The following is a 144,179-nucleotide window of genomic DNA, read 5'->3' as shown; positions in this document are numbered from 1 at the left end:
TATTGAAGTATTGTTGAAGTTGAGGTGGGTTCCCACCAGCAATGAGGGATGAGAGAGTGTATTGTTATCACGGGAGTCATTTATCTTGGAAGGATACACACTTGTCTGTATGTGGGTTGACCCCACTATTCAGAAAACACTCCCATTTTTTATGTTTTATTTTTGTTTATTTGAATCAGATTTATTGTGGCAAATTTCAAAATTGTGTTTATTATTTTCAGAAAGGTGGTGTGGAAAAAGTGTGAGGTAGAACGTGGGTTGAAATTTTTACGAAAAAATCAGATTTGCCCTATTCTATTATCATATATTGTTAGCTAGCGTACACAAACCATGTACTTGAGTTAAAGTAGAGATACACGAGGGAAAATATTACTGGAGTAAAAGTAACAGTGCTCCTCTTAAACTTTCACTTAAGTAAAAGTACTAAAGTATTTGCCTTAAGTATCCAAAGTTCCATGATTTATTACGGCTATAATGTATCATTTTAGTCACAAAACCTTTTTTTCAGTTTATGTGAAAAGACTCTAAATTTTGAGTCATAATGTTAATTTTCTGTTGTTGTTTTTTTCCACTCAGTAATGTATGATAAAGTGATCAACAAAGGTGACTACAACTGTGGACAACAGCATACATGCACTTTTTCCTGAAGGAACAACCAACAAGAAACCTGAGGGGAAAGGCTATATACAAATGCTAATCAAGGGGACAAGAAGGGGTGTGAGTGATTACAAACATGTGATCAAGTCATGTGATGTACATTGGCTGATGGGAATCGTAGTTCAAGACTATAATCCTGACAGCTATTTAGACAAAAGTAATGGAACACTTGACTTTTGCAGCCAAATCCTCGCTAAACTGCCACTACAAAGTTTAAGGCACACAATTGTACAGGATGTCTTTGGATGTGGAAGTGTTAAATCTCTGGTTCACTTGAACTAGGGGACCCAAACCTTTTCCAACATGACAATGGCTTGTGCACAAAGTGAGCCACATGGAGATATGGATTTCATATTGTATTCTATTGTATTGAGGTTTTTTTCTCTCAGATGTCAGATCCCCAGCCCTTGACACACTGAACACAAACATATCGATTCCGTGTTTTTTCTTTCTTTCTCTCTCTTTTTTTTTTTTTTTTACAGCTAAAGTATTTTCAGAATCAAGTGATAACTTGAAAAACAAACTATTGGTCAAATTCAATTCAAGAAGCATAACAAAATTGCATTGAAATTCTTTTAATGTTTAGCTAGCGTTCTTTGACTATTGGCCTTAAAATATCCACACCATTAGCTCGTTGTTTACCAGGCTCTCTTTAAACCCATTCTGCATGCTAGTAACCTGCAGCTCATTGACTTCCAGTGGCCCCTGGCTCCACATTTCAACAACCAGCTTTTTTCTTTCTTTTTTTAAACCAGCACTGTTTAAATAAGTGACATCACATTGGGCATGGCATGACCTATAAATGAAAGAGAGCTAATCTAAAACTCAGTAACAGTAACTTTATTAATTAGAGTTATCTCTAAACACATGCATCGTACAGTGATCCGAGAGGCTGACATCAAAGTTCGAAATACAAGGAGGCTGAAGAGCGCCAAGTCAAATCCTGCATGTGTTTATGCCGTGAAAAGTGTTCTTGCTGGTTGCTACATTCGTAGCATGTGAGCTCAGGCAATGCACAACAAATGGATGCAATTTAGAGGTTTCAAAGGATTTGTTAGACTTTCAAGTTTGGGAATAAATGAACATAATTGCATTAAAGATTGTGTGCCTGCGAGTTCTGGGGAACATGTGGGTCTCAGGGATGATAGTGTACAGTGTATTACGGATGGATAAAGAAGAGGCATATGGGGGAAAGATGGGCTCAGGAGTTTTCTGGATAACAAAAGCATGTTTCCGTCTGACTCACACAGCCACACAAATACACACACAGCAAACAATTCACCCTGACCAAAAGAAACCTGAGCACAGCTTTACTCTGAATTGTACCTTTATGTATGCTATTTATATGTTAATCTTCGTCTTTACTTTATCTGTCATTAGGTTAATAATTCATTTTATTATGCAGAATTAAGGACCATTTATTAAAGACATAATTAGGGTTAGAAACAGTGTCTAGGACACAAAGTTAATGTTTTTTGTTAATAGACCAATGGAATTACGATATGATATGTTCATTTTCTTATATTTTGTTGTCAAATCATCAGATAATCAGTTAACATCTGATCATTGTTTTGAAAATATAAATTTGTAAAGACGCTTTTTTCATGTGCAGTTTACCCAAAATTTACATTTCATATAAATCATACACACTGATGAAATATAAATCTTATACAATTGATAGATTGGTTGAAAAATAAATAAATAAATAAATAAATAATTTTATATATATATATATATATATATATATATATATATATATATATATATATATATATATATATATATATTGGGGCAAATCATTTATTTGCTGTCCAAACATAAAAACCACTAAACGGTTTCATATCAACCCCTATGAACAACCCAATAGTCTCAAAGGAGTAAATTCACTACATTTGATCCCACTGACTTGTAAACACAATCATTTTGTGGTTAACGGAGATTCGTCACAAACAGGCATTTACACAAGTGCCAGTAAACTGTGGCTCATCGCTCTTGAAAGCGAATTTTATAGCAGTCACACACGTAGAGACACGATGTGCTGTACAGTAAACAGGATGCATGTCAGTGAGGAAATTGTAATACATAGTCAGCGTTACAAAGAAGAATGAAATGTTTTCTAGTATAATTTGAATAAACCCTGCACTGCTAAATCCTGCCAGCCAAAAAGTTTCCATTTTAGACCTGTGATTTTTAATCCACAAGAAATTATTTAGCCATTTTTATTCTGCACAGTAAAAGTACAAAAACATACATTACAGTCAGACTCCGACCTACAACCACTCAACTTATAATATTTCGGAGATACGAAGTTCACCTTCGACTGAAATATAAATATTTAATTTTTTATTTACTTTATTTGTACTATGTAAAATAAAATGTGAATGTGTTTACAGTGCCTCTTTATTTATTAACGCATCATAGAGTAGTCACTCTTCTTGAATTATGAACTGATGGAATTACGGCCGGTTTTCGGTCCCTATCTACGTCGTAAGTTGCGGTCTAGCTGAGAACCAATGCATAGACTAATACCAGACTAAAATATTTAAAGATAGCAAATGTTATCAAAACTCTATGGACACATCCATATTACTTTAATATGAGTGTAACCTATATAATTTTTTTTTCATATATCAGTTTTCAGTTCAATAGAAGTAATACCTGTTTATTAAGTTAAACAAATGGACTATTTTGGGCCACATTTGATTTAAAAAAGAAAAAAATGAACACTGTGCTGTCCTATCACATGTAGTAGCCTGCAAATTGTTCATTAATAATAAGTACAAGATTATGCTGTACATAAGTAACATTCTCCCTAAATGTTCAGAATGTAAATTTATTCAAATTTATTCATTTGTTGCAGACACCTGACCGTACAAACTGTTGTCACAAAGTCAAAAGGACACAAGTGTACAGGATGCCTCTGTATCCTGTAGTATTATGGTTTCCGTTCATTGGAATTAAGGGGCTCTAACATGTGCCTCACTAATGCTCTTGTGGCTGAATGTGCAAATCCCCACAGCAAATGTAGTGGAAAGCATTCTCAGAGAGCCTGAATCTGGCATGGGATGTTCAACTAGCACCTATGGATGTGGTAGTCAGGTGTTAATGACCTTTTTTTTAGAATCATATGCAATAACGGATCTACTTTTCTGTAACATTACAAAAAATAGACTACAGTTGCTTTAAAATATTTGTAGTAACTTTCAGAGGCCAGAAATTATGCAACATGTTAGAGTTTATTTAAACTAAATGAAATATACTTTTCTTTGGCAGTCATAATAACCGTGAATGACAAAATCAAAATAAGATGTCCTATTGGGATTATATCTAGGCTTTGGCTAAATCAATGAATGACATTTAAGAAATTGCCCAAAAGAAACTCTTACTTATATGCTTCAGGTTGTTCTACTTAAATGCAGCCTTAGTCAAAGGACATGCAAATTTTTAAGCAAGTGTTCATCAAGGAACACTTCCCTCAATTCTGATCTGAACTCTGGCAATGAGAAGCACTCCACATAGCATGATGAATAACATGAATAACACATGATTATCTCTTCATTGTGGCAGGTTCCCTGGTGGTCTAGTGGTTAGGGTGCGGCGCTCTCACTGCTGCGGCCGGGTTCGATCCCCGATCAGGGAACCAACCCCAGCCACTCTCAGTGTCGGTCCCAAGCCTGGATAAATGGGGAAGGTTGCGTTAGAAAGGGCATCCAGCGTAAAAACATGTGCCAAATCAAACATGCGGATGATCCGCTGTGGCAACCCCTGAGAAGAAGCCGGAAGAAAGTTATCTCTTCATTGTGGCTGTACTGTGTGGTCCTGTAGCTCAAATTGTTGAAGAAGGTAATGCTGTTAGCGCTTAAAGAGTCAGGACTGTTTTGGCAGCAAAAGGGAGACCATCACAATATTAGGCCGGTGGTCATAATGTTATGTCTGAACGGTGCATATGTTCCATTTACTGCAACAACCAAAAGGCAGAAAATACTTGTTGTATAAATGTAGCTGTAAATTTTATGTAAATGAACTGTGAGAATGTAGGGAATTCTTAACATAGTGTTCTGCAATGAAGACAGCTGGATTTCTGACATACATAGCTGTGTTGTTGTTGGAAATTGATAGAGCAAAGCATAGCCAGTAAATACATTTCAAAGGTGGATCAGATTATAACAAGCCCTTGCTTGCAGGTTTATTTTGACAGGTTGTGGCTTATTGGTTAGTCCTTCCAGGTTGTATTTTATCTCTTTCTCTTGTTTACTCTCTTATTGTGTGTGTGAGTTTTTCAGAGACTGTGGGAATGGGAATAATACCCCAGTTTTACCACAGTATTGGAACTGAGCCCCTTCATGTGAGCTGATAATACTCTGGACATTCTGGATGTAATACACCAAATCAAAATTCATGTAAAAGATTCATCTTGGGTTTCAGAAGTTTGTTTTTTCAAAGCGTATTGTGTTTCTATCCAGGCCAAAAGCATAACAGTCATCACTAAGTACATTTCTTTAGTAACAAGCATGACATATATTTTCTCAAAATCATTCATTCCCTTTTTCTCCTCTTTCACTTGTTTTAAAACATACCAAATAAACGCACACACACACACACACACACACACACACACACACACACACACACACACACACACACACACACACACACACAGCTGTATCTCATCCCATCACAGGTATGACAGAGTTCTGGCAGAAAGGAGCAGCATGGTTCAGCCACACACAGATCAGAGTGTTTCTCCTTCTTGCTGTCCACTGAAGCATGGAGCAAGAGCACAAGGTAGGGAGTTATTCATAGGATTATAATTGTAATATTATGTTACAGTTGTGTAATACCGTGGGGCTTCATTGCATTGGTCCTGGTTGAAATGCACACTAAGTCACTGTAGTCCAGAGGGGAGAGATCCTGTAGTGCATTCAAATTAGTTGTCTAGTTTGGGCCAAGATGCATAGAGTTACACAATGGCCACTGCTTTTTTTTTTTTAGCTGCCAATGCCAAAGACCACACATTAATAAATAAAATATACTGTAATGCAATACTCTAGTGAAAGGCGGTGAACTAATAATAATAAAAAAAAAACTATTAAAAGAATCAAAAACTGGTTACTTCGCAGCACAAAACGTGTGCAAAAGCGGTAAATATACAGACATTAATTAAACAAGGAAATGATAACCAGCTTTGAATGAGAGACACATAAAGACAAGGACCAATAACAAAACAGGGGTGGAGACACGACATAAATGAAACAAACATATGTGACACAGACCAAAATAAAAGCACATGGCAACATAAACATAGATTGTCTTATAGAAAGGCATGCCAGTATGCACTTTGAGTGGGGATGAGCTTCATGCTTCCGTGAACAGAGCCGGCGAAAAAACCCCGAAACATTATGTATAACTTATTTCATATAGAAACATGCAGCAGTAAAGTGGCATTTACACCATTGAATGTTTATATATATATATATATATATATATATATATATATATATATATATATGGATTTCATCACTATAAGCACTACTTGAATTTCATTATACAGAATACCATATTTATTGAAATTGAAGAACATATATCTCTTACCTATTTTTACTATATAACCCATCAATTACTTATTACAAACATATTAACAGCCTCAAAATACTACATTTTTAATGTCTGTTCTTAAATATAGGAAGTCTCCGAATGACCCCATCGTAACTTAAAAAATATCATTATGGGTCGTATACTGTAATTTGTTCATAATTTAACAAGTTACAGTACATCATTTAGCAAAACAGAGCAAATTACACAATTGTATTGTATAAATTATATGGAATATGTATGTGGCAGCACATCCGTTCGTGTGATGACATTTGCCTTGGTTTTGTCACGCAAAACCTACAATTTTGTCATAACGCAGTCATCATCGTAAGATCGAACAAATCGTGAGCCGAGCTATTATAACTTGGGGACCATCTGTATAGCCAATGACTGATAAGATATACTGTACATCAGCAGATAACCAGATTTAATTTGCATACATTTTTACACTTCACTTCAAAGTATAAAAGCTTATCCAATCAGATTTATCAATGTACAAATAATGATAGAACTGAAGCGATTCATCTTGGTTTGACTAGATTTTATTTTACATTATTTTCAGTTATATTATTTTTTTGTCTTCATGTTTATTTAAAAAAAAAAAAAGAAATCTCACTTTGAGTACAGTTTTGGCTTCCAATTTTTTCCATTAAGTCAGATTTCTGACACATTATATATAATTTCACCTCATGATTAATTTTTAATATTGTTTTCAACAGAGGTAGGAAGTAATGAAGTACAAATACTATTTATTTTTCTGGACAACTTTTTGCTTTTACAGCACCAAACATCCAACAATTAATCCTCGACAAACATGGCATTTTTTTCTCAATCGCCAAAACAAACTTAAATTATTCTAAATTAGTCTTATTTGATCGTACAGATTAGATCAATACATTATTCAAATCTGTAAAGGGTCTACTTTTATTTGGACACACTCATTATCAAAACAAAATTCTGTGTTTTTGTAAAATAAATCTCAGTGAATATTTGCCTCACAGAGATAATAAATATATGTATAGAAAGCCTGAAAAGTCTACTTTTAAACAAACCAATTCATATAGAATAAAAACATTCTCTGATTATGTAATCCATTTGAAAGTCATAAGAGGTACAGTTTCTCCGGTATCACCATTCCTGTGTGGAAACATAGCAACGGTTCCGTTTGGTTTCCCGATAATTTACGTACTTTTAAACACCATAATTACTTTAAAAAGTTCACAATAATATTTTGTCTTAATGCTCTACATTGAGTTTGGTTTCACATACATTTGCGTAAAAAAACATCAACATTTGTCCATGTCTATGTTGATTAGAGTATTTAAAAATTGGAAAGTATTAATTTAAAGTACATTAAAACAGATAAAAATGTGCGATTACATTGCGATTAATCGTGAGTTAACTCATGACAATCGCGCGATTAATCGCGATAAAATATTTTAATTATTTACAATTATTTTTAATATTTATATGACGTGACATCCAGTTTCCAGTGTGACACTAAAACAGGTAGTAGTAAAGGCTACTTTATACTTAAGTACATAACAGAGCCCAAACCTCTTTACTATAACTTGAGTAAAAAAAAGTATAATCAGTACTTCAACTTTTACCCGAGTCTTTTAAAACATGAGTATCTGTACTTCTACTTGCATGTGTGTACGTTTGCCACCTTTGTTTTCACGTCTGTGTCTGCATTTGAATTAAAACCTTTCCTGCATCAATTTTTAATTAAGTTTCTAGGTTCCCTTTTTTATATGTAACAGACATTATCTAAGCCACCATGACCTTAATCTGCACTTGAATGAATTAATGAATTCATGCATCAATGCATCACTATAAACAATTCATTCATGGTCTTTCTTCATCCCAAAAGAGTCGTATTTCACCATTTGTCTACATGGAAGTAAATAAAACTCTCTCTCCTGCGACTGTTTATGTTTATCATAAACTAAGTGAGGATTATATACTGTATACGTTTTTTTTAAATATATTATCTACGTTAGGGACACAAACCTTCATCCAAACTGTGACATAACTGTAAAAGCCCTCTGGATGATCCATACTCAGTGTTATAAAAGTTCTAACAGTTCTACCTGAAGCCTCTCTGCTTTCTCTTTAGAGGTTTTCTGGTGACACTGAAGGGACTTGACCTTGGCTTTGTTTTTTTCTCTCTTTGCCTATTGATTTGGGTCCAACATTGAGCTCAACCAAGATCAAGTTACGAAGAGCCTGGGGGACGGGAAAGCATCATTGTTATCAGGTATTACCACTTCTATATCCAGATGCTTTCTATCACCAGTGAACTATTGGCCATGATCTTTTGCAGTGGTTTTGTATTTCTCTTAACCATGTCCCCCTTGCTGTTATTCATGTAGAGGAAAGGGAGATCATTATATACATAAATAAACATAAATAATATTTATTTATATGTTGAATGGGTGCCTGCTCCAAAATTCAAGCCATAACACTCTTGGACCAAACCATTAGTAAGGAATATGGATATCTAACAGTGCTATCTGCCACTTAGATCCAAAGTTTAAAACAGTTTTTTGTGTAAGCTGCATTTCTCTGTGCAATACAGAGTGCCATCGCAGTATTCCCACGACTGACTACAGATCCATTTTTTAAAAAGGTGCATGTGCGAATTGAGACATTGTTAATTTAAATATAGTATGGATATGGACAGTCAATAAGCCAGACTCTGCTGGATATAATTTTGCCTCCTGCATGGCAAAACCAGTCACATGGTCACATGGACATTTTACTTATAGTGTCATAGTGGAGTTTGATATAAACATCTTCGTGCATTGAATTACGCTATGAACTTATAAGGCTTGTCTTAATCTAGTTTTGTGTTCAAATGACTACCGCCAAACTATAATATTATATTTATTTATGTTTTGTCAACTTCTTAATTTGGAGAGAACAAAAAGAACAGACTAATTTTGCAGTAATTTAATTTTAGTCTACGTCATTTTAATTGTGTAAAGTCATCATCAGTCATCAAGTACTTTAAATTAGGATTATGCTCTGTGCACAAATGAAAAAATAAAAAAAAATGTTAAAAAAAAAGTGCTACATTCTCTTCATTGAATGCCAAAAGGTCCAAAGGCCAAGGTACCACTCCGGGAGCTGGTGAGACCCACAGCACAAATGGTGATGTTATGAGAATACTCTTCATCAACAAGAAACACAAAATTGGTCACAGTTGAGGGCAGGATGTAGCCAAATGCAGGGCAATCCTATTAGACATCCTGTTCCAGTCTGCAAGAGATTTAAGACTTGGCAAGACAGTGGTATTAAGTATACAGCCAAAGCTAAACTAAAATGTTCCAAAAGTTGAATTTGATTCATATGCAGCAAATTTCTCCAAATTCTTTTCTTTGTGTTAACAATCAAGAGGTAAAAAAATGGCAATTTGTAAATTTGTCCTACCAATTGGTCCAATCTATCTATCTATCTATCTATCTATCTATCTATCTATCTATCTATCTATCTATCTATCTATCTATCAATCAATCAATCAATCAAATCCTGGCAGTAACACTACCAATATGCACATGTTCATGGGCTATGAATATCTTTGAGCATATCTACCTGATCACACATAAAAACTGTACCTATTTATACAAACCTTTAGATGACAGGGTTCTGTGGCAGGTTAATTACTACATCAAAACTAAATTTTCTCTTCATGTCTGTGTGGATTTCTTCTGTTTTCTCTAATTACTTTCCACCATTTTATAAACATGCTAGTAGGTGGATTGGATATAATACGAGGTGGTGTCAAAACCTTTCGAGACTTATGGTGCTTTTCTGACGACCGTTACCAGGTTTGATATTTCATCATGGACAGCAAGTTAGAACAAAGAGTAAGCGTGAAAGTCTGTAAGTAAATCCGCCACAGAGACGTCTGACATGATTGAGCAAGTTTACAGTGACGCTGCAATAAGTCGTTCAAGGTGTTTTGTTTGGCGCGTATGCTTTAAGAGCGTTAAACATCACTGGAAGACGACAAGAGATCAGGAAGACCTTCATTTAGCTCAACCCCCCAAAATGGCGAAACCATTTGGCAGCTTGTGCATGATGATCGTCAGAGAACAATCCATCTCACTTCCGCCCCAAAAGATTGTTCTTGTAAACAGAGCTAGTTTTAAAACCTTTTGAAACTACCTCATACATTTCTCCTAATCATGAATGTGTATGCATGGTGTGATGTAATAAACTGGTTTCCTATTTAGGGTATTTTTCCCACCTCACACCCAGTGTTTCAGGGATTGGCTTTAAAAATGCAGATGATACGATCTTTAACTATAACCTGTTTCTTTTTCCATTCCATGTACTTCTATAACATCTTGCCTTATTTTACAGAAAAGTAATTCTACCATGCTTAACAACAAACATAACCAAGTTACAGCTCATTCATTTATTCCAGTAGCTGACATTTTAACACAGTACTTGCACAGATTCTTCATCTGCAAAGTTATTTCCAAGGTTTTTGTTTATGAGTTGGTTAAATGTAGGGTTTATAAATAAGTCTCTAGTCCACCTACAGTTGTTCCCTATGATATGTTACAGATGTGTTCTAACAATACTTCTCTATCTTGCATGAACACATAAATGACTATGGAGAATAGCAAAGGCAAGTCAGGAGGGATTCTGGAGGAAGCTGCCTGGGCTGCACTCAGTAAAATAGAATAGACCGCAGTTACTCAATAGGATAAGTGGAGAACTAGGATCCATGTGACCCATTTAATATGAAATCCAAGCAAACTTTGTTTAACCATGGTCTAATAATTATTTCAAGTCGAGAGGCAGACAAAAATCTAAACATGATCAAGCAAGATTAGCTGTAATAAATGGACATTCAATGCCACCCAGATGAAAATGGGCTACTCTAAAGGTTTCTTCTTTCCTTATTGGGGAGTTTTTCCTTGCCACAGTCACCACCTGTCATCATGGCTGTTTGCACTGTATAATTAATAATAACAAAAAGGATAGAAAGATCATTTAGATCATCATTACCTCAAACAATACTTTACAGTTCACTCACATTTTGGTCTAGCCTTCAGCAGTGGATGATTCACAAAGGAATCATCCACAAGAAATATTGGAATCATGGTAACGCTCCTATTTAAAGGCTAGGATCAGGATTGCGCTAGGATTCAGTCTAGATTTAGTCTAACTCCACCCCTCTATCCAATTAATGTACCTAAAGATGTCACTTGGTGCTTTTAGAGATTGACAGGTGACTAGGTGTTTGTATTGTTCTTGTTCTGTAGCTAATGATTAAAAATATCTCACAAACGCTTAGAAGTTGGATGGGCATTGAGCAGACCGAATGGTATTACGAAATTTGTAGTGACCTTAAGCAGTGTTGCACATCTTTTTATGTTTACTATTGTAATGAGAATAAAGGCACTAAAATGTCTACAAATTTAGCTAATGCTAAATTTAGCTAATACAAATTTAGCTAATGCTAATTTGGGACACTTATACCTAATTAATTACTTCAGTTCCTCTTATATAGTCCGAGTTATAATTTTCTGTCCTCCAATGACGATAGCATGACGAAAAAATATAAAAAAATATTTTCATTATAAAAATACGTTGGGACGCTGCCAGGATGTACGCATCTCCCGCCTTGTGAGATGCCTTACTCTTGTCAGCGGAGGACAGGTTTTGCTAAATTACGTACAATGATGTGTTAATATCTTAACAAATTACACTATACTACCCCGTACTGGTCACCACTCCTGGGTAGGCTAGGCAATGTCTCGACTTGGGCTTATCTTAACGCATCTCCATCGTGAGTCAGAGACTACCTGTATGTAAAAAATACAGGTACTACCAAGACTTTACAAATGTATGTAAACCTGGTAATTTTATATATTATTTACTAAGTAAGTCAACCAATAGTTTCATGTTCTGGATTGTCAGGTGATTAGGTCCACTACTGCTAAGGGAGGGGCAATGTGGTAATGTGGTAATGCGGGGTGGTGTTACAATAACATTACCTATACAGTACAAAGCATCTGTAAGGAGTGGGAGCTTTTGCTTTGCACTTCTGACCAAGCATCTAAATGTCTATGGAAGTAAAACAATATTATTTTACTCAGAGATCAAACCGGATGGGAAGGCAAGTGGGTCCAAGTGTAGATGAAACTCTGAGAAAACAGAACAGACTGTCCTAGTTACAGTACATGTCATGTTTGTCTTGGTGTCTAAGGACACTGCAGATCTAAATTTCATTTGCTTCAATATCCTCAGGCACTGTAATTCACTAAGAGGGGAGTGCGAAGCAAAATGAAATAATCTTTATAAAAAGGGCATATTTTTCAAATTCTTTGGTGCTCTTGACGTCAAAGATTAAATATCAGAACAACCAAAAGAAGATGGCATGAAATGCGGGTTAAACAGAACTGCAATTGAGAACAGAAGAGTAGGCATGCATCCAAGATATTTAAAAAGAAATGCGGAGGTGGAGGTCACAGTGAAACTCAGCAGATATAAGATATGAAGTGAGAGGTGAATAAAAAATAACCAGGGAAGAGTAAAAAAGTGATGGATTAAAGTGTAGGGAAAAGACCTGTGATAGAAGTGTGTATAGCGAAGATGTTGACAGCTCTGACTGTAATGCTGTAATATAGTACTAGAGTCTAAATGCTCTGCAGATGCAGCTGGACCTACCAGCTTTCTCCACTGAGACAACACAGCACAACCAGTACTCCACAAAAGCAGCACCTCAACACAATGGCATGTTCTATAAGCATTGCACAATACCACAGAGGTTATGCAATCGCAGCATACTACCAAACTCAAGCCTTGGAGACAGAATTAAGGTCAGCTAAAAAAATGTAAGTGCAATTGATAGGTATTTCCAAACAATGTGAACGTGCCAGTAGTTATAAACATGCCATTGTTCATTTAATTGTCCAAAGCATATAGTGTTCACAGGGAAAAAAAAAAGAAAACAAAATAGTATTTCGGAAACCACTGGAGGTCTTGCAAAAGGAGAGATTTTACTCAAACAAACTAAATTTAATGATTTTTACTGTCATCCATCATGTCTCCATTGCATTGCCAACTTGAAGGCACATTGCCATACCACAATGCAGACAGAGCCAAACTTTTAGCCAAAAAAAAATTCAGTGTACAGTTTTGAAAAACATACCTCCTTGATATAGATTTTGTTTCTACTTTTAGCCCTAAATACCACTCTTTTATTAAAACACATGCAATAGACACATTTTAGATCTCCAATATGCCTTTAAATGCAATATTTTATTATTCACTGAGATGCCTGTGTGTTTGTAACAATAGAAAACTATGCCGTTAAATGTGTAACCCTAACCCTATGCTATATCATTGAATGCTGAGTGTTGGACAGTAACGAAATAAATGTAATTTGTTACTGTACTTAAGTAGCTTTTTCGTGTATCTGTACTTTAATGAAATATTTGGGTAGACTTTTACTTTAACTTTACTACATTTCAAAGTCAAATATCTTCCTTTTTTGGCAAAAATCAGTCGTTCCTTTTTAAGTCAAGACTTCCTACGTTTTTTAATATAATATATTAACATTTAATGTAAAATCACACAGCAAGCCACCAATCAGGGTAGAGCATGCTCTGTTTTGAATTTGTTTTGATTGCCACTGGTGGTATTCATTTATCATGAACATACAGTTCAGCATCAGTTCAACAGCAAGCAGAATATTTGGAGAATAATAAATGATGGAAGAAACTCCTGACTTCAACTTGCTACTTGGCCTTAGTTTCATGATTTCTTTTTAAGTAGTTGAAAAGATGTTTTTGGGTTCATGATAATTTTAATAGATATCAATCAGTGTTTGACCCATTAATATCATTTTATTAATAGATTGATGTGCTAAGAGTAACCAAGTCTTTTCACATAAACTGCTGATTAATTAGGAGTCAAAATAAAGTTGTGACAAAAACAATAATAGGAACATTATGGCCATAAAAAAAATAATACTTTGGATACTTACAGAATCTCACAAAAGTGAATACACCCCTTACATACAAATGAAACATACAGCCATCATTGTCAATATAACTGGCAACAAAAGTGAATATACCGAAGTGATAACAGTTGTACGTTGTGTATTCATGCAAAGCCACATGTACTTTTCATCATGTTCAAGTTTTTGTCTGCTTGAGAGGACCATACAAATTTGTGTATCTTATAGTAGAGCAGTTAAAATTTTGTGTTTTGAGTACAGTTCTCTCATCCTGACCACTGGATGTTTAACATGGCACCTCATTTCAAAGACTCTCTGAGGATTTAAGAATTAAAATTGTTGTGTAGAGCAACAATTCTAATTCTCAAATCCTCAGAGAGTTCTTTGAAATGAGGTGCCATGTTGAACATCCAGTGGTCAGATGCAGAGGCTGTAAGAAGATTAGTAACACCCTGAAACTGAGTTACAGTACAGTGGCCATGGTCATACAGAGGTTTTCCAAGATGGGTTCCACTTGGAACAGGTCTCACGAGGGTCCATCAAAGAAGTCGATTCTTCATGCTATGTATCAGGTGCAGAAGCTGACTTCAATAAACAGACACATGATTGCTGCAACATTGCTTTAGAAGTTGCAGAGTCGGAAGGTCCACTTGTCAGTGCTCAGACTGTACGCCTCATACTGCAACAAGTCTGTTTGCATGGCTGTCGTCCCAAAAGGAAGCTTCTTCTGAAGGTGTCTCACAAGAAACTCTGCAAACAGTTTGCTGAAGAAAATCTGTCCAAGAACATGAATTACTGAAACCATGTCCTGTGGTCTGATAAGACGAAGATAAACTTGTTTGGCTCAGATGGTGTCCAGCATGTGTGGTGATGCCCTGGTGAGGAGAAACAAGAAAATTGTGTATTGCCTACAGTAAAGCATGGTGGTGGTAGCATCATTATGGAGAATGCTGCAACAACCTATGCAGCTCTGGTGAATTTCATGCCCAGGAGGATTAAGGCAGTGCAAGATAACATGGTGCTCACACAAAATATTGACACTTTGAACACAGACATGTTCACTTAGGGTGTACTCACTTTTGTTACCAGTTATTTACACAATAATGGCTGTATATTGAATTATTTTTAGAGGACAGTAAATCTATACTGCTATACAAACTGCACATTGACTAATATACATCCAAGTTTCATTTCCATAGTATTGTCCCTTGAGTAAATATAATAAAATGGTTGTTGAAATGCGGGTCTACTTACTTTTGTGACATACCGTAAGTACATTTGAAGGCAAATACTTTTGTAATTTTACTCAAGTGAAAATTTAAAAGAAACACTTTTCCCTTTATTGGAGTACAGTGGTCCCCTGGAGTTATGGAAATCCGCAAATTTTGGACGCACCCCCGCAGCCCCTATGGTACCTCAGTGAATTAATCTAGACATTATGTCACTTTACTACAATAATGTGTTTGAAAATTCTTTTATAAAATATGCTAGTGAAAACAGTTTAAAATGTTATTCCTAACGTTCCTGAACATTTGGTCCTGCTGCACATTCCCGCGAATTTTAGGATAATCCGAAACTTGCTGTTAGGTTCCAAATGAGAACCTGAAAAGTTTCCGAGCCGTGAGTTCTGAACTGCGAATAATCGGGGGTTGACTGTAATATTTTACCGAGTGTATCTCTACTTTTATTTAAATACATGGTTTGTGTACTTCATCCACCAATGCATCAGTACATTTACTTTTTCGTATATTCAAGGGCAAGTCCTTTTGTACTTTTATACTTATTTGAAAGAAGTACTGTAACTGGAGTAACATTTAAGCAGAGAATTTGTTCTTTTATTCAAGTACAGGAATGGTGGACTTCACCTATCACTGCTAAACACCCCCTTGCAAACAAAACAACAACAAAAAAAAAAGCATAGTAGAAGAAGTATATATAAAGACGTGAAAAATGACATTCTAACTTAATTCCTCTTGTAAAGAAGGACATAAACCCACTTACTGATTTTATTACTATGACTAAGAGCCAATGTCTGTGTGGATCAGGGAGTCAGGCTCCATCTATGATTCCAGGACAAAGCTGTCTCTGCCTGGGCATACAGGACAATGATGGCTAGGTTCCCAAAGCTGTTAATGGTAACACATTTTTACAAAGGCTACAGTAAAAAACAAAACAAAAAAAAACTTGCATTAAATACAAAATGTGGATAATAGCTTGAATCAAGAATCCTTTCTCATGGAGAAGATGTATTTGCAGAAAGCAGCCAAATCGTGGGCCACAGAGAAAGACAAGGTTCAGTTTATACAAGGCTAAGAAACGTGAAATATCTCTAAGGTGCAGATATTTTAACAACATGTGCATTTAGAGTATACAATAACTCAAATTGTACACATTGATTTGTTTAGTATGCAATTTCATAATATTCTCTGCTAGGATGCTGAATCTTCATTGGTTTGAAGGCTCGCCGATAAACCGCCTACAGCTAAAAACATATAAAATTACTTTACAATTATCTGATCAAATCCCACATATTGAAATGTGGTACCAAATTCAGTACCAAGAATACTTAACAAAAATACTTTTCCCTGTTCATTCCCACTTCAGCTCTATAATTGCGTATTTCAATTCTTCTGCTGGTTTTGTTTTTCTGGCAGTCATTTAGTTTGAACAAATTGGCAAAATCCCCCCACCTGGCTGAACTCATCTAACTCGGGGCATACAAACTAATGAACTTTAAATGACTCAAAAAATGTACAAAAAAGAATAAACTTAAAAGTAGGTTATTGAAAAGAGCTGTGAATAAACACTGGAGGACATCTGACCATACAAGGAATTCTCAAACCTTTTGCTGCCAGAAACCACAGACCCCCTCAATACAGATTTATTTCATGAGCTACTGAAATATTAAGCCTTTTAATGAAATGAATATAATCATTTTCCGTGGACTTACTGCAGTTTTCAGCAGGTAAACAGTGGGATCATATATTTTCCATTATATGGATTATACCCAATATATTAAATCTCCTAGTCAAACTAGGTCATAAATATAAGATACCGATAATGAATATAATTACTTTGATAATGCTGGGTTGTGATTTCACGAACACTAAGGCTATACTTGACAACCCAAGGGGTTTTGATTCCACATTGAGAAGCACTGCATCGGACCTCCATCACTGAATGATAGAATAGGACACAAAAACATATAATCCCATGACTTAGTCACATGACATTAAATCATGTCTTCTGTTTTTCATTGAAAAAACATCATGTAACCAAATATTTTATAAATATAAATAAAACCATGTGTATTAATACAAATATAATTTTTAAATTTTTATTAGCAAACTGAATCATCAAATTGTTCATATGTTTTTGCAGAACTATCATAAAAAATGTAAAAAAAAAAAAAAAGTGAACTCTGTTTTTGTTCAATTTTAAACATATGTAGAAAAAAAATAACATAATATGTACAACATGTCTACATTTTAAACATAGTGCAGCTTAAACAAATTATCTGTAGGAGGGCTTTAGGAAAGTTTTATCCCCTCTGATTCCTTTCTGTTTTCCATCCAAACATAAGATTTGATAATATAAGAGGGACTGCTGCCAAATTATTCCCGCTTGTAGGTCCATTGCATTCTACATGGTGATTAAACTGGTCTAAAGTGATTATATATATATATTTTTTTTACCTGTAAGGTGTTCTCAAAAGCCGTATCTTAACTAATGACACCCAGTTCTCACCTTTGTTCGTTAAAAGTACACCCATATCAGGACATCCATCTTTCTTTATAACCAGTAGGTTCCTCTGATGCATGTGGCGATGTTGCATGGTTGTTCTTCTCCAAGATGTTTTTCGCCAGCATGATGGGAGAGAGTCTTTGAAGTGTGGTATTTCTTTGGTCCTCACAACAGGCCTCACCATGTCTTAAGAGCCTGCAATGCACCTAGGCATTACAGCATATCTAAAATGTCCCAGCATGCAGGCCGGTGAGACACACAGGCACAGAAACATCACGAAGACTTTTCTCTCCAGAGCATAACTGCACCACATGACAGAGAACGCCAAAGAAAACCCTAGAAAAACAAATATTATTTGTTCCCAGTGGTGTATTATCATTGACAACAGAGGCTCAGTGCAAGACTACAAAAACAGTGAACAATGGTTTCCACATATTTACTCAGAAATTTGGCTAAAACGAGCAGTGCTAGCAGTCTGATTTAACTGGAAGTGGCAACTGTTTGGATTCTTTACTAACAGGACTTCAGTGTTTTTTTCAATCATACCATTAACAAATGCTAATATATATTTGCAAAAGTTAGACTAGTAAAAAAACACAATAAATAATACATTGTCATATCTATAGATACCAGTAGCAACTTTTCCATGGGCCGGTACTGGGTCTTGACCCGATATTTGGCGACCTGTGCTCTAGAGCAGTGGTCTCTAAGCTTTTTTGCGCCATGGACCGGTTTAATGTCAGACAATATTTTCACGGACCGGCCGTCAAGGTGTGGCGGATATATACAACAAAATAAAATGAAACGACCAGCATAAAAACTGGTATTTTCTAAATATAATAATAAAAGTGAATCCACTGTGTTGTTGTTTGTTCATTTTGCTAGCTTGGGGATTTTAATTGAGCGGTAGTGTACTATGTGTTAGCGGCCGGAGCAGCCCCTTTAAGGTAGCGGATGGAGGTAAGACATGTGACTAAAGCATCATGACATGCAACAAGAGTGAGTCATAGACAAATGTGGTGGAGAGAATCCGGTAATTTTCCAACATAAAACATTGTTCAGAATCAGATAATAAATAAAACGGAAATAATGTAAGTTATGTATTACTATTCATCCAGGTACCAATTGACCCACGAACCGGTGCCAGTCCGCAGGCCAGTGGTTGGGGACCACTGCTCTAGAGTGCCTCTTACAAAAAAATTAAGAAAGAAAACCTCAGTAATTTTAAAAGTAGAGCTGTTAGATCAACCCAGTCAGCAAACTCCAGTTCCCAACATGCACCACAGCCTATTAACATGGCGCCCTAGACTACACTGGACAGTTTGCCTGGTTCCATGTGATTGGACTTTTGATAGTACACAACTGTTCACCCACTCACACACACTCACAGTCAGCCTTTGAAGAGACTCTTTCTCACTCATTCACACTTTACAAAGGATACTTTCAGTCTACTTGTGTTTCTTATATTATCATGGCTGTTTGTCATGCCTGCCACAGATAGCCTGGTTTATGGCAATGTGTATTCTGCTTACTGATTTGTGTTTTGCCTAGCCTCAAATATCCAGGTTGATGATGGTTTACCCTAAGCCTGGTTCGAATCTGCCTAGTGTTTTGGTTGTGTGCCCTGTTTGTCATTAAATCTGCATCTCCTGCTACTGCATCTGTCTCAGCTTCCATTAAAAGACAAGAACAAATTAAAAAAAGCACAACGTGCCGTGTTCGGAAACCTTTCCCTTACTGTCTGTTGCAAAGCCATGGACATTACAAAGGATTTAACTTACGACCACAACCCATCCATGCATCGACTGTACTGATTTATGAGTATGTGAACACCTCACCATTAGGGGTACCAAAGTGTGAGCACGAATTTGGAAGCACACAGTTACATACAATGTCTTTGTATTGTGCTGCATTATAATTTCACTTCACTGGAACTAGGAGTCCCAAACCTATTTCAGCATGACAATGCCCCTGTACATAACAGAAGGGTTATAAAGACAAGGATTGTCAAGTAGGGAGTGGAAGAACTTGAGTGGCTGCACACAGCTGTGTCCTCAACTCCACTGTCCGCTATGGGAGAAACTGGAATGCACACTACATTCTAGACCTCCTACTCAGCTTCAGTGCCTGACTAATGCACTTGTGGCAAATAGGAAAATGTGCCTTCCCAGATGAGTGTAAATAGATACTTTTGGCTATATCGACTACTTCAGTGCACATTCTTGCATTCATGATCACACAATGATAACTGACGGTGCTATTAAAAAGACTTTGCTTAATAACTGGAGATCTTTATGATGCTCTTTGAGGATGTCTCTTCTATATATATCACTAATGACTCTCACCTCTGTATCTTGATCCGTGAGGAACATTAAGAGTAGGTCATATTTTCACTATTACAAAACACACAGGTAAAATTGTCTAATTGCATACAGATCACCCTATTATCATGTGAAAAAATCCTACAGGAAAACCTATGGGAAAATAAATGATACTTGTTTAAAGAGCAAATAATAATTCTTACCTATCTGTCTTGCTAATTACTTGCGATAGCTGACTCCTTTCATATTCTCAAGTCAGATGCTGCACTCTTAATGAAATAGCCACCTCCCCAGTTTTAAAGAACGTGAGGACACCGAAGCCATAGCACATGCTGAAAAACCCAGCAGACAATTGCTGAAGCTCCAATTATGACACTCATAATGTGCTCATACGTATATTTGAAATTAAAATGTATGTTTATTAAACTTATGACATTTCGCTCTTTTCCACACTCGAAAACGACAATGCTGATCTGTACGTACAATTAATACTTGTGTGAAACTATTATCTAATCTGAACAAAAACAAAAGTATCATTTCCCTGCAGCTGTTTTCAGTTATCAGGTTTCAGATATGCACAGATGCCACCGCTGTTTTCCCCCCACATAGAAACATATGGAGAATATGCTGGGATATTGCTAGCGCTTAGCAAACTCTGAAAATGTTTTATTCCCTCATAGTCTTTCTCCAACGGATGCATACACACTGTGTGTCTTTCTTCTCTTCTCTGAATTGTGCAATGGGTTACAAAGGACGTGGGGGACAGGCTAGAATAATATTTGACATAATTAGCAGGGGAGAGTAAACAGAGCTACACCTGGCTCTTCCTGCACAGCAGTTTTGGAGCTCCGTTCTGGCAAAGGGAGATTAGACACTCTCAAATGGGTCTCAGGAAGAGGACCTGAGACCTTGTTTTGTAGTGTTTTGAAGGAAGAGAAAGGCCATGTGGAGGGCTCGGATGATGAACTGGGCAATCAGGAGTTCATCCAAAAGACAACAGTACTTTTTAAAGTTTAGTAGGTGTGTATACAACTATAAAAAGAGTTGTATAATTCCCTCCAATCTTTTGGGAAGGCTTTCCACTAGAGTTTGGAACATGCCTGTGGATATATCAAACACAAGAACATTATTGAGGTCAGGCACTGATGGTGGACAAAGAGGCATTCCAGTTCATCCTAAAGGTGTTTGTGGGAATGAGGTCAGGGCTCTGGACAGGCCACTTGAGTCCTTCCAGTCCATTTTTGGGCACATCATGTCTTGATAGAGCTTGCTATGTAGACAGTGGAATTGTCATACTAAAGCATATTTGGATTTAACCCCTTGGTTCCATTGAAAGGAAATTGTAATGCTTCAGGATACATTAATCAGGTGTCACTATTTGGCCAATGGTTGCACAAGCCAGTGTACCCTGGTCCCAAGCTTGGATAAAATGGAAGGTTTGCATCAGGATTGGCAACTGGCGTAAATCCTGTGCCAAATCAAATATTGCTGACCAATCATCTGCTTTGGCGACCCATAACGGAACCCGCCGAAAGAAAACAACAACAATTAAATTTGCTGTTGAACCAATTATAAAAGCTTTGACAGTAATTATTAAAGTTTAACAGTAATAGGTAGGAACATTATATGCAATTAGGCCCAGATGGACAGGAAAAGTAAAAATAGATGGGGCAAACATGTGATCATTCCTTCTGTCTTGAAATGTTACACAAGGTCTGGCACATAGAAGAGATACACACAATGCAAAATATGAGAAACTGTTTTTGGGTTTGTATTGCCAAAAAGTGGATTTGGAAAAAAATCCAGTGTTAAATTATAGAAAGTTGGATTTATTTTTGGGGCATGCATATTCTATATGAGGAAGGATTATTGAGGCTTTATTAAATGCAGTAATATGCACTTTTAAGTCTTTTCCAAGTAAAGCTGGGTTTTCTCTAAAATACAATCGTAAAAATTTGAGGTTCATTCGTGGTGTCATCTTGCATTGCTAGTGTATGCATGCAGGAAAATCTAAACTCTAAAAGACTACTGAAAGGGTTGCCAAGGTCCTATTTTTATACCAAATCAAAATAGTTCTACTCATTCTTGGTCCTGAGATCTTCTTAGATGCCAAATATTTATTTGAAATAACGCTTGCAAAAAAAAAAAAAAAAAAAAAAGGCGTAACTGAGAAAAGATATCAACTGTGATATCTGAATAAATGTAGGTTGAGGCAGCTTTGTTATTAACTGTTCATAATTCAGAGGATGGCAGAAACAATTGCAAAATATATTTAACAAGCAAACAACCAAAACCATAAGGCAAGAAACCATAGATATACTGTATATATACAACAAAACTGGGCAAAAGCAATGGGCAAGCCTGTGGAACTCACAAAGACATATGTACAAGGCAAAGACTAAAACTTGACTATAAGATACACATAAATACCATGCGATGTGCAAAGGCTAATGGCTAATGTAGACATTGTGCTGATTTCAGTAAAATTATAACATCCGGCTCCCTAAATTCATGCTGTATATTATAAAGCCAAAAAAAAAAAAGAAAATTATATATATTTTTCAATCCAAAATGCTTGATTAACAAACAATAATAATATCCTGTGTAGTTCTTCAGAAAGATTAAAAAATAAAACAATGAAAATTTACAGCAGTGTGAAATATGAGGTAGTATTTCTCATCTACTTTAGAACCTATTTGCCCCAAAAGTACATTTATGGATCCTCAATCAATATGATCATCCTGACATTTTAATAAGTAACACAGTAAAGAGATTAGGAACCACCTGTGGAACATTATTACATTCTAAGTATGTAACTTTACCTTTGTTTTCCCAGCCATGCCTAATGGGAATGCCTAATTTAAATATTCTTGAAGTGAAATGCTCCTGTATATTTCTTTATTTCCATCAGTCTAAGATTATTTATGTTAGCATCTCGATACTGTAGATTTCTCTCCTCGACAGCATGTAAAAGCTACTACGTGTGGCTTCCAGCATATACGTATGTGGAAACTGAGACACTCCATGAAAAAGCAGGGCCTCATGCCCCAGATGAATAACTTGGGGCCCCTTCATTCTACAAGCACTGGCAATAAATACAGCAGGAATAACATGTACCATATGCAGAGATCGCCTTATCCTCAGCCCTTGGCCTTGAAAAAGAAAAAAAAAAACAACACTCCGCTCTGGGTTACACTCAGCAGCTCTTGAGCCCATGCACAACCTTGATGTAATATGGGCTAACACTAATGATCGACTTGACTGACATTTGTAGCCATACATGTGGTTCTTGTTCTATTTACTGATAAACTAGATGTGCAAGAGCAAGGAAAACATCTGACACACGTCTGTGGGCCTAGATGGAGTGCAACCACTACAATATACTTGGGGTCCCACAGAGTCTTCAACAATAGACCAAACCACAATGTCTGTAAAACAAAAATGGACCTCATATACACAAAGGTTTGTTTCACAACTGTAGCCTCATGAGTAGTAAATCAGGGACATATTGGAAATGTCTCTGGTAGCTTATATCTCTATTTTTCTTCAGAGATTCCTTAATGTTAAATAGGACAACATATAAAATCATAGTTTCTGAATTTTTATGTGCCTATTTCTGAGACAACATTTGCTTGTTTACTTCTGCTACTGTAAACTGTTGGCCAAAAGGGAAAAAGCTAGAAACTCACTCTTGTTTACAAAAGCAACATCATGATAATGATCAAAATGTTTGATATAAAATAAACACATAAAGAAATGAACACATGTCTGGTTAAACAAAACATTTCTACAAATGTTTTCTTCTTCTTATAATTTTTTATTTAAAGATAATTCAGAATTTGATGTGTTATCTGCCACACCTCGTGTAGCTCATTAAGTGCCTGATAACATAAATGAAAGCAGGACTCCTGAAACAAGGAAAGATCAACAATATTTGTTTAAATCTGGATAATTTCCGGACTAATGAAACGTTATTGAGACCATTAAATGCTTACTAGTTTTCCATGATGTGCTTGCCCCCAATGCCCCCCCCCCCCCTTTTTTTTTCTTTTGTCAAGGAGTGTGCATATCCTAAAAGTTACGTCTTTTTGGAGAAAATGCATATATATGTCTCATAGAAAAGGGAAAAAAAATCTAATTACTGCATAATTTTATCTCTTTACAGATGACAACAGAATCAGAGCAGATGTTAAAGGAAACTGAACTTATTTAAAACATCACTATCTAAAAAAGAGAAAGCCTTCCTCTAGAAAACTCAAAGTAACTCAGGTAATAGAAAACACTCAGAACAAATGAGACTCAGGCCATTTTCATACTATGTTTTTCCAACTCCCAAAATAACTGCAGAATGTTAATAGATGTCACAGTGAAATTGTTGGTGTTCATAAATTATAATCAGGCATGCTTGGGGAAATGCAAAGGGAAATTGCTGCATAACAATTTTTTCCCACATTAGAAGTGACATTATATGCTATAAATTGTATTCATGCCACTAGTGTACTTAACCTGAGACCTGAGGCATTTGGCACCTTTATCAAAGGAAGCAGCATAGCTGACTTGACCACAGATATCAGATACCAGCCTCAGGGTATCAGGCCTGACTGCTACTTACATCTTTTGAACAGGTCATATAAGGCTTTACGGTGTCTGCACAGGGATATTCAATTCATATAACATATTTCCGAACCACTGTAAATATCACATAACTGATATTTTAGTTGACGGATAAACTATTCACAGTTAGACATGTTGTAGAGATGAGTGTGCTCCTCATATAATACTACATTTAGAAAGATAAATAGATAGCATAATGTTCCCGTTATGCTTAGCTACAATGTGCTAATGCATCCATCCTAATCTTACCATTAAAGGTCATGTGCACTCGTTCTCTATCTTGCACTGGATCTGATCAGATATAGGTAGTCCTCCACTTAAGATAGAGATAAGTTACAACGACCCCATCGTAAGTCAAAAGTATCGTAAGTCATAGAAGATACTATGACTGGGAACAGTCTTTCTTGCTTCATTCATTCACTACCAGCAGGAGACATACTTGGGCGCTTGGAAAACATGCTTTTATCACTTAAATTGCAGTTTGAAACCATATGAAACAGAAAAAAATACACACTAAGACAACTTTACTCCGTCGACCGCTAGCGAGATTGGGGCATCTCACAGGGCGAGAGATACGCTCATCCCAGCTGCACGTCCAACGTATCATACATCGTTGTTTTCGTCATCGTAAGATCGAACAATCGTTGGTTGAACCATTGTAACGCGGGGACCATCTGTATTTATTACATACAAGCTTCAGGACTTTTTAACCAACTGTTGCCTAAAGGTATTCAAGTGATCCTCTAACTTGGTGCCTCATCCACATTTTTATTTGCATTTTTGCTTCCCATACAAAAAAAGTGTTGTTACAGGACAAAGACTGCTTTTTGAAAAGCCCACTGGCAAGCTCAAGTTTACTTATGCTCTTCTATTTTTATCATTCTGAAGAGTTAAGTTGTTAGATTGTGGTCTAGCATTTGTTCCATAATAAAAAAAATTGCAGTTCTTTGTCTTATTATTAAACCCTTAAACCAGACTATGATATACTATAAGTATTGTATAAAAATATATTTATATACCATCCTATTTCAAAACTGAGAGAAAGATTGTGTTTGTAAAAATGAACTCACTCTTATCTTGCCATCAAAGATTATAGAAAAACATTTTGTAAATTAACACACCTGCATCCTGCAATTTCCATTCAAATGCCTCTATGACTTTTAATGTTTCCTCTGGTATCCACTGTGGAAAGTAGAATTTCAATGTAATACTGAATCAGCTCTCATACCATATGCTTTTACAACTCTGTAAATAGTCTAACAGTTGGGCAAAACAATACAGAGGCTATAGTGCTATAATTAGGTCATTGAAATGCAGTGTTCATGTTAGTGAAAGTCCTTGTTTTGACAGCTCTTCCTGGTGTGTGTGTGTGTGTGTGTGTGTGTGTGTGTGTGGGGGGTTTGAGGTAAATACTAAATAGACAGCTATGACTACAGGAGTTCTGGGATGGGGTCCTTAAACGAGCGACAAGTGAAAAAATGTAATTAGAGATGCATACACTCTATAAGCTGGATCTGTCTATAGCAGAGCTTCATTTATAACAAAAGTACATAAATACATCATATAAATTCAATTATGCATTGTTGTAAAGGTTTTGAGGGTCTAAAGGGACTGAGAGTTGAATAGAGCCACAGATAGGAGAAGCTATTTACCAGACAACCATACAGTGGACAATCCACAAAGCTGCATTTTATATAAGAATTGTTAGAAGACATATAAAATAGCATATGAAAAAAAATGCCATTTGAACATTTTTCACCTTCGTACAACGTATGTTTGGTGGAAAATCAACACTTCTAATTACTCTATTTATAATACAATTACACCATCCTTACATTGAGACATTATGGTAGTAGCCCTATGTTGTGATTTTTTTCATCAGCAGTGACCAGGTTGTAACAATAATTCATTAATTCATTGAATACACTACATTGTTAATAAGGTAAATATGTGTTTTTCAATTTAACGACTATTCCTGGAGACAATGCCCAGCAAAATCCAAAACTCATTCCATACAGTAAATACAATGCTGTAGGGGCGAGAATGCTTTGATCCCAATTACTATTTACAATGGGGAGTGATGTTGCTTCAGAAAATACTTGTAGTCACAGGCATGTTCATGTTAGAGTCAAAGTGCAAAGATTAAACAAAGTATAATGGCTATAACAGGTGCCCAGGTAGCAAAGACTTGTGTACCTAACTAAAAACTTGTATAGCCAAGCAAAAACTCAGAATTTGAAAAACATTGTGTGGTATTCTGTTTTGGTAATTGTTGTTATTTTTTGTATAATCACAGTGTTTGATTTAGTGTTAGTGTTATACTCATTTATACAGTTTTATGCTTTTTTTAGGCATTTAAAAAAAATAAACTTAATGTTTTTTCTCCCAGGTCCACATATTTTTTTCTTCAACTGTCAGCATACATTTAATATGTAATCTTATGGGAAGCAGCTGTTGTAAAAGATCCTGGACAGACTTGGTCACAACAAAACTGTCAAGTAATGCCAAGACCTATGGGCACAGTGGATTTTTTAAATAAAAATGTATTGCAAACGCGTTGCTCCATGTAACACCTCATCGCAGAACTCTTCCCTCAAATTATTTCATTTAGCTGTGTCTGGGATTTCCCTCTGCATTCACCTATCCAAGAATTTCATCTCCAGCACCGATGCATATATTGTCGGGGGTGGCATATAAAGTAACCACTGTTGGCTTGCAAGACGGGTTTGTAAAAAGCCTGCAGGATTATTAGAAGAGCCCACTGGGAACATAGGCTTACACAAGTGCACCCGAGTCAGACTCTACACACTGGTGCTGCTCTCTTGACTTCTCGACTCGATAACCCACAGCTGTGTGTGATTGAGTGCAGGATATTTGCTAATGCCTACTCAAGATTTGTCAAGGGTTATTTGGCTAAGTATTAACGGGGTTTAAAATGTTGCCAAATCTTTCGACCAAGTCACTGAACAAACAACGGATAGAAACTTGTAAACTTTACCATTGCCAAGGTTAAGTGTAGACATCGCAGCAGGCTGGAACATCCTGCACTTGTGGGAACAAGGAAAACCATGGCTCACACACACACACACACACACACACACACACACACACACACACACACACACACACAAAATGTATTCCTGCAGACTGTTTCAGGTTGAAGTATTTGGGTGGTCAGATATTTAAATATCTATAAAATGCACAATTTTACCCTGTTTGTTCCACTTTTCTGCTTGACACCATTTACACCATTTTGTACTTACACTGTCCTGCGCAAAGCAGTATTAATCTGCATGTAGTTTCACAATCAATGTAGAGTTATCTACATCAAGTTAACAGTATAAAAAAGAGAACCAAACTGGCTGCAAATATTAATAGTGCTGACACGAATCGGCTTAACAAGGCTCTGTTTATTTTAGTAATAATTTATAATCAAAAATACATGATGACAGCTCACATAGCTGCATCACAAGCTGTGATTTCTTTGCATGCCTGTTTTTCGGTGCTACCAAACTGCATTCAGATAGCTCTGCCTATAGCTAGCGCCGGCCCTGGACTTACTGTGTAGCAAGTTAGCCAATAACCGGTACAGCATGTTAGCAATACCAACAATTATTAAGCTAGCCAAAAAAGGTTATTATGTCATTAATAGGTAGCCAACTAACATAAGATATTAATTACCTAGTTTTGGCTCACTAACTTATATTGTTTTATGCAATATGTTGCTAGTGAGCCAAATAATTTGTGATTAACTATTTTATTTTGTGCATTGGTGAAGTGGTACAAATTGCTAACAAATGCTTGTCCTTACAATCCCAGATCCCAGGAAGGCCCAGTGTTAATTTTTAATGCCAATGTGGTTTTTCCATAGACGATTGTGCCAAAGGTCCCAAAAGTGTCCCAATGTTGACAAAGGAGCACTTTAAATAACAACCAAATTTTGTAAATTTTGCCCAATGGAATAGCTGCCATTGGCTATAAATACATAATATAGGTTCTCTGCAATTTTAGGTTCTCTGAAATTTCCTAATTTCATATGAATATTTGCTGGTTGTAGAACATTTACATTTAAAGATTTTAAATCAGATAAGATATTGACCTGTGTGAATGTAAAGCTAATTTCTTTGTGAAATGTCCTCATGAGTTAGTATGTCCTCACAAATGAGCTCCTTAGCCAGCTACAACATAGCTGTTCGTCTAAGTCATACTTCCAGGTGCATTTAAATTACTTCACTTGTGAAGAAATGAAGGCCCCATTCATTTTCTCCAATTTACCAGTTAGCTGTGAAGATCCATAAACAGACACAAAGAACAACAAATTTAAGCTAAAAACACATTCTCATTCAGTTACTCCAGTGCTTAGACATGCAATAATAACATCCTCCTCCTAATGCACTCAATGCCCTATGCATAATATATGTGGTCATGTGACACATCCGGGGTACTGGTTGGATCTTTTTTCTTCTAATATAGGAAACTGGGAAGCTTATTTAAATTTAGTGGCAGGATATAACAATAATGTGGCAATAGACATACAGAAAGATCCTGTACACAGAAGGTGTGTCTGCTACATGCGCTGGCCCTCTCTACCCCCTTGTGTGATGTTCTGTTATTTCCCACTATTGTCTGCATGCTAAGGAGAAACATTCTAAAAATGGCTTTTTGTTTGCCTTTACTTGGTGCTAAGGTTTCCTCTTGCTGGCTTTGCCCCTTCACTGTTACTGATACTTTTTAAAGCAAAGTCATCCAAACAGGAACTTGTGCGGATGCAAATTAGGAGGCTTTAAGGGTGGACACCTTCCTTGGATACTTTATTTATATGCTGCGAACGATCCGGTTTCACAACAAGCAATATTCCTGTTATTATCTGTTTGTGCTTTCACAGTGCTACAGTTCCAGATTTGTAGGCCTACTACCAGTGGTGGAACAGTTAGGAAGTAAATGTAAATCGTTACTGTACTTAAGTAGCTTTTTTGTGTATATGTACTTTACTGAACTATTTCCATTTGGGGAGACTTTTACTTTACTACATTTTAAAGTCAAATATCTTACTTTTTACTCAATTACATTTTGCAAAATCAGTCATTCCTTTTTATTTATAAGTGGGTAAAAGCATGATTGGTCAAGTAATGTTTAAGTAGGTGAAAAAAATGCATTTGGGTTCATGATAGATTAGATAGAAATAGATATTGATCAGTGTTTGACTCATTAATATCATTCTATTGATAGATTGGTGTGCTTAGAGTAACATTAGAGTCTTTTTCACATAAACTGATTTGATTAAGCAAAGAGTCTTGTGTAGGGGTGTAACAGGACACTTCCTGCACTTCATCATTCCACCACCATGTCTCTTTGTCTTCCTTTTTATTTCCAGATGTCACACCAAGTACCTTTCTAGCTGTCTCCCTTATCACTTTTGCAGTATTTGCCCAATCACCCAGCACCTCTTCACCACCACCGAGCCCCTGTCTGACCTTCAGTTTCCACCATCTTATTCTACTTTCAGTCCTCACACTCCTCCTCTTCTTCTTCACCTTCAAAACCATCTTACAGACCATCATCCGATGCTGTCTAGCTACACTGTCCCCTTACAGTCTTCAATCTTCTTCAGGTTGCATCTCTTACATAAAACATAGTCCACCTGTGTGCACCTTCCTCCACTCTTATAAGTCACCCTATGATCCTCCTTCTTCTTAAAATAAGTATTTACCACTGCCATTTCCATCCTTTTAGCAAAATCTACCACCACCTGCCCTTCCACATTCCTTTCCTTAAGGCCATACCTACCCATCACCTTCTCATCACCTCTGTTCCCTTTACCTACATGGCTATTAAAGTCTGCCCCAATCACCAATCTTTCATTCCAAGGTACACCTTCTAACACTTCATCTAACTCACTCCAGAATCTTTCTTCTCCTCCATCTAACAGCCCACATGTAGAGCATAGGCACTGATGACATTTCAATTGATGACCCCTTCAACTTCCAGCTTCACGTTCATCAGAAACTCTCTTCACCTCCACTACACTCTTACTGTATTCTTCCTTCAAGATCACCCCTACACCATTTATCTTTCCATCGACACCATGATAGAACAGTTTAAAACCCCCTTCAATGTTTCTGGCCTTACTCCCTTTCCACTTAGACTCCTGAACACACAACATATCTACCTTTCTCCTCTCCATCATATTAGCTATCTCTCTCCCTTTACCAGTCATAGTACCAACATTTAAAGTACCAACTCTAACCTCCACTCTTCTCCACTTCTTCTTTTCCTGTCATCTCTATAGTCCTCTTCCTCCTCTCCTTCTCCTCCTTCGGCCAACAGTAGCCCAATTTCCACCGTTACCCTGTTGGCTAACGATACCTGTGGCGGTTGTTAACCTGGGCCTCGACCGATCCGGTATGAAATTTTGATTTGTGATCTGCATATTAGATATACCATATTTATTTATATTTATATTTTATAATATTTATAATAAAGAAAGTATATATTGTACTGTGTTTCAGCTTCATATTTGCACTGCTGTAACATGGAAATTTTCCCACTGCATCACAAATAAAAGTTTATCTTATCTTGTGCACTTCATGTGGCTAGGACAAGTTAGGTTAGTCCTAGCCCTGTGTTCTTTAATGGAGCTCTATGTTGTTTCATGTAGCACCAGGGTTCTGGAGAAACATTGTCTCATTTCACTGTATACTGCATCTATATACCATTGAAATGACAATAAAAGATTCTTGACATGACTTATAATAAGTCATAGTATTTTGGATACTTAAGTACATCCTTTCTCAATGCCTTTCCTGTTTGCTTGGCTTTTACAGGTTGCTATGTCATGTTTATGCAGTGTTAGCCATAAATACGAAAGTCAGTGTGACGCTAGTGTTTTATCAGTGCCTACATCCTGGCTTGAGCTGTGAATGCTTTGACTTCTACATAATGTAGCATAGGAATGTTCACACTTTGCGGAAGAATATGCAATTTCCATAAAGCAGAACAGTGTGACCTCAGCAATCTCGTTCTGAAGTTAGACAGTGATATCCAGATGTTGACAGCGATATCCGGAGCTTTGCGCCCAATAAGACCCCCTGCACATAGTACCAAGGGAAGCCTGGAATTCTGATCGAAAACACACACATCACTTTTCTTCCAATATTCAATTTCCTGGAACACTGAGTTCTTAGTTTTCAATAATGATGTTTTTTTTACCCAGAACTAAGTGATCACTAATGTACTTTAGAAGGCAAGATGCAATGGTTTGGTAAAGTTATCGCTTATTGTATGATAACACACTCACACACACAAAAATTAACAACTGCCCTTTGCCACCTACATAAACTCACAGATCTAGGCTGGTGTTGCTGTGATTGACAAGAGAAAGAGAGAAACAGTATGCTATACTGAGAAGACAGACACTATTGATCAGTTGCCTCCTGCCTAGTGACAGTTGCGACATCATCAGAATTCAAACTTGCAATGCAAGTGGATGCAATGCGAGTGGTTCACACTTCTTGGTTGGTTTTATCATAAGTGGAAAGAACTAAGCACAGTTTACAACAACCAAGATAGCTGTTAAAATCAAGTCTAACCTTGGTGTAAAAATGACACCTTTGGACACCGAAAAACACCTATGGAAAATGAAATTTAAACTTTCTAGATGCAATATCTAGAATAAAAATATTATGTGCTGATTACTTAACAATATGGTATCTAGCTGGGAACACATTGACTATTTGAGAAGTGATAGCTCAGTGGTTACGGCTCTGAGTTACTGATCAGAAGGTCAGGAGTTCATGCCCTGGTATCCCAAAGCTGCTACTCTTGGGGCCCTTCAGCAAGGCCCTCAGAGCTCCAGTGGCGCTGAATCATGTCTGACCCTGCACTCTGTGCCCAGCTTCCTAACAACGCTGGCATGTGTGAAGAAAGATTTTCGATATGCTATAAAGTACAGATGACGCATAAAGCATGCTTTCTTTTCTTATGTGTTTAAGTGCATGCTGTTTTGTTCATTAGTTTGGGATTATGGTGCAATATCTGAAACAGAAGCCACAGAAAAATCTATCCTATTTATGTTGGAGCTTGGTTTTGTGATCGATAATGAAAAAAATGGAGAAAATTTATATTTTAATTATTTAAGGAAACCGGTGCTGGGTTGTTTTTATCTCTAATGCCTAATAAATAGGCATTAACTCGAGGCCAAAGTTTGCAACAATGCTCTACTGTATATGACAAAACAAACCTCCTAGAATACTCCATTAAGCGTTCAAAGTACAGCATTTTGACTGAGAAGCAGTTCGACCACCTCAGGGCAGTTAGTGGTATAAGGATGAGTGGTTTGAAAGAAAGGTATAAGGAAAAAAAAAAAATCTTTGCTTTAGGTATATATCAGGAATAAAGAGGCTGCTGGAGCTCCATTCAAGCCCCTTGCTCCAAGAGACTTTCTGTCCATTCCTTGGCACAGACCTACTTTCACTTGGAGAGATCTGGGCCAAAAATGGGATAGAGGAGAACAGGAGAAAAATTTACCTTCCACAGTGCCAGCCCTTACCATGCTATTTAAAGATTAGCTGAAATGATGTGCTTGTGTGGTTAAGAGCGCAGTTGGAGGGCCACAGTGTGACAGCACTTCTGAGAATCACCTCGGGTCAAAAGTGTGTGTGTGTGTGTGCGTGCGTGCATGCGTGCCTGTCTGTCTGTCTGTCTGTCTTAGAGTCTGCAAATATATACATATATTTGGTTATGAATAGGTTACACAAAAACAGAGGCAATAGTGGTTAAATGTAATCCTCACTTTGTCCCTTTTTTGCCCCAGAGGCACCTGGGCTTTGCTTGTGTTGGCACAGGATATAAAAAAGGAAAAAGCATCACGTTGCCCTGACAGAGCAATCCTACAAAGAGAGGCAAGAGTGCACAGTGAGTATACAGATTCAGTACATGACTCAGCAGATACTACTGTAGAACTATGGGTGAAGTTTTCCAGATAGAGACGTGTATATAAACAGACATCGTTACACATATGGAAATCATTTTTACACATGCAAGATAAGCCATTAATGCATAACATGGAAGCATTTAGTGCAAACATCCCTCCTAGAAAGTTGGGAAGAGAATAAACTAGTATTACGGTCAGTACGTTATTAAATCTTTTTTATAGACATTTCAGTTACATCAAAAAAGTATAACAAACATTTAGGAGCAAACATTTCAAATGAACACATAGTGCAAATGGTAGTAATGTAACATTTAGCCTCTTTCTGTTTGTGACTACATTTAGTTTTTGTGTATCATCACATAACATGTAAGGGTCAGTACCTGAATAATATGATTAAACTGAACATTTCCCAGATCGTCATTTGGTTCCCAGGAAGTCGATTGAATTTGATCACACAGCATGACAAGGCCACAGTAAAGCATGTTTACACTAATTGTACTTTAAATGGACATCAGAGTACCTGGCAGTGGTGGAGCTGTTTGGCACACAAAATAAAAAAATAAAAAACCTGGAACAAGATTAGAAGAAGTAAATATGTCGGGACACCATCACTCACAGACTGCAAAACAAACAGCTCAGCAGCATCTGGTAAAAATATTGTGCATATCTCACTTACTTTTTTCTGTCCCTGGTACTCTTGCTTTCTGTAGCCCAGAATCATTTGGTACATGAATGTAAACCAATCAAAACCCTCAAAGGCTTTCATCAATACAGACAAACAAAGGCAAATGAATTACAGAAACTTGCATCAAGAGATTTTGCCTCTTTTGTTTCTTTCTCCCTTTAAAAAAAAGAAAAAAAAGATTGAGAAGTCTGCAAACAATTATGCTTGGATTAACAGGCCAAATAAACTGATTGGGAAATGAAGCATTGTTTTGGAGGGGGAGTGGGGCATTCACTTTCAAGGTATGCACATACTGTAAATCTTACAGCAAACATGAGAACTAAATAAGCTCTTTGTGTACAATGATGCTTCATGTTGTGAGTAAATGAAAGAAAGTTATGTACATGGTAAATCAGATGGCACTACATCTCCTGTATGTCTTCTTTTCCTACACTTTGAAGTACGAAATGATTTATATAGTCAATTTTGAAGTGTTTATCTTCAAATGCAATAACAAAAACTTTCAGAAACGTCTATATACCATTTATACTAATCATTGTGTATACATACACCTATATACACTATATGGACAAAAGTTTAAATTGTAACCATAAGATTTTTATGTGCTACTTGTATGTGGCCCCAATATTCTGAAAGATGTTCCTCTAGATTTTGAAGTGTGCTTGTGGAGATTGTGTACTCAATCAGCCACAAGGGTGTAAGTCAAGTCAGATACTGATGTAGTGTGAGGAGGTCTGGGTTGCAGTCAGCGTTCCAATTCATCTCAAAAATGTCCAATAGGGTTGAGGCCAGATCTCTATAGCACTCAAGATCTTCCACTCCAAGCCATGCAAACCATAACTTCATAGATCTGGCTTTGCACACAAGGGCATTGTCATGCTGGATTAGGTTTGGGTTTTCCTAGTTCAAGTGCAAGAAACTTTTAATGCTACTACATCCAAAGACATCCTTTACAACTATGTGCTTACAATGCCCAAAGTCAGGTGTTTCAGAACTTTTGTGCTTATGGTGTTTATACAGTCATAGACTGTTTGAGTTTGAGTTCACAATATGTGTGTGAATGTTTACCAATTTAAAAGACTCACTAAGTGTGAACAGGCAAAGGGAAGCAAATAAATGTAATGTATTATAAATACATAGTACTGCCTTTAGTGGAGTCAGGGAAGGATAGATCCTGTTTTCTTCATTTTCCAAGTTAACAGCGATAAGAGGAAATTCTGGAGAAAGTGAGAGTGCTGTATGTTTTTCTCTACTCTTTTTTGCAATGGAATAGTGAGGTCAGATGCTTCTTATCACTGTTTTATCAGATAGAACATCCTGAGCTGGCACTTACCTGGTCTTCCATTCGCTCTACTAGATCTGGGCATTTTGCCAGCCAGCCTGTCCTTATTCCCAAGCTTTGGATTAAGACTCCTGCCAACTTAGTTAACATTGATAACATTTCAGATAATATTTCAAAATACATCTCTACAAAATACAGTTAGCTCATAATACATGGTTATGACTTTTCTTTTTCTCAGGTAAGGATGCGATTAACAAAATAAATAAACTTGCATATCTTTATTTTACGTAAAGCTGTTTTGCTAGAACGTCCATTATGTCGCTATACAAGTGTATTTGAATTGAGTTTGCAGTTGATCTCTCTGATTTAAACTGAATTAGCACTGTGGATTAGCACATTTCCCTAGTTACAAGTTAAAAAAGGTTCAAATTTGTTTTTAATTTGATTTCCTTCAGATATAACCGTAAAAAAAAAAACACCACAAGCAGTAAGTGGAGAGCGAGAGAGAAAGAGATTGTTTGGCACTTGGTTTTTGCAAGAGTATTAGAAAGGGATCCTGAGTGGAAATGGGGAAAAACTCAGAGTGGGGAGTGATCCTCTCAGTGACCCGCAGTGTTACGCTGAGTTCAGCTGCTGTGCTCAGCCAGAAATCTGCTCCACTCCCCAAACACACTCCACATGAGCACCTAGAACCCATTCGATGTATAAACATCCCCCACTGCCCTCCTAATAATCACCGTGTGTTGGTGTTCACAAAAATCCCTACTCAGAATGTTGTGAGTTTCATCCGTAAGCCTGCTGTCTCCCTTACAAATGCATCGGGTATACCTGTGTACAGACACATATACATATATATCCGTGCGCACATTCCTCTTGACCTTTGACCCCTCAGCAGTGTAGTTTAAGTCCTTTGGTTTAGTGACTGACAGCATTGAAGGCCCTCTGCTTCCACACATGGTTTTGGTTAGAGAGCACAGGGAGGATGGACTGTGCTGTCATATACTCATACCTTATACAGAAGACTTGTAAACACATCGGGACTGTGAACTTATCCAGAAGACTCGCATGTCATAAGGCTGACGTTTAATAGATTGAACTGGAGAAAAACAACCAATGTTATCATGGGGATAATCACTCCTGAGGTGCAGCGGGCAAGCATGCTGACGTATTGTACTTACGTAATTATGCTCAAAAAGTAGTAGAGCTGTTTTGTTCAGGTTATTGAAATTCATTTTGAACTACACAAACTGATATGACACAAACACAAACTAATAATAAACTGTATACCACAGTACTTTTGCAGCTTCTCTTTTGCGATGTGTCACTCATCATGTACTACTGTTTTATGTCTTACTGCAAATTCAGCCATATATGGTGTTTTGCTATTGTTATATTAAAAATAGGCTTATCGTTGGTCCACTAGCCTTGAAGACGTCATCTGTAATATTTATATCTCGGACTGGAGCAGATGTCTTTGTTTATATTCTAAGCACTGATGCAGGGTTGAAAAACATAAAGGTTTCATCATTGAATACATTCATTAGCTTAAAACAAATGTCAATAATTTTATATTTTTTAATATATATTTTATATAATCATATCATATCAGGTGCCATAATACAGGATTTAGAGTATACACTGTGCAGGCAAGCACACACACACACACACACACACACACACACACACACACACACACACTGATGCACTGATTTATAAGCCTCATAGACTTACCTGTATGTGCCTCTGAACGGTTTATTTGAGGAACAGCAACCGGAGTATGATCCCGCTAAAAAACAAACAGAAAATCTTTAGGCATCGTGCCTCTACGCCATATGATTTACTGCGAGCAGCCAAGCCGAGCAAATCCTTGAGAGAGAAGCAAGCCCTTGCCAAGCCATGTTTCAAGCAGCTACACAAACCAGAGCACACGGCTCTTACTGCTCTGCTAGTTACGGATGAGTAAACACTGGAGATGCTGATTTTCAGGTGCTGCCTCACACAGTTACGTGTTATGGCCTATGATCTGACATTTCAAAAGGACCCTGCTGTAATAGCATAATAACCTAAATCCCAACCAAAGTGTTATTTGATCACTGGAACCATCCGGACCACCGGTTAAAAACCACACTGATGCAACCCATCCACCTGTGCATTGCTCATTTTATAGGTACAAGAGCTAATACTGCAAAAATGTGTCATTGTAAATCCCAGTAATATGCCTCTTTCTGTAAAACAGATCAGCAGTTTGGATGCAAAACCTTTCAAGAGCTTTCATAACTCAGTAAGAGTGTTTTCTATTGCATGGCAGCTCTAGAGGTGTAAAAGCTGGATGAGCTAAACAGCTAAAAAAAAAAAATAAGAGAAAAAACATTGCAGGAGGATCAAATTTTTCTTTAGCTCGCAGATGTTTCGGGATTTTGAAGTTTAATCGATACCACACAATAAAAGAACCACTTTAGAAAAAAATCCACTCCAACATTTTGATGACGAAAGGTACACATTATTTTTATTTTGGCTGAAAACATAGCAATGGCATCACAATTCCCTGATGAGGGAAATTCCAGAATTGAGAAGTAATGGAAAGAGGTAATGCTTTATAATATGGTTCTGTAATCTGGTACTTTAAGTACTTAATCCATGAGTAATCAAGTGTTTCCATAGTAGTTCTCCAAAGAATATGAATTAATATAATAAACTACTTTATTGTGTTGAGTGAAATGGAACGATTTAGCAACTGGTGTTTAATTACTATGCTGACAAAACCATAATGACTTGTTATTTAACTTGAAACCACTGCTGTTTTTAGGAATTATACTCTGTACTTACATTCTTATTACGGAAAAGACTGATATCTTAATGTCGCCCATATACTGTGTGCCCCAACACGTCAATTGATCAATGAATAAAGCATTGTTAAATAACTAGTAACTAATGTGCAAAACTGAATAACAAAATCAATGTTCAAGTTCTCTCAGCATAGTAGTGATTCATTTACTGTTCTTTAGTTGAGATTAGTTCTAAACTGTTGTATCTTCATTACACACTTTTTTATTACATTCATTAGAACTGATTTCGAAGTACACTATGTGTACACTAAGGTTCGTGGACACTTGAGCTTTGTATGTGCTTTTTAATCCCCAATTCCAAATTAAGTCCCCATTTGCTGGTATAATAACCTCCACATCCAGATGTTCCACTAGATTTTGTAGTGTGTTTGTGGAGATTTGTGCTCATTCAGCTACAAGAGTGTTAGTAAATTCAGGTACTGGTGTAGGCTGATGAGGCCTGGGGTGCATTCAGTGTCCCAATTCATCCTGAAGGTATTTATTAGGTCATAGGTCATCTCTAAGGTGTTGTGGTTGGAGCTTGAGAGATGTTTTAACCAGCCGAGCAGTGGTAGAGGATTGGAGGGAACATGCAGAGAAACATGCAGAGTGAGATAAGTGATGTGATGTAGATAGGTGCTGCCCTTTTATGGTGATTAAGGTAGCAACAGGATGTCAGTGGAGGGACAATATAGTGGAGTGGTGTTATGATGCCGACAGATGTTGTGTGGGCTTTTATGAAATGTATCACCATGTGAGAAAGATATGGGCATGTTGTTACTGGTAAACAGGCATAACCTAGACATGACACAGTAAATGTGATGCTGGCTGTGGTCAAAACAATTATCAAACCAGGCAGAGAACAATAGATTACACTTACAGTATCATAGCCACAACACTAGAGTAAGATTGGGTTTTTAAACGGACTATTTTGATAGTAAACACTGATTGATTTCAGCTGATTGCAGAGTTGTATTGGGCAATTTGGCTATTGTTTTCATTTTGCGTTTCTTGCTGTATCTCTGGACATACCTTTTCAGCATAAGCTGCTGATTAAAGCTGCTGACTCTAATTACGGCCCTTACCTCGAGTGACTTTTAACTTCAATGCCAGTTCAGTTCAGAGTTCAGAGATACGAGGACCAGAATATCCTGACTTTGAAGACCACTGATATACAGCCATGAAGGTGACTTTACCATGGTGACAAATCGTGTCTTTTAAGCAGCACTTGTAAGCTTAGTGACTGACAGGAAAATTGATATCAGCCTAACAAAAGCTTATCTGAGCTTTAAAGCAGACCACAGATAGGATGTTTTGGGCTTCTTTGAGGTTTTGTTTATGGGCTTGAGCTGCAAAGCCATGTATCCTTTGCCTGGGGACAATTATGAAGTAGTATCCATTTGATCTTCGGTTGATTTATTTGCTGGATTTTGCTGCACTTAATAGATTGATATCGTATAACCATGTTGTAAAGCATTGTTCTTATTAGGTTAGGGAATTAACCACTGGTTTGTAGATGCTAGCTTCATTTAAACATAACATAATCTGTACAAATGACAGGGCATAGACAAGATGTGTCTTGATCAGAACCAGAACCATCCTAACAAAGCAGGAACTGTAACTGGGATACAAGCTGCACAAACAAATAAACAAAAAAACGGTGTTAAAAGTCATTAGTTTTTATGAACATTTGCAAATACTTTAACATGGTGTTAGTGGCCACTGCTATACTAATGATACACATCTGTAGGTTTCAGCCAAACCAATTGACAGGCACATGTTTAAAGTTGGGAAATGTTTACAACACATAGTGTGCTGAGAAAATTCCTTAAAATTATTTCAAATTAATTTGCAAAGCCACAAACAGCTAGAAATAAGGTTTTTTTTTTCTCATTATGTAGTAACTCCTGAATGATCATGTGCAGCACTGGAAGGTCTTGGTGTGATTCATGAAAGCAGTCTAATCTTTCTTTTATTTTAAATGCATTAATACAATATGGTCAAAATGTTGCATTGAAAACAGGTGTTGTTATTGCTGTTGTTATTACTCTGGGTTGTTTGTGTGTGTGTGTGTGTGTGTGTGTGTGTGTGTGTGTGTGTGTGTGTGGGGGTGTTAGGGTTAGTAGTTAGTAGTTCCTAGAATAGCAAAGTCCACTAAAGGCGGTAGATCATTCTCACATTTAGCTCATAAACTTTGAAATAGTCTTCCTGACAGTGTTCGGGGCTCAGACACACTCTCCCAGTTTAAGTGCAGATTAAAAACTTATCTTTTTAGCAAATCCTACACATAACACACATCACATCATAACCTTGTGCTTCAGTACATCTGATCACATGCACATTATCAACTTGTGCTGTTAATATCATGAACAGCAGCTACGCTAGTTTCTCTCCACATCTAGAGACATACCAGCACCATTTGAATTCCACCTCATGTACAGTTTGGACATTGGACCTCTTTGAGTGTTTAAAGGCTCTGGCATGGAGAAGCTGGTGTTGGATCTGTGATAATCTCAAAGGTTCAGGTATTTTATGAGTTGCTTAGTAGCTCCTGGTTCCATAATTTCAAATGACTGTATAAGACTGTAGAAAGGACCTCACTCATAATCTTACATTCTAGTGCTCATGTTAGTTCTCACTCTCCGGTATTCTGTATTGTTTTAAAGACTATAATCACACTCCTGATATCACCCAAATGAGGATGGGTTCCCCTTTTGAGTCTGGTTCCTCTCAAGGTTTCTTCCTCATAACATCTAAGGGAGTTTTTTCTTGCCACAGTCACCATGGCTGCTCATCAGGGATAAATACACATCATTTACTTTCTCTCCTAAATTCCGTAAAGCTGCTTTGAGACAATGTCCATTGTAATCTTGACTTCACTTGACAAACAACTTAGTTGAACCAACAAACGAACCCATAAAAAAAAACATTTTTAAACTACTGTGCCACCTAAATGTATAAATGGCATAAACTGATCTTGCCTTTTCATTTACTGTTGCATAGAATACTCATACAGTAAAAACGTGTTGCTCATTCGTTGTTTCAGGGCAGTTTAAAGACAAACTATTTGAAACTTAGTAGTAAAAAAAAAAGGAGCCAGTTACATTATATGGACAAAAGTATTGGGACACCTGACTTTTCCAGCCTTATGTGGTTCTTCCCCAAAGTTGGAGGTATATTTTTTTCCCTTCATTTGCACTAGGAGACTCATAGCAATGCCCTTGTGCACAAAGCCAGCTCCATGAATATATAGATGATATATGGTTTGCATGAATTGGTTGCATAAGTTGAATAGGAAGCTCTAGAATGGTATGCTACAAAGATCTAACATACCAGCACACAGCATCTCATTCTGCATGGCACCATGTTCCCTTCAATCCTGAACCACTGCTTGACTGGTCCCAACATGTCTCAGGATACAAAAAAGGCATCACTTGTTAATAGCTAAAATGTAAATGTACACAAAGAGAGCTCCAAAGAGAGCGGAGTTGGAATGAAAGATCTATAGAGCTACAACCACAACACCTTTGAGATGACCAATGACCTATGACAACACCTTTGGGAAAAACTGGAACACTGTCTGCACCCCAGGCCTCTTCATTCTACATGAATACCTGATATTACAAATACCATTGTGACTGAATGTGACTAGTGGAACATCTTCCTAGAAAGGTGGAGGTTATTATAACTAAATCAACTATATTTACTTTAAGTGGAATTGCATCTTTAAGCACAATTTTCGCTTCTGAAGTAATTAGCAGACTTTCCCTTCCTTCCTCCTAAAACTTTACTTTTGATTGAGATATGTGCAGAAGAATAACATGTTTCAATACAATTTTTTAGCAAAGTTAAAAAAAAACTTCCCGAACCTACTTACTGAACCTAAACCTACTAAAGAATTTTCTCAGGCTGCCACACTAATACTTTTTTATAACTGGTTTTAAAATGACATATTTTAACTTGCCAAAAATAATATCGAGTATGACACAAATGGTGTTTTAGTGGTTGCGGAAATAAGAGAAAATGCCACCCCCACCCCCGTACATGACCTTTACAATTCCATATGATTCATTATTTGTTTTGGGCTAATTTCTATGTAGAATTAATGGAATAACAGAGTGAGAAGTCTAACCATTCAGTCAACATGAATTAAACACTGGTATTTTTAATGGGGGGGGAATAGGCTTCAATAATAATATTATAAACATGTAACCTAAAGCCAGCTGTGTTTTATAACAATTCCCATGATGGTTATCTCACACACCACCACATCAGTGCTTACTATTTATATCTAGGATTATAGGTGACAGCTGCCTCTTCTTGGAATCTTTTCTTTCTAAAATATAAGTGACATAATATAAACTCTTACAAAATATTTTAATTGTTTGTGACCCAATTAACAGTCCCCCACCCCCACACACATTGACACACACACAGCTGGCTGAGGACAGAAATCTGCTCTGAGTTTGTGTTTGTTACTAATGAAAACACACACACACACACACACACACACACACACACACACACACACACACACACACACACACACACGGACACAGCAAATTCTTCCCCTTATTAAATCTTAACTGAACTCCACCCTGTAGTTTATTGCTTTTACCCTGACTAATGCCTGTTGTCAGCAGGGAATCTTTGGGCTCAGAGTTGGGCTTGACTTGGACCTGTTAAGGTCCACAGCCTCAGGGGATGCTCTTGGGCCATGCTCCTGGGCCACTGAAATGTTTTTCTAGCCCCTCTGAACAGAGATTGTGAAACTTAAGAACCACGTGTGTGTTTGTATGTTTGTGTGTGGGTGGTGAGATGCAGGTGTGTGGTTAAAAGTGCACCTTCCCATGCAAAATTTAACTATAGTTATGTGTGGGGGAAAAAGAAAGAAAATATGGGAAAGTAGAACTGAGATGCGAATTTGAAGGGTATTGAAAAATTAGTGGAGAGGGCTATGAGTTAAATCTACAGCTGTGCATGAGCTGTCAAACATTAAGCCTTCTGCACCCCAAAGGTCTGCCATTAATATTTTTCCCCTGAACATACTTCAGGCTATTAAAATAAACCATAATTTATGTAAAAAAAAAGAAACTATGGAAGTGCAAACTTGACCTTGCACATTAAAATATAAATCTTTTAACATAAGCATTACATCATGAATATAGATAACCCAGTAAATTGATAGTTGCACTTATGCCTAGTAAATGAGGCCAAGAGAAATTAATACTAGGAACAGTATATATTACCTCCCTCCACTTTCATCACACAAAAACTAGAAACCTAATACAGCTCATATCTTCAGCTTCAAAAAGAAGCACCGATTATGCAAATTAAACATCACTGTCAACATATTTGCCTGTTCTTCAGTCCTGGAGACTTTCTTCCAAGCTTGAGCAGAGATGAATAAAAAATTGGCAAAATAGCAAATAGTTAGGAATGGAAAAATAGCAAAAAAAAAAAAAAAAAAAAAAGAGAAAGAAGAGAGAGAGAGACAGAGGTTGACAGAGATGAAAGATCTGCTTCAAAAGCCACAGGTTTAAAAAGTGCTGAATCAGCATTGCTGAATGCTTACACTGGAGTGCGCAAAACTACACATACTGCAGAACGATAATGACATAGTTGCAGCGATGTAATTACATTATTACTACAATTACATCAAAATAGGAATCAAATGTAAATCAAAAAAAGATTTAAGGTACTGGACAACCGTAATTGAACTCATCAGTTACATTGAAACCCGGCACCATGTTGTGTAAACAGACCTCGTGGCTTATATTCTTATTCTATAATTTTCTATGTTTTTACAGGTTTCTCTGTGTTACTATATTGTACACATATTTGCTAAGCTATTTTCATCCTATAAGGTAACAAGGGCTGTATTCATAGAATACATTAGATCTAAAAAAAAAGCAATTAGGAAACGTTATATCATGCATGGTATATGGTGCATCATGCATATATATATATATAAAACCATGCATGATATTTATATGACGTTACCATGTGATCTGCAAAATGTGATTGTGTTGCCAGAGAATAACTTCTAATAACTTTTGCTTAACTTTGGTTTCTAGGTTTAAAATTATTTTATATATATATATATATATATATATATATATATATATATATATATATATATATATATATATATATATATATCCAACCAAAGGGCTGGGCCTAAAATAATAGCTGGTGTCATCCTTGGTTAGTTTTAAAAAGCTTGACTGGTCTTTTGGCCAGAAGAATTGTTTTGTGCTTAGCAATGTAATGGCAAAGTTTTTGTGTTGAAACTCGTGTCAAACAAAACAAAGAGAATATTTTTGTACTATAATACATTAATTATAAAGATTACTAAATATGGTCTGCATACGTTTATGATTTCAAATAATGTGACATTTGAAAATCATACAAAATGATTGTCAAATGGACTATGAACCATATTGTGATCAGGTCCTTTGTGAGTGAGGGGGCTGTAGTAGTGTTTTTGTAACAAGATATATGTGCCGATTCGGAAGGGAAGAGCTCCCTTGCGTTATAGCCTTAAACATTTCTACAGACCTGAACAGAAGCTCACAAAGTCGTCTGACTGATCTAAACAAGAGAGTGAACTACCATGAGGGAATATGCTAGATGAGTTCTCCATCGCATGCTACATTTTAGAACGTCTGATATTCTCTGGTGTGCAGTCTTTGAGGCAGCACACCAAAGATTATATTATTTAAAATGTCTTATTTGAACTTTGCACAAAGAAAAGGAAAAAGGCAGTACAATCAGATACCAAGAAATGTTTGCTCACCTCTGGTTCACCTCAGGGTACGTTTTTGCCTTAAAAAGTAAATGGCCTTATTTTAAGTCTTGGTCACATAATCAGTTATTAACCTTGAGCCAAAGTTAGTGTTACACAAGCTACAAGCTTAAATCATCACAACATACCTAAAGGATCGCTTTCTTTCAGGGAAGTGTTACATATATACACTATATGGATAAAAGTATTGGGATACTTGACCTTTCATACCAAATATAGTTCTTCCCCAAACTGCAAACACAAAGTTGGAGGCATACAGGCATGCAGTAGCATTTACTTTTCTCTTCACTTCAAATAGGAGACCCAAAACCTGTTCCAGGATGACAATACCCCTGTGCACAAAGCCAGCATCATGAAGATATGCTTTACATAGGTTGAAGTGGAAGATCTTGAGTGCCTAACTTTAGAGCTCTGACCCCAATCTTTCGTACAATCACCAGACATCTGATCACGTACACATGTGACCCTCTAGCATACACACTCTGTATACCATGACTGCCAACAAATCACTGCAAAGTCTTGCCCTTGCTTTTATCAGTTATGCAACCAATCCATTCACTGTTGTGTTTTGGCTATTTGATTTTGACCTTGTTTCTGCCTAGCTCTAATTTCACTGTTTGCCCAATTGCTTACATTTCCTGTCTGTTAATTTTCAGGATTTTCATTAGTTCACTAAGTCTCTGCATTTGCAGCAAAGACAGTTAGAGTTACAGCTAAAACAGCAAAGTATTCAACTAATATTTAGAGCTCAGCATCAAATTCTGAAGATACAAAAAAATTGTCTGCTGCACTACTGTGCCTCATATGATAAAAAAAATATATATATATATTCACAATGTTTGTTGATAATATTTGGGCTTCAGTGTGATTCAAATCAACTGACAACTTTTTTTATTGCATTCTGCTTCATAACAATTTTTGAAAAACTTTTAATGTATGTAGAAGAGGGCAGATAGTGCTTTCCTCTGTGATGCAGCATGTGCAACAGTTACCTTGGCAAATATGGGTTTGCATTTTCTCCACTGATAATTGTGGTATAAAAGTGTAAATCTGAGTAGAAAGAAGGAATTGTTAGGTGACCACATTGGGGGGAAAAATAGGGGGAAATTGGTAAAGGCAGCAAAAGGTTACAGTTGTGGACTGTTATTATGCATTTTATTATTACATATTGCTTATGGTTTATTGTCTTGTGTAGCCTGTATAACCTTTAAAATGGTTGTTTGATGAAGTTAACCAGCAGTATTTGAATAAATATGTTTGATTTCTTCGTGCTTATGTGCATTATGTCTATTCCCAGACCATTTTATTGCAGTAAATACATAGCTAGCATGCAGAACCAGCATTCTCAATTCACCCTTTTCTTCCACCCACAGTTTCAAACAACATAGTAGGTGAAATGGTGAATAGTGTGTGTCTGTGGTGACACATAATGAACAGGTGTCTCATCCATAATATGCTTTCCCAGTGTTTCCAAGATCTACTACAACCCTAATCAATATAATGTTATTACAGGAAAAAATAATATTAATGGAATTAATTAATACACATATACAGTGCAACCTGGATACTTGTGGGGATTACGTTATATGACCCCTCGCGAGTAACAAAAAATCACAAGGTTTTGACTCTCCTTTTGATGGTTCCTTTTTTAAGCTGAATCGCACTGTACTATACTGTAAACTCAACAAAATTGTGAATTACCTTTTTATTTACTACTTTACATGAATAATACAATAATAAAATAGTTTTTCAAACATTTGTATGTAATTAATTAGTGCAAACGTTCAAGCCACTCACGGCTTCTCGCAAACTATCTCACAAGTTACTCTGGTTCCAAATGAATGCCAAGGTCGCGAGTATCGATGTTCCACTGTATTACTTTTCAAAATTAGAAAGCATGTTTTAACAAGTATTTAAGGAACATAAAGATAAAAAATATACATATACATAATATAGTCCATCTTCCAGAAGGAACTTATTCAGATTTATCATTTCTCATTTAGACTTTTTTTTTTATTATCAGCTAAACAAGTGCCTGTAAATCATTCAGAATGAGGAACTGTAATCAGCAAATTACAAACACATCTGGATGTGACACTGTGTGTACACAAATCTTATCTAGACATACTGCAGCCAGATCTCACACAAAATATTTCATACAAACTGCTAAGCAGGATAGACTGATTACAATACGTTTTCATCTGTTTTAATGCCCAAACATTCTAAATCAAACAAGAGCCATCTGAAATTCCACAAATGATCATAACAGCTTTTGTCCTTTGTTTTGCAAGGTCAGGTAAAGGTTCAGTCTGGTAGACTTTAGTATTGTAGTATTGTGGTGGCCATGTTTGAACCACATATTACAGACCGCTGGTCACTAAACCAGTGAGGATGCCAGCAAACCCAAGGTTCCTAGCAGACACCATATCCATCTCCTGAGTGTCTCACTCGGGCCAGATTAAAGACAGTTGCGTGCTAGAGAGCTCATCTGTTTCAGTAAAAAATAAATCTGTACACCATTTGTCCATGAATAGTTCATTATTCACTTTTCAGCCAATGTTCAAGCAACATTTAATGATATTAGGTTTTCAAAGCTTGTGAATTCCAGTGTTTTTTTCCCTAAGAGACAAAAAGTTATACTTCTAATAAACATGTAAATTATGTACATTCTTTATATTTTACATAATTGATTGATACAATAGGTTTTGGAACATTTACAAGACTTATGTACTCACTAACCTGATGAGCCAGTCACAAAATATATTACCATACATTCAATATATATTGAAAGCACACACACATTTATAGACAACCGAAGCTACCCTTAAAAAATATACTTTTCCGAAGCAAAGACAGTTTATTCAAGTGAGTTTTGGCCGCCACAGCACTTACAAAGCTACTTTAGAGAACACTGGCTACTTCACTCAGCCTTTATGCCACACTACTGAGAGCAAGAAAGCAGGATATGAGGGATCCTCTTCTAAAGAGCTCATCACATCGTCTGTTGGTCTTGGCATTGTAGAATAAACAATATGGAGGAAAAGGTGCAGCTGAATGGTCTCAGAGAGACCATATTTGACACCAGTATTAGAAAATATACAGTTGCAACTTTAAAGTGTTACCTGTTTCTGATATTACAGTCAGTAGATACCGTCAGGTCTGACTGACTAATAGACTAAGTTTGTTACAAAATCTATAAAAAAAAAAAGAAAATAAATATTCCAGTGTTCCTCAATAACAATTTTATAGAAATATATACGACTACTTTTGCAGGAAACTAAATTACCTCAAAGAATATAATACTAACCAGGAGCCTTGGCATTCAAAACTTGAATAAAAAGCCAGGACATGATTCAACATAACCCAGTTATTAGTAATAAAAATTGAACAGTCCACCTGATCTGACGGTAAACCAATTGCAAAACATAGATGCAAGAAGACCACCATGGTAGAATGAAAAGCACTGGGCAGAACCTCAATAATGCATTAGGACTTATAAAATAAAACATCGGCAGCACATTAGTGCCGGCAGTCCAGCTGAAGACAAACACAATGTTTTACGGGAAAGTTTTATAGTTTAGAAAGACTTAAATTCACAAACGATGCGTACATGGCCTCATTAAACATTCCAAGTACTGGTGATCACACGTCATGTTTGATACAATTCCAAAGGCCCTGCTAATTCAAAAGAAAGTAACATGTTTTATAGGCCTTTAAAAAGAATGTCTCCCTGTTTCTTGTACAAATCATGAAGAAGAAAAAACATTTAAACGTGAGACAATAGGAAACCTCATTTTACTGGCATGTGAATGTGCATGTCTCAGCAGCTTTTAAGAAGTGGATCCGGTAAGCATTAACATCTGAGTGGGGTTAACAACTCTACCACCAAAGGAGTCACTACATGTCTTGCATCATCTGAGAGACAAAGAGAGGAAAAAGTGGATAATGGGGAAAAGAAGAAGATAAAGCAGAGGATAAAGAAGGTATAGACACAGAAAAAGTGTGTATGGCTTTTAAACTGTTCTAATCTGAAAGCACAAAGGTTTTTAAACACCCACTGAGCCCAAACAAGTGTTGCAATATCTTTAATCACCAAAGGCTATTTCTTTTAGAGGAGTTCTCTTACATATTATCCATTGTGTACTCTTATTTCTAAGCACACTTTCCACCAGCAGATGCCACTGTAATTAGTCATTCACTTTCTAATTGCTTATTGTTTTTTCGTCTACATAATCACTTGCCGTCCGGTTCCTTATTGCGAAATCTTGTCGCTTGTAAATCACTTGTGTTGTGTACGTTTTGCACTTTCTCTGTTTGCCTGATACTTGTTTTGCAACCTCTTGCTCACTTTTGATTGCTGTATTGTTTGTTTGTTAGTTCCTGGTGGTCTAGTGGTTAGGATGCGGCGCTCTCACCGATCCCCAGTCAGGGAACCAACCCCAGCCATTAGGGTTGCACAAGCCTTAGTGCCGGTCTCAAGCCCGAATAAATGGGGAGGGTTGCGTTAGGAAGGGCATCCAGCGTAAAAACGTGTGCCAAATCAAACATATGGATGGTCCGCTCTAGCGACCCTTAACGGGAGAAGCCGAAAGAAAGTTTTATTGTTTGTTTGTGTCCTTGGTTTGTTTGACCATTGCTGGACTAATGATATGGCCTTTTAATGAACTGTGCATACAGGTCCTCACTTTACTTACGAGTTTGGTTCAGTGGTTCATTTGGTTTACCTACTTCATGCATAGTGTTTTCATTCCATGCCCTGGATCCACCATAGCCATCACCAGCATAAATGAGTTCCTGTTGACAAATAAAGGAATGAATAAGTGAATTGATGTATACATGACTGAATGAATGAATGAATGACCTCTTACTCTCAAAAGGCACTGATCATCTGAGACTCATTGGAAACATTCCAAGTGAAATGAGGGCAGATTTTTGCAGCCATTAATAAACCCCGATTTAAATATCTTAAGGTGGAGGATTCATGCTGTTTCAGCTGCATTACCTCACTAATTATTCAGTGCTGTAAAATCACACGTCAGGTCGGTTTGTAAGCCTTTGGAAATTACATCAAATAGACTGTTAGATGGCTTGGCAATAAATGTTGCACAACTATCTTAAACCACATATAGTGTAGAAAGCCGTTAGCCAATCCTATTAGCATCACTGCAGTAATGAGCAGGATTCAGATTTTTGTTTATAGTGTTCCCTCTCTGTGATTTGCTGTCTTGGCTGATTTCTCTCAGTACACCAATCATCTCATGATGATCAGGTCTGAAGTCTACACTTGAATTTACATTATTCATGTGATTTTCTGGCTTGCATATGTCCCCCCTGCTGTTTATGAGCTTATCGGTTGCAAAATCTGGAAGGATTCTCTCTGCTTTCCTGCAGGCCAGAGTGACATTTGCATTGGAAGATTTAGATATGAAGGAGGAACTCTGTTTGCAGCTGGCTGTTTTTGCTCATACATATCTTTGGAGCTCTTGAACATGAGCCAATTTATACAAATAGGTTTTGTTATTGCTCATTCTAAAATTGCTTAGCCCAACCATCTGGATGCCGCCCACCCAGAATGGCCCTGATCTCCTCGTATTGACAGCAGAGGGCCACCAAAACAAAGGCACATGGCATGGAGGTGGGATAAACCTCTTAACCGCTTTGTGAAGTAAGGCTTTTGATTTTTTTCCTCTTCATGTCACGTTTGAGACCTTTCAGGAACACTTGAAAGCAGTGCAGTGGAGAAAGCAGTTCTAATGAACAACAGGTCCTCAGTGCTTCAGGCCAAGCAAAGAATGTTTATTTAGATGGATGAGCCAAGAGCTGGCCAGCTGGTTTGAGTTGTGAACAATACTGAAGATTTAGAACACATATGGTTTGCATTATAACAACTCTCTTTCTTTCTCTGTATCTACCCTATTTTCATTTTCTTTCTATATCTACACCCCCATGCACTTTCTGCATAACACGCTCTCATACAGTGCTCCCACACTAAAGCTTAAAAAAACATATGTACGGACAAACACACTTACACCAAGTTGAATTATCAGATCGTCTTGCATGCTGCTTTTGATTTCCTGAGAATCCTGCCTCAACTAAAAAGCTCTGCTTCCATTTCCTTTCGCCCATTCATCAAGTCCCTGGTCACATATGTATCTCTCTATCACTACATGTTTATAGGGCCTCCATTACTATTAGAAATCAGACAACACGTTTGATTATCAGAGGCAAGTCTGTGTTACAATCGGTGAATTTTTATTATATGAAATACTATATGTCAGTTCAACAAAACACATCTTCATTCACCCTCCCAATCCTTGTTCCCTTGGGTTGGTGACATGAGACCCCTAACCTCTGTAACTTACATAAACAAAAGCACACTTTATTTAACTAATTAGATGATTTCTGAAAAACAAAGTGAAGGTAGATTGCTGGAGGTGTAAAAAATAATAATATGCAAGTGTATAAACTACTTCTCTTCTAATCTTTTTTTTTTTTGTCGAAAGAAGATTTGGAGCAAAGGGAGTTGCTTTGACCTGTTGGTCACACTGTCATTTCAGATTTATTAAAGACATCTGAAAGAAGGTTATTCCTGGTCAGGATTGAAGATTTTCAGTTGTTAATCTTATGAAGTGAAACTTTAGTTATTGGCATAAATAGACATGAGGGGGAAATGGAATTTGGCTGTTTTTCCTGAAAGTGTTTAAAGCAGATTAATTTGTTCTTAGGGGACAGCAGGCATAAATCACTAAATTCCAGATGAATGTATTTGTATTTAGCATAAGAATTACACTATATGGGCAGATCACCTCCTGATCTACCATTACTGTATGTGCTCAATATTTTGGTACATACAAAATAACCTTCACTCTTGTGGGCTTTTGGAGAATGGCTGTGGGAATTTTTGTTCATTCTACCACATGATCGTTACTGAGTTCAGGCACTGGGGTTGGCTGAGGTGGCCTGTTGGAATTTCAGTTGATCTTAAGGTATTTATTGGGCTTGAGGCCTGGGCTTACACTCCTAACTTGGCAAACCATATCTTCATAGACCTTGCTTTGTGCAAAAAGGCATTGTCTTGCTGGAAGAAGCTGCTGCAATAGGTTGAGATTAGAAATGTACACCAGGACTAGAAGACCATAGATCACATCAAAAACATTTATTTCCGGCACAACTATAATACGCCATGATATACCTTTGTGACAATTACCTTTCTTCAAAATGTACATGCTAATAATAGATAGAAATGATAGTTCATGCTATGCCACCATCTCTATGTGATTTTCTTCAGCACTGAACTTCGGGACATCAGATGTTGTCACCTTGATATCTTTGAACTGATTGTATCGAACTGGTGATCAAACAGAAACGGTCAAAATAAACCATTCACACTGATTAATCCTGTAGCAAACCTGTACTGACCTTTCATGAGCATCATATTCAATATCAATCATTAAACTTTTGCCATGTATTTAATACTGTAAGCTATCTTTGTGTGTTGTTTGTGTGTCTGCAAATTCTAGCTCTAACTTTTTTTGAACATCAGCTATATCATAAAAGTTCAGAATTGATCTCTATTATATAGAATGTGCATAAGACTTTTAAAAAACCTGTAAAATATCTGTGTAATGACAAATGTGTAAACCAATATGAAACAAATTTAACAGAGAGCGATAGAAAGAAAGAGAGATGTGACATATTGGATCATATATGACATTAAATTAGCAATTTAGTACTAATATGTTACAAAAGTCAACATGAAGCCATTTTTTTTTTTTTTTACAGCAGGGTTCCTGAACCTGGTCCTTAAGGCCCACTGTCCTGCTTGTTTTCCAACTAACCTTGCACTACCCACTGCTGATCAGTCTGAGAAACATAGCAGGGCAGTGGGCCTTGAGGACCAAGTTTTGGAACCCCTGGTTTACAGGGAAAAATATTACAGGAATGTAAATCTGCTTCACCTGCAGAATACAGAAATTGCAACTTTACAAAAATGTGTCATCTGTAGAACAATTTCAGTCCTAACAACACTGGACACAAATATGACAAGAAAAAAATCATGTACAAAATAAGCAACTGCAAGTGCAGTCTAATTATGCCACACAACAATCCAGTTGTGGGCATGAAAAACTGTGCCATGATCATAAGTGTGTTTACTGCAAGCTCATTCTTCAGCTTTTGAACCTTTGGTGGTAGCTCACTTTGAAGTAAGTTCAGCATTACCTGCTGAATGAAGGTAACAGTGTTTTTAATGCACTTTCGGTGTTCCAGGTCAAGTGCGTAGGTAAAGCCAAACAAGAGGCACATAGCTTGAGGCAAATCGGTGAGTGCATCCATTACAAGGATGATACCAATTTTTGAGGAGGGTGGTAGTGATGCTGGACTTGTAGCTCTGTTGTCCTCATAGCAGAGAATTCCCACAGAAATGTCTAAGGATTCATCATTAGGCTTTTTCATAGTGTGAGAGACCAGACAAAAAGATGATATTCAGGTCAACAGTGATTTGTCTATAGTTAGTTGTACGGCCTTCTTTAATATTACAAAATAGTGTGATTAAATCAGCCATGCACTTCACACTGCTGCTGATAAGACTGTTCTTAGATTTTGTTCTATGAAATATATTGCTTTGTAAGGGACAGTGAATAGTTACCTATGACTTCATTGTTGTTTTGTCCACCTGCGATGATTTTGATTTTGTATACCCCATGTGTCTTCCTAATCCTGCTTGTTCTGTCATCTAAACTAAAACATTTACAGCTTTTTCATTCAGCAACCTTCCAGGAGGCAGTGATGTGGTGTTATTATATTTTAAAATAAATTAAATTCTTAACTACTGTTACTAAACCTTATGTGGAACAACATAAGTTGAGAGCTACTGTTAAAACACCATTTTGCTATTTCCAAATGCTGAGCATGCATTATAGTCAACCTCAAATTTACACACGTTAAATTTTTTACATTTCTAACTAGAAAAGTTTCAGAGGTTTCTAATTTGTAATACTTAAACATAGAACACAACTCACCAAGAAAATGGCGTCCTCTTAACTGCAGTCAACTGCAGTTACTATAGGTCAAACTTGTGAAAAACTGAAAAATGCAAATTAATTTTTTTTCAACAGCATGTTACTGCAGGTACCTCCAAGGAGGAAGTAAATTGCAGGGAAAAAAACAAATTTACTCTTTGAAAATAAGAAAAAGAGTATTTTCTCAGAATTTGCCAAGAAGCAAGCCCTGAAAACAGATATTTTAAGTTTGTTATACTTACAAAAATGAGTACAGATATACTGTCCCTGCTCTGCACATGTCCAAACCATCTCAATTGGGCCTCTCTCACTTTGTCTCCAAAATGTCCTACATGTGCTGTCCCTCTAATAAACTAATTTGTAATCCTGTCCATCCTCATCACTCCCAATGAAAATCTTCAACTCTGCTACCTCCAGCTCCATCTCCTGTCTTTTAGTCAATGCCACTCTCTCTAAACCATACAACATCACAGGTCTCACCACAGTCCTATAAACTTTCCCTTTCACTCTTGCAGATACTCTTCTATCACAAATCACTCCAGTCACTCTTCTCCACCCACTCCACCCTGCCTGCACTCTTTTCTTCACTTCTCTAACACACTCTCCATTACTTCGCACTGTTGACCGCAGGTACCTGAACTCCTCCACCTTCTCCATCTCTTCTCCCTGCAACCACACTACTCCACACACGTACTCTGTCTTACTTCTACTGACTTATATTCCCCTTCTCTCCAGTGTGTACCTCCAGCTCTCCAGGCTCTTCTCATCCTGCTTCCTACTCACAACAAATCACAATATTACCCGCAAACATCATTGTTCCTTGGAGACTCCTGTGTGACCTCATCCGTCAACCTGTCCATCACCACTGCAAACAGAAAAGGGCTTAGAGCCGATCCTTGATGCAGACCGACATCCACCTTGCACCAGTCTGTTATTCCTACTGCACACTTCACTGCTGTCACACTGTCCTCATACATGTCCTGCACCACCCTCACATACTTCTCTGACACACCAGACTTCCTCATACAATACCACAACTCCTCTCTCGGCACCCTGTCGTACGCTCTCTCTAAGTCCACAAACACACAATGCAACTCCTTCTGGCCTTCTTTATACTTCTCTATCAACATTCTCAAAGCAAATAATGCATCTGTAATGCTCTTTCTCTGTATGAAACCATACTGTCGCTCACAGAATACTAATACTGTCTAAGTAATGATAAAATTATTGTTTGCGTAGAAACAACTTTTAGGTTTAGGTTATTAACAGTGCATGAAGCCATTGACAAATCTCCCTTGAAAGGTGTTTTACTATTTTTTGAAAATAGTGTGATTAAATCAGCCATGCACTTCACACTGCTAACCCAGCCATTAGGGGGGCACAAGCCAGTGCACTCTTAGTGCCGGTCCCAAGCCCGGGTAAATGGGGAGGGTTGCGTTAGGAAGGGCATCCAGCGTAAAACATGTGCCAAATCAAATATGCGGATCACAAAGGAGAATTTCATACCGGATCGGTCGAGGCCCGGGTTAACAACGACCGCCACAGGTATCGTTAGCCGACAGGGTACCGTGGAAATTGGGCTACTGTTGGTCAAGGAGGAGAAGGAGAGGAGGAAGACGCCTACAGAGACGGCAGGAAAAGGAGCAGTGTAGGAGAGTAGCGGTTCGGGTTGGTACTTTAAATGTTGGTACTATGACGGGTAAAGGGAGAGAGATAGCTGATATCATGGAGAGGAGAAAGGTAGATATGCTGTGTGTTCAGGAGACCAAGTGGAAAGGGAGTAAGGCCAGGAACATTGGAGGTGGGTTTAAACTGTTTTATCATGGTGTGGATGGGAAGAGAAATGGTGTAGGGGTGATTCTGAAGGAAGAGTACAGTAAGAGTGTAGTGGAGGTGAAGAGAGTTTCTGATAGGGTGATGATCGTGAAGGTGGAAGTTGAAGGATGATGATAAATGTCATCAGTGCCTATGCTCCACAAGTTGGCTGTGAGATGGAGGAAAAGGAAAGATTCTGGAGTGAATTAGATGAAGTGGTAGATGGTGTACCTAGGAAAGAACGATTGGTGATTGGGGCAGACTTTAATGGGCATGTAGGTGAAGGGAACAGAGGTGATGAGGAGGTGATGGGTAGGTATGGTTTTAAGGAGAGGAATGTGAAAGGGCAGATGGTGGTAGATTTTGCTAAAAGGATGGAAATGGCAGTGGTGAACACGTATTTTAAGAAGAAGGAGGATCATAGGGTGACGATAAGAGTGGAGGAAGGTGCACACAGGTGGACTATGTGCTATGCAGGAGATGCAACCTGAAGGAGATTGGAGACTGTAAGGTGTTGGCGGGGACAGTGTAGCTAGACAGCATCGGATGGTGGTCTGTAGGATGGTTTTGGAGGCGAAGAAGAAGAGGAGGAATGTAAGGATTGAAAGAAGAATAAGATGGTGGAAACTGAAGGAGGAAGAGTGTAGTGTGAGGTTCAGGGAAGAGGTCAGACAGGGGCTTGGTGGTGGTGAAGAGGTGCCGGATGATTGGGCAACTACTGCAGGAGTGATGAGGGAGGCAGCTAGAAAAGTACTTGGTGTGACATCTGGAAATAGAAAGCAAGACAAGGAGACGTGGTGGTGGAATGAGGAAGTGCAGGAGAGCATTAGGGGAAAGAGGTTGGCAAAACAGAAGTGGGATCGACAGAGTGATGAGAAAAGTAGGCAGGAGTACAAGGAGATGCGGCAGCAGGTAAAAAGGGATGTGGCGAAAGCCAAGGAAAAGGCATATGAGGAGCTGTATAAGAGGTTGGACACTAAGGAAGGAGAAAAGGATTTATACCGATTGGCCAGGCAGAGGGACCGAGCTGGGAAGGATGTACTGCAAGTTAGAGCAATAAAGGATGGAGAGGGAAATGTGTTGACTAGTGAGGAGAGTGTGTTGAGAAGGTGGAGGGAGTATTTTGAGCAGCTGATGAATGAGGAAAATCACAGAGAGAAGGTTGGATGATGTGGAGTTGGTGAAGCAGGATGTAGATAGGATTAGTAAGGAGGAAGTGAGAGCAGCGATTAAGAGGATGAAGAATGGAAAGTCGGTTGGACCAGATGACATACCGGTAGAAGCGTGGAGATGTTTAGGAGAGATGGCAGTGGAGTTTTTAACCAGATTGTTTAACAGGATTCTGGAAGGGGAGAGGATGCCTGAGGAATGGAGAAGGAGTGTGCTGGTACCGATCTTTAAGCATAAGGAGATGTGCAGACCTGCAGTAACTACAGGGGAATTAAGTTGATCAGTCACACCATGAAGTTATGGGAAAGAGTAGTGGAAGCCAGGCTGAGAGAAGAGGTGACCATCTGTGAGCAACAGTATGGTTTCATGCCGAGGAAGAGCACCACAGATGCCTTATTTGCTTTGAGGATGTTGATGGAGAAGTATAGAGAAGGACAGAAGGAATTGCATTGTGTATTTGTGGATTTAGAGAAAGCGACGACAGAGTGCCAAGAGAGGAGTTGTGGTATTGTATGAGGAAGTCAGGTGTGTCAGAGAAGTATGTGAGGGTGGTGAAGGACATGTATGAGGACAGTGTGACGGCAGTGAAGTGTGCAGTAGGTACGACAGACTGGTTCAGGGTGAAGGTTGGACTGCATCAAGGATCGGCCCTGAGCCCTTTCCTGTTTGCAGTGGTGATGGACAGGTTGACGGACGAGGTCAGACAGGAGTCTCCTGGACTATGATGTTTGCAGATGATATTGTGATTTGTGGTGAGAGTAGAGAGCAGGTTGAGAAGAGCCTGGAGAGGTGGAGATATGCGCTGGAGAGAAGGGGAATGAAAGTCAGTAGGAGTAAGACAGAGTACATGTGTGTGAATGAGAGGGAGGGCAGTGGAGTGATGCGGTTGCAGGGAAAAGAGGTGAAGAAGGTGGAGGAGTTCAGGTACCTGGGGTCAACAGTGCAAAGTAATGTAAAAGTAAAGAAAAGAGTGCAGGCAGGGTGGAGTGGGTGGAGAAGAGTGACAGGAGTGATTTGTGATAGAAGAGTATCTGCAAGAATAAAAGGGAAAGTTTATAGGACTGTGGTGAGACCTGCGATGTTGTATGGATTAGAGACAGTGGCATTGAGTAAAAGTCAGGAGGCAGAGCTGGAGGTAGCAGAACTGAAGATGTTAAGGTTTTCGTTGGGAGTGACGAGGATGGACAAGATTAGAAATGAGTTTATTAGAGGGACAGCGCATGTAGGATGTTTTGGTGACAAGGTGATGGAGGCGAGATTGAGATGGTTTGGACATGTGCAGAGAAGGGACATGAATTATATTGGTAGAAGAATGCTGAGGATGGAGCCACCAGGTAGGAGGAAAAGAGGAAGGCCAAGGAGGAGGTTCATGGATGTGGTGAGGGAAGACATGCAGGTAGTTGGTGTGAAAGAGGCAGATGTAGAGGACAGGGTGGTATGGAGACGGATGATCCGCTGTGGCGACCCCTAATGGGAGCAGCCGAAAGAAGAAGAAGAAGATGCACTTCACACTGCTGCTAATAAGACTGTTCTTAGATTTTGTTCTATGAAATATATTGCTTTGTAAGGGACAGTGAATAGTTACCTATGACTTCATTGTTGTTTTGTCCACCTGCGATGATTTTGAATACCCCATGTGTCTTCCTAATCCTGCTTGTTCTGTCATCTAAACTAAAACATTTACAGCTTTTTCATTCAGCAACCTTCCAGGAGGCAGTGATGTGGTGTTATTATATTTTAAAATAAATTAAATTCTTAACTACTGTTACTAAACCTTATGTGGAACAACATAAGTTGAGAGCTACTGTTAAAACACCATTTTGCTATTTCCAAATGCTGAGCATGCATTATAGTCAACCTCAAATTTACACACGTTAATTTTTTACATTTCTAACTAGAAAAGTTTCAGAGGTTTCTAATTTGTAATAAACATAGAACACAACTCACCAAGAAAATGGCGTCCTCTTAACTGCAGTCAACTGCAGTTACTATAGGTCAAACTTGTAAAAAAAATGAAAAATGCAAATTAATTTTTTTTCAACAGCATGTTACTGCAGGTACCTCCAAGGAGGAAGTAAATTGCAGGGAAAAAAACAAATTTACTCTTTGAAAATAAGAAAAAGAGTATTTTCTCAGAATTTGCCAAGAAGCAAGCCCAGACTAGTCTTGAGTCTTGAACCAATCACAACCTGGAAAAGTGCTGCAGCCCTGAAAACAGATATTTTGAGTTTGTTATACTTACATAAATGAGTACAGATATACTGTCCCTGCTCTGCACATGTCCAAACCATCTCAATTGGGCCTCTCTCACTTTGTCTCCAAAATGTCCTACATGTGCTGTCCCTCTAATAAACTAATTTGTAATCCTGTCCATCCTCATCACTCCCAATGAAAATCTTCAACTCTGCTACCTCCAGCTCCATCTCCTGTCTTTTAGTCAATGCCACTGTCTCTAAAACATACATCATCACAGGTCTCACCACAGTCCTATAAACCTTCCCTTTCACTCTTGCAGATACTCTTCTATCACAAATCACTCCTGTCACTCTTCTCCACCCACTCCACCCTGCCTGCACTCTTTTCTTCACTTCTCTAACACACTCTCCATTACTTCGCACTGTTGACCGCAGGTACCTGAACTCCTCCACCTTCTCCATCTCTTCTTCCTGCAACCACACCACTCCACACACGTACTCTGTCTTACTTCTACTGACTTATATTCCCCTTCTCTCCAGTGTGTACCTCCAGCTCTCCAGGCTCTTCTCAACCTGCTTCCTACTCTCACAACAAATCACAATATTACCCGCAAACATCATTGTTCCTTGGAGACTCCTGTGTGACCTCATCCGTCAACCTGTCCATCACCACTGCAAACAGAAAAGGGCTTAGAGCCGATCCTTGATGCAGACCGACATCCACCTTGCACCAGTCTGTTATTCCTACTGCACACTTCACTGCTGTCACACTGTCCTCATACATGTCCTGCACCACCCTCACATACTTCTCTGACACACCAGACTTCCTCATACAATACCACAACTCCTCTCTCGGCACCCTGTCGTACGCTCTCTCTAAGTCCACAAACACACAATGCAACTCCTTCTGGCCTTCTTTATACTTCTCTATCAACATTCTCAAAGCAAATAATGCATCTGTAATGCTCTTTCTCTGTATGAAACCATACTGTCGCTCACAGAATACTAATACTGTCTAAGTAATAATAAAATTATTGTTTGCGTAGAAACAACTTTTAGGTTTAGGTTATTAACAGTGCATGAAGCCATTGACAAATCTCCCTTGAAAGTTGTTTTACTGCAGCGGTCTCCAAGAATCATGCATCATGACGACATTTTGAATAATCCAAACAACAGAGAGAAAAACATTGCCGGTTTCATCACCACTGGTGTTATCAGAGCTAAGCAAAGTAATATTATATATATATATATATATATATATATATATATATATATATATATATATATATATATATATATATATATATATATGGGTGTGCCTTTTCTTCATGTTTAGTATGACATAATGTTGGACTTGGCAGCAGTTGCACAGTAAAACTACTGTGATATAATGCTCATTTTCAGCACTCTCTTTCTTTTTATACATCATGTAAAGCGAGTAAGGGGTGATGTCTTTTTCTTGGCGTAGTCCAAGAAATTTAAAGTGTGTTCATGTTAGTAAATAAAGAATGTTTTTATAGATATTTGTATTCTTTTTACTTAATCTCTTTATACTGACATTGTTTTTACCCCTATGAATTCTCCTTTTCATTCACCTTATTGACCACAATTTCTCAAATATTTGTGGTTTAATGGGATCCTTATTCATCACTTTGTCACTGTTAGCTTGAGATGCTTCCCAGCTGCCATTCCATCAGCATGGCAACATGCAGAATGATGTCTGGGCAAAGAAGGAATGGCCTCTTTATGTCTGGCATGGAAACACCACCCTAAACCTTAAATGGTGTCATGCATCCATTTTGATTACCACATTATAAGTACTTCTGGCATAATCTTGCTTGTTAGACACTAACAGCTTTTCTTCCCTCCCACAGTGTAACAACCTAGAATAAAATTTTACAGCTTTAAAATATTAATGTGCAGTGCATTCATTATAAAGAAGTATCAACTTTGTTAGTCAGGTTTTATGACATCCATCAGGTCAAATGATGGGGAAAATTACAGCCTTGTTTAGAGTTACATTTTCTCTAATAATTTCAGCTTGTTAGCTGAACGTGCAATTCTAGATAAAACTTGATGAATTGACAAAAAATGTATTAGCGTTTAAACACAATGTACTGCTGTAAGCAAAAACCACAGCAGAAATTGACTCCCCCATGACACATGCATGTGGCATTCAATATCAGATAATGGGCAGTTTTTGTAATGTTTGGCAAATGCAGGTAGCTGGGGCAGTTCAAAGGAACAGATAAAAGGACAGTCATTTCCCTTTCGAGAGCATGGAGCAACAGGAGGTCAGGCAATGAAACACACACACATGCCGAGACACACACTTCATATATATACTGGACACTTTCACATGACCTCGGCCATCATAACAAATCCACTCCAGTGACAGAATGGAGAGAAAGTTGGCCTAAAATAACACTGATTAGAATATGAAAGTAGCATCCCTGTGAGGTACAACATAGATTGTTATTGTCAGTGACTGTTCTGGCAATAAGTGCTGTTTATGCTGTTGTAGGACACATTGATCCATGGCATGCTTGGATAAAGGAGACAGCCACAGTGCTCACACTCACAGCAGAGGGCACTTTAATCCACTCTCTATGTCTTTCCGGAGGTCAGAGGAAAATGGCCAGACTGGTTCGAGCTTACAGAAAGGCTACAGGAACTCAAATAAACACTCTTTACAACAGCGGTGAGTAATAAAACATTTTGGAATGCATACATTCTACAGTCAGCAATCAATCACCAAAACTGGACAGATTAAGGTAAATGAACCTAACGTGATCATCTGCAGTTTTGGCTTATATGCCACACGGTTGTTGATTTTTATTCCCACCATTTTAGGTTAAATCAGATTAACTTTCATGTCAGCTCGAGTCTGGCCATTCTCTTTTGACCTCTCTCATTTCACAAGACATTTCTGCCTTTAGATGTGCCACTTATTGAATGATTTTTTTTATATTTTTCACTCTGTGTAAAGTATACACACACTGTTGTGCAAGAAAATCTAAATATTGCCAGATCAAACAACTGTACACTATATGCAGTTAATCTATTCCCTGCTGATTTCACACCATGCCTCAGAATGAGTGACCAAAGGACTGTGATCAAGTGTATTATCAAGCTGACAATGTTTTTGAAGTGATTTCCATTGTGTAATATATTTATTAGTAGACATTTGATTTCATTTGCTGGTCAGCTGTTTACTAGGTGAGCAAACTAGCCAGTAAAAAAAAAAAAAAAAAAAAAAAAAAGTCCACATATAGAAAAAGGCATAAATTATTTATTCTTATACACAACTGCATGTATTTGCCTTTGGGAAGGAACCGGGAATAACCCTGAAGCATGGGGAAGAACATCCAAACTCCTTCCACAAAGGTCAGAGGCAGGATTTAAACATCCAAACATTTAAAGCCCCCTCCACTATCCCAAATAATACATATTCAATACTAAATATGTTGCTTTAACATTAAAACAATGAATAAAAAAGTAAGCAGTTATTCAAATTCCACTCCTAAAGCCTGTAATTATGAAGTAAAATGAAGTCAAAATCTAGCTAAATTTACATGTGAATTATTTAAATGGTGAAGTCACCAAAGAAATAATTAGAACAGTTAGGCCTAGGGTTACTTAAAACACTGCTAGAATGCAGCATATAGTCCTGCTTATGTGCGTGTCTGGTTTTGTACCTAATGTTCTCTGCCACATTGATGAAGAAATATCAGAGCAAGTATTTACAGGCAGGCAGATCTATTTTGCCATTTGAAAATTTGAACATTTTTACTATGCATGCTTGATCTGTTCTACCTCAATGTAAATGCAAAGTGGAGTTTTGTTCCAAATGGGGCTCTGAGATTCAGGTCGTGTGTTTTCGTCACTGGTTAATGCCCTATTAGTCATACATAAGCTACTTTGCAGTACACATAAACCAGTTAAATTAAATGACAAAAAAAATAAAAAAATCATGTTGAGTGAACCCAGATTTGACACACTTTCTCTAATGACTCACTGATTGACTTTACATACGATGATAATGAAATTATAAGTTACATTATGGAAAAAAACTATGCAGGTCTAGACATAAACACTGATATAAAATCCCAGAATTGGACCACTGGGAACATATGAATAGTGAACATAGAGATTCTTATGTACAAACCATGAACAACAAACAGCAAATGTGATCCGATTATTATTATGATGTTACCTAGATTTGTACTGTATATAATTTAGCATCCTAGTTTTAATGAGGGTGTAAGAGTAAGGTATTTTACTCATTAAAACCCAATTTTAACCAACAGCTGTACCTTTAAATAAATAAAAACATCCTTAGGAACTGCATTACAGTTTGTTATAATAGCTGCACCATGTGTGACCAGAAGGTAAAAACTACACAACACATTACTGGAACACAGTTGCCCAACATTATGCTTATTTACCAAACAAAATCATTGCTTGTGGAGGGTGAGAGATGTTATCAAGGACATCACCTATCCCCACCATTATCCATCAGCATAAAACTTAATGAAGTCTGAAGTCAAAAACTTAATGAAAACTGAAGTCTGCACTGTTGCACAAAAAGACACAAGAACAGCTGTACTAAATTGAACTCAGCTGAACTGAGACACTAAGTCACTGAGACACTGCCAACCTTCACCCAATAAGTAAACCCTTGCACTTTACTGGAATTTCTTTTTTTTTTTTACAAGATTTATTACATTATACTGTTACCTCTACCTCAGCCTACAGCACCATGAATGTTATTTATTTGATTTGACCTTATTTCCAGTTGCACTATGGATATGCACCACACTGTTTATTTTTTACCTTGTACAGTGTTACATAACTATCACACTATAAACATACTATTACATTTGATTGGACTTCATTTCATACTTAAACTCTGTTAGTGAAAATAAAGTTGAACCTAACATAACCTAACCTAACCTTATTCAAAAGCCTCAGTGCTATATATCCTCCTACATGAAGGGCTGTGTAGATCCTGTTACTGTTCTTGCTAGTATAGCAAATTACAGCCATTTTTGGGGGTCAGCTAATATCAATTTACTTCCTTAAGATGAAAGCACTTAGAATGAACTTGCCAGAGAGAGCCAAGCATCTGGCTATAGAGATTTATACTGGAAAATGTGATTGTTCTAGGCACACCAATTTCTAGCTCGTTGCAGAATTCAAAGACAAACAAAAAGTGTTTATATTAAATAGATTGTGTGAGAGCTTTAATCTGAGTGATGACAGCAAAGGATGGTTCTTAATGACAGACTGCCTGGAGCTATGTCTACATTAATCCAGATAAATTTGAAAATGCATGTTTTCTCTACGTTTTGGCTTTCCATCCCCACTGAGACAGCTTGGATAAAAACAATTGGATATGTTTGAAAAGGCTGTTTTTGCATTGTATTGTGGACTGAGAAAACAGCAATATCCAAAAATAATTATGTATTCTTAGTCATCTGATGCAGTCATTTGCAGTCATTCAACTCAAAGCAAACAACTTTATAATTTTGGTTTACCAATAGCAAAAATGTCTCCAGGTAGTGTATATAACAATTGTTCCCCGAGGGAATGAGGCACTACGTCAGAAACACTTTGGGAACACTTCCGCGTTGTCCACGCTCTGAATCACGTGTATAATCAGTCCAATGGTCATGAACAGGAAGCATAAAAGCACATGGAGTGAAACCAGTGCTAACTTCTGAAAAGGGAAGAAAGCGCTGTAGGGATGCAGGCAGTGTGGCATAGAGATGCAGCGTCTTGTTCCCTCAGGCAACCGTGGTTACATTCGTAACCTGGATTTGCTTCACTACATCCGGATGGAGTCGCATAGTGGCCTGGGATATACGCAACCTTCAAGGAGAGCAGCTTTTCTTGGGCCCACAGGAGAATCTGATGTGCCTGCTTGTACAGGAGGCAAGATCGCAGACCCCCTTTGTGGTGGAAATCACTGAAGTGTTGTCCGTACAGACCAACACATGGTGGCTTCTGAGGTCTGGGAGGAAATGCCCCAGAGTTTTAAGCACGGCCAACATCTCCTGGCAGTTTATGTGCAACGTCAGATGGGGCCTCCCCCAGAGACCTTGAGGGGAGAGGCCACTCATGTCATGTCTGTCGTAAGCATTATGCAATGCCTAGGAACTCCCAGCATGTGGCCTTAAAACAGGAACCCGGGATCTCTCCACACATCTGAGGCACATAGGGCTCGACTTGTAACCTTGATCGTACTCTTTTTGGCTCAACCCTATTTCCTTCATGTAGGCAAAAATGACGATGTTGGACCACCAGCTGCTCTGATTGAGCCAGTATCAACCAATCATCGCTATAATTTAGAATGCGGATGCCCCGAAGCCTCTGCGGAGCCAGTGCCACATCCGCACTCTTTGTAAAGTATGCATCCTTCAGATCTATGGTCACAAACAAGTCCTCAGACCTGATTTGGGACACAACCTGCTTCAAGGTCATCATCTTGAACCTGAGTCTCAGAAGTGAGCAGTTCAGCTAACACAGATCCACTATAGGACGCAACCCCCCATCCTTTTTTGGGAAATATGAAGTACAGACTGTAAAACCTAGACTCTCTTTCTGATGGAGGGACCACCTTGATGGCCACTTCCTGCTCCATGACCAAAGAAGGCGTGTGCCCAACCAGGGTTGGGGACACCCCGTTGAACCAGGGCGGGCAAGAAACCAGGAAGAAACCACCTATTGGTGTGCTTCTGAACCTTGTGTTCGGGTGCTGGACCCGGCAGGTGAGAGAGGTCAAAGGGACGAGCCCATCTCAAACCCCTCTGTCCATTTGTGAGCCCAAGGTCCTTAAACGCCGTTTTGCCTCGGTGAAAGCAGGGCCAGAACCAAGAGGAGCGGGAGCACCCTCCTCAAAGAGTGCGAGTGCTCCCTCAAGAACAAACTAAGCATGCTTCGCTCCCAGACAAGCAGCAAAAAGCTTGTGCTTTGTCTTTTTGAATGCTTTCATTCTGTAAAGAATATAACTTTCCTACCTTACCGGACATACACACAAAGCTCTTCCTGAAAATCAGAAACTGGTGCTGTTTTCACTACATGTGCTTTTATGCTTCCTGGTCATGATGTCAACTTTCCATTAGACTCATTAAACATGTGGTTCAGAGCGTTTTTATAAAATCTTTTCCTCAACATTGCTGCATCAATTCAAAGAGAAGGAAAGTAAATAAGTGTCCGACAGCATTGATGCAGCTTCTTGCATTATTTTTATGCATTCACATAATAATTCACATAATAAATGCACATAGTAATGTTCCAATGTGGACGAGAGGTTTTGGAAAATATTTGCAAATGCCAGTGTAGTCATTTTAAAACAAAAGAGAAAAAAAGTTATCATCCATACAATTTAATGATGTAACATGAGATTATTGCAGATTACAGATCATCAACAGAGTAATTAAATAATTCAAAAGCTCATCAGTTAAAGGCATGAGGTTTACCAACACCAAACTTCCACAAGCAGTGGTCATTCATCTTTAGATCCTGAAACTGAATGTCTTTTATTTGACTCATATATAAAAAAAATCTTAGATTTCAATTTCAGTAAACCTGCTCCACGTCCTTAGAATTCATGAAGTGGGCCCAGCTGTTTTGTATACTCAAAAGTAACTTTTGCATTAATTGCCGTTTAAAATTTTTACTGCTATAAATCAAACCTATTGTAGATTATTTCTTATAAGATGCCTGATGTTAAAGAATGGGCCATGAAATAAGGGGAAATGCAGATTATTTACAGTGTACATGTAAAAACAAAGACACTGAAAAGACACCGGAAAGATTAACACAACGTGATTGTACAAGCTGAGCATGAAAGACAACATGACACAATGAGCACAATGCAAGAGAAGACAAATGCTAATTATCCATGAATGTGAAACAGGTGCAAAGAAAGTCACAAGACGATTCATTAAGGTGCAGTGGCTCATGGGTCTATGTTAAAGTGATATTTAGAATTTCTATATTAATTTTCATATTAATTTGGATTTGCATAAAACAGGATTTTAGGAGAAAACACCCCATACCTGGCGATAAAGCTCTTTCTGATTCAGATTTTTAAGGGCTTACAATACAAACAGAATATGACATTTGCCCTTTATTTCCAAACACACAGATTTGTTACAGTGGAAATTATAAATGCTTATGACTACTAGCATACTGGTCAAATCGTTAAAGGGATTCAGATACAATAGAAATCAAACCCAGTAGAACTGTTCATTAAATATATAGTATAGTATTTAATAAATTGTACTTGTGTTTTGTGCTGTTTTACAAGTAAATGTTAAAATATTGTAACAGTACTAATATAATAAATGGTGTCATTCATGTCCTGAACTATTGCTATAAAGTGTTCTCCTTGTGGTTTCATGACTCTTGCTCAGCACAGCAGAGTGTCTTAAAAATGAGGATGTCATTCTCAGGTTGCAAATCTGTGCAGATCTCTGTACTCTTTTAAGTGGTGCAGAATGTCAGGGTCAGCATCCACCAATCCAATGGACAGGATTCTGGTAATGAAGAGAAGCTCTTTTTCACTGAGGTCCTTCTATTAGAGAACAAAATCCAACATAATTTCACCCATTTCATTTTTTAATACAATTTCAATTGAAAATACTTGAGCAAACATCAACCAAACATCCATAACCTGCAGCTTCCAAAGTTGCATGTACATGTATACAGAAAGGCACGTAATTGGAGTGATATGGTTTCCATGTAGAAGTAGGCTATAAAATAATTTAAAACTCCAGAAACTTTCGGTCTGCCAATGTACAAAAATATGCATTCCATCTAATTTGGAGGAAGCTTATGTAGCCATTCTCTAAACCAACTGAGCTGCATTTCAGTTCATGAAAAGGAGACAGAAGAAAGAAACCTTAAGCAAACAATAACTAAAAGATTGTGGTACCATCCTGGAAAAGACATAATAAAAAGACAGTTTGGCAATATTAGTGGGCCACCGGTCTAATAATGTTATTGAAGGAATATAGAACTTTATATTAATGATACACCGCATAGACAAAAGTTTGTTGACACACAACTGTAAATTCTTTATGTGCATTTTGAACACTAATAGCCTCCATTGTCATGCTGGGACAGATTTGGGTCTCTGAGTTTAAGTGAAAGGAAAATTTAATTTTACTAGATCCTATGCTACTACAAGACATCCTATATAACTGTTTGGGGAACAACGAGATATGGCTGAAAATAGCTAATATTCACATAGAGTATATACTTTAATATCCGTTAAATATCTGCCTAAGTAAAAGAGCAGGTGGTCTGCCAACCAAGGTGTACAAGGTGGACATAATTTGTATGTCTTTCTGCAAATGTCAGAATAAAAAAAAGAGTTTCATATTCACACACACACATATACATACATTATATATATATATATATATATATATATATATATATATATATATATATATATATATATATATATATACACACAGGAGTGCAGAATTATTAGGCAAATGAGTATTTTGACCACATCATCCTCGTTATGCATGTTGTCTTACTCCAAGCTGTATAGGCTGGAAAGCCTACTACCAATTAAGCATATTAGGTGATGTGCATCTCTGTAATGAGAAGAGGTGTGGTCTAATGACATCAACACCCTATATCAGGTGTGCATAATTATTAGGCAACTTCCTTTCCTTTGGCAAAATGGGTCAAAAGAAGGACTTGACAGGCTCAGAAAAGTCAAAAATAGTGAGATATATTGCAGAGGATGCAGCAGTCTTAAAATAGCCAAGCTTCTGAGCGTGATCATCGAACAATCAAGCGTTTCATTCAAAATAGTCAACAGGGTCGCAAGAAGCGTGTGGAAAAACCAAGGCGCAAAATAACTGCCCGTGAACTGAGAAAAGTCAAGCGTGCAGCTGCCAAGATGCCACTTGCCACCAGTTTGGCCATATTTCAGAGCTGCAACATCACTGGGTGCCCAAAAGCACAAGGTGTGCAATACTCAGAGACATGGCCAAGGTAAGAAAGGCAGAAAGTCGACCACCACTGAACAAGACACACAAGCTGAAAGCGTCAAGACTGGGCCAAGAAATATCTCAAGACTGATTTTCTAAGGTTTTATGGACTGATGAAATGAGAGTGAGTCTTGATGGGCCAGATGGATGGGCCCGTGGCTGGATTGGTAAAGGGCAGAGAGCTCCAGTCCGACTCAGGCGCCAGCAAGGTGGAGGTGGAGTACTGGTTTGGGCTGGTATCATCAAAGATGAGCTTGTGGGGCCTTTTCGGGTTGAGGATGGAGTCAAGCTGAACTCCCAGTCCTACTGCCAGTTTCTGGAAGACACCTTCTTCAAGCAGTGGTACAGGAAGAAGTCTGCATCCTTCAAGAAAAACATGATTTTCATGCAGGACAATGCTCCATCACACACGTCCAAGTACTCCACAGCGTGGCTGGCAAGAAAGGGTATAAAAGAAGAAAATCTAATGATATGGCCTCCTTGTTCACCTGATCTGAACCCCATTGAGAACCTGTGGTCCATCATCAAATGTGCGATTTACAAGGAGGAAAACAGTACACCTCTCTGAACAGTGTCTGGGAGGCTGTGGTTGCTGCTGCAATGTTGATGGTGAACAGATCAAAACACTGACAGAATCCATGGATGGCAGGCTTTTGAGTGTCCTTGCAAAGAAAGGTGGCTATATTGGTCACTGATTTGTTTTGTTTGGTTTTGAATGTCAGAAATGTATATTTGTGAATGTTGAGATGTTATATTGGTTTCACTGGTAAAAATAAATAATTGAAATGGGTATAAATTTGTTTTTTGTTAAGTTGCCTAATAATTATGCACAGTAATAGTCACCTGCACACACAGATATCCCCCTAAAATAGCTAAAACTAAAACTACTTCCAAAAATATTCAGCTTTGATATTAATGAGTTTTTGTGTTCATTGAGAACATGGTTGTTGTTCAAATTAATCCTCAAATAAAATTAATCCTCAAAATACAACTTGCCTAATAATTCTGCACTCCTGTATATATATATATATATATATATATATATATATATATATATATATATATATATATATATATATATATATAGGTGAAATATATATAGAAAAATGCAATAGACTATTTGAAGTGAACCAGAAGTCAGATTACCTTTTTTTTCTGAGTAATATCTTTCTCCCATTTTTGCATCCCCTGATAGAAAAAAATTAATATTTAGAATTAATAACAAATCTGTGGGGGGGGTCCAGAAGACCTAAGGTCTAAGACCACTAATTTAAATGCTTTTGTTTGATGCTCTATTTCATTTGAACATGAATAATATTTTCTATAACATCTTGTGAAATGTAAAAATGTGAAATATTGACTTATTTTCACACACACACACACACACACACACACACACACACACACACACACACACACACACACACACACACACATATATAGCCTAAATTTGAAATAGACATCTTGAATATCAATCTAGATATATAAATATAATCAAGATGCTTTTTTCGGCTTGTTTGTTTTCATTTCTGTTTCTGTATCTTTTTGTTTTATTTGTTAATTTAATTAAAAGTTAAAGTAAATCACAGATATAAAAAGTAAATAAGCAAGCCAGCAAGAAAGAAGGCATTTTTATTTCTTGAAACAATGAATCTACTTACCTGACTAACACCCATTGACATGCACGTTACACACAACAGGCAGCAAATAATCTACAGGAAAAAATCTATTTACTGTAAGTCAAGATTTTTAACACATTTTCCTCCTGTGCACCTCAAGGACTCAGCATACACAAATATAATTATTTACTTGGAGGTTATAATCCTCTAATAATTATAATGTAATACCATACAAAGTTTGAAAGATGGTTGATTTCATACTGACATTTGAGTTAAATATTAGCAACATACTTACACTTTATAATTCTGAAGCTATCATGTTACTGGCTCAGTTTTTTACAAATGATCTTATTTGTAATATATGTACAATGCCTTGTGACTACATCAAGAATACAGTCATGTTAGATAGTGTACACAATTTTAATAAAAAAAAACCTTTGTGTCAAGTTTGATTGATTCATTGTCTGAGCACACAAAATCAGATCATACAATGGCATGCTTAGCATCAGAGAGTTGCTACTCTAGATAATCTAGACCCTCTTCAAAGCAAAATAATCAGTGTGCTCTAATATAATGATCATATGTGCACCTTACACACTGCATGAAAGACGAACTACTCTTAACTTTTACTATGCACTTAAATTATTTAGATCTTACACACACTACTCACACTTACATGGAAATACCATTCAGTCAGTACATAGGCACTATCCCAGTACAGAGGCAACACTGGTTAAAGTGGTAAATGGCCTACTTTTAATGTTTGATCAAGGTTGTGTCTCCTTGTTTGTGTTGCTTGACCGTAGTGAAGGTTTCTAAAACTATGAATTATGACGTTCTTCTATTTTGACTAGAAAATTCGTTTTTGAAGGTAAGAGAATATGTTTTCTGGCCCAGGTAATGTTATTAGATTGTAGACTATCAAAGTAAATAGTGCCTTCTCTATACATACAGAAATAACATCGAAATAAAATACAACACATCTATGCGATTTCTGAAACATATTCTCTGAGTCACAGTGTTACATTTCAATGCTATGCAGATGACACAGCTAAAAGTTTCAACAAAGCCAGATGACACACACCAGATTCAACCATAAGGAGTGTGTAAATGCTGAGTAACTTCCTCCTGCTTAATTCAAAAAAGACAGAAGTACATTTACTAAGACCACAGGCAGCTAAAAGCAAGCTTGTTGATTATATAACCAGATGGCATTTCAGTTGCATAGTATGCAGCTGCATTGTAAAACTTTTGACTTCAGATTCCTATTTGGAGTAGGAATTTGAGTAGGATTGTAACAAATATCGCTGAGGTAAGGAAAAGCTTGTCACTGTTTGTCACTACCTTAGTCCATAAAATCAGGAAAAGTGGTCTTTCTAGAACCAGAAGATTTTATCACACCACTTATGCACACTCACTGCATTGGCTCCAGTAAAATTTACAATGATTACAAAATACTACTAATCTCAAACCACAGTACTTAAGTGATCTTTCATGATCCTGCTCCAATCAAAGGATGCAGGTAATTTATTAGTACGTAGAATAATTAGGACTACAGCCTGTTTGTTTTTCACATGGCCCAGTTTTGAACAGCCAAATATAGTAGGGCACAGTCTGGCAAACTCAGCAAAATATTTCACTTCCCAGAACACACTGCAGCTTACAGACATGGCTGCCATTGACTACAATCCTCATCACAACACTCTACCATAAAGTTCACAGTCACCTACATTTTAATCAGCACAACCTTTTGGATTTGCCTTTGTTTCATTGTTTGCTGATCACTCTCTCTCATGCGCATTTCTGTTTAGGTATTGTGTTTCATGCTTTCGAGCATTTGCATCGCTTTTCAACTCTGTTCCACACCAGTCTCAAGGTGCTCCCAAACCTGGGTTTACCTTCTGTATCTAACCAAAGCACTTTTTTACATAACACACGTCCTCTAAAACCAGTTTAGAGACAAATGCATGCCTAATCAGTTCTCACTAATCCTTATGCTCTCTCTGCCTCTTTCTTAGTCGATGCTCAGAAACCATATAATGTAACGTGCAAAAATGGAAGGAATTTGGTGAATACCTTTTCACCGTATGCTTAGCCAATCAGCGCATTTTAAATACAATCTTACGTCATCATTAGAGGAATGCCCAACACATTTTCTTCCTCGAAAATCCATCTGTGTATACTGCAACTTTTTTAATTGTAAATTAATTAAATGGCTACACTCAATCACAAAGAAATACATTTGTTTTCTGTCAAGAAACTATTTTGAGTCATTTATTCAAAAAGAACAAAAAATGAAAGATTTAGACATGGGACCAATCAGCTGCTGCCTAATGGAAAATGATTTGCTATATCGTTGGCATGTACAATTCTTGGAAGAATCTTGGAAGAAGTAAAATCAATATTTACAGATGTTACAATGATTCTTTATTCACTTACCTGCAACAAGAAGAACATTAGTTTTCCTGGGTTTCTTTATACTCTGCGCTGCTTGCTATTCACGTCTGTACAAGATTGAAAATGTTTCCGGAGTCAGACACAAACCAAACCTGAGCAGCAGGTTTAGTAACTCGCCTTTTTACACAACATGACTCTAAGCAGTCAGAGGGGTTGGAAACTAAATTTAGATAGATTACAACTTTATAATCTCAAAATGTAAATTTTTTTATTTAAGTAATTTGCTATTGGAATAAGCCTAAATTTATGCCAACCTGCAGCAAAAAAAAAAAGCCCTCGAGTTCCTTGATCAAACCCTAGGTGGAAAAATCACATGCAAATTTAGGGTTAATAAGTAAAATAAATAAATAAATAAATAATTAGATAAAACTTTATAAGTTTACCCATGCACAACACAACCTGACTACAAATAACTGAATGATCATGAACTAAAATTAACATTAACAATGCAATTTTAATAATAATAATAATAATAATAATGTCTCCTTATATGTCCCCTGAGGTATAAATCAGAATACTTCATTTATATTTATTTATTTTCATTTATTTAAATTGTTAGGTTGCAGTTGCTCACAGTAAAATTGAAGTAAAAGCTATAGTAGTGTAGTGTTTATCCATGCACCACACAAATGTAGCTGGGTAAAGAAAAATGACCACTAGCATTGGATTGTAGTTAAACTGGACTGTATCTAATCTGTGCCCTTTCTGAGAAAAAGCAAAGGATCCCAGGAAACTCAAACCATTTTTCCTGCTAGTTTTGAGCATGACTTTGCATGAAATGTAATCTACATCAACATAAATAAGACTGACTTGATTTGGATTTCTCTACTACACTGCTTCCAGGACACATGGATATCTGATTGTGTCTGAATAATGATTTCAAATTGGCCACTTTGATCATGCTGACTTACAAACAGAAAAATCTAGGCACCGACTGTCGCAAGGCCAAAAGATAATCAAATCTAAACACGATTAGTCACTTCTCCCCATATTCTTCTAGCAAAGGATTTTATAAAACACATTCAAACAGAAAAGGGAGTTTAAATATTAATATATCTATTGCCCAAAAAGATAAAAAAAAAAACAACAACCACACAATCTAATTGATTGAATGGAATCTTGTTGGTCTTTGCTCATACATTTGCATGGAGTGTAGAGTCAAACCACTAAGCCACTTGCCAATAAAATCTACAAAGGAGATTTCACACATGAAATGAGTGTTATTCACATATGCAGATGCAACGTATTGGATTCATTATTTTGTTACACTTAACTTTTCCATGTCACATTTTTCTCTTGTAATGCAGGATTAGTGCTCGTTTATATAAATACTTTTCCAACTGCTGGACTGTTTACATTAGCACCCCATTTCCACGGCATGTAGAGCTCACCGTGCTAAACTGTCATGCTGGGAAGCGTTGTACGCACATAATTCACAACATGCAAATTCTATTTTTCTTATTGGATTTTTAGTTGTTCTGTTAGTTGTCAAACACGTCTGTTCTTATATCTAGGCATTAATTAACTAACCAATTAAATAATTCAATTACAAATGATATGGTTGAAATTCTCATTCTCTCTCCACCTTATCTCTTCTAAAGAATAAAAACAGAACTGGTCCTTCTATCCAGCACAGAGCTTCCCATGCCATCATGCCAAATTTCCATTTAATAGTCAAAGGATTTCCAAACAAATTAATCTATTACAGCCAGCACTAGGAGGCTGAACAGGTCAGAAAAAGGCTGTCCAAAATCATGAGTAAACTTTTAATAAGGATGACCACAGAGGACAGGTGACGAGCGATCTTCTCCGGAGCATGGCGCAAGAGCACATTTATATGTACTGTTTCTACATCCTCTTCTATCTTTTGTGTCAGCCAGTGTTTATATGGGGAGTAAAAAAATGAAAACGTCAAATCCCAAGATAGTAGTTTGATTAACCACTAGGCATTTGTTGTCTGACAGTTAAAATACCTCCCCTGGGAGCATTATTAAGAGCAAAATCCTCTGCAAAATGAAAAAAGAGGAATTCCATATCTTAGATTTATCCCTAAAGCTGCATGGATAAGGATATGTTTTTGAACAATGAATTGTATGGCATTTGTTTTTGTTTTCTGGCCCATATTTTGTGTGGTCACAGTCAACAAGATCCATCATCGAAACGAATTAAATACTAGTCCTAAATCTTAAATAATATTTAATATAAAGATTTAATTAAATTTTAAATGTCCCATGTGGTCTCACATTTTCAATACACATTTCCAAATGTGCAGATTCAAAGAGACAAAATAAAGCATTCCAGATATTTTTCAAGCTAACAATAAAATCTGATTTTACAAAAGACTAAATTATTCACAGACATGTAGTGTTCTGTGTTTGCTAATCCAGAAAAGCTTATGATTGCAATACTTGACCATAGTATTGATATTGGCTGAAACCTTCGCTCAATCCATCAAAGCTCAAACCCTCTGCTGACTCTGGGGCTCCAGGCTCAGTGCTTAAATCCAGGTCTGCTGTGTGTGAAACTCAATCCAGTGTTCCTGGCACAGGGGAAACACCTTGAAGCAGCCTTGATGCAGCCTGCTGACCTGTAGAGTCTATAGATAAAAACAACCTTCAGTCAACTGTTCCAAGGTGGTGAATTTAAATCACCAACTGGAGGGCCTAAAACCTTTTAACCTAACAAAATGTGCATGGTGCACTGAAAAGGATCCTTGAGCATTGGCCACTAATACTGTGATCATCAAGCTTTGAGTTTGAAGATCCCTCTGCTATAGCCATTAGCAAGGCCACATGGTGCAGAGGTAGAAATTGTTGCACTCTGGGAGCATGGATCAGAAGCAAATTTCTCAAAATACACAGACAAGGGACCTAAAACAACAGGTAGCTGCTACGTGCTCAGTAGACACCTGGACTCTCATTTAAAACTCAGAAAAGGGTCATTTAACGGACAGCAGGATTCAACATATAGATCTATGCCTCAAAAGGGTCATAAATCTGGAATGGAAAACAGAGAAAGCGGTCTACTGTAGGGAAGAGTGAGTTAGAGTGAAGATGTGAAATACTTGAGTGAAGAAGTCAGCCTGGACAGTATACAGTCCATTGCACATTGTCTGGAAGGGGCACATGATGCCTCTATCATGCAGCAGCTACCAACCAGGAAGGGTGAGGCCCCAGCATGTGTTTCCTTTAAGACAAGTGAAGACAGCCACCAGGTTTTAAAGCTGTTGCTAATGCTAATCACAGGCAATGTAACCCTCTTGAATTTAAGTTGGTTCATGTTGTACAAGTTAAAAAAGAAACAAATTCATGTATGTTGTTCATGGCAGGCGTTGACTTGGCACACTGTAAGTGTGTGAGCAGGTTAATTGTACTATTATTATACCTAGTATGCCTAAGGAAATATACCTTTTAAGAGATTTTATTTATTCCAGCCAAAGTTAATTAAAATAAATGATTAAAAATTAATAAATAAAGCACTATGGCATATAAATACTTTTTTATTTTTTATTGATTGAGGTTATGGCCGTCATTCCATCAAATGCATATCCAAATTAATTTATCGAGCATGTTTTAGAAAACAGTGAATGATTTCTGCATGAGTTAAGTTTTAAATCTTTGAAAAATAATAAATAAATAAATAAATAAATAAATAAATAAATAAATAAACAGTTCACATTTATTAATGGAGGATCTGGGGTACTGTATTATCCAAAGCTCCAATACATTTACAAAATGAAGCTTAGCTTTATCCAGCTAAGGCATTTGTTGCAGATCCAAATGAGGTAAATACACAGGAAAAGCCAGGTTGGTGTTCATATTTGAATGCAATAGAATGCAATGTCGTTAATCGGACAAACTGATACATCAACACGTTTTTAGCGCATCGATGTCTTTTTTTTTTAAATCAGATACTATAGATAGACTGTAGATACTATATGTGCTCCATCTTGGTGCTTCAGTGTTCTGTTCCTCTGGCTATGTTGTTCTCAGACTTCTCAGATTACCATACATGTGTTTTTGCATGTGCAGAAAATTTGTAGGTTCTATCTATCGCTTTTGTCAGATTTTATGAAGATGTTTTCACATTCTTCCGACAAGCCATAAAGTAGACCTCACTTTGGATAGGCAATAAGTCAACAGGAAACTTTGATGTCTAAAAAGGCTGGCAGTGCCAATGTTTTACTTTGTGGGAGTATTGAAGTTGTTATGAATGAGTAGTGAGGAAATTCAACAAGTTGGGACCAGAGCTTGTGATGATACTACATGGAAATCAAGACCAGGTCCAGCGGTTCTGAAAAACATGCATTTTCCGCTAAGATATCCAGAGCAGTGGGAATATCCGGCCATAGCCAAGTTCACGGCCAATGTAATCCCTGTGAGGTGGACAGCTATTCACACACACACACACACACACACTGGAAGCAATACATACAAAATATTTTTTCACACACCATAACAATAATAATAACCATACACATTTGCATGTCCTGTAAATTTTAAGTCTATATAAACAATGTGTTTCCCATATTCAGTAAAAACTATTAGCATGGAAACATTTGACATATAGATTGGCATTAAGTTATTATTTCCTCTATAGGGGTTTTCATTCTGTGGCAAAGCATGACAGTTTTAGCACTCAAGAGTTCCACTGGGTTTTCAACCTGACCGATTGGTGCACGATGTTGCAATTAGCAGGCCATTTTGCCTTGGTTTTAGCTTTCCCAAGTGCTGCCTTGCATCAGTGGGGAGCCAGTGATGTTATGCAAGGCTTTGTGAGAACCAGAGTGTGTGGAATGGAGGTGAATGGGCGAGTCTTCCCTCAGGTCCTCCATTGGCTGCTTACTGACACGCAGTAATTGATGCCTCAAAGAGTGAAAGAGCAATGAGAGTCTGCTGAGGTTATCCAGCATTTGATCTTTTATGTAGAGAAAGCACACAAAGCAAATCCAACTACTATAGCACCCCCTTTGAGAGTGAATCTTTTTGTCACAAATCCCTTTGGTTGTGTACTGACATTTTTCTTTTTTTTTCTTACAAAAGATTGAGGGACGACACACAGCTGGATTGCGTTATTTGCTGAAAGGGCAAGCTAAACATGAGTGCAAAAGGCAACTCATGTTCACAATTCTTAGGGTCCTGGCTCTCTTTCTTCATGACAAAAGACTGATTTGCTGCTTGCACAACAATCGTACATGCACCATTAGAAAGGAATTAAAAACACTGTCAGGCTCAAACTTGTTCCTGTCTAATAAAATAGGTTATATGATGTGTGCTATCCATAAACTTTGGCTAAGGATTGAGCCTATATATATATCCATGAGCACATTTTACTGTACAGTATGATTATCATTTATATGCATCACAGAACCAATTCCTGTGACTAGTTATGTCTCCTCCTCATTACGGTCACAAAACCTTGTTAGAACAAATCTAATTTCCTAATCATGGCTGTTAGAAAACCCAGAATGGCTTTTTGCAGAATAAACATTGGTGTAAATGAGGCAACAACTCTGAAATGTAATTTCCTTGTTAGTAGGATGATCAACTACAAGTTTACATGGTGATAGATTGGTTCCTTGCTGTGATAATGCTTCCACGTAACAGAATGTGGGATAAGCTAAATGATGATTTATTAGACAGAAGGTTCCCCTGCTGTTACTAAGAGTTCCATTGTGGATAATCTTTTTGAATGATTTCTCCCATTTGACTGGAAACTGGAAAGTGCTCATAAACCAGCAGTTTAACTGCAACCATGACATTCATTTAATGTCCTCCGGGTTGCTCAATGGTAACATACTACCGGGACAGATGCTGTCACTCAGGAGATAAAGACATTCATTCCTTTAGGCTTTTAGAATTTGGTATGAAAGGAATATACTGTATATACCATTGAACTCTGGAAATATATATAAAAAATTAACATTTTGACACAACATTTCACTTTTTCTTTATTATTTCTCTCTTTACGGAAAAGTGAAAACACTGGCAACATTAAAACTATCAGTTTTTATTTAGTAAACTAGGTCCCGGTCTCACAACTGTAATATATTACTTTGAGAATTGAGCATTAGGGAGAAATGTTCCATAAAGCATCATACCAAGAGCAGTAAATAAACCCCTACCAGTTCCAACACTTGTTTCAAAATATTTTCTGTTTATAGCTAGCTTAAGTCTGCAAATCATCAGCTAACCACATGCTGCGTAATTTTTTTAAAACATTCAAATTTTTTTATTGTTTAGGATGATTTTATGGCCTAATATATATTTAGTTGCATTAGCGAAATGAAGGAAAGTTGGGATTGCGGTCAGGTGAGTGACTTGGTTGTACAGCCAGTTGGTTGCACAGTACTTACAGTCACATTATATGCAATCAGTAGTTAATTCACATATTGAACATAGCAGGATATAGATGTTAGTTGTTAAACACGTTGCAGAATTGCCCTGAAACATAATCGGGTCTCAGTTATCAAATAAATCCTACTTCAACTGTTTGTTTTTTCTGTGGAATGTCAGCTCAAGCAAGAACAAATTAAAAATTGTAACTTGTATCATCATATCATACATTTTCTGCAAATGTAAAATAGTGAATTAAATCATGCTAAAATAACCAATGCACAGAGTACACTTTTGTGATTTACATTGTGTGTAAATATGTATAAGCTACTCTGTCTAAATCAGAGAAAAATGCCATTAAGCATGAGTGCACTTAATTTAGGCAAACAAACGCAAATGCCAATCAGGAAATTTCTGAGACCTCAAGTCTTGACCACCTACATTTTTTTAATTCTAGATTTACAGTTTAGGTCTACTGTGAACGTCAAACATTTCACAATGTCAGTAACATATGGGAGCCATAAGCAACTAAAAATCAAAGGAAATGATCCCTGCACTGGGTTACAAGTCTAGTGGGAGAGTTGAGCATAGGTGCTTTTAAAAGGGTGCATCTCTTTTGCCTGACATTTCCAGCTCTGAATGATACATTAGAAATAAAAAATGACAGGCATGTTTTTTTTTTTTTTAATAGGAAAATAATCCACACCAGGGTGCTCTGAATCAGCCTGACGGATTCTGGTTTATATTTTGCATGTGCATGAAGAAGCAGCCGCCGTGAGAGTGGCATTATTCACACCCTCGCCTGCATATCTCCTGTAATGTTATGACAAATGTTTATCAAATGCATTCGCACTGACATTCATCAAGCTGACAAGCTCTGTTTCTCTTTAAAATGTTTCACCATCTTTGTGATTGAGTTTTGGTATGTGATTTGTGAGCATTTCATTCCAGATTTAGTCCCAATTTGCTCTGATAAGTCCCTTCACTCTTCTGGGAAGATGTTCCACCAGATTTTGAAGTGTGCTTATGGAAATTTGTGTTCATCAGCCACAAGGGTATTATAAAAGGCAGGTACTGATGTAGGTGAGGAGACCTGGGGTGCAGTCAGCATTCCAATTCATCCCAAAGGTTTTCAGTAGGGATGAGATCAGAGCTGTATAGCGGGCCACTCAAGATCTTCCTCTCCAAAACATGTAAACCAGATCTTCAAGTAGCTCACTTTGTGCACAGAGGCATTGCCATGCTGGAACAGGTTTTGGGTTTCCAAATTCAAGTGAATGCAAAATTTAAAAAGTGACTCTGGTTAATGCCCTCTGGCAAATGGCAAAAAGGGCAAAACACTGGTTTTGGTCATAACTTATGTCATTGACCTGTAACCTTAAGATCTTTTTCATTAAATTCACACATGCATCCCAATGAACATTTTTGATACATTTAAAATAAACAAAAAGTTAAAATGGGTATATCAATGATTTCTGATTTATCATGCTTATAAATTGAAACAACAGAAATATATTCCAGCTGCCATGACTATTCTTTAGCTGATGTTTAATATTTTGCAACATTTACTGTACATTAACACATCTCCTAACATGCTTACATGGTATTTTATGGCACATAGCATATTTGCATAATAGTGCTTTGAATTTGCCATTATACACTTAAAATGGGGTTTCATTTCAAGCTAAAACTACATAAAATATATAATTATCCCAGTATGTATATACTCTGTTGAAATAGTAACACATCTGGTGTGCAGTATGTCAGGGCAACTTCTCCTCTAATTCATTTTTCTCTCACCTTTGACAGAAATTGCAGAATATGAAATGGACCCAACCCTGAGGGTATTCTTTGCTTGATGATCACCCCCTGCATACCCTCTATCACTCACAAAACCACACTCTTACATCAGACTGCTTGGTCTTGTTCCAACTCTTATGTCACTTTTAGACAAATGATCAGAGTACTGGGTACTTTTTCCTGCTGTGCTGTTGGAAGAGCTGAAGATCTGGATTGTGTTAGACCAAAGTACCTTCAGCCAAGATGCATAATTAGTGACTCAAAGACCAAGGAGAGATCTGAGTGTGAGTCTCTTTTTTACGCTTTTGTGTGAAACAAAGTGATGAACCATAAATCATTTCTAATAGTCAAAAATAAAAAAACAATCCTTTTGTTTTGCCCAAACCTGATCAGATGAAGATTATATAACAACATTACCCAAGAATTTTACATAATCCTTTCCAGCACTGACTTCTCACTGAACCATTTCTTAAGATGCATTCATTTCATTTTGAGGGCAAAACAGTATTTAAAGTAAATGTACTAAATTAAAGACTGCAGAAATTCCAGTCTGTGTCCTATTTACTGCCAGCTCACATACCTGGAGAATGTAGATTAGGTTTATGGGTTAAATGAGGATCATGGGACAGGGCTATGTCTGGTGGAGCACAGCTGGTGGGTCAGACCCTCTGCAGTATTATAGTGCGGCTCTTCTGAATCAGCAGCTTAGATAATAGACTACACTTATCTAATGAAAAACCTTAGCACTTTTACACAGAGTATACATTGTTCTATTTGCAGTTTTACCCGTAGGCTCAGATTTTTGCAGGACTGCACTGTCTCAACATCTTAAACTGCTTTACTGCCTCCTTTTTCTCTCTGCAGGTCCTAGATTTTGTGGCAGAATCAAGAATGATGATAGTTGCAGCTCTTGTATCAGATGTAGGACAATAGATTCCTGGAAGACCAGCAGCAAAAACATTCTAAATATCTCATAGGTATATAACATAGTAATGTACACCATATATTCAATATAGTATTATATATAATATACCCAATATTATTATAGTATTGGGGGAGGGTTTTTTTGTTGCCATATTTGGTTCTTCCCCAAACTGTTACCACATAGTTTGAGGCATACAATTTGATAGGATGTCTGTGGATGCAGTAGCATTCAATTTCCCTTTCACTTCAACTGAGAGACCCAAACCTCTTCCAGCATCACAATGCCCCTTGGCACAAAGCCAGCTATGGTTTACAACCCATGTTGTGAAATGGTCTTTCATAAGTAGTGTGCAATAATCTAAGAGGCTAAAAGTCCAAAATTGTTACATTCTACAACATTGAAGATAAAGTTTACAGATGGAGTTAGTATGTTTTTTTGTTTTTTTTTTCCATTTATAACGCAACAACAACTTAAAAAAAATCCAAAATTTGCATTGTTTTAATGAGATCATTAATGTACTTGTGAGGTCACAAACTACAGTATACTGTCTGTAATTCCTCATTTCTTCTTTTGGCTTTTCTTTTTTTTTCTTGAATATTAGTTGAAAATATAGAAAAACAGATCAGGCTTGGAATCCCATCTCAACAATCCACACATTATACACCCAGAAGATGCTAACCTTTAACCTTTGGCACACGAGTCACCATCATTTGAAGACAGGAGGAAGACAATGTGTAGGATAAGTGTAGAGAGATAGAGGATGCTTTGTATGGCCCAAGAGGGCTGTGTTTAATTAAAATTCAATTTAGATTTGCTCTTTTCAGCCCTTTTCTAAAAAAGGCCAAATGGGTCACATCTTGCAAGCATACTATTACAGTTCTAATAAAACTGGATCAAGTTTTCCCTAGAAAACTATTGAGTTATAACTTAATTGCTTCATTTCTGCACGGTTCCCATGTTCTTAATGTACAGAATGCGTCAGTTGATTTTATTTTGTTGACAATTCAGGCTGATCAATTTCACCACAATCTACACATCTACAGTGAAAAATTATAATTCGGACATTTGTTTAAGACTGAGAATTGTTTAAGGGAAAAATAAAAAGTGTTGAACATCGACGCCTCGGCTCATATGAATCGTACGGTCACCGAGTCTTGGATGGAATGACAAATACATGCTCACGGTGTTAAAAGCTATGGGTGGTTTGGGGAACATAATATCAACATAGTCTCAATGAGAGTACAAAGAGATGACCTTTTTGGGAAAAGTTTTATAACATGCTTGTTCTGTATGTGTGACTTTCACAAACCACCGACACCCGAGACTCCTTTAGTAAACGTTACAGAAATGTCTCCAAACAAAAAGAACTTCACCACATCAAGGCACACATTTTCTTTGTTAATCAGAAACACGTTTTATTTACTTTCAACTCCGTTTATTATCATGCTTAGGTTTTGTGGATCATCCGCTATACAAATCCTGTGTGGATAAGCTGGTAATATAAAAAAAAGAAAAAAAAGCATGCAATAATTTAAATCTGTTGTTTATGTTATGGCTGAAAATAATGCTCAAGAATTTGACCATGATGTGGTAGAAAGCTTTATTACTATGTAATTAAATGTGTGCATATGTACAGCCAGTCAGTTAAGTGACCCCTGCCTGCATAACAAGACATTAATTGATGGAATAAACAATAACTTTTCTCTTGGTAAAAGAGAATAAATTAAGCAAAACATTTTTTTATTGTTTTTGAATAAGTATCATGATTGTAATTTTATTTAGTATATTTAGTACATATATTTAACAAATAGGTTTAATGCCTATACGTAATTTGTTTCATTGTTTTAGAAAATGGTGGATTTCTTTTCTCGACGCCTCAAACATGACGTTGAATATTGACCTTTAGCAAATTTCCAAACTTGTCAAGTTTCCCACTCAATGCTTCTGTATGACCTATGCCAGATCAGGTTGAAAGGTTCAGTGACCTTGTTACCACGGTGATGCTCAAATTTATGGCAGCAGTAGAGGTGCTTCCTGTTTATCTTTAGGTCTGCTTGGGCTAAACCATAACACACCCTGCTGAGTGCAGTGGTTTAGTCTTACAGGCAGCCCCAGACGCAGAACATGTCTATATGTTTGACTGGAAGAAAGAGATAACAGTAGCTTCATTAAGGACAAAGCAAAAGTTTATGTTCTTTTTAATTTCACCAGCAGAGCAACTGTGACTCTCAAAACTGGACATGAAAATGTTATCATAGATGTGCTCATTGATTGTGCCAGGAGCACAGATTAGATGATTACAGATGTAAATATTATGATTAAATAATATTCTTCACAAAAACATTATTCTGGCATATGCAGAATTTCATTTTATTTAGAATTTTCAATTTATATATATATAGGAAATAGCCTAGATGTCTTTGCCTGCAAGCAATTTTCAAGAGAAAAGTCCTAAAATAAAAACACATAGGACAAAATATGTAATTAGGTGTATTTACCTTACAAGCTAGTTTTCACTTTTGTAATCCAGACAACTCTACCACTATAATACAGGGAATACATATCAAAGTTTGGTGACGGTTTAATTATCTCCTACAGTCCTGTCCAAAAAGGCCACCAGCGAAAGGTTAGCAATAGAAATAATCATATTATACACTACTCTTTCACGACATACCTTTGTGTTATATTAGAAACGCGTCACAATTCTTATCTTTTAGTTTGTCTGAGTTTCTACAGGTTTTCTTCCTTTTAAAATTGCATACTATAATAAAGTTCTCAGCCTCTGAGATTTTTATGTTACCACATCTTTGATTTCCCTGAGTCTAGCCACTTCCATGTATTCTGTGAAGACCGTTAACCCTTCATTCCTTCCTGCCCTCCAGGGAAGACAGCAATTATGCTATCAGGAAAGGTGAAAATTTATGTTTGACCCCTAGAATGTATGGGGAATGTCAGGCTTAGTGGTCCTGTTTACCCTGTGCTCTCAAAAAAAACCTGAATAATGTTCTAAAAAGTCAGAGTGAGTGCTTCAGAGAGACAGCAATGATTAACCATAGGCATTGCAAAGATGAAATTAATTCCAATTCTTCCTGGCAGTGAAACCAAAACTCTTTATTCAAGCTATTTTGCTTCATGATTCACTCTTTAAATTGGAGGTAATTTTGTTCTTCTAAGTGTACATATGTGCATGTTCCACTCCTGCTGAAATAATGTATCACAGGTGCAAACCTAACATACACAAAAACACTTACTCATACGGAACCAGTCGGAGGTATTTATACTGTCATGTGCCTTCCTTAGCTCCATTCAGGCTGTTCAAGTTATTACAGGGATTCAAGTATTCAAGCCCTGTGTTCATATACACCGGGAAAAAGAAAATCTTCATTTTATTGTAGAAATTGTAAGAATGGTTGCTCCATTTTAAATGAACATCATCTCCCATCCCCTCATCACACCACCATGCTAGTGTTAGCTGTGCTATTGGACTTTCAGTGGGTGTCTTCTTAGTATGTCATTCTGAAAATACATTATGGGCTCTTGAGCCAGTACTGTTACTCCACATACAGTACATTCACAATGTGGTATTAATTTTAAGTTGTGACACTCGATTGATATAAATACTGTTAAAAAACACCGACAGACTGCACTTTCATTTTACAAGCTAAGGCCCAGATGCTTCTGTCCGCATGCAATTTTCCAAGTTGAAAATAATCCTAACCCATCAAACTCAAGCACATCACATCAAACACCATATGGAATTAGGTGTGCTTCGACTACAGAACCCTTGTCAGGAACCAGAGAATTTTGGCACTTTTCCCTACTACCTGAACCAGGACCAGATTTTATTCTTGGGCCATAGCTTCATGTATGCTCCTCTTTAGGTGTTTCTGTGGACAGAAAAAAGCTATTGTTTTTGGTGCAGTTCACAATGACTAACTAGAATTGCAACTAAATATTATATTATTAATTATTTAATAACATTATTTGATGATTTTTTTTTTTTTACATTTGATCTATATGAAATCCTTGCATAATAAATAAACATTTATGTTTGCAGCAAACTTCTTGAAATTGTGTGATTTGTCACTGTTTCATCAGTAAATAATAGCTAGATAATGATACAATATTTTTGTATTATTATCAGTTCCCTAGTGTCAACACACCAACAACGCCTGACAATCTGCCTTCATTCTCCAATTAGAGCAAAGGATGAAATATTCCGGTGCTGGGGCTGGGATGGAATATCAGTGGTGGGCGGTCAGGGCCAGCAAAGCCTTCTCTGCTGTCCTAAACACTATCAGAAGCACTGAAGCACTAAGATACATGGCACTTCACCTTCCGCTTGAGTTGCTTCACAGGTGCGCAATAGAGATTAGGTCTGGAGACATACTTGGCCACTCCATCATTATCAGCTTCCTCAGCAAGGCAGATGTCATCTTGGCAATGTGTTTGGGGTTGTTATTATGTTGGAATAGATTTATTTGTCACATATACATTACAGCACATGCAGATTGCTTGGAAGTTGGGGTCAGAGAGCAGACATGAAATAACACTCCTAGAGCACAGAGGGTTAAGGGCCTTGCTCAAAGGCCCAAGCGTGGCAGCTTGGCGATATCGAACCCCCAACCTTTCGATCAGTAACCGCCTTAACCACTGAGCTACCACTCCCCAAATAAACTGCAGTTTAAGAAAACTGCAGTTTCTGAAGGGAGGGCATTATGTTCTGCTTCGGAATATCACAAGTACATCTTAGAGTAAATATTTCCTTCAATGAAGCGCAGCTTCCCAGTACCAGCAGCACGTATGCAGCCCCAGACCATGATGCTACCACCACCATGCTTTACTGTAAGCAGGACACAATTCTTTTTAGTACTCCTTATCAGGGCATCACCACACATGCTGGACACCATCTGGGCCAAACAAGTTTATCTTCTTCTCATCAGACCACAGGACATGGTTCCAGTAACTCATGCTCTTGGACAGGTTGTCTTCAGCAAACTGTTTGCGGGTTTTCTTGTGAGTCAGCTTCAGAGGAGGCTTCCTATTGGGACGACGGCCATGCAAACTGCCTTGTTGCAGCACTCATGCGTTTGTTTTGTAAACCAGATTCTGCAACTGACACACATCATTAGGACTGAACTACTTTGATCGACCCTTGAGAGGCCTGTTTTGAGTGGAACCCATTTTGGAAAACTTTTGTGTTTGACCCTGGCCACTGTACTGTAACTATGTTACTGATCTACTTATAGCCTTGGCCATCTTTGTGGAGAGCAACCATTCTAATTCTCAAATCCCCAGAGAGATCTTTGCCATGAGGTGCCATGTTGAACATCCTGTAGTCAAATTTTAACTGCTCTTATACATGATACACAAATTTGTATGGTCCTGTCAAGCAGACAAAAACATGAACATAATGAAAAAGACTTGTGGCTTTGCATGGTTAAATGACATAAAGCTTGCTGGGAGTTGAACCCCTTAACAGTGAAGCTACACTTTAGCAACTGTTTCATGATACCAACCCAGGGCTATGTTTGTGCTATGTATTCCTCACAAATTGTTCAACAAAAATATCAAAGAAGTGTATTTGTACATCCTGCTTGTACACTGCATTTGTGTAAATACTATGGTTACACTGCAAAGATAAGCCTAAATGCTTATTCCTTTTTGCTCTTTTTCTGTGTTTTTGCAGAGTGCTGATATTCCATAATTGTCACTCAGTTTGCATGTGTTATGTTTTTATGTAATGTCATGATAATGAAACTTTACTAGAAAACTCAGAGTTATAGAACATATTATAGCTACTGATGACTAATTGACTGAAGTTGTTACAGAAATAACTGATTAGCTATGCTTCAACAGCTAAGATAGGACGGCTAGAAAAGAACCTGCCCATGCTTACACAGGTTGTTTTAATCAGGGCTGACAATCTTGGGTGGGAAGCGATGTTTTTTATGCTGTGTTGAAAGAACACTTGGTTCATTTGATAAAGAAATATACACAATCTGGCCCAAATGAACAGGCTGATGATAAAAAGCATGCATACGGAGCATATTAACTGGCTTTCATAGCTATAAGACTGATCTGTCTCTTTGAGCAAATGCCGACAGAATTTCTGTTTTTGTGTAACTGCCCAAACCATCAGTTATCCCCGTGCAGCTTTTCTGTGTTAAGCTGAAAAATTATTGGTTACGATACTCTGTTTTAGGTTTTACAAAGCGAGTCACAAAGCAAAACAATCCCCAAACATGAAATGTCATTGAGGAAGTCCAAAACATAAATTATGCATATCATAGGTCAGTTAATTGCATCTTAATGTTTCAGTTTTTGGGAACAGATCTCTGAACTTTGGAGAATGATAGATTTGGCTTGACAAACACAATGACTTATGAAATGTGTTGAGCCTGGGTGTTATTATTGTGTGCATAATTGTGAAACTAGTGCCTGTTTAAGGAACAAAACATGGATTTAATCACACTAACCACCCCAGAAAAGAAACCAAATATTTACATTTGAATTCTCAAACATAGGCTTGATTGTCAAGTTCAATTTTAAATCTCAAGTATTTCAATTATCATATCAGTTACCAAAGAAAACCAGAAACCTTCACCGGGGAAAAGTAAATAAAACTCTTTCACAATGTGGTTGAGAAAGAGGTTGGAATGTTTGGTTGTTCTATTTTCTTTTTGTTTTGGAGTGTTAGGATAATTATCTATTTGTAGGGTAAAATGTATAAAATTGTATACAATATTGAAAAAGTGTATAAATAATTGCATTAATACTGATCTATAGACATTTATCCAACACAGAGCACACATATGGTCATAATGCGAAATGCAATCATGTATCACTATAACTATAACTACACTCATCAGAGCCTTATGCCAGGACGACACACTCATCAGCACACCACTCAGTTCAGAGTGAATTGCTGGGAGAAATCAGGATTGACTCACACATACACTCAGTTCTGAGGTGAATAAAGATACCTTTACTTACAGATACTCACTCATTTTATAGGACTATTTTCTCAAGGAAATTATGTAAAAGAATAAACCATTCATGTTTGCATGAAAAGAGAGGGTTTTTCAAAACAAGACACTATTAATCAAGATTTGCATATGAATCATCAGCTAACCCCTATTTTTCCCTATCCTTCTTCATTTTTGCCTTCTAGAGAACAATGTTGTGAAGCTCTTGTCAGCACAATATAGGATGTTGTTGTCCATGAGGATACCAGGAAACAGTATTTATCTTGTCTTAAATCTGATCTTGAAATGACTTTGTTGTCGGGTTCATGTAGAGTATGTTAATCAGAAAAGGAACAGAATTTTAGCTTTGATTATTACTTGATGATCTCACTACTTTGGTTTGTGCAACTAATGAACAGACCTTATGAACCATACTTTTTCATTCAAATATAGTCTCTTTAATTACCCCAAACATAACAGTAAGCATTATGTATTATTATGTATGCATAACTGAATGTATAGGAATAAAACTGAATATTTAGGTAACTTAAATGGATGGAGTGCTCAAGAATCCTGGACCAAAATGCAGTGTTTTGCCTGGCAGGAATTTTTATATCCTAATTTTTGTGCATTGTTTTGTACAGTGTGTATTTTTTGGCTTTGTCCTGGTGTAGTAATTTTAGAGTCAACGGTATACACCATGACCAGGTTGCCAGATTATATACAGTCAGCTCCATAATTATTTACATGGTGGTAGAGATAAGGGAAAAGCTTAAAAAATTTCTAGGATTAATTAGATGAAAACAGGAAAGATATCGATCCTTTTTATAATTATTTCTATTTCAAATTATTTCCGTGAAATATATATTTTAACACTGCCACATTAGCACTTAGTATTGTACATGTCTTAGCCTGCATAACAGCTCACAGTTTTCTCCTATAATGTTTCCAGAGATTGAGGGATACAGAACAAACCTTACACCACATTTCAGTGTGCAATCTCCCAGATATAGTGTCCAAGAAGCTTTATTGTGGCCCCTCCCCTTTAGCTCTAGCCAGGTTTTAATGGGGTTAGGGTCAGGGGACAGGGATGGCCATGTCAAGAGTTGATCCTGTGGTCATTGAACCATTTTTAAATGAATTTGGATGTATGTTTTGGATCATTGTCCTGCGGGAAGTCTAACCACAAGCCAGTTTTAGCTTCTTGGCGGAGAAAGTCATATCTCATTTTAAAATCTCTAGATACTCCATGAAGTATGTGATGCTATGTGTCTGAAAAAAGAACAGTCCCACAACATTACACATCTGGCACCATGCTTAAATGGGGATTAGGTTCTTTTTACATGACCATGCTTCTATGCAATTATTTTCTACAATATTCTCCTTTTTTGTTTTAACTGGCTATGCAACTTGCAAGATGGGAGTCTACACAGTGATAAACATGGCCTGTCTGCCCCAACTTTTTTAAATTGTGTTGCTGCCATCAAAAAATTACATTTCCTCCTTAAACATTTAAGATGTTTTCTGTGATCTGTAGTGAATAAAATATGGGTGTATTAGATTTGCAAATCATTGCATTCTGTCTTTATTTACATTTTAAACAGCATCCCAACATTTTTGGAAATGAAGTTGTGCACATTTAAGCTAATAAATGTATAAACAATTAATTGAAGGTTGAGACATATGTTCATCCTTAAACAAGAAAAAACTAAAAAAACTAACATACTTACTAACAAATATTTAGTGTTCATATGTACAGGATTCTGGTGGCTTTATTGTATTTAAAGTTGTGTTTTTATATTCATTATAAAAATAACTGTTCATACAAGTAGATTATCATCAAAAACATCTTGACGCTTCTAAGAATGTTTAATTGTTATTGAGCTGGAGAGACAAATTTTAATATTGTTTTATATACTTTAACATTGCTTCACTGCTTAGTTTTAAGTTAAAAATAGATCGTTTAGTATTGCATAACATTTTCAGAACATTTCAAGGTTATTTTAGTAACATTACAGTCATTTTAATGAAACTGCTTTGATAATATTCTCTGTTCATTGTGGTGCTGGCATGAAATTATAGGCAGGATCAAACTGCATAAAAAATATGGGTGAAATAAAGCAAGCATAACTTGACAAGATTTATAGGACTGTATAATGACTTTCATCTCCTGTAGAGTTACGGAAAGCTATGCTATCACACGGCTGGCTAATAGCCGAGAACTTTCCCATCTATATCTGAGAGATATGAGCTTGCTGCCATATTATCACGTTATCACATTACCCTGTCTCTCTGGCTCAGTGAGGTTCTTTGATGCTGGAGACGAGCTGAGCTATGAAAGAAGGTCTGAGACTTTGCCACGGCATGACTTCAAGCAGTAGGAATGAGGGAGAGAGTGCAGAAAGGTTATATGTACCTGCACCTGTCTAACACTCTCTGGAAGATGGTAATAGAGAAAGAGAGAAATAGAGACAGACGGACTCATAGACACACACACACACACACACACACACACACACACACACACACACACACACCCCTTAACACAAGGAGGTGTCAATCATGGCAGAGTCAGTGAGTCTAGCAGATAGACAAGAGCCAAATAATATTTATAGCAAAGCACTTAGAAGTACCAGATTACACTGATTATCATTCTGAAGTGGTCAGAGTTGACATGCAAATGTATTATTTGTGTATTGTCATCTTTGCATGTGCATCTGTTTAACTTTTAAAATCAAAGCGTTTGTGTGTATATATGCAGATGCAAGGCAAAAGGGCTGCAGGTCTCCTGTGGACATATCTGTGCCCTCCATTTCCTTTTTTCTGTTTGGCCTGTTTAAAAGAGGCCTCCTGCAATAAGAAATACGATCCAACTTCTTTTTAGTACCCAGAGGCCAAAAAGTAAATAAGACCTTGGCCTGCCACCACACTCACACTTACTCTCTCTTTCAGGCACACCCACATTCAAACTAGAACTTCTGGTATGCTAGTATTCCAGTTATCGTCCATTAAATATATTCAGTTGCTATTTATGGAAAGGGATTTTTGTATATCTTATCTCTTGATTTAATTCAAACGTTCATTGCACTGACCCTTTAGATCAATGTTCTGTGAAGTGTTAGTGCCTCCTTTTGAATATATGACAACTGCCAACTATTTTAATGAAAGTCATTTACTGCAAATGAGTTGTACGCTTCGACAAATGAGAAAAATAGCAGAAAATCGCAATTATTTTATTTCTGATAAATCACATTGGAAGCGAAACATCTAATGGAACTAAGCCTTAAAATCGTATTCTTCAAAACGTGTAGATGCCATTTCAGTAAGTGCTATTTATATAGAAACTGGCATCCACAAGCATACTGACCATTAGCTCATGATTTCACTTTCACTTTTCATGCCAGCAGGTCTTATTTGCGTTGCATGAATGTGAATGTTTTCTCCAAGAAGAAAGGAGCAAAGGAATGGTTTTGAAACGGACAAAAATATATGAAGAGACTTAATTGAAACATTTAATTCTAAAACTATCCACATAACTGATTGCCCTAAAAAAAGATTGAGATAAGAGGTTTGCCTACAGATATTGATCTCCCAAAAGTTTCCTTTTATCTTATTTATTGTAAAATGTATTTCTTCCTTTCACATCAACTGACTCAGAAAGCTCACACTTAATATGTGGTTCATTCTTGTCCACATACTCATTGGGAAGCAATGCTTAGTTGAGTCATTTAGTGAAAATAAATGAAGAAAACCATGCGGGAAGGAACATCCACACTGATGTTACAGTTTCCCAGAAATGTCTTTAAGGGGCCTTGAGACATTAGTGAATAATGTTGTGCTGCTTTTGACCTTGAATTTAGTCTTATTTCGCGATATTAGAATTGGCAAAAGTTTACTTGTTGGAGACTAGAGCAATGCTCATCGCTAATAAACTCTGATTTAAGCCCTGTGCAAACTTCACCAGATCTTGGGAATAAGATACAGATTTAGAAAAAACGCCTATGAGAACTTTCACATTTTCTCATTCAGTGGAAAGCACTGGAGGATTTAGATGAGATGAAAGTGAAAACAACTGTCCTCAAGCTCACTAAGTTCCAACCTCATAAAGCCCCAATGGGGGTCAGGGTTACGGGTCAGACTCGTTGTAGCCATTCTTATTACTTTATATAGGGTCCTCAATAATTATTGGCACCCAAAACCTTTTGTGAGAACTGTTTGTGTACAATGAAAATGCCTAACATTGAAATCAGAATTTTACTCACTACCCAAATTATATATGCCAAACTATTGACAACTCTAAAGAATATTTTAAATGTAAAAAAAAAAATCTATTGACTCACCATTTGTAAAAAAAAGTTCTATTTTTTTCTTTATTTAAATAAAGAGTGTAGTGTGAATAAATAGCAGTCTTATATGAATTAATTTTTAATAGAAATCTAAAAAAAGAACAGTGTCACATTTTTAGGTCCTCCAATGCCTAATATTAACAACTAAATCATTACAGTTGGACCATTACAATCACATGCGTCATTCTTCTTTGCCAAGAATTCAGGTCAGTGTGCACATCATTTCGAAACTACACCAAACTACACTTTGATTTGCTTTTTTTTTTTGCCAATCTAAAGCATCTTTAAACAACTACATGGATAGTTAGAAACAAGACATTTCACTCCTAATTAGGAACAAGAAAGAGAAATGGTTGTAGAGCTTGTATTGATCTTAACAACTACCATCTCTCTTCTAGACGTCTTCATCTTAAACCAAAGCTGAAACATATGTCCTGCCGGGAAATACGCTATTAATTTTTTTTAAGCAAAAAAAGAGGAAGAAGATCATGGCATGGATTATTGCCCCCAGAGGCAGCTCTGCACTCTGGAGTTTATTTTATAAGGATATAAATTCAGCTGCAATGTGTAAGAGGGAAAGGGAGACATTGTTCCAGGGAAATATGAAGCATACCAGAACCATAAAAGTACTGCCTTCTTATTTTATTCCTCTCTCCTATAGGGAGTTTTGGGTTTAGAGCACATGTGCTACCTATTAGATCAGCCAATTATGATTGCAGATTTTATGTGATTGACTACAATGGATTTGCAAGAATGCTCAAAATGTGATAATGTGGAACAAACGAGAAGAAAAGGTAATAAAATAAAGCCTTGTTATCCAACCATCCCGATAGACGTGTTACTATGCGAGTGCATTCCAGTTTGGACAAAACAGCTTTTCTTACCAACTCTGATGCTTTCAATATAAAATAAATGTTCTCCTTTATGTTAAATAAAATTGTAGCTCATAGATAGAGTTCTTTACAAAACATGGGCCTACTCATTGGTATCCAAACTCGGTCAAATAGAAACACGTTGAGAAAAATGTGAAAGAAAATAGCTTGTTCCTTGTGGACTGGGCAAAGCAAACATTTATTTATTTACCGACTTATTCATTATTTGTGAATATGAAATTTTAGCTTGGATTATCCTACAGCCTGCCAAAAGTGTATGCCTAAAATAATATCGTTATTGCATGTCGGTCACCACTGGTTTTCTTTTACCTCCCAAAAACATGCCAGATCAAAGATTGGCTAAGCAAAATTGCCCCTACCTGTGAATAAGTGCTCCATTCAGGATGTTTATTTACCTCCTGCGTTCATCTATTAAAAATCTATTGATTCTAATGAAGATGATTGAATGACAGTTTGGTTGTTGACACTGACCAACTATGTATAAATAAATAAATAAATAAATAAATAAATAAATAAATAAATAAATATATATATATATATATATATATATATATATATATATATATATATATATATATATTTTTTTTTTTTTTTATTTATTTATACTTTTTTTGTGAACTGTGTTACCTTGTTATAGAGAAGTTTATTATTAATTAAAAATTGGGGGAAGTGGCAGCTCACTGGTTAAGATGTCAAACTTCTGATCAGAAGGTCAAGATTTTAAACCCCAGTGCTGTCAATCTGCTGTTGGGCTGAGCTGTAAATAGAGGATAATTGCCACTTTGGTAAATTGTTTAAATTTAATTAAAAAAATCTTCAAAATGTAGACATGACAGTTTGATGCCTTGTTCCCATACAATACTATTGAAGTTAGTGAAAGTATCTTAGGTTTTTACGCATCGCCAAACTAAACAGAAACAAACAGGATTAACTGCAATTCAAATCCTATTGAGAAATTGCAAAGTTGTGTCCAACTTTGATAAGAAGCCTTGCTACACATAGAGAGAGTTGCCAGATCTAGTCTGCTTTGAAAAGAAGGTACTGTTCCCAGCTCCAGTTCAGTCCAATCATAAACTATGCAGAAAAAACTGTTAGAACAAAGTTTACTCGAGCTGAAAGAAAAACAAAAGCTGTTTTGCCATTATCAGTTCAAATAATCCGTACAGCATTAACAAAGGAAAATCTTTTGGTCAATTTTCCCATTTATAGAGTATGTGTTTGCTGCAGTCAAAGAGAGTGCAGTTCCTATAAGAACAAGCTAGACTCGAACACAGGCTGAGGAAACTTCACTTCTTCACTGCTTCACTAGAGTTGGCATGTTGAATAATTTGAGCCCTGTGTTTACCACACAGCATGCACTATTTGGTTTGTAGGTTTTGGCACATCTCAAATGTGGATTCACTCCCACCCACTTAGTATTGTACCTGAAATTATGTATCTGTTGTCTGGATGATTATGGATCACAGAGTAAATGTTTAATTGGCATACTGTAAGCTGTTAATGACAAGCAACAGTTCCAAACACGATCTTGACCAACTCCAGATAAATATCTCTCATCATTTACCAACACAAGCATACAGACCAACATGCCAAGAACAGCCGTTTCAAGTATCCTTTTTCTTCCTTTTCTTCAAGCCATAAGTCACAAACATGTTTCGAATTTTCTCTTTCCTGTATGGACACTTTCCCCTCTCTCCTGCTTTATTCACACTGTCAACATAAATGTTGAACAGATTACAGTGTATGTGAATATTAACTACAGGCTAAGATTGTGGAAAAACTGGTATCATTAATAGCTCGGGTTCATCTGTTACACAATTTTCTGCATTATGTTTCAGGGGAAAGCATTTTATTATGCTTTCTGGTGTTTAATGATTCCACACCAAAGAGCTTGTTTAGTTGAGATGTCTACCTAGAATCGCAGTGAGGGTGTATTTATGTAAAAGATTCCAGTTATATTGGACTTGCTAAATATACAACTAAAGTAAATTGTCTAGAGCTTTGAAATCAAAACACACTGTACAAACAACTGATACCCAAAATAAAATCCTTTTGTAAGCCTCATTAAGTTAAACAGAACAAAATATTTGGGCATAGCTGTAATCCTGCAGCATTTTTTATATTAACTCTATAAGTACTGGAAGCATGAACTCGAGCATGAACTTGAGAATTATAGGAACAATTTGATCAAAAAATCATGAGCTCAAATCTCAAGTTGCCACTGTGAGGCCCTTGAGCGAGGCCCTTAACCGCTCAGCTGTTTAAAAATAAATTGATAATTTTAAGTCAATCTGAATAAGGACATCTGCTAAATGCTGTTCATGTAAATGGCGATAAAGTAATATTGAATGTTAAACATGCGAATTAACTAGACAGGAAATTCAAAACATAACAGAGCATTTCTACCAAGAGTTAACAATGAATGTGAACCAGGTGCAGAGATCATATGACATAACGTGCTGGAAAACATAGTCACATAAGGCTCTGGATCTTCTGAGGAAGATAAGGGACTGATCTAAACATGATGAACAAAGGGAAAGAATGAAGTGTAACACCACACCAATTTGTTATAATTAATAGAAATAGAAAAACAATGCAGGCTAATAAATATTCATCATGTTATTGGAGAATAATCATCCTAATGGTGAAAATGGCATTATGCCTCTATCATTAATCCTATTGTGTTTTTTTCCTTACAACACTTGGATTTGTTCTATTTCCCTCTGCCTAATGCTTGTCAGGGTATTTATTAAGGCAGAACAACCAGAATCTACACATCTATTTCTTATTGCAAAGACGTAACTTAGTCACTCCACGCAGGAATACACACCACCTCGTGCCACTGTGAACACATCTGGCCAATCTGGCTCAGAGACCAAAGTTGTCCCATCATAAGCAGCTCATTTAGCTTTCCACTCACTTAATTTCAGCAATCCCTCCCTTCATTCTGACCTTTGAGGTGGAACATGCAAAAGAATCTTGTGAAAATATGAGGTTAAAAGGTTCTCGTCACTTTTTTTTTTTTTTTTCTCCAGAGTGGCTTGGATGGTTTTCTTGTGTAAATAAAGTTACTTCACCTTCAAAAGCTCAGGCCTTCATATGTTCGCTCCCTCGAGGGGTCCGCAAACGTCCTGTAAAACATTAAAGTAAACATAGAGGTTCGACCACACGATTTACGGTGGTGCAAATAGTGTACGTTCTACTTTCTGTCAGCCCTTTAAGGCCATCGAACAGCTATCAAGATAAAAGCCAGTAAATGATCTAATTTCATAATGTCTCCTGTAAAACATTAGCATATTGCTAAATTGAAAAAAGCCGGGCAACATTAGAGACACGTGAAGCCTCCAAATATTTAATATTTTTCAGGCATTTAAAAAGAAAAGAAAGACATCATGTTCCAATCATCTCTCTCACTCGTTTCATGTGACCTAGTTATTGTGTGCTTAACTGGAGCCTCGCATGCACGTCCCCTAATAATAAGAAGAGTACTCCCAGCCAAAGCTAGTGAATGTTATTTATTAGAGCAGATAGAGAGGCCCCCTGTGCCTGGATCTAAGCCAGCACTGCATTGTATACCATGTCGATTAAAGCTCCAGTGATGTAATCCTCGGGGAGATCTTCATGACCATGAATTGGCTCTGCTCAAAGCTCAAAATGTTCCAGGGGGTATCAAGCGGGAAGAACCACCAGCAGCGCACACGCAGCGACACATACACACATTGGAACACACGAACAAAGCTGCTGAGAGAATAGCAAACAACCTAACATCTGGAAAAAGCTTCATCAAGAGCCTTTTCAATCCATCAATAAACAAACGAACAAACTAAATAAAGAAGCTATATATGTATGGATTTCGGGTGAATTAATAAACATTGCAGGAAGGCTGAGAGAGAAAGGAAGAGCATTGACTGTGAGCACAGAATACTGAGAATACAGAATGAGTCACAAAATGCTTAAGAATCATTGCAACATGCAGCTTAGAAAAATCATGCAGGTACTAGTCAAGAGCTTTAGTCAACGTTCACATCAAAGATCAGAATGAGGAAATAGTGTGATATTTGTGATGCATGGATGTTGGCACTAGATGGGCTGAGATGGGTATATATACAGAAACGCTTCTCATAGGCGAGAGTCACTACAGTTTACACAGAACACTGCAAAAAAACAAAAAACATGTTGCTTCAGTGATGGTTCTATGGGAAGTCAGAGGACAATAGGCAGATTGGTTGAAGCTGTCAGAAAGGATATAATATATTAAATATGCAGCCTACAACTGTGATGAGCAGAAAAGCATCTGATCATGCACAAAAGATTAACTTTAAGGTTTATGGGCTACAACAGCCCGATACTGTAGGATTCCAATCCTGTCAGCCATGGACATAAATCTACTATCTAATTTACCATGTGACAGTCAGACTAAAGACTTTAAATAAACACACATATGGTGTAGCTGCCTCAAAGTGATCATAAAGTATGGCTATAAAACATACAATCACATTATCTCAAACCAATTTATAATAGGAAAGGGGAGCATTTTACCTCTAAGGGGTGGGATAAAAAAGATTGTTTGGCTGTATTTTGAGCTAGTGAAGTCACTGCCTAGGAAAAAAACCCTAATGTTTTTTTTCCTCTTCTGCACATATTAGTTATTTTTATTGCAAGTGTAATGAGAATAGTGCTTATGCCCACAACAACATTCTTTAAACTTATGAAACATTTAAAAACTTTTGCTGATGCTAATGGTTGTTTTCGAATGAAACTTTTAGGTACTTAAAATGATATTAATATCGCCTTAATATTGTGCTTAAAATGATATTAATGATATTAATTATTTGCCTTGTTTACATATAAAAAGTTACTGGAAGCTTGTGAATAGATGGATTTCATACATGTGCAATCTTTTTTCTTTTGTGAATAAATTCTTCAGGAAATGTGATGGAAATTTGCATTTATTGAAAAAAGATTCATATAGATATAGATAAATATATATAAAATTTCAATAAATGCAAATGCAAATACAGGGTTGTTCAAAAAGAATGAACCGATTTCATTGGTCAATATTTTATTAAGGAAAAGTAACACAAAACTCCAGCCAAGTCACAAGTATTATACTCACAATCAACTTAGATAACTCCTCATTCAAGTGGTCACTGACTCGTTCCATGACGATGATGGAGAACTGAAGCAATGCGTCATGATATCGGTTCATTCTTTTTGAATAACCCTGTATATATTTGACATATATAAATAGTTCCTTGTTTGACTGAATGGAAACTTTTAATTGGGTGTGCATTGAATTTTATGTAAAGGTTTTTGCAGTTTTTTTTTTAAAGCTAAATCTTAAGGTTTAAAAATCAGTACCATGTCCAAATAAAAGAGAGCAATCGAGTTGCAGCACATGTACATAGCTGCCAGACAGTAGGCATGTGAAGTAACAATGTTTCAGTAAGCCAAAACGATAAAGAAGTTTGTGGAAGTGATTGTAAGGACATGGAGAGGCTGGAGAGCCAAAACTGGGGTCAGGGGGTTACTGCACTGGGTATGCCAGTATGACACACACACACACATACAAACAATATGTTTACATATGCATTAAAGGTATGTGAGAAATTGTTGAATTGCTGGGATTAAATCCAGAAACGTGCCATTTCTCATATCAGGAACAAGGAAAATCTGGGAACATTGAGATTCCAGGAAGAGCAACGTGCCAAAAGAAGAAGGAAGAGGAACAAGGAAAGGGATGGTAGACGCCTCTCCCAGTCTCCTCCACTTATCCGGATACATCCAAGCTAAGAATGGTGTTCGTAGTTTTATTTGTCTCCTTATTTCCTCGACATACCTTGAAACAGACATTTGCACCCACGCTGACAGGCATGCACACAATTTCCTGCAACTATATTTATCTCTTTGAATTATTCTATTGTTCCAGACCAATATTCTCATGCTTATTCCCATGTACTATATTTATAGAGGACAGGGTGCTGAGCATATGTGATAAAAAAAATTGTGAATCAGTAACACTCGTTCCGTACACATCACCTGATGTGTACTAGTTTCAGATTAAGATCAAACGTGTGTGCTTGGTTGTGTGTTCAAGAAGTCACTACGAAGAAGGCAAAAAGCTTGTACAATTTTTCAGAAGCACTACAAAGTCACAGGTTCAACTGCAGTACTGTACATAGCCACACGGTGGCACTTGTCTGAGATTGACTTCTACTGATTCTGAAATCAACCTTTGAAAAGCATCCTACTGATCAGTACAGAAGCATCTACTTATTTCCTGTGATCAAAATGATCTTGCCTATGAAAAGTCAGAGGAAGCCACTCTATACTACACTGTACTGTGATTATATGTATGTACACATGGGACATTTTGGGCGATTTGTGTGAAATTTGTGTTGGTGTGTATATAATATAAAACTATAAGACATAAAATTATTTTATTTATTTATTTATTTTTTTTTTAAAGCTTGCAGCCTTCTCATAATCATCATTGGACAAAGCATAACATGAAATCAAAACCACAGGGAAATTTCACTCATCGAAAAACTCACCAAAAAGAAAGTAGAGAAAAGACGTTATTGTGGGGGAAAAAAAGGTTTGAAAAATATAAATTAGGGCTAAATAATGTGATGTTCATAATTTTAGGTCAATCTTTACCAATCCTGATCTTAATATCTTACTCTCTATCAGAGAAACAATAGAGTTAAAGAGTCTAATATCAAATCATACTAATAATTTATGTTTATCGTGGAATTTGCATTGACATCCAGTTATTTAGCTAGAGCAGAGGTCCCAACCATTTGACAGTGTCCCAGTATAGGGACTCAGGAACCTTATTGGGAAAATATCTATAGATATGACTATATTATTTATTGTGTGTTATCAACCCAGCCATTAGGGAGGCACAAGCCAGTGCATTCTTAGTGCCGGTCCCAAGCCCGGGTAAATGGGGAGGGTTGCGTTAGGAAGGGCATCCAGCGTAAAACACGTGCCAAATCAAATATGCGGATCACAAATGAGAATTTCATACCGGATCGGTCGAGGCCCGGGTTAACAACGACCGCCACAGGTATCGTTAGCCGACAGGGTACCGGTGGAAATTGGGCTACTGTTGGCCGAAGGAGGAGAAGGAGAGGAGGAAGACGTCTACAGAGACGGCAGGGAAAGGAGCAGTGTAGGAGAGTGGAGGTTCGGGTTGGTACTTTAAATGTTGGTACTATGACGGGTAAAGGGAGAGAGGTAGCTGATATGATGGAGAGGAGAAAGGTAGATATGTTGTGTGTTCAGGAGACCAAGTGGAAAGGGAGTAAGGCCAGGAACATTGGAGGTGGGTTTAAACTGTTTTATCATGGTGTGGATGGAAAGAGAAATGGTGTAGGGGTGATTCTGAAGGAAGAGTACAGTAAGAGTGTAGTGGAGGTGAAGAGAGTTTCTGATAGGGTGATGATCGTGAAGGTGGAAGTTGAAGGATGATGATAAATGTCATCAGTGCCTATGCTCCACAAGTTGGCTGTGAGATGGAGGAGAAGGAAAGATTCTGGAGTGAATTAGATGAAGTGGTAGATGGTGTACCTAGGAAAGAACGGTTAGTGATTGGGGCGGACTTTAATGGGCATGTGGGTGAAGGGAACAGAGGTGATGAGGAGGTGATGGGTAGGTATGGTTTTAAGGAGAGGAATGTGGAAGGGCAGATGGTGGTAGATTTTGCTAAAAGGATGGAAATGGCAGTGGTGAACACTTATTTTAAAAGAAGGAGGATCATAGGGTGACGATAAGAGTGGAGGAAGGTGCACACAGGTGGACTATGTGCTATGCAGGAGATGCAACCTGAAGGAGATTGGCGACTGTAAGGTGTTGGCAGGGGACAGTGTAGCTAGACAGCATAGGATGGTGGTCTGTAGGATGGTTTTGGAGGCGAGGATGAAGAGGAGGAGAGTGAGGACTGAAAGAAGAATAAGATGGTGGAAACTGAAGGAGGAAGAGTGTAGTGTGAGGTTCAGGGAAGAGGTCAGAGAGAGGCTCAGTGGTGTTAAGGAGGTGTTGGATGATTGGGCAACTACTGCAGGAGTGATGAGGGAGGCAGCTAGAAAAGTACTTGGTGTGACATCTGGAAATAGAAAGGAAGACAAGGAGACGTGGTGGTGGAATGAGGAAGTGCAGGAGAGCATAAGGAGAAAGAGGTTGGCAAAACAGAAGTGGGATAGACAGAGTGATGAGAAAAGTAGGCAGGAGTACAAGGAGATGCGGCAGCAGGTTAAGAGGATGTGGCGAAAGCCAAGGAAAAGGCATATGAGGAGCTGTATGAGAGGTTGGACACTAAGGAAGGAGAAAAGGATTTGTACCGATTGGCCAGGCAGAGGGACCGAGCTGGAAAGGATGTACTGCAAGTTAGAGCAGTAAAGGATGGAGAGGAAATGTGTTGACTAGTGAGGAGAGTGTGTTGAGAAGGTGGAGGGAGTATTTTGAGCAGCTGATGAATGAGGAAAATCAGAGAGAGAGAAGGTTGGATGATGTGGAGATGGTGAAGCAGGATGTAGATAAGATTAGTAAGGAGGAAGTGAGAGCAGCGATTAAGAGGATGAAGAGTGGAAAGTCGGTTGGACCAGATGACATACCGGTGGAAGCGTGGAGATGTTTAGGAGAGATGGCAGTGGGGTTTTGACCAGATTGTTTAACAGGATTTTGGAAGGTGAGAAGATGCCTGAGGAATGGAGAAAGAGTGTGCTGGTACCGATCTTTAAGCATAAAGGAGATGTGCAGACCTGCAGTAACTACAGGGGTATTAAGTTGATCAGTCACACCATGAAGTTATGGGAAAGAGTAGTGGAAGCCAGGCTGAGAGAAGAGGTGACCATCTGTGAGCAACAGTATGGTTTCATGCCGAGGAAGAGCACCACAGATGCCATATTTGCTTTGAGAATGTTGATGGAGAAGTATAGAGAAGGACAGAAGGAATTGCATTGTGTATTTGTGGATTTAGAGAAGGCGTCGACAGGGTGCCAAGAGAGGAGTTGTGGTACTGTATGAGGAAGTCAGGTGTGTCGGAGAAGTATGTAAGGGTGGTGCAGGACATGTATGAGGACAGTGTGACGGCAGTGAAGTGTGCAGTAGGTACGACAGACTGGTTTAGAGTGAAGGTTGGACTGCATCAAGGATCGGCCCTGAGCCCTTTCCTGTTTGCAGTGGTGATGGACAGGTTGACGGACGAGGTCAGACAGGAGTCTCCCTGGACTATGATGTTTGCGGATGATATTGTGATTTGTTGTGAGAGTAGGGAGCAGGTTGAGAAGAGCCTGGAGAGGTGGAGATATGCACTGGAGAGAAGGGGAATGAAACTCAGTAGGAGTAAGACAGAGTACATGTGTGTGAATGAGAGGGAGGGCAGTGGAGTGGTGCGGTTGCAGGGAGAAGAGCTTCAGAAGGTGGAGGAATTCAGGTACCTGGGTTCAACAGTGCAAAGTAATGGAGAGTGTGTTAGAGAAGTGAAGAAAAGAGTGCAGGCAGGGTGGAGTGGGTGGAGAAGAGTGACAGGAGTGATTTGTGATAGTAGGGTATCTGCAAAATTGAAAGGGAAAGTTTATAGGACTGTGGTGAGACCTGCGATGTTGTATGGTTTAGAGACAGTGGCATTGAGTAAAAGACAGGAGGTGGAGCTGGAGGTAGCAGAGCTAAAGATGTTGAGGTTTTCGTTGGGAGTGACGAGGATGGATAAGATTAGAAATGAGTTTATTAGAGGGACAGCACATGTAGGATGTTTTGGTGACAAGGTGAGGGAGGCGAGATTGAGATGGTTTGGACATGTGCAGAGGAGGGACATAAATTATATTGGTAGAAGAATGCTGAGGATGGAGCCACCAGGTAGGAGGAAAAGAGGAAGGCCAAAAAGGAGGTTCATGGATGTGGTGAGGGAAGACATGCAGGTAGTTGGTGTAAAAGAGGCAGATGTAGAGGACAGGGTGGTGTGGAGACGGATGATCCGCTGTGGCGACCCCTAATGGGAGCAGCCGAAAGAAGAAGAAGAAGAAGATTTATTGTGTGTTATCAGTTTAAGTGCCACTTTCCAAATGTACATACATTTTGCATACGTATTTATTTGATTTATAAACAACCCCACAACCCACCAACGACACACACACACACACACACACACCCTGAAACCTAAACCAAGGTGTACAAACGTTTGGAGACCCCTGAGCTAAAGAACTAAAAAATGCCACTATAATTAAATTTACACTGTTATGTAAGCCTCATTGTGTGCCAAACACAACCGTTCTTTGTTTTTGTTTTTTTGTTTCACACATATCAGCCAGGACGTTTCTGATAGAGTGTTAAGTTTTTAGAATTTGTTCTAGATAGATGTGTTATTGGTCTACCAAACTAATTTCAACTTCTTAACATTAGGCTAATGTATTGTGGCTATTAGCTAAAATGAGTTTGACATCCCTGCCCTGGTGGATAATGGGAGGTGTTTGACAGGCCAAAGAACACAAATCGGATCAGATAACAAAAGATCAGATAACAAAATCTACAGAGAACACAGAATAGCCCCGAAATGTTTGTGTGAGCGAATAAGGAAATAGACTGGGACAGGCCCGGTTGTCCAGCAACGAAGCCAAGGCCAAAGAAGTGTGCTGAGTGACTGGGAAACTGGTGTGTGTTTAACAGCTTTGTCACTGTGCTTCATTCTGCCTCGCTGGTTTCAGCACTCAGCTGTGACATGAGCAGAGCAGACCAGCAAAACAGAGAGCACACGCCACTGTCCACATTTGTGTGTGAGCAAAGTATGCGGTTTATCAAGTCTAGAAAACGAATTGCATACAGTGAGATCTGCAAGAGATCTGAATTGAGAAATAGGATTCTTGAGTGGTTTGCAAGCAATTTTGCAATTACAATCATTTAAAAGTTCAACAACCACAATACCAAAAAAAGTTGGGACACTAAATTATAATTAAAAATTATATATAACAATTATTTGGATATCTCATAAACCCATATTTTATTCACAATAAAACATAGAAAACACATCACATGTTTAAACTAAAGAAATGTACCATTTTAAAGAAAAAATAAGGTAGTTTTAATAGCTGTAACAGGACTCAAAAAAGTTGCAATGGGTAACAAAAGTCTGGAAAATGTAAGGGTTATTAAAATAAAACAGTTGGAGAAAGATTTTCCATCTAATTAGGTTAATTAGCAGCAAGTCAGCAAGATGATTGGGTATAAATAGTGTATCTTAAAGAGACGCAAAGATGGGCAGAGCTAGTTTTTCCCTAAAATGGTATATATTCTCAGTTTAAACATTTTATATGTTTTGGTTTTATTGTGAATTAAATATGGATTTATGAGAATATGAATATTATTTATTGTGTTTTATAGAATTTTTTTTTATTTTGCACAGTGTCCCAACTTTTCTGTAATTGGGGTTGTAGATATGGTGCTCAGATCAATTTAAGTCAAAAACAATGATTGATTAATCACTAACAGATGCCCCATTGGGGGAGGAAATCATAATGTTCCATGTCTGCTCATATGAATATCATCAGGAGAGGGAGAATCGAAGTAGACACTGCAGTTATTCACAGGTTGCGCTGCCAAAATAACCCTTCGGGCCACCAAGCACACGGCGCAGGCCGTTGGTCGGTCCATGGCGGCCCTGGTAGCCACGAAAAGGCATCTGTTGGTCACCTTATCTGACCTCCCAGATAAGGAGTACAAGCTCTTGAATGCCCCGATGGCTCCTCCTGGGCTGTTTGGCGACGCTGTAACAGCGGTTGTGAACAGGTTCCAGGAGTCTAAAAAGCAGTCAGCGGCTTTTCAGCAGTACCTCCCTCGCCAGTCCCATAGGGGTGTTTAGCGGCAGCCCCAGCCCGGTCCTTCCGGGCACCATGAAGCCCAGAAGCAGAGCGTTGCCACCCGGTCTTCACAGGGGGGGGCCTAAGGGCCCCTGGTGATGCTCTAAGCCCAAAAAGGAGCAGGCTGACCTTGGGGTCACCCTTGCCTCCAACAAACAGTCTGTGGTGCGTAGGTCCTGACGGCCTACATCTGGGGGGGCGGTGTACACCTCATGCTATGGTCCCTTTCCAGCACCACCAGGAGGCAAGGCCATTGGCTCTGCCAGAAGGTAAGTTTCGGAGCATAGCCCCCTTCAGCGGACAGAGTTAGAGAAGGCCAGCCACTCAATGTGAAGCAGTTCCAGAGACTGCGGCAGCGTCAAGTGTAATTCCACTCGGCCTCCTCCACATAAGGCCCCTCCAATGGTGACTCCAGGGCAGAGGGTTCTCTCCAAGAGGGAATCCTTATTGTACCATCAATATTTTGCAGCGTGCCCTTTGGGCCTTAGATGTGTGGAAAGAACCAACTATTCTGTCCCGAGGCCCTGTTTCAAGGGACTCTGTCATCGCGTAACCTTTACGATAAACGCTTTCCTCACAGGGTCATGAGTGGCCACTCCGTCCAAGGTCTGTGAAGTGGGCCACATCTCTCGTGGCACATGAATTGCCTGGAGATGATGGCTGTGTTTTTGGGGTTGAAACACTTCCTCCTGGACCTAAGGGGTCACAATGTGTTGGTCCGCTCGAATAATACAGCGGTGGTCTCATATATCAACCACCAGGGGGGGTCTCCGGTCTTGCCCGTTGTACAAGCTGGTGCGAGAGATCCTCCTGTGGTCCCAGGACAAACTCCTTTCTTCTAGTTAGGGCTGGATACCAAGGTGCAGTCGTGGCCGAGGCTACGCCTGTACACCTTCCCCCCGATCGCGATGCTCTCAGGAGTTCTGGAAAGAGTTCGCTGGGAAGGAGCCCGTCTCCTCCTGGTAGCACCTCATAGGCCGGGCAAGCCATGGTTTGTGGACCTGGTATCCCTCCTCGAGGGCCTTCCGTCCGGAAATTTCTCCCAGGTGGGAACCCCTCTCGCAGGCGGGTGGAACCCTGGTTCATCCCTCGCCCGGAGTTGTGCAAACACTTCGTAGCAGCTGGTCTCTCTACCGAGGTAGTGGAGACCCTACTCCATTCCGGAGCTCCCTCCACGAGGAAATCATATGCCACACAGTGGCAGCTGTTCACGTCATGGTGTGAGCGCCTTGGCTTAGACCCAGTTATCTCCCCGATTGGTTCAGTTCTGGAGTTTCCTACAGGAACAGTTTGCCCCTTCAACCCTGAAGGTTTACATGTCCGCTATCGCGGCATAGGTCACCCAGCCTGCGGGTCAGTCGCTGGGTAGGCACCCTCTGGTGACACGTTTTCTCTGTGGCACCCGGAGGCTGAGGCCCGGGTCGCAACCCAGGGTGACTGCCTGGGACTTGGCAGTTGTGTTGGCAGCTCTATCCAAGCCCCCCTTCGAGCCCTTGGCCGAAGGGGCCCTTAGGTACCTGTCGGTTAAGACCGTCTTTTTCTTGACAATTTCCCCCCTGAAGAGGATCGGGGATTTGCAGGCTCTGTCCGTGGCACCGTCCCGCCTGGAATTTGCCCCTGGCATGGCCAGTGTGTTTCTGAACACCAAACCTGGGTACGTACCTAAGGTACGGACCTGTCGTGCTGCAGGCATTCTGCCCTCCCCCATTTTTAGCCCCCGGCCAGGAGAAACAGCACCGTCTGTTCTTACCTCCACAGGACGAGTCTGTGGAAAAAGCCGGAGCAGCTGTTTGTCTGCTATGGCCCTAATAGATGCAGGTGCCGGGATCCTGACACATTGGGCAGTGTCAGTGTCAGTGTGGCGTGATCATTCCCAAAGTGTTGCTATACAGCTTGAAGTTTCTAAATGGGGAACGTCTCTAGGTTATGTATGTAACCCTAGTTCCCTGAGGGAATGAGACGCTGCGTCCCCGTGCCACAATCCCTGCATCCCTGCGGCACTTACCATCTCTCTGTGCAAAAGCCAGCGTCGCTACCACCGCGCAGCCATTTTGTTTGGCAAAGCTTTGCGACGCAAGTCTCGTTCCCTCAGGGAACTAGGGTTACATACGTAACCTTGAGACGTTCATAACCCATTGCTGGTTTTCATGACGATAAAAAAAAAAATTTGGTAGAACATTTTAAGACAAATTTCTCCACTCTTCTGGGAAGATGTTCTACTAAAAGACTAGTGTGCCTGTAAAAATTAGTACTCATTCAACCACAAGGGTGTTAGTAAAATCAGGTACTGATGTAGGATGAGGAGGCCTAAGGTGCGGTCCGCTTTCCAATTCATCCCAAAGGTGTTCAGAGAGGTGGAGGTAAGAGCTCTATAGCAGGAAACTCATGATGTTCCACTCCAACCCATGTAAAGCATATCTTTATGGAGTTCGCTTTGTGCAAAGGGGTTCTCCTAGCTAAAGTAAAGGAACATGAAATGCTACTACAATCAAAGACATCATAGACATTTGTGTGCCTTGTGGTAAAAGATAGTTTTGCCAATATAGTGAATCAATCACAAGTATCTATAGTACAAACAGGAATGTTGAGACGCCACAATGTTTAACAAATCTTTACATGTGCAGACATTTTAAGAACTTCTCTGCCATCTTCAAGGGTCTTGTTGATACATTATCAGTAAATGTATTTTTTTGCTATTGAAATGCATATAACCAAAGGGTATTTGTATCAAATAAGACTAACAATGAGTTCTTAACAGAGCATTTACAGTAAGCATAACCACATCTTTACTGGCAGCTTTCATTTATTATTAGACATATTATCACTGTTTGCTTAAGGGATTTATTTAACATCTTGAAAACATATCACAAAAACAGTGTGTATATACACACAAACACACACACACAAACACACACATACAGATCACAGTGGTGGTTAGTCATATCTAGCATCCTTGTTTTGTCTGTCACGCATCCAAAGAAACCACAACAAGGTCAGGTCATAATGCATTCTATACTGATTCATGCCATTTCCCCCAAATAATTAAAAAAAAATCCCTACAGATGTAATTATGATGAAAGATCACATGGAATTAAGGTCAAAATAGATGAGATTTAAATGTAAATCTAGGTGGGTGAATAAGACTATATTTGTAATCTTGTAACCACTGAGATATTTCTGTGCATGGGAATGAGGCAATTCTGTGTCTGATATATAATGTGCACCATTATATCACTCTGCCAATAGCATTGTGCAAAGACAGACGATATTTCGTCATAGACAAACGCACAGTGAAATTATGCAAGTTGTAAGACAACCTATTTTAGTAAATCCTTTCTCCATTTCTGTAGATATACTTGGAGTAAATTAAAGTGGTGACGCAAGTAATGTTTTGTGTGTGTGTGTGTGTGTGTGTGTGTGTGTGTATGCGTGTGTGCGCGTGTGTGTGCGTGTGTGTGTGCGCAAATGAGAACAAGAGACAGAGATGACGCACAACTTAACCTTAGTGTCTGTCTACCTCGAAATAAAATGGCAGGAGGTCATTTAACATTCTTGCTCCCATCTGCTTATTTCACTCACCACATACACAATGGAGAATTACTACAGGCATAATACTTTCTCTGGTGTTTTTTTTTTTCTTCTTCAAGTGAAGGGTAAAAAATGATCATATAAATGAAAAACGGCTCAATGCAGTCTCTTTTATAAATAACTATTATATGTATTACATGTGTTATTGTTATCATAGAATAGTTTCTCTAAAAATCATTAACATCCCAAAATAGCACTTTAAATAGAGTAGACTAATTGTACACATGTAAAGTCTATATGTGATCCAGTGCCATGGGGAGATTTCAACACATTTTGCTTCACTTGGAAACAATTGACTTAAAGCTAATGCAAACTCTAATGATTATAGAAATGTTTGACTCTATACTATACATCTGTGAAATAGTAATAATTAAATTATTTATTTATTTTTCTCCCTAAGAAGAGGATAGACTTTCTATTGAGCCTGGTTCCTCTAAAAGTTCTTTCGCATGTTTGGGACACATGCCCTTAAGAAGAACCAGGGACATTCAAGTAAAGTCAAAATATTCCTAAAAAACCACTGTAAAATCCAACCATATCTCACAGTTTCTATACTATTTGAATAAGACCAATTGACATGATATAAATCTTTTACCTCTATTTTAAGTACTTAGCACTTTAATAAGCCCGAGTCTAAGGAACTAAAAACTGATCAACATCCCACAAACCTCATCGCAGGTGGGGGCTCATTACTTTACTTTAACTACTGTGGTGGTGGCAGTAATTCTTAAAACCAAAGTGTTTGCAGAGGAAAAACAGGTAATTAAGCAAACTTTTGAAGACATATTGTGTTTTGAGCTGCATGCACTACACATTTTATGTACTCATTTCTGCTTTCCCAAAGGGTGCCAATAATTGTAGAAGTGTACCTGGACATATTTACTTCTTACTATAAATAATGCAGTTACTTCTGTGTCCAAGCAGGTATTTTCCTGGAAATGCCTTCCAGATGGACATGAGAGACCTTGTGCATGAGTTAGTGTAATTATAGTGGAATATTCCACAGAAGCAAGAGAGATTTACAGGAGAGGTTTGTACTAGACTGGCAGTAGGTTTGAATACTTAAAATACTGCTCAATGCTTTCAAGTAACTCAACTTAATGTTCTTTTATTCTTATTGATTAAACAAAGTACAGAGCCAGTCCTAATAACTAATATATACACGAAATAGACACAAGTATATGGACAGCTGATCATAAGATTTGTGTGCTTTTTGAACATCTCATTCCACATTTAGTCCCTAGTTACTTTTATAGTAACCTACACTATTCTGGGAAGATGTTCCACTAGACTTTGGAGTGTACTTGTTAAAATTTGTGTTCATTCAACTACAAGGGTGTTGGTAAAGTCAAGTACTGATGTAGGGTGAGGAGGCCTGGGCTGCATTCATTGTTCTAATTCATCCCAAAGGTGTTCAGTTGGGTTAGAGCTCTATGGTTCAAGATCTTCTACTCCAATCCATGTAAACTATATCTTCAATATGTTCTCTTTGTGCACAGGGGCATTGCTATGCTGGAACATGTCTAGTTCAGGTGATGGAAATTTTAATGTTAACACATCCAAAGACATTATATACAATTATGTGCAATTTTGTGTTACAACTTTATTTTAACAGTTTGGGAAAGAACCAAATATGGCTAAAAAGGTTAAGTGTTTCAATACTTTATAAACCATTTAGTTTTTTTATAGTGAGAAATATACAGAAAAATAAACTGACACAGAGAAATCATTAGAGTTGGTCCAATGTGGTCACAAACACTTATGTATGGAGGCTGATAAACTAACACATAGAAATTATTAGCTTTTTGAAGCAAATTACCAAGACACACAGACTTCTTTACCCACAGACTCAAGCCACTACTTTGATATGTCATGGTCACATAATAATAATGACAGTAATTATGATTTATAATAAATGTATGCCCTTGAAAGACCTGATGTCTTATTGTGCAACAGAAAAATGTATGTACACTTCCACAAAAAATCCATTGTAAAACTATTTTCTATGTATATACACACCCACTGAGAAAACTACAAGTTTGAATGAACATAACAGTCTCCTATAGGTTTCTTAAGCAAACAAACAAATAAAATGTAAATAAATAAAGAGAGATTTGGTAAAACATACCTAAATAAATAGGAATGCAATGTATTTAGGAACAAATTACTAAAAAGCACAACTGACCAACATTCTATAAGACAGAACGAGTGAGCCGTAATTGTTCTGGACAGAGTAAACAAACTCATTCTTGGGTGGTATTTACAGCCCTCGTATAGCATGCAAATTCCTCTTGGCCACAGTTCTACCAGTTTAACTATTTCTATATTGGCTTCCGGTTGGACCTTTGAGAACAAAAAAAAAAAAAAAAGAACATAACGAGGACAATAGTGTAGCAAAAGCATGTAAGTCATTGATAATCACTGCATGTCAGTGTTTGTGTGTAACTGCACATATTTGAACAGCTGCAGAACCACCCACAAATACCCATACACAGAAGCAACATGTTGGGGTATACTCAGCATAGAGCAACAGTACAATTCATATATTTTTCCATCATCACCCAATGTCCTGAGGATCCTGTTCAGTTGAAACAGGCCTTAGTGTAGCTTTGCTGAATGAGTGATCTCAGTGCCTGAATAACATGGGAGGAGGCCAAAGCTTGGTACCCCGGCTGGCATCCCACTCCACAGCCACGCCAACACAAATTCTATATTTTACTAATAAAGTTCCGTATTACTAACACCCAGAAAAACTGGGCTTCTGTCACTTTTCCTTGGATTTATTAATGGTACAATACTTTCCCTGTACTACACCCTCTCTCTCTCTGGCTGTGCTGTCTTTCTCTTAGAGGCCCCCTGTTGGAATGTGTGAAATGTGGATTAGTAGACGGGCCGAACTCTTCCTGCTGAGCTCAAAAGAAAAAACAGACTGGCAGATGGGAGGAAAAATACTTTCTCTATCTTGCTCACTTTAACATTCTATTAGGTGTAGTATAGACCACTCAGTTATTGTGCTCTTATTACAACTAGATAATGAACTGTATACTTTACACTTTGCTGAACAGTTTTAGCATTCATTTTCTTCTGTTCCATCTGTTTGAGGTAATGCAAAATAAAAAAAAATATATTATTATTATTATGTCATATTACTTGTATAATAGGTTATGAAATGCATTATGAGTGCATGTGTACAAGCCATGCTATAAAGGAAAAAAAGAGAATTCTTTTTAAATACTCAATTGGTCTGTCAGAGTGGCAGGTGGTTTGTGAGTGTCTCAGGGCAACAAATGTACAGCCAAACATTTTCTACTATCTGTCTCTCTTAAACAAATTTTCCCTAAAAGGTTTGAGCGAAGATTTGGATTGAGGCCATATTACAGCACCACTTAGGAATCTCCACTGAAAATTATTTTCTAGGCTAGATCTAGGTTAATCTGTGTCAAGAAGTGTAACAATATAAACCCTAAAACTCTTCACACATGGTTTTAATGTAAAGCATATGTAAGATAGAAACAGTTGTGTTTTGTCAGCAATGATTTTCATAAATGGTAATTGCCCTCATTACCTTCATTACATTATCCGAAACTGCATTTACTACATAGTGCACTAATTTTGGGAGTTTATTTATGTATCTAAAAGCATACTGTAGTTATAATAAGTATCTGAGGCTCTTGTAAAATCCCACAGAGAAATGGTTAAAACAACTTTCTATAGAGATTTTTATTCCCAAGCTTTCTATAGAGGCCAACTTTATTTTAGCATTATTGAGGTTTGGATTAAACCCATTCAATTCATAGTACCACTAAAACAGAACCATTGGCTTAGAGGGTAGAAAACAAGGAGTAGGGTAACCTTTAAGACATTGTGTAATAAAAGATCTCACTGGCCAACAATCAACAATATTTTTCTTTAATATCACATTTACTAGCATTAGAGAACATTTAAGACTCATCATTATGTTTCTGTATACATATTTACCACCACCTTATGCCAGACCTCCCCAAATGTATCCAGTATCTAAAATGTGTCTTAGTTCACACTTTTCACCCAGAACTGGAGAGAAAAGCATGGTTTACTGCCAAAGTAAAACATGCAAGCTATCATTGTTTCTGGGATGACTGACAAAAAAGGAAATTCAAGATGGATACATAGAGTATGAGATTCCACAAATAGTCAAAATGGCAGAGAAACGAGGAGCCGAGACGCCACTGACAGGGAGAGCGTTAATGCTGCTTCAAAGAATACTATTGAGCTACTAAGTGGAATTGGTAGTAAGCGATGAAGGCATGATAGCACTAATCCTATAAGCAAATGGATTTTAGAATAAAAAGAAATTATGTTTAATGGAGAAGTAGTGTGAGTCATAGTACTGGAAGAGTATTTAAATTACTTGGGACTGTATATTCCTGTATATTCAGAGGCTTTTTGGAAAATGACCCATATGATCAACATAATTTGATAAGATATTCAAAAAGCCTTTGAGATGTGTTTGAAAGTGCAGGGTTTAAGACACACTCTTCTCCTGTGTGTGTGTGTGTGTGTGTGTGTGTGTGCGCGCGTGTGTAAACGTCTAACTAACAGCTTGAGGCAAAAGCTGGCATTCATGAATGAGACTTTGCCTCATAGCGGTCTCAATCTGTAATTATGGCCTTTAAGTGTGTGAACACAAACACACAAATAAACCACAAATCTGGCTCACACCACACACAGGCTTCAAACCTTTCCAGTCAGTGAAACCGCTGAGAATGTGGTTTTGTAAGAATTTTTTGCTTCACAGAATTGTGTCAATAACTACTAGGCTTCGTTGTTCAACTGCTTCAGAGGCAAAGTGACGCTTACACTTTGAGGTCTTATTACGTGTGGAATGTAATGTTTTGAGAACAAGTTTTTTGGAAGTGCTCATTACTGATAGTAACTGTTGATAACTATGTTAAAAAGCTCATAAGTAAGTGAAGAAATGTGTATTAAATACGTTGCTTTATATCTGTATCTTATCCATTCTTTCATTAAATATTACACTTTTGCAAACTTTCCTTTGGAAAGAAGTACGGAATATGGATGAGTTATAGTACTGCATTGACACTGCGGATAACATTTAACCACTTCCCTTAAAGCTGACCATAATTACTGACCAGCTTACAGGGTCACGGAGTTGGCCAGAGAAAGAGAGCACACTGACAGGAGACATAGAGAAGTAAAGTAAGTGGCAAAAAAAAAAAATTTTCTGAATTAATATACACAAAAGAATAAAATTGGTGAGGCTGAATAGCAGCAGAGAAAGATGAAGAGAGAAGCTGATAGTCTTCTTGTTTTCTTATGCCTTACATGCCATATTATTTCTTTCCTGTCAGCAGTTCCTGGCTGTAAACATTAGCAGAGTTTATTTGGATAGTTCCAAAAGAGTGTGTGTGTGTGTGTGTGTGTGTGTGTGTGTGTGTGTGTGTGTGTGTGTGTGTGTTTGAGCACATACATGTGTGTATTTGTGTGCAAAGGATTTCCCTGGCTGTCACAAACACAACCATCAGGGCTAAAGAGTGGCAGAAAAAAAAACTACCTAGCAATTTTAAGCTTTGAGGCACTTTCCACAAATCTCTCTCTTTCTTTTTTCTCTCTATTTCTCTGTGTATGCAAATCCAATTTTCTATGTTTGTCTCTTCAAAATGAAACAAATTTCATTTTGAACAAAAAAAAAAAAACAAAAAAAAAACATCTAGTGTGAAACATCAGGATTAACCACCAAATTATTTTCAAAAACCAAACACAGTATGTAAAAGATTTTCACAGGATTATTAGGCTTAATGTATTTCCTTTCTTACATACTTACGGTTTGACACTACTTCACAAGTCCGATAGATTTCATTGTCTTCTCTGCAATTAGCTCATCTGCTTTACTCGATTGACTTTGCATCCAGCTGCATATCTTGAAATTCCCAGACATGACCTCTACAGCAGAGTCAAAGGGCGGTGTAAATATGCATCAAAGCGCTCCCACATCTGGTCTACTAAAGGGTCAAGCACACAAGCAGGCAAAAAAAAAATACAGGTGTGTAAGTGTGTGTAAATACCTGCCATGCAATGAATATAGCACATATAAACCTTTACCAGTGGTTAAATTAACAATTACGTTAAATTTGCAGCCCAGACACAACAAAGGTTAACAATATGAAAGCATCACAACATACATTTCAAGAACTTATTACCACAAGCTATATAATGGGAAATGAAAAAAGCTCTTCCTGAAACATCATTCAAATATAGTGGGAAAGATGCATTAAAATATTACCACTGTCTTAAAAGTCAATAGTTGAGCTCAGTGGTAAAGACACTGTCTCTGTATTTTGAGGTTTTATCTAAGCTAAGTCTAATTTTAGACCTGCACAAAGCTGGAATGGGCTACATCAGCAAGAAGCTTGGTTAATAAAGAGACCACTTTTGGTGCGATAATTCAGAAATGGAAGAAATACAAGATATGTCATTCACCCTCGCTCTGGAGCTCCATGTAAAATCTCACCTCATGGAGTAAGGATGATTCTGAGAAAGTTGGGGGATTAGCCCAGAATTACATGGAGGAGCTTGTTAATGATCTCAAGGGAGCACTGACCATAGTCACCAAGAAAACCATTGGAAACACAACGATGTCTCTCTGCTCAAGAATGCACATCAACAGGTCCGTCTGTAGTTCGCCGGTGAACACCTAAATGATTCAAAGAAGGCTTGGGAGAATGTGATGTGGTCAGATGAGACCAAAATTGAGCCCTTTGGCATCAACTCGACTCGCCGTGTTTGGAGGCAGAGAAATGCTTAATATGACCCCAAGAACATCCCCACTGTCAAACATGGAGAAGGAAACCTTTATGCTTTGGGGCGGTTTCTCTGCTAAGTGTACAGAAAGACTTCACCACATGAACGGGGCCTATGCACTGTAGAATCTTTGAATGAGAACCTTCTGGTCTTAGCCAGAACACTAAAGATGGGTCGTGGATGTGTCTTCCAGCACGAAAATGACCAAAAACCTACAGCCAAGACAACAATCTGATGGTCTTGTAGCCCATTCCAGCATTGTGCAGGTCTACAGTCTTGCCCCTGACCTCCTTTGACAGCTCTTTTTGCTCTTTCCCATGGTAGTAGAGAGGTTTGAATAGAAGAGGTTGATTCTGGTGCCTTTTATTTACATAACAAGTTGATATTAGGAGTACTTTCCTAAAGGGACAGGGGAGTCTATGGGAGTCTAAATTCTTGCTAATTTGGTACAGGATCAAATACCGTAATTTTCAGACTATAAGCCGCTACCCACGTTTTTCCCACGTTTTGAACCCCGCGGCTTAAACAACGAAGCAGCTAATTTATGGATTTTTGACTTCAAGCCAAAAAACTGAGCGACATAACATTAGACTAATGAAATTTCCGAACGGAAACGAAAAAACGCACCTCACCTGTGTTCTGAGCTGCACGGCATCGGGAGAAAAACTTCCACCGGTGTTGATTTTTTTACGCACGACGATGCCAAAAGAAACTCGCCAGAGAAATAGTTGTGAAAGGAAGGAGGAAGACAGTGAACAATGACTTTCTTGGTAGGCTACTGTTTAGATACAAGCCGTTGTAGCACGTTGAGTCTGGGTGAAGGGAGAGCTCACTAACTCCAGTTTGCAAATTAAATCGTTTAAGCACAGACAGGTTTCCAAAACTCGTGCTTTAGCGTTATGGGTTAGTCAAAGAAACTTAGAAATGAGCATCAGAAAGTAATGAGCACATAATCCTCAGTCGCACACACACGCAGTAATACCGGCAGAATGCAGTGACCTGCTGTTCCCAAAATGGCGCTCTGCTCTTAAAGGAGCCACAACACATTTCACCCGTTACACCCTGTAACAGACACTCTCTTTCGGTAAAGCCTGCGTAAAGTTCATTAGTTTCAGTGTAGCGGCTTATTTATGTTAAAAATAAAAATATTTGTAAAATTCAGTGGGTGCGGCTTATATAAGGGTACAGGAAATTACGGTAGTTATTTCACTCAATCAAATGCAAATTAATTTATAAACTTTCGTTAATTTTTTGAAGGATGTTTTCTTTTATATTCTGTTTTTCTCTGTTAAAATAAATCTATCATAAAAATTCTAGACTATTCATTTCTTTGTAAGGGGTAAACTTAAAATCAGCAGGGGATCATATAATTATTTTCCCCATTGTACAGTACTGTTATTGAAAAAACTAACAAAGTTGGCCTCACATAAACAACGTTGACTTTCACAGCCATATCTGTTCTTCCCCAATCTGTATATATTTGTATGATGTAGTGTTAACATTTCCTTTCACTAGAACTAAGAGGCACAAACCTGTTCCAACATGGCAATGAGCCTTCAACAATGCAAGCTCCGTGAAGACATGGTTTGCTAATGTTGGTGTGGAAGAATTCAAGTGGCTTGCACTGAGCCCTGAACACATTTGGAATGAAGTGGAACACTGACTGCACACCATGCCTCTTAGCCTGACATCAATAAGCAAATACTCACAGTCATACTCCAAAATCCACTGAACAGCTGCCTCAGAAAAGTGGAGAGGAACAATGCAATATTTATATTTATGATTTTTAAATGACTGAACCCAGCCATTAGGGAGGCACAAGCCAGTGCATTCTTAGTGCCGGTCCCAAGCCCGGGTAAATGGGGAGGGTTGCGTTAGGAAGGGCATCCAGCGTAAAACACGTGCCAAATCAAATATGCGGATCACAAATGAGAATTTCATACCGGATCGGTCGAGGCCCGGGTTAACAACGACCGCCACAGGTATCGTTAGCCGACAGGGTACCGTGGAAATTGGGCTACTGTTGGTCAAGGAGGAGAAGGAGAGGAGGAAGACGCCTACAGAGACGGCAGGAAAGGAGCAGTGTAGGAGAGTGGAGGTTCGGGTTGGTACTTTAAATGTTGGTACTATGACGGGTAAAGGGAGAGAGGTAGCTGATATGATGGAGAGGAGAAAGGTAGATATGTTGTGTGTTCAGGAGACCAAGTGGAAAGGGAGTAAGGCCAGGAACATTGGAGGTGGGTTTAAACTGTTTTATCATGGTGTGGATGGAAAGAGAAATGGTGTAGGGGTGATTCTGAAGGAAGAGTACAGTAAGAGTGTAGTGGAGGTGAAGAGAGTTTCTGATAGGGTGATGATCGTGAAGGTGGAAGTTGAAGGATGATGATAAATGTCATCAGTGCCTATGCTCCACAAGTTGGCTGTGAGATGGAGGAGAAGGAAAGATTCTGGAGTGAATTAGATGAAGTGGTAGATGGTGTACCTAGGAAAGAACGGTTAGTGATTGGGGCGGACTTTAATGGGCATGTGGGTGAAGGGAACAGAGGTGATGAGGAGGTGATGGGTAGGTATGGTTTTAAGGAGAGGAATGTGGAAGGGCAGATGGTGGTAGATTTTGCTAAAAGGATGGAAATGGCAGTGGTGAACACTTATTTTAAAAAGAAGGAGGATCATAGGGTGACGATAAGAGTGGAGGAAGGTGCACACAGGTGGACTATGTGCTATGCAGGAGATGCAACCTGAAGGAGATTGGCGACTGTAAGGTGTTGGCAGGGGACAGTGTAGCTAGACAGCATAGGATGGTGGTCTGTAGGATGGTTTTGGAGGCGAGGATGAAGAGGAGGAGAGTGAGGACTGAAAGAAGAATAAGATGGTGGAAACTGAAGGAGGAAGAGTGTAGTGTGAGGTTCAGGGAAGAGGTCAGAGAGAGGCTCAGTGGTGTTAAGGAGGTGTTGGATGATTGGGCAACTACTGCAGGAGTGATGAGGGAGGCAGCTAGAAAAGTACTTGGTGTGACATCTGGAAATAGAAAGGAAGACAAGGAGACGTGGTGGTGGAATGAGGAAGTGCAGGAGAGCATAAGGAGAAAGAGGTTGGCAAAACAGAAGTGGGATAGACAGAGTGATGAGAAAAGTAGGCAGGAGTACAAGGAGATGCGGCAGCAGGTTAAGAGGATGTGGCGAAAGCCAAGGAAAAGGCATATGAGGAGCTGTATGAGAGGTTGGACACTAAGGAAGGAGAAAAGGATTTGTACCGATTGGCCAGGCAGAGGGACCGAGCTGGAAAGGATGTACTGCAAGTTAGAGCAGTAAAGGATGGAGAGGAAATGTGTTGACTAGTGAGGAGAGTGTGTTGAGAAGGTGGAGGGAGTATTTTGAGCAGCTGATGAATGAGGAAAATCAGAGAGAGAGAAGGTTGGATGATGTGGAGATGGTGAAGCAGGATGTAGATAAGATTAGTAAGGAGGAAGTGAGAGCAGCGATTAAGAGGATGAAGAGTGGAAAGTCGGTTGGACCAGATGACATACCGGTGGAAGCGTGGAGATGTTTAGGAGAGATGGCAGTGGGGTTTTGACCAGATTGTTTAACAGGATTTTGGAAGGTGAGAAGATGCCTGAGGAATGGAGAAAGAGTGTGCTGGTACCGATCTTTAAGCATAAAGGAGATGTGCAGACCTGCAGTAACTACAGGGGTATTAAGTTGATCAGTCACACCATGAAGTTATGGGAAAGAGTAGTGGAAGCCAGGCTGAGAGAAGAGGTGACCATCTGTGAGCAACAGTATGGTTTCATGCCGAGGAAGAGCACCACAGATGCCATATTTGCTTTGAGAATGTTGATGGAGAAGTATAGAGAAGGACAGAAGGAATTGCATTGTGTATTTGTGGATTTAGAGAAGGCGACGACAGGGTGCCAAGAGAGGAGTTGTGGTACTGTATGAGGAAGTCAGGTGTGTCGGAGAAGTATGTAAGGGTGGTGCAGGACATGTATGAGGACAGTGTGACGGCAGTGAAGTGTGCAGTAGGTACGACAGACTGGTTTAGAGTGAAGGTTGGACTGCATCAAGGATCGGCCCTGAGCCCTTTCCTGTTTGCAGTGGTGATGGACAGGTTGACGGACGAGGTCAGACAGGAGTCTCCCTGGACTATGATGTTTGCGGATGATATTGTGATTTGTTGTGAGAGTAGGGAGCAGGTTGAGAAGAGCCTGGAGAGGTGGAGATATGCACTGGAGAGAAGGGGAATGAAACTCAGTAGGAGTAAGACAGAGTACATGTGTGTGAATGAGAGGGAGGGCAGTGGAGTGGTGCGGTTGCAGGAGAAGAGCTTCAGAAGGTGGAGGAATTCAGGTACCTGGGTTCAACAGTGCAAAGTAATGGAGAGTGTGTTAGAAGTGAAGAAAAGAGTGCAGGCAGGGTGGAGTGGGTGGAGAAGAGTGACAGGAGTGATTTGTGATAGTAGGGTATCTGCAAAATTGAAAGGGAAAGTTTATAGGACTGTGGTGAGACCTGCGATGTTGTATGGTTTAGAGACAGTGGCATTGAGTAAAAGACAGGAGGTGGAGCTGGAGGTAGCAGAGCTAAAGATGTTGAGGTTTTCGTTGGGAGTGACGAGGATGGATAAGATTAGAAATGAGTTTATTAGAGGGACAGCGCATGTAGGATGTTTTGGTGACAAGGTGAGGGAGGTGAGATTGAGATGGTTTGGACATGTGCAGAGGAGGGACATAAATTATATTGGTAGAAGAATGCTGAGGATGGAGCCACCAGGTAGGAGGAAAAGAGGAAGGCCAAAAGGAGGTTCATGGATGTGGTGAGGAAGACATGCAGGTAGTTGGTGTAAAAGAGGCAGATGTAGAGGACAGGGTGGTGTGGAGACGGATGATCCGCTGTGGCGACCCCTAATGGGAGCAGCCGAAAGAAGAAGAAGAAGATGATTTTTAAATGACTTGTTTATTAAAAGTTGGTACTGACTGGTAAAGGGAGAGAGATAAGCTGATATGATAGAGTGGAGAAAGGTAGACATGTTGTGTTTTCAGGAGACCAAGTGGAAAGGGAGTTATGGTTATGAACGTGAAGCTGGAAGTTGAAGGGGTGATGATAAATGCCATCAGTGCCTATGCTCCTCAAGTGGGTTGTGAGATGGAGGAGAAGGAAAAATTCTGGAGTGAATTAGATGCAGTGATAGATTATGTACCTAGGAATGAACGATTGGTGATTGGGGCAGACTTTAATGGTCATGTTAGTGAAGGGAATAGAGGTGATGAGGAGGTGATGAGTAGGTATGGCCTTAAGAAAAGGAATGTGGAATGGCAGATGGTGGTAGATTTTGCTAAAAGGATGGAAATGACAGTGGTAAATACTTATTTTAAGAAAAAGGAGGATCATAGGGTGACGTATAAGAGTGGAGGAAGGTGCACACAGGTGGACTATGTTCTATGTAGGAGGTGCAACATGAAAGAGATTGGAAACTGTAAGGTGTTGGCAGGGGACAGTGTAGCTAGGCAGCTTCAGATAGTGGTCTGTAGGATGGCATTGGAGGTGAAGAATAAGAGGAAAAAGAGGACTGAAAAAAGAATAAGATGGTGGAAACTGAAGAAGGAAGACTGTAGTGTGAGATTCAGGGAAGAGGTCAGACTGGTCCTTGGTGGTGGTGAAGAGGTGCTGGATGATTGGGCAACTACTGCAGAGGTGATAAGGGAGACAGCTAGAAAGGTACTTCGTGTGACATCTGAAATGAGGAAGTGCAGGAAAGCATAAGGAGAAAGAGGTTGGTGAAACAAAATTAGGATCGACAAAGAGATGAGAAAAGTAGGCAGTAGTATAAGGAGATGCATCAGCAGGTAAAGAGGGATGTGGGAAAAGCATGTATGTGAATCTGGAAACTAAGGAAGGAGAAAAGGATTTTTGCTGATTGGCAAGGCAGAGGGACCAAGTTGGGAAGGATGTCCTGCAAGTTAGAACAATAATGGATGGAGTTGGAAATGTGTTGACTAGTGAGGAGAGTGTGTTGAAAGGGTGGAGGGAATATTTTGAGCTGCTAATGAATGAGGAAAATTAGAGAGAGAGAGGGTTGGATGATGTGAAGATGGTGAAGCAGGAAGTGGATAGGATTAGTAAAGAGGAAGTGAAAGCAGCGATTAAGTGGATGAAGAGTGGAAAATTGGTTAGACCAGATGACATACGAGTAGAAGCGTGGAGATGTTTAGGAGAGATGGCAGTGTAGTTTTTAGCCAGATTGTTCAACAAGATTTTGAAAGGTGAGAGGATGCCTGAGGAATGGTGAAGGAGTCTGCTGGTGCCGATCTTTAAGAATAAGGGAGATGTGCAGACCTGCAGTAACTACAGGGGAATAAAGTTGATCAGTCACACTATGAAGTTATGGGAAAGAGTTGTGGAAGCCAGGCTGAGAGAAGAGGTGACCATCTGTAAGCAACAGTATGGTTTCATGCCGAGGAAGAGCACCACAGACACATTATTTGCTTTGAGAATGTTGATGGAGAAGAATAAAGAAGGTCAGAAGGAGTTGCATTGTGTGTTTGTGAATTTAGAGAAAGCATGGAAGAGAAGTATGTGAGGGTGGTGCAGGACATGGATAAGGACAGTGTAACAGCATTGAAAAGTGCAGTAGAAATGACTGACTGGTTTAAAGTGGATGGTGTGGACTGCATTAAGGGTCAGCTCTGAGCCCGTTCCTGTTTGCACTGGTGATGTACACGTTGACGGACGAGGTCACACAGGAGTCTCTGTGGACTATGATGTTTGCAGATGATATTGTGATTTGTGATGAGAGTAGTGAGCAAGTGGAGAAGAGCCTGGAGAGGTGGAGGTATGCGCTGGAGAGAAGGGGAATGACAGTCAGTAGGAGTAAGACAGAGTACATGTGTGTGAATGAGAAGGAGGGCAGTGGAGTGGGGCAGATGCAGGGAGAAGAAGTGGAGAAGTTGGATGAGTTTATGTACCTGGGGTCAACAGTGCAAAGTAATAGAAAGTGTGTTAGAGAAGTTAAAAATATCATAGAATATATCATTGTATGTATGGGGTATATCGGAACAAGAATGCTGAGGATGGAGCCTCCAGGAAGGAGAAAAAGAGGAAGGCCAAGGAGGAGGTTTATGGATGTGGTGAGGGAAGACATGCAGGTAGTATGGAGACAGATGATCTGCTGTGGTGACCCTTAACAGAAGCAGCCAAAAGAAAAGAAGATTTTAAATGACTTGTTCAGGACTCTACAAATTTTCGTTATACAGTGTATAGGTTTCTTTGTTACACTTAAGCATGAAGCAGGGTCATTATGGTCATAGTCATGTTTTTTTACGAGCTAACTTTGTACATAAACTAGGTTCAATATCCATACCAGTGTACTTTATAGACATACGGTTGATGCCCATCTGTTGTCAGCTTTCTGTCTATTCTATTTATTAGTGGATATGGACCAACACAAGACCACCTCTGGAGCAGAGGTTATTTGTGTGGTGGATCATTCTGACATGGTTGCAGAGGTGGGAAGTATAACGGAGTACAAATACTTCATTACTGTACTTAAGTAGATTTTTTTGGTATCAGTACTTTACTCCACTATTTATTTTTCACGCAACCTTTTACTTTTACTCATTACATTTTTACACAAATATCTGTACTTTTTACTTCTTACATTTTCAAAACCGGCTCGTTACTTTAGTTTTAATCCATTGATTTGGTGAAATATTTTTTTTATTTTCACTGCGCGCCGATTTCAGCCGAACAACTGATTTCCTGTTACTGCGCATCTTTTTCAATCCACTGGTGTATAAAGTCCTGACTCTCACTCACTACAGATGTAGACTAGTTTATGGAAATAAGATTCAGCAGGCAGAAGGCAGTAAGAAATTTGGGGTTATTGTGGATGAGACAGAGGAAGTCAGTGATGTAAACATGACTGAGAACAGACACATTCCTGATCATCATCATCTTTTCTCTGCTTGTGTTCTATATGTGGATCTTCAGTCTGGATACATTCATTAGGTAACATGATTTTTAATTCGTTTTGTATTAATATACAGTGAGGAAAATAAGTATTTAAACACCCTGCTATTTTGCAAGTTCTCCCACTTAGAAATCATGGAGGGTCTGAAATTGTCATCGAGGTGCATGTCCACTGTGAGAGAAATAATCTAAAAAAAAATCCAGAAATCACAATATATGACCTGTTAGTCTGCCTTTAAAATGTCCACCTCCACTACGTTCATTATCCTAAATTAGATGCACCTGTTTGAGGTGGTTAGCTGCATAAAGACACCTGTCCACCCCATACAATCAGTACCAATCCAACTACTAACATGGCCAAGACCAAAGAGCTGTCCAAAGACACTAGAGACAAAATTGTACACCTCCACAAGGCTGGAAAGGGCTACGGGGAAATTGCCAAGCAGCTTTGAAAAAAAAGGTCCACTGTTGGAGCAATCATTAGAAAATGGAAGAAGCTAAACATGACTGTCAATCAGAGGTGGGAAGTATAACGAGTACAAATACTTCGTTACTGTACTTAAGTAGATTTTTCGTGTCAGTACTTTACTCCACTATTTATTTTTCAGACAACTTTTACTTTTACTCATTACATTTTTACACAAATATCTGTACTTTCTACTTCTTACATTTTCAAAACAGACTCGTTACTTTAGTTTTAATCCATTGATTTGGTGAAATATTTTTTTTTTATTTTCACTGCGCGCCGATTTTAGCCGAACAACCGATTTCCTGTTACTGCGTGTCTTTTTCAATCCAAGAATCAGCAGGCAGAAGGCAGTGGAAAGTTTAGGATTAATGTGGATGAGACAGAGGGAGTTAGTGATGGAAACATGACTGAGATCAGACACATTCCTGATCATCATTATCTTTTCTCTGCTTGTGTTCTATATGTGAATCTTCAGCCTGCACACATTCATTAGGTAACAACATTTTTTATTTGTTTTGTATTAATATATATATATATATATATATATATATATATATATATATATATATATATATATATATACACACACACACACACACACACACACACACACACACACACACACACACATATATATATATATATATATATATATATATATATATATATATATATATATATATATATATATATATATATACACACACACACACGTATGTATGTATATGTATATTTGGCTGTCAAAATTAAAATGATTGTAAAGCATACAAAATTTTATTAACGCATCAATTCACCGCGCATTTCTGTTTCACCATTTTATAAAAATTTAAATACATAAATAAATAACTAAATAAAAAAGAGGCGAAATTAAAACCTTTGGCAAAAAGTGGATGGTGTGGACTGCATTAAGGGTCAGCTCTGAGCCCGTTCCTGTTTGCACTGGTGATGTACACGTTGACGGACGAGGTCACACAGGAGTCTCTGTGGACTATGATGTTTGCAGATGATATTGTGATTTGTGATGAGAGTAGTGAGCAAGTGGAGAAGAGCCTGGAGAGGTGGAGGTATGCGCTGGAGAGAAGGGGAATGACAGTCAGTAGGAGTAAGACAGAGTACATGTGTGTGAATGAGAAGGAGGGCAGTGGAGTGGGGCAGATGCAGGAGAAGAAGTGGAGAAGTTGGATGAGTTTATGTACCTGGGGTCAACAGTGCAAAGTAATAGAAAGTGTGTTAGAGAAGTTAAAATATCATAGAATATATCATTGTATGTATGGGGTATATCGGAACAAGAATGCTGAGGATGGAGCCTCCAGGAAGGAGAAAAAGAGGAAGGCCAAGGAGGAGGTTTATGGATGTGGTGAGGGAAGACATGCAGGTAGTATGGAGACAGATGATCTGCTGTGGTGACCCTTAACAGAAGCAGCCAAAAGAAAAAGAAGATTTTTAAATGACTTGTTCAGGACTCTACAAATTTTCGTTATACAGTGTATAGGTTTCTTTGTTACACTTAAGCATGAAGCAGGGTCATTATGGTCATAGTCATGTTTTTTTACGAGCTAACTTTGTACATAAACTAGGTTCAATATCCATACCAGTGTACTTTATAGACATACGGTTGATGCCCATCTGTTGTCAGCTTTCTGTCTATTCTATTTATTAGTGGATATGGACCAACACAAGACCACCTCTGGAGCAGAGGTTATTTGTGTGGTGGATCATTCTGACATGGTTGCAGAGGTGGGAAGTATAACGGAGTACAAATACTTCATTACTGTACTTAAGTAGATTTTTTTGGTATCAGTACTTTACTCCACTATTTATTTTTCACGCAACCTTTTACTTTTACTCATTACATTTTTACACAAATATCTGTACTTTTTACTTCTTACATTTTCAAAACCGCTCGTTACTTTAGTTTTAATCCATTGATTTGGTGAAATATTTTTTATTTTCACTGCGCTACCGATTTCAGCCGAACAACTGATTTCCTGTTACTGCGCATCTTTTTCAATCCACTGGTGTATAAAGTCCTGACTCTCACTCACTACAGATGTAGACTAGTTTATGGAAATAAGATTCAGCAGGCAGAAGGCAGTAAGAAATTTGGGGTTATTGTGGATGAGACAGAGGAAGTCAGTGATGTAAACATGACTGAGAACAGACACATTCCTGATCATCATCATCTTTTCTCTGCTTGTGTTCTATATGTGGATCTTCAGTCTGGATACATTCATTAGGTAACATGATTTTTAATTCGTTTTGTATTAATATACAGTGAGGAAAATAAGTATTTAAACACCCTGCTATTTTGCAAGTTCTCCCACTTAGAAATCATGGAGGGGTCTGAAATTGTCATCGTAGGTGCATGTCCACTGTGAGAGAAATAATCTAAAAAAAAAAAATCCAGAAATCACAATATATGACCTGTTAGTCTGCCTTTAAAATGTCCACCTCCACTACGTTCATTATCCTAAATTAGATGCACCTGTTTGAGGTGGTTAGCTGCATAAAGACACCTGTCCACCCCATACAATCAGTACCAATCCAACTACTAACATGGCCAAGACCAAAGAGCTGTCCAAAGACACTAGAGACAAAATTGTACACCTCCACAAGGCTGGAAAGGGCTACGGGGAAATTGCCAAGCAGCTTTGAAAAAAAAGGTCCACTGTTGGAGCAATCATTAGAAAATGGAAGAAGCTAAACATGACTGTCAATCAGAGGTGGGAAGTAACGAAGTACAAATACTTCGTTACTGTACTTAAGTAGATTTTTTCGGTGTCAGTACTTTACTCCACTATTTATTTTTCAGACAACTTTTTACTTTTACTCATTACATTTTTACACAAATATCTGTACTTTCTACTTCTTACATTTTCAAAACAGACTCGTTACTTTAGTTTTAATCCATTGATTTGGTGAAATATTTTTTTTTTATTTTCACTGCGCTACCGATTTCAGCCGAACAACTGATTTCCTGTTACTGCGTGTCTTTTCAATCCAAGAATCAGCAGGCAGAAGGCAGTGGAAAGTTTAGGATTAATGTGGATGAGACAGAGGGAGTTAGTGATGGAAACATGACTGAGATCAGACACATTCCTGATCATCATTATCTTTTCTCTGCTTGTGTTCTATATGTGAATCTTCAGCCTGCACACATTCATTAGGTAACAACATTTTTATTTGTTTTGTATTAATATATATATATATATATATATATATATATATATATATATATATATATATATATATATACACACACACACACACACACACACACACACACACACACACACACACACATATATATATATATATATATATATATATATATATATATATATATATATATATATATATATATATATATATACACACACACACACGTATGTATGTATATGTATATTTGGCTGTCAAAATTAAAATGATTGTAAACGCCACAAAATTTTATTAACGCGCATCAATTCACCGCGCATTTCTGTTTCACCATTTTTATAAAAAATTTAAATACATAAATAAATAACTAAATAAAAAAAGAGGCGAAATTAAAACCTTTGGCAAAAAATACATTTATCCACGATGTCCTTTCTTTACTTAGATATAAAATAAATAAATAAACTCCAGATAAACATATTTTTAATCAGTAAACTTCTGTTTTATTTATGCGCCAAGTCTCAAATGAAACACCAAATCACACACAATTCACACAATTAACCCTCTAGGTGGCGTTTTGTGGGGTTTTTCTCATAATGGCAACACAAACTTAAAATACTGTCTTTATTGATCGTACAGATAAAAACAATACATCATTCAAATCTGTAAAATGTCTATAATTTTCTATATATAAGCTTCCTGACTTGACTTGAAGCGGTGCAGTCTCTCCGGTATCACCTCATTAACTGTTCGTATGGAAACATAGCAAAGGCTCTTAATGATGTCCACACATCTCTGCACTGATATAGCCTTTATATTTAATCACTGTACATATGCTTACATGAATATCACATGCTGTACATATGATACATGTTTAACACCTCCAAGCTGCCAGTTTTGGGCACCTGAGCAAGCCCTTAACTCACTACTGCTCATTTAGTAAATGAGATCATTAAGAGTCGCTCGGGATAAACACTTCCAACAGGAAGTGGCTATATCTCGCTATTTTTGTCTCTCTATTTTCTATTATCTAATTGTCTCTGTGTCTCTTTTAGTAAATGTCTCTGTCTCACTGTATATGTCTCTCTCTTGCTGTCTCTCTATTTGTTTCTCACTCTTTCTAAAGCTGTGTCTGTGTCTCTTTGTCTTTGTCTCTGTCTTTCCTGCTTACTTACATGTCTAACAAAGTTTTGAGTTTTGAAGTAATGCCATTAGCGATCTATGATGAAAGACTTCCTTGGTTTGATCTTACCTCTAGTTTCATATTGAACATTATAAGAAGTTTTTAAAAACAGAACAATGATCATTAAAATTGTTTGCTGGTAAATCATGGTATATCAGTGGTGCAGGTGTTGGAGATGTGGTTCTTGTACCTGAGTCCCTTCTCATAGACTTCCGGTTACTGAGAGAATGTACAGGAAGGAGTTTTGACCCTCTACCATCATGATCTAAGAGAAAACAGGGGTTCTCCTAACCATAGAAAAGCCAAGAGTCCAATAAGCAAAGGCTTGTTTGCCTCTCCTGTGTTGGTGTAATGGTCAGTGACGTGGTCACTGCTATCTGACTCACCCGGTTCAATTCCTACCTCTTAGCTTTCCTTTAAATTGTTTAAAAAGTTTTAAAAAAGAACCTAAAAAAGGTCCTAAAAATCAGGTTCTTGTAAGAGATCCTGTGGCTCAATTGGAAGAGCTTTACCTCTGGGTAGGGAGGTTGCCGGTTCAAACCCCGGCCAGGGCTCAAAGTTAAAAGTGTGGAAGGTTCCTGTGACCATAGTGAGGAAGGTGTCAGGAATGGCTGCGTGGAAGGTTGGGTGTGGATGGTTTCGGAGGGTGTATCCTGAAGCAGGGGGGTAATATCCGGGCATCTGCCCCCCCAGTGTCTGAGATGCTGAAAGCAGGGGGTTATGAAGAAAAAACGTCCAAAAACGTATCGACTTAGTTTTGCATATATAGGGAAAAATTCTGCCAAAAACCTATCACCCTCACTTTTTCTGAGGCTGTGAAGCAGCAGGTCTTCACAGCCTTTGTTCACAGTCAACCATTCTATTGCTCATTACACACTACATTCCACACAGCTTACCCAGTGTGGGGACAAGCCAGATTTGAACCAGCAACCTCTGAGGTCAGAGGCAAGGCTTTTACCACAAAGCCATCAAGTCCCACATCGCACCTTCTTTTTTTTGGGGGGTTTATCCTTTGTTTCATGCTTCAAAGCAAGAAATTTAGACCAGACAGAAACACAGAAAGCAGGATTCGAACCCTAAACCCCAAACCCCATCAACAGCGAAATGCCACGCTTAACCCACTGAACCATCAGGAAGGACCGGCTGTGATGATTGTTTAGAGCAGGTCTATCTTTTCTTTCAAACCATCAACACAAGAATATAATGCTAAAGACAGATGGAGGAAGCAAACCCATATCGTGACTAGCAGGGACAAAGCAGGATTCGAACCCTGATTCACACCATTAGCAAGGGACCAGCATTAACACACTGAACCATCAGGAAGGACAAGCTGGAAAGCTTGTTTAGAGCAGGTCTATCTTTCTTTTTAACCCATCAAAACAAGAATATGAAGATGTAGGGATCAGGAATTTAACCTACCTCATGATTAGCAAACAGAAAGCCAGGTTTTAACCCTGACCACCAACATTAGCAAAGTACCAGCCTTAACCCATTAAGCCACCAGAAAAAAAATGGATGGGAAGCTTGATTAGAGCAGGTCTAACTTTCTTTTCAAACCATCAACACAAGAATTTAACAGTAAAGACAGATGTAGGAAGCGAATACAGATGTAAGTAGCACAAGTCGAACCCACATTGTAAATAGCAGGAAGAAAGCAGGATTCGAACCATGATCCCCACCACCAGCGAGATACCAACGTTAACCCATTGAACCATCGGTGAGGACAGGCTAGGAAGCTTGTTTAGAGCAGGTCTATCTTTCTTTTCAACCCATTAAAAACAAAAATAATATCGCTAAAGAAAGCTGTAGGGAGTGAATCCTGATCATGACTGGCAGGCAGAAAGCAGGATTCGAACCCTAAACCCCACCAAAAGCAAGACAGCTGATTTAACCCAATGAACCATCAGGGAAGACAGGCCGGGAAGGTTGTTTAGAGCAGGTCTATCTACCTTTAAACCATCAACACAAGAATATAAAGCTAAAGAAAGATTTAGGAAGCAGGAACATAACCTACATCGCAACTAGCAGACAGAAAGCAGGATTCAAACCCTGATCTTCACCATCAAGTCAAGTCAAGTCAAGAGGCTTTTATTGTCATTTCTACTATACACAGTAGTACACAGTACACAGTAAAAACGAGACAAAGTTTTTCCGGAACCCTGGTGCTACACTAAACAACAGCAAGCTACATAAAGTGCATCGAGTGCAACCTAGTGCAAACAGTGCAGACAAAATACAATACAGACAGACAGTGCAACACAAGACAAGACACAAAACCTGAGATAGCGCCAACTAGTAAACCTACTGTATATTTTGAATATACAGTACTGTATGATGAGAACTGTAAAAACTATACCCGAGACTGAATATAAACAGACACAATGTAGTGCAAAAAACAGCAGCAGTCAAGAGGTGCAAAAGACAGCATGTAAACAGTATAGTATAATAACAGTATAGTGTAATAAGAAACAGTAAAGGTGCAAAAAACAGCATATAAACAGTATAATAGAGTCAATGGTGCAAAAAACAGCATGTAAACAGTGTAGTACGGTAGAGTATAAATAATAATTAATAAAGGATGGTGGAATGGGCTGAGATGAGTAATGAGTGTGCGTCGAGTGTTAACCTACATCGCAACTAGCAGGCAGAAAGCAGGATTCAAACCCTGATTCTCACCATGAATGAGGTACTAGCCTTAACCCACTGAACCATGGAAGAGATCAGACTGGGAAGCATGTTTAGATGAGGCACAAGCCTTAAACCACTGACCGACCACTGCTGAAAAGCATGTGCTTTTTGGAGGGTTCATACTTTGTTTCATGCCAGCGCAGTAAGAAAGAAGGCATGTAGGACTGGCTTTGAATCCTTATCACCAGCGTGGACTATATTAAGGACCATGTTCAGGCACAAGCCTTAACCCACTGAGCTACCACAGAAGTGCTTTTTTTTTTGGTGGAGTTATCTTTTATTAAAGACCAGGAAGTCAAGAAATTAATCCAACACAGAATTGAAATGTTTTCAGAGTGGACAAGGTCCAGAAGTTTTATTTACCAACACAGCAACCACCAGCTCGACCAGGAATCAAACTCTCAAACTCATCCTTGTGGGGACCCTGACATTAACCCACTAGGCTATCACATCTATCTATCTATCTATCTATCTATCTATCTATCTATCTATCTATCTATCCATCCATCCATCCATCCATCCATCCATCCATCCATCCATCTATCCATCTATCTATCTATCTATCTATCTATCTATCTATCTATCTATCTATCTATCTAATATGATGTAAGGTCCAGTTAACAGCTAAAACAGGTAGAAGTAATAACTACTTTTTACTTAAGTACATTTCAGAGCCAAGACTTCTTTACTTTCACTTGAGTAAAAAAGTATAATCAGTACTTCAACTTTTACCCAAGTATTTTAAAACATGAGTATCTGTACTTCTACTTAAGTAAAGGATGTGTGTACTTTTGCCACCTCTGCTGTCAATCTCCCTCGGACTGGGGCTCCATGCAAGATCTCACTTCGTGGGGTCTCAATGATCCTAAGGAAGGTGAGAAATCAGCCCATAACTACACGGGAGGAGCTGGTCAATGACCTGAAAAGAGCTGGGACCACCGTTTCCAAGGTTACTGTTGGTAATACACTAAGACGTCATGGTTTGAAATCGTGCATGGCACAGAAGGTTCCCCTGCTTAAACCAGCACATGTCCAGGCACGTCTTAAGTTTGCCAATGACCATTTGGATGATCCAGAGGAGTCATGGGAGAAAGTCATGTGGTCAGATGAGACCAAAATAGAACTTTTGGGTCATAATTCCACTAAACGTGTTTGGAGGAAGAAGAATCATGGTATATAAGTGGTGCAGGTGTTGGAGATGTGGTTCTTGTACCTGAGTCACTTCTATTAGACTTTGAGTTACTGAGAGAATGTACAGGAAGGAGAAGTTTTGACCCTTTACCATCATGATCTAAGAGAAAACAGTGGTCTCTTAACTATAGAAAAACCAAGAGTCCAATAAGCAAAGCCTTGTTTGCCACTCCTCGGGTAGTGTAGTGGTTAGTAATGTGGCCTCTGCTATCTGACTCACCCGGTTCAATTCCTACCCCTTAGCTATCCTTTAAATTGTTTAAAAAGTTTTATAAAAGGTCCTAAAAATCAGGTTCTTGCAGGAGATCCTGTGGCTCAATTGGAAGAACTTTGCCTCGGGATTAAGAGGTTGCTGGTTCAAACCCCGGCCAGGGCTCAAAGTTAAGAGTGTGTAAGGTTCCGGTGATGGTAGTGAGGAAGGTGTTTATGCAGCAGTATAAGCATTAATAAAAGGCAGACACGAGAGTGTAACTCAGCAACTTTTATATACAACAGAACACCCCAAACTCGCCCCAAACCAACAACAAGGCATGAGCAATCGACCGTCGATCGCATGATCCATTACATCCTGTAACATCCCCCTTTACAAATATGAACAAAGGGAATCCCCTTTGTTACACTAAATAAGAACAAAATACTATATGACTTTGGGCAGATATTTTTTTTACTAACTGCCCTACTTTGCTTTAAGTAAACTGCCACAATAACATTTATAACATATTAAATATCCAGCCTTTTAGGTGGCTTGGACAATCGGCCAGCCCTAGTATACGTGTGTCCATCTGATGGTGAGAGTTTGACAAGGTCAGGTGAAGCCTGTGGCAAGGGCTTCACAAGAGATGAATCAGCAAGGGCTCCTGCAACGCTACTCTCCGGCATAAGAGGCATCTCGGGTTCACTTGTGTCCAATGCTTGTGTGGCGGTTGACTCTGCCACTCTCAAGTGCACTCTGTTTCGTCTTTATATGGATCCATCCACATTAACAAGATAAGATCGTGGTGCTACTTTCTGAAGGCAGGTGCCAACCTTCCAGAGTGCAGGGTTTTTCTGTGGAAGGGGCTTCATACGTATCTTCTCACCAATGTTTAGTTCTGGCAGATCACAAGCTGACCTGTCATAATAGGATTTTGCCTGCTGCTTTCGGTGTTGAAGCCTCTCAACAACCCCAGTGACCACAGATGGCTCCAGAAGCTTGTTTGTTACTGGAAGAGACGTTTTCAGTCACCGCGACATCAACCTTTGTGCAGGGCTACTGTCCATATTTTCAGTTGGGGTGTTTCTCCAATGAAGTATTGCTTTCCAAGGGTCAGTTCTGTCATGCATGGCTTTGCGCAGAAGGTTTTTTGCAATCTTGACGGCTGACTCAGCCTTTCCATTTGATTTAGGATGTCTTGGCGAAGAAGTGACATGCTCAAATTCCCAGTTGGAGGCGAAGCGCTTAAACAGAGCACCATACTGAGGGCCATTATCTGTGATAACTCTATCTGGCTGACCATGTCGAGCGAACTGAGCCTTGCAGCGCTTGATGACTGTCTCTGCAGATAGGTCAGGAAGCAGTTCAATCTCCCAAAAGTCTGAGAAATGGTCCACAATTATAAGATAGTCCTTTTGTCTGTGACTGAATAAGTCCATGCTGACAATCTGCCATGGCCTGCTGGGGATGTCGTAAGATAGCATGGTTTCCTTCTGTTGGCTGTGTGCAAATTCATTGCAAGTTGAACAGTTACTCACAAAGTCTTTGATTTCTGCTTGCATACTAGGCCAATACAGTGTGTCACGGGCCTGACGATAACATGCGTCGCCTCCTATATGGCTTGAATGTATGCGTTTGAGCATCTCTGGACGTAGTGATTTGGGAATGATGACTTTCTGACCACGGTACAAAATACCATCTTGCACTTATCTCATCTCTATAAGGATCCATCCACATTAACAAGATAAGATCGTGGTGCTACTTTCTGAAGGCAGGTGCCAACCTTCCAGAGTGCAGGGTTTTTCTGTGGAAGGGCTTCATCGTATCTTCTCACCAATGTTTAGTTCTGGCAGATCACAAGCTGACCTGTCATAATAGGATTTTGCCTGCTGCTTTCGGTGTTGAAGCCTCTCAACAACCCCGTGACCACAGATGGCTCCAGAAGCTTGTTTGTTACTGGAAGAGACGTTTTCAGTCACCGCGACATCAACCTTTGTGCAGGGCTACTGTCCATATTTTCAGTTGGGGTGTTTCTCCAATGAAGTATTGCTTTCCAAGGGTCAGTTCTGTCATGCATGGCTTTGCGCAGAAGGTTTTTGCAATCTTGACTGACTCAGCCTTTCCATTTGATTTAGGATGTCTTGGCGAAGAAGTGACATGCTCAAATTCCCAGTTGGAGGCGAAGCGCTTAAACAGAGCACCATACTGAGGGCCATTATCTGTGATAACTCTATCTGGCTGACCATGTCGAGCAAACTGAGCCTTGCAGCGCTTGATGACTGTCTCTGCAGATAGGTCAGGAAGCAGTTCAATCTCCCAAAAGTCTGAGAAATGGTCCACAATTATAAGATAGTCCTTTTGTCTGTGACTGAATAAGTCCATGCTGACAATCTGCCATGGCCTGCTGGGGATGTCGTAAGATAGCATGGTTTCCTTCTGTTGGCTGTGTGCAAATTCATTGCAAGTTGAACAGTTACTCACAAAGTCTTTGATTTCTGCTTGCATACTAGGCCAATACAGTGTGTCACGGGCCTGACGATAACATGCGTCGCCTCCTATATGGCTTGAATGTATGCGTTTGAGCATCTCTGGACGTAGTGATTTGGGAATGATGACTTTCTGACCACGGTACAAAATACCATCTTGCGCACTTATCTCATCTCTATAAGGCCAGTATTCTCGGATGATGTGTGTTGTCCTTTCTTTCTCATCAGGCCAGCCTGCCAGGAAAATGGTTTTGAGGGCCTGTAACGCTTCATCCCTTTCAGTATGCTCCCTGATTGTCCTCAACCGCTGGTCCGTCACATTCAAGTATTCTGCTTGGTTGATGAGTTGTACCTTTTCCTGCTCATTTTGCAAATGACATATGGCATGCCTCTGGTAAATGGCTCCCTTGCCTGTACAGTCAGCAGCTGCTCTGCTCAACATGTCACTGATGAACATTTTAGGCCCTGGCTTGTAGACAACTTTGAGACTGTAGTTTTGAAGTGTCATGAGCATGCTTTGAAGCCGCTTGGGTGCACTGAGAAGTGGTTTGCTGAATATAGTGATCAAGGGTTTGTGGTCTGTCTCTGCTGTGACCAACTCTCGTCCGTACAGGTAATGGTGAAACCTTTGACAAGCGAAGACAATACTGAGACACTCTTTTTCGATTTGTGCGTAATTTTTTTCGGTGGGAGTCAGTGCTCTTGAAGCAAAGGCGACAGGCTGTCCTTCTTGCATAAGGCAGCACCCAAGACCGCTTTGGCTGGAATCCCTTTGTACTGTGACAGGCTTGGTAACATCATAATAGCGTAGCACAGGCATTGATGTGGCCATGGCTTTTAGCTTGCAGACTGAATCTTCATGTTTGGGTAGCCAGTGCCATGGGGTGTCTTTGTCGAGCAAACGCCACAGTGGCTCGCAAACAGTAGACAAGTGGGGCATGAATTTGGCTAAATAATTAGCAAAGCCGATGAGACGCTGTACACCTTTAGCATCTGTAGGGTTGGGCATGTCCATGATAGCCCTCACCTTTTCTGGGTCAGGCTTCAAGCCCATGGATGAAAGAATATGACCATGGAACTTCACCTTGTTTACTTTAAATTGCAACTTTTTTTAAGCTAAGGCGTAGCTTGACCTCCCTGCAACGCTCCAACAGGGCCTGCAGCTTGTAATCATGATCATTTTCAGCTTGCTGGTCCGTGTCACCGCAACCAACAACAAGAATATCATCTGCGATGGGCTCAATGCCCTTTAGACCTGCTAAGAGTTCATGCTGTTTCCGTTGATAGACCTCAGGTGCCACTGAGACACCAAATGGTAGCTTTAGCCACCTTTTCCTGCCCCATGGGGTCCAGAATGTGGTCATGAAGCTGCTCTCTTGGTCGAGCTTGCACTGTAAGAATGCATGTTCGGCATCAACCAATGTGAAGATCCTTGCTTTAGGCAATTTGTATAAAACATCCTCCAGGGTTGGCATGATATAATGAGGCGTTTTAGAGCTTTGTTTAGAAACTTTGGGTCTAAGCAAATTCTCAGCTTGTCTGGTTGTTTTACTATCACCATGTTGCTGATCCAATCTGTTGGCTCTGTAACATCTGTAATATGACCCTCAGCCTGATATGCGTCCAGTTGGGCTTTGACTGTTGCTTTCATAGCAATTGGAACATTTCGTGGGGCACACTGTATCGGTGTTACACTGGGATCCAGCTCAAAATGGACCTCACCAGGCAGTGATTCCACAGGCAAGTTGAACACATCACTGTATTTATCAATGAACTTAGTCAGAGGCTCAGACCGTTCATATCCAATTTTGAGCACGTCATCTGGTATTGTGATCTGCATCAGGCCTAGCTGTTCACAAGTTGAGCCTGAGAGAAGTGGATTTTGACTTGATTCTACTATCTCAAAAGACAGCTGATATTTCTCTCCTTTGACCACACATTCTGTATCAAAAACGCCCATGGAGTCCAGCGACTCGCCTGAGTACAGCCGTAGTTTGGCGCTACTAGGGCGGAGTGGTGTGTGGAGCCACCTTTACTTTGTCCTTGTAGCTCATCACATTGCATGTTGCTCCTGAATCTAACTGACAACGCAGTGACTTGCCATGTAATTGCAGAGAAACAAACCATTTCTTTCCTTTCATGTGCACCGTGCTAATGGACTCAACTACGTAAATATCATCATCACTGTCCCCAACCGGCTCCTTAGAATGTTCAATGCAGTGAAGCTTCCCCTCCGTAGATCTGCTTTTACTCTTAAGGCATACTTTAGCAAAGTGATTGTCAGTTCCACAAAGTCTACATGTTTTGCCATATGCTGGACAGTAATCCCGGCCTCTTGAATGCACATTACCACAGTATCGGCATGACTTGCTTGTGAACAAAGTGTCTTGGCGAATTACTCTGCATCCGCTGATTAGGCCTGAATGGTTTTCTAGCAACAGTGTGAACCGTTTCGGCTACAGTAGGCATGCATGCTGCATCCATCGCTCTCATATGCATAGCGGTCTGTTCAGCTGTGTGACACATCTCAATGGCTGTGAGCAGCGTTACATTTTTTTCACTTAACAACCTGCGTCTGGTTCCTTCATTTATAATGCCCAGTAGAATTTTGTCACAAATCATTTCATCCTTTAATCCACCATAATCACAAGTCGTTGCTTTTCTCTCAATCTGGTCACAAAATTTTCTATGGATTCCCCTTCCTCCTGTTTACAACAGCCGAACACATACCTCTCATAAATGACATTTCTGGCAGGTTTGAAGTATGCTTCCAATGCATCTAGAATGGTTTTAATGTCTCTTTGTTGTTCATCTGTGAGATTCAGATTGTGCCGGTAAACATGTCTGCATTCAGATCCCATCACGCTTCTCAATGTAGCAGCTTGTACTTCCCTGGTCTTTTCAGCCAGGCCAGTGACCAGCGCATAATCCTCAAACTCGGCTCTGAATAAGTCCCAGTTAGCGCTCCAGTCTCCGTTCATGTTCATCGGTAATGGCGGAGGTATATTAGCCAGTACGCTGCTCGGCGGGCGAAGCGCGACCGCAGCATTATCAGCGTCCATAATCGCTAAACTTCTTAGGTCGGAATTAGCAAACACAGCGTCAACTTAAGAAAACGCTAGGCATCTTCTGACACCATGTTTATGCAGCAGTATAAGCATTAATAAAGGCAGACAAGAGTGTAACTCAGCAACTTTTATATACAACAGAACAGCCCAAACTACTTCAAACCAACAACAAGGCATGAGCAATCGACCATTTCTTGGGGCACACTGTATCGGTGTAACACTGGGATCCAGCTCAAAATGGACCTCACCAGGCAGTGATTCCACAGGCAAGTTGAACACATCACTGTATTTATCAATTAACTGTTCCTTAGTCAGAGGCTCAGACCGTTCATATCCAATTTTGAGCACGTCATCTGGTATTGTGATCTGCATCAGGCCTAGCTGTTCACAAGTTGAGCCTGAGAGAAGTGGATTTTGACTTGATTCTACTATCTCAAAAGACAGCTGATATTTCTCTCCTTTGACCACACATTCTGTATCAAAAACGCCCATGGAGTCCAGCGACTCGCCTGAGTACAGCCGTAGTTTGGCGCTACTAGGGCGGAGTGGTGTGTGGAGCCACCTTTACTTTGTCCTTGTAGCTCATCACATTGCATGTTGCTCCTGAATCTAACTGACAACGCAGTGACTTGCCATGTAATTGCAGAGAAACAAACCATTTCTTTCCTTTCATGTGCACCGTGCTAATGGACTCAACTACGTAAATATCATCATCACTGTCCCCAACCGGCTCCTTAGAATGTTCAATGCAGTGAAGCTTCCCCTCCGTAGATCTGCTTTTACTCTTAAGGCATACTTTAGCAAAGTGATTGTCAGTTCCACAAAGTCTACATGTTTTGCCATATGCTGGACAGTAATCCCGGCCTCTTGAATGCACATTACCACAGTATCGGCATGACTTGCTTGTGAACAAAGTGTCTTGGCGAATTACTCTGCATCCGCTGATTAGGCCTGAATGGTTTTCTAGCAACAGTGTGAACCGTTTCGGCTACAGTAGGCATGCATGCTGCATCCATCGCTCTCATATGCATAGCGGTCTGTTCAGCTGTGTGACACATCTCAATGGCTGTGAGCAGCGTTACATTTTTTTCACTTAACAACCTGCGTCTGGTTCCTTCATTTATAATGCCCAGTAGAATTTTGTCACAAATCATTTCATCCTTTAATCCACCATAATCACAAGTCGTTGCTTTTTCTCTCAATCTGGTCACAAAATTTTCTATGGATTCCCCTTCCTCCTGTTTACAACAGCCGAACACATACCTCTCATAAATGACATTTCTGGCAGGTTTGAAGTATGCTTCAATGCATCTAGGATGGTTTTAATGTCTCTTTGTTGTTCATCTGTGAGATTCAGATTGTGCCGGTAAACATGTCTGCATTCAGATCCCATCACGCTTCTCAATGTAGCAGCTTGTACTTCCCTGGTCTTTTCAGCCAGGCCAGTGACCAGCGCATAATCCTCAAACTCGGCTCTGAATAAGTCCCAGTTAGCGCTCCAGTCTCCGTTCATGTTCATCGGTAATGGCGGAGGTATATTAGCCAGTACGCTGCTCGGCGGGCGAAGCGCGACCGCAGCATTATCAGCGTCCATAATCGCTAAACTTCTTAGGTCGGAATTAGCAAACACAGCGTCAACTTAAGAAAACGCGCTAGGCATCTTCTGACACCATGTTTATGCAGCAGTATAAGCATTAATAAAAGGCAGACAAGAGAGTGTAACTCAGCAACTTTTATATACAACAGAACAGCCCAAACTCGCCCCAAACCAACAACAAGGCATGAGCAATCGACCATCGATGATCCATTACATCCTGTAACAGAAGGTGTCAGAAATGGCTGCATGGAACGTCGGATGTGGACGGTTTCAGAGGGCGTATCCTGAACCAGGGGGGCAATATACAGGCATCTGCCCCCCTGGCGTCTGAGAAGCTGAAAACAGTGGGTTATGAAGCAAAAACGCCCGAAAAAAGTATCAACTTAGGCTCCTGGCAGAAATTTATTTATTTATTTAATTTTTTTTTCCCCCCTTCTCCCCCCTAAATGCAAAACTATCACCCTCACTTTTTTCTGAGGCTGTAACCCAGCAGGTCTTCACAGCCTTTGTTTACAGTCACCCACTCGACTGCTCACCACACACTAATTTCCACACAACTTACCCAGTGTGGGGACAAGACAGATTTGAACCAGCAACCTCTGAGCGCAGAGGCAAGGCTTTTACCAAAAAACAATCAAGTCCCACGTCTCACCTTCTTTTTTGGGGGTTTATCCTTTGTTTCATGCTTCAAAGCAAGAAATTCAGATCAAAAAGGAACACAGAAAGCAGGATTCGAACCCCACCATATAAATACCAGTCTTAACCCACTGAACCATCGGGAAGGACCGGCTGCAATTGTTTAGAGCAGGTCTATCTTTTCTTTCAAACCATCAGCACAAGAATATAATGCTAAAGACAGACTTAGGAAGCAAACCCATAACATGACTAGCAGGGACAAAGCAGGATTTGAACCCTGATTCATACCATTAGCAAGGTACCAGCATTAACCCACTGAACCATCAGGAAGGACAAGCTATGAAGCTTGTTTAGAGCAGGTCTATCTTTCTTTTTAAACCATCAACACAGGAATTTAATGCTAAAGAAAGATGTAGGAAGCGAATACAGATGTAAATAGCACAAGTTGAACCCACATTGTAAATAGCAGGAAAATAGCAGGATTCGAACCATGATCCCCACCACCAGCGAGACACCAACGTTAACCCATTGAACCATCGGCGAGGACAGGTTAGGAATCTTGTTTAGAGCAGGTCTATCTTTCTTTTCAACCCATTAAAAACAAAAATATATCGCTAAAGAAAAATGTAGGAAGTGAATCCTGATCGTGACTGGCAGGCAGAAAGCAGGATTCGACCCTGAACCCCACCAAAAGCACGACACCTGATTTAACCCACTAAACCATCAAAGAAGACAGGCCTGGAAGTTTGTTTAGAGCAGGTCTATCTACCCATCTAACCATCAACACAAGAATATAAAGCTAAAGAAAGATTTAGGAAGCAGGAACATAACCGACATCGCAACTAGCAGGATTCAAACCCTGATCCTTACCATCAGAGGGAAGTAACGGAGTACAAATTTTTCGTTACTGTACTTAAGTAGATTTTTTTGGTATCAGTACTTTACTCCACTATTTATTTTTCAGACAACTTTTTACTTTTACTCATTACATTGTTACACAAATATCTGTACTTTTTACTTCTTACATTTTCAAAACCGGCTCGTTACTTTAGTTTTAATCCATTGATTTGGAAAATATACATTTTTTTATTTTCACTGCGCGTCTATTTCAATCCGCTGGTGTATAAAGTCCTGACTCTCACTCTTTACGAAGCTAAGAATCAGCAGGCAGAAGGCAGTAAGAAGTTTGGGGTTAACATGGATGAGACAGAGGGAGTCAGTGATGTAAACGTGACTGAGAACAGACACATTCATGATCATCACCATCTTTTCTCTGCTAGTGTTCTATATGTGGATCTTCAGCCTGCACACATTCATTAGGTAACATGATTTTTAATTTGTTTTGTATTAATATATATGTATATATTTGGCTGTCAAAATTAAAATTATTGTAAACGGCACTAAATTTTATTAACACGCTATCAATTCAGCACGCATTTCTGTTTTTACTATTTTTATAAAAAGTATAAATACATAAATAAATAACTAAATATAAAAGAGGCAAAATTAAAACCTCCAGCAAAACATACACTTATTCACGACGTCCCTCCTTTACTTAGATATACAATACATAAATAAACTCCACCGAAATATATTTTTAATCAGTAAACTTTTGTTTTATTTTTGCACAAAGTCTCAAATCAAACACCAAATCCGCCATTTTTTACACAATTATCCCTCTGGGTGGCGTTTTGTGGGTTTTTCCCTCATAATGGTGACACGAACATAAATTACTGTCTTTATTGCTCGTACAGATAAAAACAATACATCATTCAAATCTGTAAAATCTCTATGATTATATATATAAAAGCTTCTTGATTTGACTTGAAGAGGTGCATTTTCTCCGGGATCACCTCTTTAACTGTCCGTGTGGAAACATAGCAAAGGCTCTTAATGATGTCCACACATCTATCTATCTATCTATCTATCTATCTATCTATCTATCTATCTATCTATCTATCTATCTATCTATCTATCTATCTATCTGTCTGTCTGTCTGTCTGTCTGTCTGTCTGTCTGTCTGTCAAATATTAATATGAGGTGAGGTCCAGTTAACAGCTAAAACGGGTAGAAGTAATAACTACTTTTTACTTCAAGTCAAGTCAAGTCAAGTCAAGTCAAGTGGCTTTTATTGTCATTTTTACTTTACACAGTGGTACACAGTACACAGTAAAAACAAAACAACGTTCCTCCGGAGCCCTGGTGCTACACTAAACAACAAAACAACATAAAGTGCATCGAGTGCAGCCTGGTGCAAACAGTGCAAACAAAAGAACAGTACAGACAGACAGAGTGCAGACAGAC

General features: G+C 38.5%; 1 long non-coding RNA gene across 1 annotated transcript; it reads right to left on the bottom strand.

Moving 5' to 3' along the window:
* Positions 1-37,508: 37,508 nt before the first annotated feature.
* Positions 37,509-117,939, bottom strand: LOC124377379. The gene is made up of 4 exons (XR_006924095.1): positions 117,883-117,939; positions 116,274-116,451; positions 50,173-50,238; positions 37,509-37,597 (listed from the first exon to the last, which is right to left on the bottom strand). It is a non-coding gene; the product is annotated as an uncharacterized LOC124377379 (long non-coding RNA).
* Between the last annotated feature and the right edge of the window lie 26,240 nt (positions 117,940-144,179).

This window comes from Silurus meridionalis, chromosome 23 (assembly GCF_014805685.1).
Source record: "Silurus meridionalis isolate SWU-2019-XX chromosome 23, ASM1480568v1, whole genome shotgun sequence".
NCBI lineage: Eukaryota > Metazoa > Chordata > Actinopteri > Siluriformes > Siluridae > Silurus > Silurus meridionalis.
Note: the sequence above shows the minus strand (reverse complement) of the source record. Positions and strands in the feature narration are given on the sequence as shown.